At 36.7% G+C, this 142,815-nt stretch overlaps 12 protein-coding genes, 2 long non-coding RNA genes and 1 pseudogene across 20 annotated transcripts; 10 read left to right on the plus strand and 5 right to left on the minus strand.

The window, feature by feature from the left end:
- The first annotated feature begins 17,725 nt into the window (after positions 1-17,725).
- LOC130997238 (uncharacterized) lies at positions 17,726-23,765 on the plus strand. The gene is made up of 8 exons (XM_057922501.1): positions 17,726-18,386; positions 20,215-20,362; positions 20,454-20,604; positions 20,695-20,820; positions 20,897-20,977; positions 22,187-22,379; positions 22,446-22,716; positions 23,159-23,765. Exons 1-8 carry the CDS (start codon positions 18,189-18,191, stop codon positions 23,419-23,421), a joined length of 1,431 nt encoding a protein of 476 aa, XP_057778484.1. The 5' UTR covers positions 17,726-18,188; the 3' UTR covers positions 23,422-23,765.
- Positions 23,766-32,256: 8,491 nt separating this feature from the next.
- On the plus strand, positions 32,257-34,323 carry LOC130997239 (uncharacterized; annotated as a pseudogene).
- Positions 34,324-34,353: 30 nt separating this feature from the next.
- On the plus strand, positions 34,354-35,499 carry LOC130997241 (uncharacterized). Its single transcript, XM_057922502.1, has 2 exons — positions 34,354-34,912; positions 35,023-35,499. The coding sequence occupies exons 1-2, from the start codon at positions 34,717-34,719 to the stop codon at positions 35,157-35,159; spliced, it is 333 nt and encodes a 110-aa protein (XP_057778485.1). The 5' UTR covers positions 34,354-34,716; the 3' UTR covers positions 35,160-35,499.
- Positions 35,500-46,620: 11,121 nt separating this feature from the next.
- On the plus strand, positions 46,621-49,561 carry LOC130997242 (uncharacterized). Its single transcript, XR_009093021.1, has 3 exons — positions 46,621-46,812; positions 48,602-48,682; positions 49,302-49,561. It is a non-coding gene; the product is annotated as an uncharacterized LOC130997242 (long non-coding RNA).
- Positions 49,562-54,159: 4,598 nt separating this feature from the next.
- LOC130997243 (uncharacterized) lies at positions 54,160-57,100 on the plus strand. Its single transcript, XR_009093022.1, has 3 exons — positions 54,160-54,351; positions 56,141-56,221; positions 56,841-57,100. It is a non-coding gene; the product is annotated as an uncharacterized LOC130997243 (long non-coding RNA).
- A 1,829-nt stretch (positions 57,101-58,929) lies between these two features.
- On the plus strand, positions 58,930-64,940 carry LOC130997244 (uncharacterized). Of its 3 annotated transcripts, none has more exons than XM_057922504.1 (12): positions 58,930-59,090; positions 59,529-59,690; positions 59,783-59,908; positions 60,380-60,565; positions 60,667-60,778; positions 60,855-60,888; positions 61,141-61,178; positions 61,286-61,308; positions 61,384-61,536; positions 61,650-64,162; positions 64,322-64,411; positions 64,504-64,940. In XM_057922504.1, the coding sequence occupies exons 3-12, from the start codon at positions 59,838-59,840 to the stop codon at positions 64,548-64,550; spliced, it is 3,267 nt and encodes a 1,088-aa protein (XP_057778487.1). In that variant the 5' UTR covers positions 58,930-59,090; positions 59,529-59,690; positions 59,783-59,837; the 3' UTR covers positions 64,551-64,940. The 3 variants fall into 3 exon arrangements, with proteins under 3 accessions (XP_057778487.1, XP_057778489.1, XP_057778488.1); XM_057922506.1 differs by having other exon boundaries at positions 59,822-59,908; XM_057922505.1 differs by lacking the exon at positions 58,930-59,090 and adding an exon at positions 59,215-59,331.
- A 2,609-nt stretch (positions 64,941-67,549) lies between these two features.
- LOC130997245 (uncharacterized) lies at positions 67,550-78,091 on the minus strand. Of its 5 annotated transcripts, none has more exons than XM_057922508.1 (16): positions 77,874-78,091; positions 77,671-77,805; positions 76,826-76,912; positions 76,513-76,584; positions 75,662-75,860; positions 74,600-74,718; positions 73,928-74,305; positions 73,690-73,824; positions 73,462-73,572; positions 71,511-71,666; positions 71,010-71,228; positions 70,452-70,615; positions 70,159-70,273; positions 69,922-70,002; positions 68,050-68,257; positions 67,550-67,868 (listed from the first exon to the last, which is right to left on the minus strand). In XM_057922508.1, exons 1-16 carry the CDS (start codon positions 78,000-78,002, stop codon positions 67,819-67,821), a joined length of 2,358 nt encoding a protein of 785 aa, XP_057778491.1. In that variant the 5' UTR covers positions 78,003-78,091; the 3' UTR covers positions 67,550-67,818. The 5 variants fall into 5 exon arrangements, with proteins under 5 accessions (XP_057778491.1, XP_057778490.1, XP_057778494.1 ...); XM_057922507.1 differs by having other exon boundaries at positions 73,913-74,305; XM_057922509.1 differs by lacking the exon at positions 67,550-67,868 and adding an exon at positions 67,898-67,936 and having other exon boundaries at positions 73,913-74,305.
- A 5,823-nt stretch (positions 78,092-83,914) lies between these two features.
- LOC130998239 (uncharacterized) lies at positions 83,915-85,533 on the minus strand. Its single transcript, XM_057923671.1, has 2 exons — positions 84,727-85,533; positions 83,915-84,511 (listed from the first exon to the last, which is right to left on the minus strand). Exons 1-2 carry the CDS (start codon positions 85,531-85,533, stop codon positions 83,915-83,917), a joined length of 1,404 nt encoding a protein of 467 aa, XP_057779654.1.
- Positions 85,534-96,168: 10,635 nt separating this feature from the next.
- LOC130997248 (ATP synthase subunit delta', mitochondrial-like) lies at positions 96,169-98,395 on the plus strand. The gene is made up of 2 exons (XM_057922513.1): positions 96,169-96,549; positions 97,797-98,395. Exons 1-2 carry the CDS (start codon positions 96,283-96,285, stop codon positions 98,139-98,141), a joined length of 612 nt encoding a protein of 203 aa, XP_057778496.1. The 5' UTR covers positions 96,169-96,282; the 3' UTR covers positions 98,142-98,395.
- On the minus strand, positions 98,019-100,888 carry LOC130997246 (cell division cycle 20.3, cofactor of APC complex-like). Its single transcript, XM_057922512.1, has 8 exons — positions 100,607-100,888; positions 100,412-100,513; positions 99,984-100,160; positions 99,619-99,885; positions 99,410-99,512; positions 99,020-99,336; positions 98,757-98,915; positions 98,019-98,677 (listed from the first exon to the last, which is right to left on the minus strand). The coding sequence occupies exons 1-8, from the start codon at positions 100,691-100,693 to the stop codon at positions 98,534-98,536; spliced, it is 1,356 nt and encodes a 451-aa protein (XP_057778495.1). The 5' UTR covers positions 100,694-100,888; the 3' UTR covers positions 98,019-98,533.
- Positions 100,889-107,464: 6,576 nt separating this feature from the next.
- On the plus strand, positions 107,465-109,657 carry LOC130997249 (ATP synthase subunit delta', mitochondrial-like). Its single transcript, XM_057922514.1, has 2 exons — positions 107,465-107,816; positions 108,996-109,657. The coding sequence occupies exons 1-2, from the start codon at positions 107,550-107,552 to the stop codon at positions 109,338-109,340; spliced, it is 612 nt and encodes a 203-aa protein (XP_057778497.1). The 5' UTR covers positions 107,465-107,549; the 3' UTR covers positions 109,341-109,657.
- Positions 109,658-113,187: 3,530 nt separating this feature from the next.
- On the plus strand, positions 113,188-115,407 carry LOC130997250 (BOI-related E3 ubiquitin-protein ligase 1-like). Its single transcript, XM_057922515.1, has 3 exons — positions 113,188-113,586; positions 113,673-114,004; positions 114,066-115,407. Exons 2-3 carry the CDS (start codon positions 113,714-113,716, stop codon positions 114,462-114,464), a joined length of 690 nt encoding a protein of 229 aa, XP_057778498.1. The 5' UTR covers positions 113,188-113,586; positions 113,673-113,713; the 3' UTR covers positions 114,465-115,407.
- On the minus strand, positions 114,637-115,523 carry LOC130997251 (probable pterin-4-alpha-carbinolamine dehydratase, chloroplastic). Its single transcript, XM_057922516.1, has 2 exons — positions 114,871-115,523; positions 114,637-114,787 (listed from the first exon to the last, which is right to left on the minus strand). The coding sequence occupies exons 1-2, from the start codon at positions 115,394-115,396 to the stop codon at positions 114,696-114,698; spliced, it is 618 nt and encodes a 205-aa protein (XP_057778499.1). The 5' UTR covers positions 115,397-115,523; the 3' UTR covers positions 114,637-114,695.
- A 4,621-nt stretch (positions 115,524-120,144) lies between these two features.
- Positions 120,145-121,294, plus strand: LOC130997253 (uncharacterized). Its single transcript, XM_057922518.1, has 2 exons — positions 120,145-120,979; positions 121,064-121,294. The coding sequence occupies exons 1-2, from the start codon at positions 120,341-120,343 to the stop codon at positions 121,136-121,138; spliced, it is 714 nt and encodes a 237-aa protein (XP_057778501.1). The 5' UTR covers positions 120,145-120,340; the 3' UTR covers positions 121,139-121,294.
- A 1,290-nt stretch (positions 121,295-122,584) lies between these two features.
- Positions 122,585-125,383, minus strand: LOC130997252 (metacaspase-1-like). The gene is made up of 5 exons (XM_057922517.1): positions 124,808-125,383; positions 123,488-123,818; positions 123,293-123,413; positions 123,006-123,215; positions 122,585-122,930 (listed from the first exon to the last, which is right to left on the minus strand). Exons 1-5 carry the CDS (start codon positions 125,163-125,165, stop codon positions 122,871-122,873), a joined length of 1,080 nt encoding a protein of 359 aa, XP_057778500.1. The 5' UTR covers positions 125,166-125,383; the 3' UTR covers positions 122,585-122,870.
- Between the last annotated feature and the right edge of the window lie 17,432 nt (positions 125,384-142,815).

Here is a 142,815-nt window from a genome sequence, read left to right on the forward strand (position 1 = left end):
CCAAATATCGTTGATGTTAAATATTTTGATCGTTGATAATATTTTTTTTATTTTTTATTATCATTTTATTTTTTATAGATAATTTGAAGTGTTGTTTAATAAGCAATTATTATCGAGTTTTTATTTATTTATCCATGTGTTTGACCTACACAAGTATGATTTAATATATGTACTAGTACGCCCGTTCGTGCGATGCACGGCGAGAATCGAAATTAAACTACATATTTAAATAAATGTAACTATTAAAGAGAATTAAAATATAGACATAAAAAATAAAATAAAATAAAATAATCAAAATCAATTAATAAAAAAAACTCAAATTTAAAAACATTAATTTTCAGCTTTATATATAGTATAATGATAATTATAGTTATCCAACAATTGAAAATTATTATTATTATTATTATTATTATTATTATTATTATTATTATTATTATTATTATTATTATTATTATTATTATTATTATTGTTGTTGTTGTTGTTGTTGTTGTTGTTGTTGTTGTTGTTGTTGTTGTTGTTGTTGTTGGGAACTTAATAAATATCCTAATCCTAGTTTTGATGATACCAAAATCAATAGGTCTCAATTGTAATAGACTAGAACTTGTTGAACTCAAGTGTTAGAGTTCTTTTTCTAGTTTAGTTGTTGTTCTGAAGACTGAAGAACGAAGGACTGAAGACTGAAGTTGCCGACTGAAGCATCAGTCGAAGGATCAGTTTCGACTGATTACTTAATGCGAGCCATGTGGAATCAGCGGACTGATACTAAAGTCAAGTATCAGTTAAACATTCTTCCTTGGACTGAACCCTCAACGTTCAAAGGAAGCCACGCACTCCAGAAGTACAGCCGCATTAAATGCAGAGATCTCAGGATCGTCCTTTCTCTGCAGAGGCTATTCATTTTCGGTGATTACCTTTTCAGAGATGTCGCATCTCCTACTCTTCAAAGTAGTCGTTCTCACCAAACAAGGAACCTCGAAGATTGAAGCCTCAGCCCAAGTTCAAATTACTCTCTAACGGAAGAAATCTTGAAGACCATCTCTGCCAACGGATCTATTCAAGACGTCTCCAATAAATAGCGCTCGAGGATCACTTCAATCTTCACCGATTCAACAGCATAAGCTGAAACGCTGCCAAAATTGTTACTCAGCTAAAGCCCAGCCTCTCCAAAGTTTGAATCGAAGAAGAGAATCCCGAAGTCAAAAATCAGTCACTGCTGATTACATACATTCTCTTAGACCTTAGGCAAATATTGTTTATCCAAAGCCTAGGTAAAACTAACTACAAAGAACTTGTTCTTTGTAGTCTAGTTGGCAAGTTTTCAAACCTCTATTCAATCAACCGAATTGAGTGTTTGTGTTGAAAAGGAATTTAGAAAGGTGTTCTGTCTACGTGACATATTCATTAAATATGAAATATGAGTCGCGTGTATTAGCTTACACATTGAAACTAATTCTTATCTTATTCATTAAATTATTGACATTGTTCATTAATGTTATATATTTTATTCGAAAATCAAATCATATTTTCAAATTATATACTACATAATAATTTAGGGATCAAAATGAGCATATTGATTGAATTATTAACTTTGTACATTATTATTGTATATCTTTTGTTCGAAGATTAAAATCATGTTTCAAAAATATATATAACAATTTAAGAATTTAAATGAACTAAATAATCAATTTATAATGAAACATTGATTTAAATATAATCATTAATATATTATAAAAATAAACAATGCTACATAACACAAAACCATAATTATTAATTTAATGTCTTCATAATTAACGCATATAAGTGAAATGAATTGAGCAAATAAAAAAACTACCGTCAAAATAAATAAAAGAAGATTCAATGATATCAATTTGATTAAAAAAATATATATCAATTTGATAACAACCAAAAATAAAGAGATATGTTCTAGGTTGACCACTAGAAATACGGTTACAAAATAAATAGAAATTTACATAATTATCCTTAAACATGATTAATTGTATAATTAAAAAAAAATGAACAGATAAAAGGCGGATGTGATATGAACCGCTAGATCAAAGCAAATAAAAGGTTAGGATTAATTCTTTATTCTCAAAATATTTGTGATTCTCTATGGATCGTCTCCCTATATATATATATATATATATATATATATATATATATAGGATTGGGTTCATGTGGATCCCTATGCTTATAATAGATCTGTAGATCCAAATCTAGACCACACATTTATGACATGTGGCGCATCAAGATGGTGACACGTGGCAAGGCATTTCAAGGCAAAATCTGGAGAGGGGTAAAGTTGGAATGTAATTTTCGAAATTAAAAAAGAAAAAAAAAATTAGATTTTCTCAAAATAGGTATATTTTAGATGCATAAAGTTTCATACGAGAATGCATGAACTTTCATATAAAAATGCATAAAGTTTCATATAAAAATGCATAAGATTTCACCCCACCCCACCCCCCCCCCCCAAAAAAAAAGAAAAAAAATTTATTTTCTGACCACTGACCCACCCCGAACCCCGACCCCCGACCCCCGACCCCCGACCCCCCACTAGGGCTGAGCATCGGTTCATAACCGAACCGAACCGACCCATTTTTACAAAACCGAAACCGAACCGACCTTATCAGAGGATGGACCGAACCGAACCGCTCAAAGTTCGAAAACCGACCAAAACCGAACCGTCTAAAACCGATCGGTTTCGGTTGGTAACCGAACCGAACCGTTCTTTTATTTTTTTTTTTCAAAATCTCACCAAATCTCACCAAATCTGCAAAATCTCACCAAATCCAGGCGGTGCTGCTGCTGGTGTTGCCGCTGCATCGCGCGGGCTGTGCTGGTGCTGCTGCGTCGCCGAGCGCCGGCCTGCTGCTGCTGCGTCGCTGAGCGGGCTGTGCTGCTGCTGCTGCGTCGCCGAGCGTCGGCCGCTGCTGCTGCGTCGCACGGACTGGGCTGCTGCTGCTGCTGCGTCGCCGAGCGGGCTGTGCTGCTGCGTCAACGAGCGCCGGCCTGCTGCTGCTGCCGTGCGCGAAGAATGGAGGCGACGACTGGGACCTGGGTGCTGGGCTGGGAGGTAGGGAGGGAGGAAAGTTGGGTTTCAAAATGGAGAAGGGAGGCGCAGGCTGCGCATGTTTCAAAATTGGGGGATTTGATACTAGGGTTTAGTAACTAAATGTAATATAAAAATATAGAATAAATAATATATTTAATGTATCGGTTCGGTTCGGTTCATAACCGAACCAAAACCCCAAAACCGAAACCGAACCGATACATGATCAGTTTTTTAGTCTAAAAACCGAACCGAAAACCGAACCAGAAATTCCAAAACCGAACCGAACCAAAAATGGTCGGTTCGGTCGGTTTTTTCGGTTCGGTCGGTTCGTTGCTCAGCCCTACCCCCCACCCACCCATCCACACCCCCCCCCCCCAAATTTTTTTTTTTTTTTAAAAACTGATTTTCTGACCACTGACCCACCCCTACCCCCCACCCACCCCCCACCAAATTTTTTTTTTCTCAAAAACTGATTTTCTGACCACTGACCCCCCACCCACCCCCCCAATTTTTTTTTTTAAAAAAAACTGATTTTTACATGCATAAAAAAATTACATGTTTTACATGCATATACTTTCGCACAGAAATGCATATACTTTCACACAAAAATGCATTACATTTTTTGAAAAAATATAATTTTTTTTGGGCTGGAGGGTGGGTGGGGGGTTAGCGGTCAGAAAATCAGTTTTTTTAAAAAAACGAAAAAAAAATTGGGGGGGGGGGTCAGTGGTCAGAAAATCAGTTTAAAAAAATTGGGTGGGGGTGGGGGGGTGGGGCAGGGGTGGGGTGGCGAAAATACCAGATTTATTAAAATGAAATGCATTTTTTGATTAATTTAATGCATTTTTATGTAAAATCTTTATGCACTTTTGTTTGATTTTATATGCATGTGAAACATGACTATTTTGGGGGGTGGTAATGGGGAGGGTTGGGGGGTGGTGTGGGGTGGGTTGGGGGGTGGTGCGGGGTGGGGTGGTGAAAATACCAAAACTGTAAAAATCAAATGCATTTTTCTGTTCAAAGTCATGCATTTCATGTGAAAACTTTATGCATCTTCGTGGGAAACTATATGCATCTAAAATATCTATTTTGAGAAAATCTAAAAAATATATATATATATATATATATTTTAATTATTAAATCCGAAAATTACATTCCAATTTTACCCCTCTCTAGATTTTGCCTTGAAATGCCTTTATGCATCTTGATGCGCCACATGTCATAAATGTGTGGTCTAGATTTGGATCTACGGATCTATTATAAGCATTGGGATCTATATGATCCCATTCCTATATATATATATATATTATAATTATTGTGAATTGATGTTAGTCGATTTAATTTGCTTTGTTTTTCATCATTTTATAACAATAAAATAGATTATTAGAAGAAAAAACAATTATTAGGTGGATTTGGTCTGATCGGCCAGTAGCCAGAAAAGAGCTGTGTTGAGCTTGCTAAATTGCAGCCCAATCAATATTCAGATCGGGCCAGCCCGACCTAGTAAGTTCTTAAAGTCTGATGGGTTGGGCCAAGCCGGCCCTTCCTATTAGTCACCTTTATATATTTGTTAAAACAAATAGGAGAGAAAAAGATCAATTTCAATTAATAAAGTATGAGAGATAAATTTTGTGGGTTGGGCTATAATTAGTGAACTAATTATAATCTAACTATTTGGTGGGTCACAATGTTATATAGTACTCCTTTCGTCCCATGAGTTATGGCCAATATTCCTTTTTAGGTTGTGATGAAACAAAAATCAACACGATAAATAAAAACGATAAAAAGACTTAAATTTACGTGGTTCGATCATAAGATCTAGGTCCACATATGAGATTTTGGGGATTTTCCCTATATTTGGGGAGCAATAACATTTACAAGTTGTGAGAATTGAGTAAAATGGCTAACTTGTCTGTAAGAAATGAAAGAGCCATATTTATATGTTATTAAGTGAGCTTGGCACATTTGACCATCAAGGCCCATTAATCTAAATAATTGGGCTTTAAGCCTTTATTACAATAGTCTTTTGGCTTGGAGCTGAGTCGTTGAAGTTGGGAACCAAGGCTAGGTTCCCAAAGCTGAGTTCTTTTTCATTTGAAAGAATATTCGAACCCCGATGCCCCATCAGATCAGCCTTGTATTAGTCAACGCTGCACAGAATATCAAAAATAACAATAATAATAATAGGTATAAATAATTCGGCCCTTATATTGCACAACGCTGGTGCATAGGTTGTCCCATGTAACATGGTCTATTTCCTTTTGGGGCCATAATTAGAAGTTACTTAAAATTCTTAATTATCTCCTTAGAAACCCTAATTCTCCTCACTCCTTCTCACAGACCTTATTTTCCTTCCTCTTCTCCACCTCCCTTCTTCTTCGGCATTCCCCTCCATCTCTTCTTTTCGGCCGTCTTACCTTTCTCCTGAGGAAGATGATCGCGACGAGACGTTATCTCCCATCTCCTCTTCTCTTTAAGGGGGTGCCTACGGCTCTGCGGTTCGCAAACTTCGAGCACCCACAGACTCAAACCACTGCCTCGATCCTCTTGATCATGACAGCTAGAAGCAGTCGCCGCTCATATATAAAGCGGTGTCGCCAGCCTGGATGGGCACTACCAATGGCTCATTATCCTCTCGTCCCTCGTTGAAACCGTGCTTAGCCACACCGATTCTAGAAGCTTTATGTTCAGATTCGTGAGATCTCTGATGATTTTTGCACAAGGGGTTTGGCTCGTTGAGAATTTCTTGAAACTCAGATAAATTCTTGAGGTTTAAAGAGGATGTGAGGTTCAAGCACACCTGCAAATCTCCACATTGCAAAGGAATGGAATTATCTGATTTTGCAAGTTTAGTGATTTGGGTATGGAAAAATTGTGATTCTCGAAGAATACAATAATAAAATTGGGTTTTAATTTGCAGTTTCTGATCTCTTAAAAAAATAATTAAACTACTTCATTCCCCTAATTTTATTTTTCTTAATTTTCGTGCCGAAAAGGCACGTGCCATGAATAATGGGATGTAAGGAGTATAAATAATAAGTTATGTTCAAATGTTTGTTATCTATTGAATTTTTATTTTAGACTACTGAAATAAAACGTCAAATAAGGCAAGGTGACATATTAAAATGGGATGAATGAAGTATAACATACTCGCTCTGTCCACCAAAATTTTGGTATTTTTGGCGTCCACCAAAAGTATGATACTCTCTTTTTTAGGACATGCCACCACATTTTGTCTTTAGTTTTTACCTTTACAAATACCCCTTATTTACAAAAATAGGGTAATTTTAAACATAGCCCTCAATTTTCTCAATGCAACCCCTAATTTAAAAAAATAATAAAAATAATTATGACTATACTAATATACCCTTATACGTTCATTAAATATTTGTATCTGCCCATTAGCCACCAAAGTCATGTTTGCCAAAACAAGATGCTCGAGAAAAGCTTCATGATCATCTCCCTTCGATTTGCAGATTGTCCCCATTGGTCTCCAAGTTGCTGCCTGCTTCCTCAAGAGAAGCTGGCGTTCTGTTTTCTCTATGTATATCTAGTGCGAATTATCACTCAAGTATCTTTCTTCGAACTAGAAGCACCATTATTCGGCCTCTGCAACCCTTCATCCTATACAATTATTCTCCGCCTCTCTCATCTCTCCTCCCACAAGACGCCACAGCTCAAAATCAATCCGTGACTCATCGCCATCCTCATTCACTATCCCATCTTCATGAATCCCATCCATCACAATTCCAGGCATTATTACAAAAATAAATAAGAAAAAAAAATCAAATATACTATAATCTCTTTAACACAATCAATCACCTCCTGCAAAATTCAAGATAAAACAAACTCAAGATTCTCATTAGTCACAAAACACAATTCATCAACCGAAAAAAACAAATAGATCGAAAAACGTGAATTTATAACACGTGTAGAGCAAATTTCTCAGAGTCTCAGTATGGAATGATGAAGGTCCGTTGTCAATCAAGAACCTCTGTGAGCTTTGTCGAACTGTGAAATGACGTGGGCGTGTGTATGTCCTTGCGCACAGCTAATCCGAAGCACAAACAACGATTTTTTTCCCCTCTTTTGTCATCGCAATATTTTTTTATATATACATAATAGATCCACTATATTTTTTTTCCACTTCTTCATCTTGTATCTCTCTCTAACTTTTCTTTCCAAAAAAAAAAAAAAAAACCTTTCTCTAACTTTTATCTCTCACACAGAGACAAGCAATGTCTTCTCCTCTCCCATGGGTTTTTGCTAAAGATAATATTTTTATCGCTTTTATGCTTTGGATGTAACATTTGCTGTGTTTCTTGATATTTTTGTTTTCAATTTATGGCTTATGTTTTTCTTTTTCTTTCTTTTTTTTGCGTTAATCTGTACAGCTGTTATGGGTTCTTCATATATGATTCTCCAGTTTGAGTTTATCAGTTAAGTTCCGTTCAAGTGTGTAAATTTATTAATTTATTATAAATTTTAAATAGGGGGTTACAAGGGTATATTAGTATAATCATATTTAATGTTAATTTTTTTTAAAATGGGGGTTATAGTGAGAAAATTGGGGGCTATATTTAAAATTACCCACAAAAATATTACACTTGGCCCACATTTACTCATTTCATACAATGGTGAGAGAGAATTCACCAAATATTGCATTAAAACTTGTGTCAAACCAAATTGCGATAGTTTTCATGGACGAATGGAGTATCATGAGACTAAGAGGGTGTTTGGCTAAACTTATTTCAAAGAGCTTATAAGCTCCAACAACTTATAAAATATAGTTTTTCAAAAGCTTATAAGTTGTCAAAGTGTATGAATAATTGAGATTATAAGCAATAGAGAGAAAATCTTTGTTAGAGAGAGATGAACTTGAAAAGTATATGATGATAATAACTAACCATGGTTAAAATAATATTTGTGTTGGAAAATAAAAAGAAATATCCTACCCTTTGTTTTGATGATTCTAAAACATGACCTAAATACTTTTGTAATAGACTAGAATCTTTTTGAACTCAACTGTTGGAGTTCACTTTTCTAGTATAGACTGAAGACCAAAGCACTGAAGTCACAAGGACTGAAAACACGAGTACTGAAGACAAGAGCACTGAAGTCTTAGAACACTGAAGACAAGAGCACTGAAGTCTTGAAGTAGTGAAGACCAAAGCACTGATGTTTGAAGGGCTGAAGACTAACAACTGAAGTGGCGAAGAACTGAAGACCAAATGACTGAAGCATGAAGGACTGAAGAGCACCTGAATTAAATGCTGAATTTAATGAAACCTCTGCACTGAAGTACAAGTGTTAGTGAAACACTTCAGTACACCTGATCAGTCGAGGAACATTCAATGCAACTGAAGAGAATGTTCCGATTTGATACCTCGGACTCATAGTGCAATATGCGGACTGAAGAAGAGTTAAGCATAACACACCCAATGTTATCAAAGGACAACTTCAAAGCTTCTAGTACACGCCGCATTTAATGCTCAAGGCAGTGCAATTAATGAAAGGATATGGCAAATCATCCTTCAACCTGCAGAGTTTCCCTTTTCGTGTTACCATGCACTATAACACTATCTCCTAGCTCAGAAAGGCCATGCCTCTTTCGGTGTAAAAGAGATAGAGGACGAAGACTTGAGCAGAATTTGAATTGACATGTCAAACGACATATAAGTTTGAAAGATCCCTTCCAACAGATCTATTCTCTCCATTTGCCTATAAATAGAGCTCAAGATTCAACATTCGACCTCACTGATTTAAGAACTTATGTTGAAGCTCTGCCAAACTAAAGACTCAGCCTATATGTAGCCAAATCTTTGAATCGAATAAGAGAATCCTCCATTGTCAAATATCAGTTCACTTGATATACCAAAATTCTCTTAGAAGCTACTAGGCAAAAACTCTTCATCCTTAGCCTAGTTTTGATTACTCGAGCGCCTGTTCCCTGTAATCAATAGTTGGAGTGTTCAACCCTCTTTACAACGAGTGAAAAGAGTGTTTGAGACAGAGAGAGTTCGAGACGTCATTCTGAACTCAGAGATTCTTAACCACCATAAGCTAGACACCTGTTGTCTTAGCACTACGAATTAAGAAAGAGCGAGAAGTCCAACCCAGTGTGTTGGCTCTGAAACTTGTGTTTCAGAGGCAAGGTTTGTTGTGCACCCATAAGCACAAGCCCAATGATTGTCAGTTTGATTGACTGACCGTGGACGTAGGAAATTCTTTTCTGAACCACGTAAAACTCTTTGCGTTCTTATTGCTTTCAGTTTCTACTTGTTCTTATATGTGCACAAACTCTTATCAACTGAAACTGTTAATGTGAGAAAAGAAACCCTAAGAATTTGTAAAGTATTTCACTTAAAGGCTATTCTGTAAAATCGTTTCCTCTGTAAGTGTTATCAGTCTAACTAACAAATCTTCGGATAGTTAGTAAGATTTCTAACACTCTTCTGATTTCATAAAAACTGATTAGACTGAAACCTTACTTGAACTATCAGTGTGTCGACTAGTTCTTCGCACTGAAGTTATTCTACTGAACTAATATCAATATCAGTCTACACCTTTCTTAACTGATCCTCATCACACTGTTCATTTCAGTCAACGCGCATATCAGTATCTGTGTTGATACTCACATCAGTTAGAAAAAAAGGTGTTTCAAAGTTTTATTTTCTAAAAATAGCCTACTGGTGTATTACCCCCCATTCCCCTATACACCAGTTCAGTATCACTAAGGGACCCAACAATTTGTAAAATTTAAAAACATGTGTGAGATGCAGTCAGTCGCGTGGGACCACTTTATAATGTTTATAATAATATTTTTCATAAAAGAATACAAAAAAAGATGTTGTGGAGTAATGGATACAGTGTTGTATTTAATCGTTAAAGATTAAGTGTTTGACCTTTGGCAGGGGCGTTTTTTTGTGTTTTATCTATATTTTTTCATAATTTATCTTTTCACTTTATAAATAAAGTTTAGAATAACAATTAACAAAAGCTTTGTGTCCCAATGAATAAGACGTTGATTTATGGACTCAGAGACTCTGAGCTTAGTCACCAAGCTTAAGGCATTTTTATCTACACTTTAATTTTTTTTGCAAAAGCATGTGTTCGATAGTCCATATGTAAATAATACTTTTCATAAAATAAAATAAGACTTTTAATTTTTTAGGGGGAAGAAAAAGATTTTTATTACTTCAAATCCAACGTTACAATATTCTCCAACCAAATTGGGAGATTATCAGTCCATATAAAAGCTTTTTTTCACATGATTCACCCACACGGAAAAGTGTGTGCGCCACCGTATTAGCCGACAGATACATGTGTGAGACGGCGGTGAATATATGGGATCACACCAACTTAATAATCTCTAATAGGTTCTTCAGGAGGAATTTCGCCTCTTCTTTCGGTCTTGATATTGTCATAGCTGCGAGGAAGGAGTCGGCAAAAATCTCAACAAGTGTGATGTGATAATCCATGCACATCAAAATACCGTCAACAATTGCCATAACTTCCGCAATCATTGCATTTGGCCGTAGAGGTGATCTTTTAGCCATAGCCACACTCACCTTATCAGCGCAATCATTGATGATAATTTTGATGCCAAAAGCGCACATTCTTTTATCAAATCGAGCATCCACGTCTACCGTAAAGCTTCCCGGTTTCAATTTTGTCCATCTGCAGTCTCCAGCCACCATCCCCAATGTGTTTTCCATATGCCTTGTTGGTTTTGACACCCGAAAAACCTCTCACATCACTATACATTCCTTCCCCGAAACTATAGAAATCTTCTTCATCCCCTCGTGTTTGCTCATGCATGTGTGAAACCCAAATTTGTTTAACCATGATAGTCGATATTTCATAATACTCATTCTCAAATTAGTTTCGTCTAGCCATTGCGATGTCTTTTAGTTCCAACATACATCCTTTGCTCAAGAGCTGCCAGTATTTATTTTCTTTCCACATATGTTAGATTATTAGATAAAAAATAAGTGCATGCTCAGTGGAAGCCCATCGATCCTTGCATAGTGTTCATATTCCGTCTACCGGGACATGGTGGTTCCTCAGATTGGCTTCTATGGACATGAGGTTTCACATCACTCTCTATAAAAATATTCTCCTTGGGAGGGATGGAGATCGATCAAACCATCCTGCTCCCGAACTACACTAACGCTGTGGTGATTCTCATAGTATATTCCATTTCCAATAAATATGTCGTTTTTACCGAAAAAACTTCTTTTGGCTCCAGCTCCCTTCACACTTCATCATCGTCCTAACCTCTTTTTCCAATCGCTATATTGAGGATCCCCTTGCTCTCCAAGGTTGGAAACAACTCCATGATTTTTTCTTTGTTCCATGTACCCTCGTTGTTAATGAGTTCATAGATCAATATCTTTGGGGGGATCTAGTTATCCAACCCGAAAACTTTTCCTCCATGATTTCCATCCACCCATTTGTGTCCCAACACTTTGATTTTCTGACAGTCACCAACATTCTACTTCAATCCATTTTCAGCAATATTTTTGCCTTTGATGATTGATCTCCAAACGTAGGAGCAGTTGGCCTTTCCTTTTAATTATAGTATGTCGTCTTTCTTAAAATATTTTTCTTTAGAGACTCTGGCCACTAAGGAATCCGACTCATTTATCATTCTCCATATTTCCTTTGCAAAAGAGCTTTATTGAAGCATTTGAGATCTCGAAAGCCAATATTCTGTCGTTGACTTTCGTAATGCACATTACATTCCATTTTGCTCAATGCATTTTCTTTTTTCCATTCTTGTCGTCTCACCATAACGTTTAACGAATAAATTAAATAGCAAGTCAATTGGCAAAGTAATAATTTTTCTTAAATTAGAGAAGTAAAATTTTACAATATACAAATTGATCTAAAACATGCTTTGTAGTATACAAACCGTAACAATTGATCTTCTCCAATATGTAGAAAAAAAAATATCATAGACAATAGCTGGAAACATATTGACAAAATCCAAAGAAAAATGCCAGATTGCATCAAACTAATAATCACAACTGACTATTGTAAAAATGTGTGAAGAAAATTAGGAACTCTAAGCTTATCCACCACAAGGGTAACCCAACCAGTCATCCAACAAAAACACATAGAAATATCAGAGCTAAGATTGTAATAAGTATCCTAAAGAAGACCATTAGCAACATTTTTTAGACCAAGCCAAATGGAAGAACAAACTTGCGAGGATTTAACATGGCAAAATGAGTCCAAGTAACGATGTCTTATCAAGTCATACCCAAAATTTTTATTATCAATAACCCTCTAAGTGAGATGCGTGAGAAAGCATTCATTCAACAAAGGAAACTAACACGTTCCAAACCCTCCCTCCTCTTTGATGGAACACACTTTTGCCCACAAAACCGCCCAAGTGGGATGCTTGGTAGTACTTCTTGTCCAAATGAAATTTTTACAAGTTCGGTGCAATTCATGCAGAAGAGCTTTTAGCCGCTAGTAGATCATCATGGACTGGATTGCGCAACTCTAAACCGTAGACTTCACTAAGCAAATTCGCTCCACCATTGACAATTGGAGACCTTTCCAGCGAGAAAAATTATCAAGACTCCGATCTGTTATATGTTAAAATGCGAGACCAAAGATTTTCCCACAAAGAGAGGAACACCAATATAACTAAAAAGAATGGCGTCAACCACGAAGACATGAGGGCAATTAATATGTCCATTAAGCACAATCAGAACACCTTCTTCAAAAATAAATGTGAAATTTATCATTATTGCAAAATCGACCCGTCAGCGAGCCACATCAATGTAAAATTTTACCAAGGTTCTCCGCATTACTCATTGTGGCTTTACAAAAGACCAGTACGTCAGCATAGAGAAAATGCGTAGAAAACATATTTTATCAATCCATGCGTATAGGAACTAGATACCCCGATGCCACACTATTAGACATAAGTTTACTAAGAACATCTTCAGCCAAGCCAAAAAGGATGGGCAATATGGGATCACTCTATCAAACTCCCCGCGAGCAAGCAAAATAGCCCCAGATGACGTTATTGCAAAGGATGGGGAGTAGAGAAAATAATAATGACCCAATGAATAAAGATGTGGTGAAAACCAAAAACCTATAGCATTTTGAGAATAAATCCCATCTCATAGTGTCGAAAACCTTCCTGATATCTCTTTTGCAAGCCATATTCAAACCATTGCAAGAACGCTTCATACAACTCATTCTGACCCCAACATAATGCAATCATGGATCGAACGACCATTGATAAAGTTAAATTGGTGAGGTGAAACATACTCAGCAACCACATTGTTCAAATAGGAAGCAAGAATATTAGAAATGACTTTGAAGAGGAAGTTTGATAGAACAATCAGGTGCAAGTCAACCATAGAAGAAACCACATTTTGTTTCGGGATGAGAATAACCGTGTTGGAGTTAAGCCCGTAAGAAAGATAAGATTTAACAAAGAAGGTACGAGCCACTATCTCAACATCCTTCTCAATGATATTCCAACATTTATGAAAGAAAGTACCATTGAAACCATTTGGTCCCGAAGTACTGTTTGTATCCAAGGAGAAAATTGCAACTATAATTTCCTCATCCGAATGAATCCTACTAAGCATGTGTTGATGTGCAGGAGTATAGGGTCAATAATTGCTTCAATCTCTACCAAATCCACGACAGCAGTGTCAGTTTCTAAGAAGAGTTTAGTGAAAAAAGCAACAATGTGTTGACAATCACAGACTCGTCAAAGACCTCAACCATATCAATATTGAAATGCGATAAAGCAGTTTGAGCTCTTCGATACTTGACCATATATATGAAAGGAATTAATATTATTGTCCTCATCTCGTAACTAGGAAGCCTAACACTTTTGCTGCAACATACTATCTTTACTGTTAAAAATCAAGTTTAAATTAGCCTGAGCCAAGTCCTCATCGTCAAAAGATCATCCAAATAGTCAACCTCTGAAATACTTTGTTGGACCACCAACAATGAGTTTTGCATATCCTAAATAATTGAGTCCACGTTACCAAACACGTTTCTGTTCCAAAATTTGAGTTTAACCTTCACCCGCTTCAATTTTTAATAACTTTGTCAATGGGTCAGAGAATAACCAGCTCCTCATATCATGAATCTTGTACAAGCATCATGAAATCAACCTGAAAAGTTCACATATTGAGGAGAAAAATGGGCGATGCATCCCCGAAACCTCCAAACTCTGTATTGCAATGTTATAGGTGAGTGATCCGAAGTTAATCTCATAATGGCATGTGCTTTTATCGAGTGTAGAGTCTCGAAATGAATTCAAGTAATGCGACCTATCCAGGATTGAATCTACGTGGTAAGAAAGTAACCATCGACCAAACCAGGTATATTTAAGACCAGACACCACAGATTCTATGAAACCCGAATCATCAATGAAATCACAGAATTCTTGACAAGCTGCTGCATGAGGAGGGGGAGAGCTAATACGTTCATAAGCCTATTTTATGACATTAAAGTCTCCCATAAATATCGTATTATCATCTTTATGAAAAAGAAGATCCACCTAGAGTGACCTACGAACAATTTGTAAGCAAGAGCCATGCACAACAACAATATTGAAAGTGTGACCCAGTAAGCAGAAAGAAACAATAACTACTTGATTAGTAGAAATGAGAATTGAGGCTGCAAGAAAGGGCCTAGCAGAAATCTAAATATTCGAGTGTCGTCCATTTATGGTATTCTGATGCATCGGGACCATATTTAAATACTTCCAAAAAGGGGCTCCTACTCTAAAAAGCGAATGTTTCGATTCAATGATCCCAAGATAAATATGAGAAAATGAGCAACAATATTGTTTTAGAAACCTTTTGGACTCATCCGAGAGCCTAACATTAATTGGGAAACCTTTGCATCCATCGACGAAGTTTTTTCCGTTTCAATAACATCGTGGATACACTCATCAAGTTTCCATTGAAGTATGATCCACACAAGGGAAAACACTTTCCATTTGTTGATGTTAAATCACAATGATAAGCTTCATGTTCTGAGAATCTCCTTGGTCAATCTCAAATTCTCATGGCTGTCGTCCAATATTTAGCGCTTGCTGCAATCTATTCTTCACCAAATCCACGCTTTTGATGTCCTATATATGCTGAGCCATTATCCTTTTTGGGGCGATGAAGAATACCCCGAATCGGTTTCATAGTAAGAAGAACACATTTGTGTTGCCTTGCAAAGTTCGGAATACCATTTAGTGGTAGGGAGACATTTTTCGTAATTCTTCAGCAATCTGAGTTCCCCTTATCGTCAGAAGGAGCCTTGTTAACCACATGAGTAGCTCTAAACTCTAAATTTAATTATATGTAAACATATAATGCATTAAATATGTTTTAGGAGGAATAATTATCCATACATTATTATTAAGAATAGATAGAAATGGTGATTCATGATTTCAAAACATACCAATTGTACGAATGAAATGTAAACATAGAATAATCATTTGGTTCTTATCTCACATCTACTGTATCAATCACCTCCTAATATATTATGATGGTCTTTAAACTTTAAATAATACAAATTTTCTTTTAGATTGATGTAACAAAATTTAGTAGTTTTATGCCGATTTTCAGTTTGCAAACACAATCAACTCATTTAATTTTCCCAATTGACTTCAAATTTTGAAGTACACTATTTTGGGGCCAAAATTTACTACTTGAAGTCTATATAATACATGTGTCGTATCTAGATCTAAGTGGACAAAGATCTATATGAGTCGTATGAGTCGATAGTCATGAATTTCTTAAATGATCCAATATGAATTATCAATAAATATAATCTATATTTCAAATCACTATCATTTCAAAGAATGTATTTATAATTATGAGAGAATGCAACAAAAACTGCAATTTAACCGTGAAAGTTAAAAAACAAAATCTAGAAAAAATATAAAAATTTCATGAAATCAATTTTTATCTTTACTTTTTATAAAATGAGACATATTTTCCTTCTATAATACATTTTATCTAATATTTCTTAAAACTCTAGTCATTTACAAATGTTCATATTTTTATGAGATATCACGAAATGAATTTCCATGCACACCGATGTTATGTACTCCATGTAGATGAAAAGTGCTACTTAAAAAATGATAATTATTACTTTTAGGGGGCGTTTACTTTGGAGGATTAACCTTGATAGATAAAAATAGTAAGGTTAATTCCTTGTTTACTTTGATGGATTGCAACTTTAGGATATCCCAAGACCCTTGATTATTTCTATCATTCAAGCAAGTTTTACTTGATTTTTATCCCATGAAAAGTGTGAGATTTGAGATATCCTACTCTTGAGGATAAAAATAGTCAATCATGCATATAATCAATCATGCAAAGTAAATGCCCCTATAATAAAATAAAAGGATAATTACGACTTTTTAAAAAAGAATAATTGATACTCCATTTTTGATCCTTTATCACATTACATCCTTCCGCACATTTTCTTCTATCAAATCTCACGACTAAGTTCAAATTAACTTCAATATTATGTTTGCTTCAATATTATGTTGAGTCAGGGCTTTTTTCATAAATTTTGCAAGTCAATAAAAACTAGAGAGTATTGGAGTTGACACAGTTCATCAAAAATAAAGATAATAATAATACCAAGTGCATTATAGCTGATTTTTTAAAATTTATTTGTTTAATAAAAAATAATATTTTTTCCGTCCACAATAATTATGCCACATTGCTTTTAGCATGTATTTTAATATAATGTGAGTGGAGTTTATAGTGGAGTAATGATCTCACTTTAAATGTGAGTGGAATGATATGAATCATAAAAAATGAATGTGACATATTTTTCGTGAACAGATAAAAAAGTAAGAGTGAAAATTTAAAATGTCATATTCTTAAGTTTTATAGTAAAAATGTCATCTTTTATAAACATAATCATTCTATACTCTATTCTTTAAATACCATTTGATTTGATGAGTTTGCTTGGTTTTCTGTGAAAGTCTTACACATTTGACCGATTTGACAGCTATCAGTCAAGAATACATATGAACGATGGGTGGCTAGATCATGTGTCCCACGGACGGACACATAATTTCACTGGGCGGACACATGATTTTATCGGTTGGACACATGATCTGGGTGGCAAATCATGTGTGCGCCCGGGCAGATCATGTGTCCGACCGATAAAATTATGTGACCGACCTGTAAAATCATGTGTCCGGCTCGGGCGGACACATGATTTAGCCACCCACCGATCATATGTACTTTTGACTGATAGCTGTCAAATCGTTGACTTTTATGACTGTTGGCTGTCAAATCAGTCAAATGTGTAAGAATTTCACAAAAAACCAAGCAAACAAAAGGGTAAAATAGATACTTCACATAATTAGGGCATATAATATTTTGTATGATAACTTAGGGCATTTTTACAAAAAAATTTAAGGAAGTGGGCATTTTTGTCTATTAACACAAAAAGTAAATTATGCATAATTTTTGTGGACGATTGAAGTACTTCCTCCGTTCTAATTTAAGTGAGATTTTTTTTACACGAAAATTAAAAAAAAATGTATTTTATGTGTAGGTAAAAAAATAATTAAAAAATAAAAATTTTACCCAAAAAAGAAAGAATTTCACGATAAGATGGAGTATTAATTTATTTTGAAGTAAAAAGAAATAGTAGACCGTCGGATGTTGTGAATCTGGAATTTGAACTCTAGTCGGACGTCAAACGCTTCTAAAATCCGACAAATTTCTCCCTTGTGTATTTTTAGGCCCCTCCTTTCAAAGTAAGAGCTTTACTCTTTTGCCAAATTGCCTTCACCTGATTAATACATATGTACATGGGAGGGATAGAGAGAGATTAGAGCGAGAGAGAGTTCATTCGCATCCAAATTTTGCGTAAATGCGAAAATTAATTAAAGAACTCACTTGTGAAGAAGAGGAGAAAGTGAATTTCTCTCGTTTCCGTTTGAATTTCGCTCCGGACCTTGGGCGGTAAAGGAGCATCGACTATCTTTTCTGGGTCCGGAGATTTAGGGTTTCTTCTTGATGTTACAATTCAAGCTCTGATACATTTGAATGTGCATAATTTTTTTAGGGTTTAGATTTCTTTGTATAAAGGGTGTGTATTAGTGTAATAATCCGACATGGACGGGCGGAGAATAACGGCGAGCCCGAGGCCGTGCTGTGGCCGGCGAGTGGTGGCGAAGAAGCGGCCTCGCGGTGGTTTAGATGGTTTTGTTAACAGCGTGAAGAAGCTGCAGAGAAGGGAGATTTCCTCGAAGCGTGACCGTGCTTTTAGCATGAGTGATGCTCAGGAGCGATTCCGCAACATTCGCTTGCAGGTTTAGTTGATTTAATTCATCATCTTTCGGCAGTTTTAATTATCCGCAGCTTTTTGTGGTTTTGGTTCATTTAAATATTGGAAAGGTTTGTAGTTGTCTGTGAAGATTTGAACTTTGCTGGATTATATGTGCCTGTGATGAAGATTTTGACGCCCAGCAAAATTAGGGCTTTTGGGGGCTTGCTTGATGAAGTTCACCGAGATTTTGAGGGCATTTTTTTCACCTTCAATTTTCCTTTTTTATGCTTCTCACTTGAATTGGAATGTATGTAGATCTGTTTGCCAGAAGGGTGATATAATTTATCTTTTTGTGTGGAGAGAACTAAACGAAAGATGTTAGTATATTTTGAGTTGTTATGATAGTTTATATGGATAGGTGTTTAAATCTGTATCTCGATTAGTATTGACATTTTGCGATGGTAACCCGCCACAACTTATAAACGAAGTTGAGACCAATATTAGATAGTGGTAGTGGGCTATGACCTTCTGTATGATTCTTTGGTCAACTGGCACATAGTCATGGAATGGTTCTTTAAAGTGCGATGTCTATAAAGCTGCTTACATAGTTAACAACTGTGATCTATTCTTCTTTATCACATTTAGATCACATAACTGGGGTATTTCATGAACAAGGTTTTGTACACTAAAGGTGTTATAGGTTAAGTAGCCATTAAAACTTTTGGCTTTCTATAGTTTCACTTTCACATTATCTTGAAACCCTTCTATTTTTTTTTAAACAAAAAAATATATTGCTTCTGTTCTTAATTGGTCTTCTCATCATCCATATTGGTTCACATTTGCCTATTTTTTGTTAGTGTCCTAGAAGGTCCTCAAGGCAGCCTCCTAAAGACCCATCAACTCAGGCAGCCCTTGTGTGCTGCCCTTGTTTTTGCCCCAAATCAGCCCTTCTTATGCACGGGCCAAGCAATGGATCTGAGTCTGTTGCCTTTAGAACATTATTGTTTAATTTTTATTCTTTCTTTGGGGGGATTGAGGGTGGGGTGGGTTTGGTCGTTCAAAACATGTCCCTTTCTTTATGAACTTCATGCTTCACTAGATTATCCTATTTGTCTGATATGGAAACAGATAGATGTTTACACTAACTATTTGGTTGGTGGTACAAGGAGGGAAGATGATGATTTGGCCCTATTAGACAAGAATTGAGTAATGAATTTTGGAGAAGTCCTTGCTTCTGCTTAGTAATGTAAAAATATACTAATTCCAAGACTTTGTGAAGTATGTATTATACTTTTGCTCCCCACTACCGACTAGTATACGAATTTAATGATCTATGTGGCACTGGTATGAGTTTGTGAGCAAATCAGGAGGATACATAATGCAATCGATGGTCATATGACATGTTGAAGATACAATTATTAATGCCATAGTGATTGATCAAATTGCTGTCTTTTATTTGTTTTAAGTACATAAACTTTCTTCTCATATACTTTAGTTTATTGAGAAATTTGATTGATGTGCAAATATTTTCTTCAGTTACCATGTCTGATAGTGATATGCGGGCACATGCCAGTTTGGGGTATTTCTTGCTTATGAAAATCCTCTATTCTTGCTGTAGAGAATGAGCAAGTTCATGTCATTTTTCCTGTACATTCTTTATCTGATAAATTTTGATTCCAAAAATCTGATAGAGGTGTTATAACATTTGTGTCAATTTGATCGCATCATACGCAACAACTCATTAAAAGATGTCTTTTGCTCTAGAACCCATTATTTTGGCTATTTTATTTGTCTTCAACTGTCATGGAGAGAATGGATATAGTGTTACCTATGTGCATGGTGTACTAACTGGCCTCGATCTCTTGGTTCAGGAGGAATATGATACTCATGATCCCAAGGGATATTGTTCTTTGTCGTTACCGTTTCTGAAGAAGAGGTCAAAAATTATTGAGATAGTTGCTGCCCGTGATATTGTCTTTGCACTTGCCCAATCTGGTGTGTGTGCAGCATTTAGTCGAGGTACATTTACTACTGGAATTTAAGCTCCTTGTGCAATTTTTTCTTGGCTGTTAAAACTGAATAGGGCTTATATGTCACCTATTTGATGCAGAGACTAACCAGAGGATATGCTTCTTGAATGTTTGTCCTGATGAAGTCATTCGGAGCTTATTCTACAACAAAAATAATGATTCGCTAATCACTGTTTCGGTCTACGCTTCAGATAATTTTAGTTCCTTAAAATGCAGAACAACAAGGATCGAGTAATTCCATCTCGTCATTTGCTTGCTGTTTCTTTTTGTTCTCATTTTTATTTTATTACTCATTCATTACATTTATGGCCCATCCTTTAGGTACATACGAAGGGGCAAACCTGATGCTGGTTTCCCTCTTTTTGAGTCTGAGTCATTGAAGTGGCCTGGTTTTGTTGAATTTGATGATGTGAATGGAAAGGTTCTCACCTACTCCGCACAAGACAGGTAATTCCTAGCTGATAAGTGGGTCATTAGTTATATTTGACACTTTTTCCTGATTTTTACATCTGTCTTCTTTCAGCATATACAAGGTTTTTGACTTGAAAAATTACACAATGTTATACTCGATTTCAGATAAAAATGTCCAGGAGATTAAGATCAGGTAATGTTTAGTTTCTAAATAAGACGTTCTTGTATATATTCATTCTTTTTTGAGATACTTATATATATTCATTTCAAAAAACTTATATGGGGGAATGCTTCTTTTAATGCTTGGTGCTACTTGGATTTTGTATCTTGCGTTGCCGCTAATTGGTAGAATTCAATGGCCATGGTTCACATATAGTGTTAGAATTGCCTTCTGCTCCACTAGCCTGGATAGCATGTTATTTTAAATTTATTTATCATCCCTTTTCTTCAATATGCTTAGAAGTAAATGTTGGTTTTGTGTATGTGTTTATTTTTCACCCCTTTTATTTTATTATTGGTTGGTCTGTTGCGGGTCAAATTTATATTTTAATATTACTACTTGTCTATGAAGTCTATGAAATATGTACTTTTGGATAACGTTTGTGTGTTATCACTAATGTTGGTTTTGTGTATGTGCTTATTTTTTCTGAAGAGTCTTTTATTGGTTGGTCTTTTGCGGGTCAAATTTCTATTTTAATATCCGTACTCAGCTATGAATATATATACTTTGGAGAACGTAGAAGCGTTATTACTGTTTTTCTTTCTGCATGCACTTTTGGATAATATATTGGCATGAACTATGCCAAAAATACAATTACCTGGCTATTAAATGAGGTGAGGTATTACTTGAAAATTATAGTGTATCTAATTTGAACTATAGTAGGCTGTCTTCATAATTAGATATGAATTCATTCACAGAACCAAAGCCAACTTCCATGAAATCTACAATGAATTAAGGCAAGAGGTACATCAAGCTTAAATGAGTCTGAATGGCTAGATTCCATGAATGTGGGTATAACTGCCTGTATCCAAGCAATTGACATAGTCCGTGTGAGCTAGTTGAACTTTTAAATATCAGTTTGAAGTGTATTGATCACTAAAGATGTGCATCTACATCTCTGTGTTAGCATAAGTAGAGGCTAGTTTTCTGGTTCTTAATTTGATAGATTCAGGGATTCTATTGGAATACTGAAGCAGACCCTTGAAACTATGGTTTTGTTATGCCAGTTGTGCTATTATAATTTTATGCATACTTGAGTACTTGTCTATTAGCTGAATTACTTGCTGGAACAATTGAAGGTTGTAAAAGTTTTTTGTTTGATTGTTTCATGCTGCCCTCTAATATTTTTCTTGTGGTATTTTTATGTGTGTTTAATTTTGTTGCGTATGTTTTGTGCAATAGTCCAGGAATCATGCTTTTGATATTTACAAAAACCCAAGGCGCTGTCCCCTTGAAGATTCTCTCAATTGAAGATGGGACCGTTTTGAAATCATTTAACCATCTTCTTCATAGAAACAAGAAAGTTGATTTCATTGAACAGTTCAATGAAAAGCTTCTAGTCAAACAAGAGAACGAGAATCTCCAGATTGTTGATGTAAGTTGATGTATATTGTAATTGTGACGTTGTTGTCCTTCAAATTCTGACACCCTGGCTATGCAGGTTCGTAATGTTGAGATAACAGAAGTTAGCCGGACCGAGTTCATGACTCCTTCTGCATTCATATTTCTGTACGAGAACCAATTATTCCTGACTTTCAGAAACCGAACAGTTGCTGTCTGGAACTTCAGAGGGGAGCTTGTCACCTCATTTGAGGATCACCTGTTATGGCATCCTGATTGCAACACTAACAACATATATATCACAAGCGATCAGGATCTCATCATTTCGTATTGCAAAGCAGATTCTGATGAACCGTTGTCTGATGGGATTGGTATGTTCACATATTCATTCTGTTTATAATTGTTTAAGTTTTGTATTTCAGGAACAGACACTCTATCTATATTACATGATGTATACTTTATTAGGAAAAACAGATATGTAGTTTTTACTCTTCCTCCTTAAAAAAATGGGTCCATGCCCTTTCATTTTTTAAAATTGAGAATATTAACATTAATCTGTGCACTTCTGTCCATGTCAAAATGTTGTCCTTTCACTTTTATTTGTAAAGATTGGTTCTTGTACTTTTACGGTCCCATTATTTATGAATAAAAGTATGAGGACCCAAATATGAATTTTGCCTTTACACTAAGCATTGCATTTGTGGGATGTGATAGGAACTAAGCTAACATGAAAATCTCTATGGATGGGTATTTAATAATGCCTTACATTATGGTCTTGTTTCTCATCCTATATCTTGTTGGCTGTTGGTCCAGCGGGTTCTATCAATATCAGCAATATCTTAACTGGGAAGTGCTTGGCAAAAATAAAAGCGAGCAATAGTCTTCCCATGAACGAATGCAACTGCAGTGCAGGTTGTGGGGGGAGGAAGTGCAACTCAAGGAAGCGCATCCAAGCTTCTAGAATCAGCACTGTCGCTGAGGCCCTGGAAGATATCACCGCTCTCTTCTATGATGAAGACCGCAACGAGATTTACACTGGCAACAGGCATGGTCTTGTTCACGTCTGGTCCAACTAAAGGTGGCAGGTTCGCCCCCATTTTCTTATGGATGAACACTTAGTTGCTTAATAGAATGCTAAATCATTAGTTTCCCCAATCTCTTGTCTTCAGTTTGTATTTTCTCACCCCCATTAAGGGGGTTGTCCATGTCCACTATCACGATGCTATAAATTTGTAGTCTTTGTCGATTTACCCTTTGGCGTGTTGGACCTAACTAAGATGTCAGTAACATTTCGTGTGTAGACGTACCGAGTCAGTGTAATTTGTGTTGGAGTCAAAACTGTGCTTGTTGTGGAAGATAATCTGGGTTCTCTGTAAATTGTTGGTGTTTTTTTGCTGAATGAATGGTTCTTATTCTTCTTCTTGGTTCTTGTTGTGGTTGTGGGTGATGTTGAAGGCGATCCTCTAATTCGATACCACCAAAAGGTTAAATACAAATAATTGTGAGCCAAGACGACTGTCAAAACCATTATACAATCAAAGGTATTAGTAGTATAATATAATATGATAATGAATTAGAGGCTACCACCATTTTTATTTAGTTGACCTACCTGCAAATTACAAAATTATTTAGTCCTTCATGATTAGTTGGGCAAAGTTGGGATGTCCTAGGTTATCAAAATACATATAAGTTTCATTTGGTTGGCTATAAAACAATGTTGATTGACAATGTTTACTTTTAAAATATTATTTCAGAGTAAACGAGTTTTAATAAATTTCTTATCTTGTATTTGGAAATATAGAAAGATGAAAAGATCATAGGATTTTGTATTTGTATTGATAAATTATTTTCTCCGTCCCTCAAATGAGTACTAATATTTTTTCTTTTTGGTTCGTCCTCCAAATAAGTACACATTTCCCTATTTGATAAGTGTACTCCATATGATCCACTCACAATAAAAATAGGATTCTTATTTCACTCACACGGACTCAATCAATTCTTGTAACTCTGTGTTATTCTCAAATGGGTATTCATTGGGGAAAAGAGGAAGTACATAATACTTTATCCGTCCACAAAAAATAGTCCTAAAAGTAGAAGGCATGAATTTTAATAAAAATGATTGAATGTATTATGAGTGGAGAAATAGTCTCCTTTAAAAAATATTGTTAATCAATTGTATTATGAATGAAGAAGGAGAATTGAGCCCACCATATGGCGGAGATTGTCTATAAATAGAAATGAACTATTTTCTGTGGACGGAATGAGTGATTAAAAGTGTTAATAGTGCGAAATGGCCAAAGAGAAAGTGAAAATCAATGTGTCTACTAACTTAAATTTAATAACTTTTAGCAAATTTTATCTAAAGACGTCAAATTGTCCTTCCTTACTCATCAACTTGTACATCATTGCTATTTCTTTCTCCTCTGATCAATTTTTACATCACAACTTTTTCTCTCTTCCTTTGGTTTTCTGCATCTCTCCCCCTCCTATCTCTCTCATACCCAACTTTCTTTCTATCTTATTTTATCTCTCGATAATTTTTTTGGCGGCGACATGGCGGATTTTCTTGCGAAGGCAGCCTTCATTTTATCAGGTGTTTAGTTTGCATCTATTCTCTTTTTCGTAAATCCTTTTTCGATCATCTTCTCCATTTAAATCTGGCAAAGTAGTTGTGGTGACGTAGTTTCCACTATTATTGTTGGGGTTATGTATACTGAAAAGAATGCTTTAGATGATTGTATACTTGTATTAATCTTATTTCTTTATTTATAAGAAGAAACAGATTTGTCACATAGTGTGCATTATATGTATTTGTTAATTGTATTGCAATATGTTCATATTCTATATAAAGATCATGTGGTGATCGACGATCACAGAAGATTACATGGATAATATGTTATTGAGTTAATTAACTTCACATTTAGCACTGAAATTGGATTTACAGTAAGATAATTTCAAAATGACTTATAGAATTTAGGACGAGATCTCAAAAAATATTAGTATTTCTTAATTTATATTAATAATATTGTGCATACAAGATTTTATTATGTACTGCTTTGATTTATCATGGTGACGATTATTGATAATCCAATATATAGGTATTTTGGGCAGTGTTAATTTAATCTTGAGAAGTTGTATTATATTATTATATAAAATCATGTCTCGATGCGTCGAGTTGATGATATCCCCTTGAGGTGCTCATAATGTTTATTGTACTAGATACCCAACCAATTGAAATTACTTCCACTTACAATAAAATGTTAGAGCAATTAAAACTCTTGAATAATATATTAATTAATTAAAGCTGTCAGTAAGCTTAAATTAATTAATGGATATGCGCTATCTTAAACATGAGAATTAATTAAATGAAAATTAGTCATATTCATCATATCGATGAGGATAGATAAAGCAATATTAATTCTTTGATGGAATAAATTAATATTGATAGAGTTAAATTTAAGTTACAATTAACTTATAGTTATTTAAGCCTATCGAGAGGTCTTATCATAATCCTCCTAGAAATTCTTAGTTTAGCCCATCAATACATATAAATAGGAGAGCAGGACAACAAAAATACACATCAGAAAATGAGCAAAAAAAATTTACCCCTCTCAAGCTAGAAGTAGGCAAAAAATTTGTCTCCCAGTTTCTGTGATTTTTGTGCTCGTCTCCCAGCTATTAGACTCGTCAGAGCGTTGTCCATCTAACGTTCGACTATAGGCATGAATAAGTTAGAATAAGTTAGAAAGTTCTCAGGTCGAATCTATAGTTGCTAAAGTATTCAAAGATTATTAATCTACATCAAGGTAAATACCAAATCTCTAAGAGCATGGGATTTGTAGTATTCCACTTTATGTCAGTTGTAGTGTTTATTCTGTGATATCTATAGGAATTAAATATGCATGTTTATTTAATTATCATCCTATGAGATCCTTGGCATGTGAACTCCCCACTGAGGTTCCATCAGTTGGTATCAGAGCCAGCCATAGACTTTGATAAATTTAAATATTCGTGTATTTAATTTTAGTTGTCTTTATTATGTAAACATGATTGAATTTGGATATAGAACTGTTAAAAAATATTTTGTACAAGTATCTGATTATCATGGCATAATTGAATGGATGAATGCTTAAGAAAGGGAAACAAAATAAGAAGGAAAATCAAGTTCGAAAATACTTTAAGTGCGGCTAGAAATGACATTGGAAAAACAACTGTCCACTTCTAAAGAAGGGGGGCAGTAGTCATGGTATGCCTATAACATTAGTAACTGAGACAAAGTTTTGCATCTAGCTCAACACAATCTTGGGTTGTAGATACCAGAGCAATTAATCATGTTTGCTACACTTTGCGGTGGTTCCCACAGATAAGGGGGCTTAGAAGAGGTGAGATTTTCATCATACTTGGCGATACTACGAGAGTGGCAGTGGTTGCAGTGGGAGACGTGTATTTATCTTTTAGTTTATAAAGTTTTAGATTTAAAACATTTTATATGTGCCTAGTTTTAGAAAGAACCTTGTTTCGGTTTCTAAATTAGTTTCGAATAGATATTCAGTTTCTTTTGGTACCACTTGTGTTATCAAGGAAAGTAACGTATTTATCTATTCCGGCACAATGATAAATGGTCTTTGTTAGAATTATGTGGGCTTTTGTTAGTATTGTATATGGGCTATATAGTTTTCCTATTATAGATAGATCTCTTATGTGTATATGTAAGTAGTTGGTGTAGATGAATAATATACAAAAAAAATCCCCAATTATGTTTTACGTTGCTTTCCTACCAGAGCAATCGATCTAAGGTTTGAGATTTAGGAATTTTAAAAAAAAAAATTCAAATTTGAAAATTAGGGTTTACCCTAGCCGCCGCCATCTACCTTCGTTCCATCCCTAACCATTTGACATCTCCAGTCCAGGGAGTTGCACTGTCATCCGGCGACCTCAAGCCTGAAGTCCAGCAGCCAGAAGCCGTGCGTATGGACGCCACGTGCTACCGGAGTTCGGCTGACCTGTGGAGCATTTTCAGTGCGTGATGGTTCGTGCGACATCGGAATCTGCTCCGGCCAGTCTGATAACACTCATGTTTCCATGGTTTTTAGTGTTCATACAATGTCATTTTTATAAGGAATTGAGTGTTGGATGTTTGTTTTGTGCTTTTATTGTTTTATCTTGTGAAATATGTTACTTTCTCGTACTTTGATGAATTTTACAGAAATATGGAGTTCGAATTTGGACTGTTGATCTTAATGAAAGTTGTAGTTCGTCTCGATACGAGTTCGTAGGCGCAAACGGTTCGCAAATCCGAGTTCGGACGAGGAAGATATGGCCGAAACAAGAAAGTCGCGCACAGCAGTGAATAGTGTCCGACGGGAATTTCCGAATTTTCGGGATTTTGCGGGATTTTCGGATTTTATCAGTATTTTCGAGCTCTACACTGTATTTATCTCCTGTGCCTATATATAGGTCCTTTCCCTGACCTATTAGACACATATTTTCACATCTCTTTACCTCTCTTTATTTCTTTTCTTCTTCTTTTTATTTTTAGACTTAGAATTTTATTACTTCCATACATTAGCTTTATTTTTCCTGCAAGGTTTCAGCTGTCATTCAACATTCATTCCGGGTTTTATTTAATTCAGTTTTTATTATTGCTTTCTTTTTAATTATGTTTATGCTTTTATTTTATTTTATGATGTCCAACTAGTTTCTTTTTCTGATTCTAGGGTTTGTAAATAGTTAATTAGGTTCATGTGATTTATTTGTTAGTACCTATGTGCCTTCCAGTTTATGATTCATAATTCCTGGTGCTTGATTTCTTGTGAATTATCTGATCAATAGTTTGCATGTTTAGCTATTCGGTTTGAGACCTAGCGGAGATAACTGTTTAGCGGATTCAGGAATGTATGATATGATTTTAACCTTGAGACCTAGCGGAGATAGGTGGATTATAGGGAGCTATTCTTATGAGCTATTGGGAGTTAGTAGATTTTCTTGAGACCTAACGGAGATAGAGAATTTACTAATCTACGATCGTTGCTGCTCTAGCGAGAGTGATTGATTAATTAAGTGATCTCTCATCATAACTGGATTAAAACTGGTTAATAGGATTAATAGATTTATTATGTGGATTTAGTTAATGAAGTTACTACCCTAGGATCAGCTGTCTTTATTATTTGATTTTTCTACGTGATTTTATTTGTTGCTTTTTAAGTTTAGTTTTAATTAAACCTTCTTCATAATCGTTTGTCTGTCTACTGTTATAGTCTGTTTAGGGGATAGCTAAAGTTATTTTGTTGTGTCAGTCCCTGTGGATACGATACTCGGTTACTGATTATTTGCTACAATTGCACCGTGTTAGTTGCGGTATTTGTTGCTAAGAAATTAGTGATCAACTTTTTGGCGCCGTTGCCGGGGACTGATTAGAAGTTTCTTTAATATCTCCGATAGGACTTAGTAGTACTTCAGGCTTTTTTTTTTTTTTTTTTTCTAATTCTCATTTTTTTTTTCTTTTTTTTTCAGGCACTGCATACGATGGCTCCTGATGTTTGACTGATGTGTCCCTCAGAGTATAGGCGTATAGTGGAAGATCTGGAAAGACTGCTCGAAGAATCGGACAGGCGTGCACAACATCAGTCTTATTCAAAGCTGCAGGATGTCGGGGAAAAAGATGAGGAGATTGAGAAAATAGCAGCTGATGAGCCCCCTACTCCTAAGGAGGATTTTAGCATCCCTCATATTTCTGTTGCTATAGAGCATGTTTCTATTCCTGCTCCTCCCAGGCCCGACTACAAGCTTGTTGCTCCAATCCCCCGCTGCTTGGCCAAGCCAAATTCAGATGAAAAGATAGTCAAGTTCTTGGAGATATCTTTGAAGCATAATGATCCCGATTGCTTTATCGTTGCTTGTGTGATTGGTTGGCTTACCTTTTTAGAGGTGTTTTGGGATTTAGAGGTTCGCCTTCTTTTGATGCCCCTCTTTGTTTTCCAGCGTGTGGGGATAGGATGAGTCATGAGGTATCGTCGAGCTCTAGACGTTAAATTAAGCACTTGTTGGGAGGTAACCCAATCGTTTTCTTTGTTTTGTTTTCTTTCTTTTAGTTTCTTTTTGTTTCTTTGTTTTCTTTGTTTTGTTTGGGAGTTTAGTGCAGTGTTGATCTTGGAATATGCGGGAACTCGCGCCTTGTCCATACTACCACCATGAAGCATATTTTTCAGTGAGTAGTGACACACATATCATCATCACTCCAAACTTATTTTCGAATTTATGTTCTGTAATAAGTTTGGGGGAGGGGGTGAGAGTAGATATGTGTATCACTTTTATTATTTTTGTTGGCTTTATTGTTTTATCTTGCTTGGTTGGTGGTGTGTGATTGTATGCTCCATTAGATTTCTGGTGAGATGCCAATGATGATTTCTGTGAAAAAAAATTTGGAGTTTGATTTTCTTTGATGATTTAAGCATATTTGGAACTAATTTGCATAATTCTAGAGTGATTTTAACCTTGACTTTTAGACGTTGAATAAACCTGTGAGATTTTGAGCCATAATTGTTTATCATACACAGTTTATTCTTTGTTGTGAGTTTTGTCATGCATGTGGTGATCTTCTAGAACTTGTCATGGTTTCTGTGTTGAGGTTGCTGTTGTGCCCAGGATTAAGAGATGATTTTAGGCCATCTTTTGTTAGCCTCATTATTTTCCCAAACACTGTCCTTAATGAAAAAAAAATTATCCTTTGTTATCCACTTTGAGCTTATTTAGCTTTTATTCTCTAGCCGGATGATAGGGGTGATGAAGTTTATGGGGATCCTTGTGTGGTGAGTTGTAGTGGGTTGATTGAAAAGAAGGGATGATATTATGCTACTTTTTACTCTTATAAGCTCTAGAAGGTTGTGAAAAAAAGAAAAAAAAAATTGTTGAAAAAAAGAAAAAAAGAGAAAAAAAAAAAGAGATGAAGAAAAGTGTGAAGTCGAGAGTATATTGAGAAATTTGTTAGAGAATCGACTTTGTTTGTTGGAAATAAATGGAGAGCATAAAAGAGTGTTTAGTTCTGTTTTGTGATGATTAAATCCCTTGAGTTGTGCTGATTATGGTGATATAGTTGGGTGGAAGATGGAATTTATTCCATACTTGTTTTGCGAAGTTATAAGGTGTTAGTGTTCTTAATTTAATTGAGTCACTTAGCCTATATTTTTCCTACCTTAACCAATGTCCCTACATTATAACCCAAAGAAAAAGACCTTTTTGATCTTAGTCCTGGCACACTATTAGCGATGGAGATTGTAGACGATTGGCAAGCTTATGGTAAGTGATCTATATTGCATTGAATTCGATGAGAGCATACACGTCCTATATATTCCATCAAATTGAGAGTTGAGTGATACACATACCTTGTGAGATTCAATTGTTTGGAATGTCAAGGTTGATTTTGCTATAGGTTGTGTTTATTGGTGATTTTTGTGCTTAATTATTGAGAATTTGAGAATTCCATCATTCTTATTCTTTCGAGGCATCCATTAGCTAGATTTCTTACCCATTCATGTTATTGATTGTGTTCTTCTCATTATTCGAGGACGAACAATGGCTTAAGTTTGGGGGAGTTGATAACACTCATGTTTCCATGGTTTTTAGTGTTCATACAATGTCATTTTTATAAGGAATTGAGTGTTGGATGTTTGTTTTGTGCTTTTATTGTTTTATCTTGTGAAATATGTTACTTTCTCGTACTTTGATGAATTTTACAGAAATATGGAGTTCGAATTTGGACTGTTGATCTTAATGAAAGTTGTAGTTCGTCTCGATACGAGTTCGTAGGCGCAAACGGTTCGCAAATCCGAGTTCGGACGAGGAAGATATGGCCGAAACAAGAAAGTCGCGCACAGCAGTGAATAGTGTCCGACGGGAATTTCCGAATTTTCGGGATTTTGCGGGATTTTCGGATTTTATCAGTATTTTCGAGCTCTACACTGTATTTATCTCCTGTGCCTATATATAGGTCCTTTCCCTGACCTATTAGACACATCTTTTCACATCTCTTTACCTCTCTTTATTTCTTTTCTTCTTCTTTTTATTTTTAGACTTAGAATTTTATTACTTCCATACATTAGCTTTATTTTTCCTGCAAGGTTTCAGCTGTCATTCAACATTCATTCCGGGTTTTATTTAATTCAGTTTTTATTATTGCTTTCTTTTTAATTATGTTTATGCTTTTATTTTATTTTATGATGTCCAACTAGTTTCTTTTTCTGATTCTAGGGTTTGTAAATAGTTAATTAGGTTCATGTGATTTATTTGTTAGTACCTATGTGCCTTCCAGTTTATGATTCATAATTCCTGGTGCTTGATTTCTTGTGAATTATCTGATCAATAGTTTGCATGTTTAGCTATTCGGTTTGAGACCTAGCGGAGATAACTGTTTAGCGGATTCAGGAATGTATGATATGATTTTAACCTTGAGACCTAGCAGAGATAAGTGGATTATAGGGAGCTATTCTTATGAGCTATTGGGAGTTAGTAGATTTTCTTGAGACCTAACGGAGATAGAGAATTTACTAATCTACGATCGTTGCTGCTCTAGCGAGAGTGATTGATTAATTAAGTGATCTCTCATCATAACTGGATTAAAACTGGTTAATTGGATTAATAGATTTATTATGTGGATTTAGTTAATGAAGTTACTACCCTAGGATCAGCTGTCTTTATTATTTGATTTTTCTACGTGATTTTATTTGTTGTTTTTTAAGTTTAGTTTTAATTAAACCTTCTTCATAATCGTTTGCCTTATAGTCTGTTTAGGGGATAGCTAAAGTTATTTTGTTGTGTCAGTCCCTGTGGATACGATACTCGGTTACTGATTATTTGCTACAATTGCACCGTGTTAGTTGCGGTATTTGTTGCTAAGAAATTAGTGATCACAGTCTCGTTCAACTCGTCTCGACGTCCTCTTTCGATCCGTGTACCTATTTGGGTCAATACCTAGTTGGTGTTGGATTCCGTTTCGGTACAATTTCAACCTCTATTTGGAATTATGATTTTTGTTTGGAATAGATTTATTTGGTATGGTTTACTATGTCTGGAGAAGCCACACACACTGTAGCAATTGATGTTGTACCTGTGATAACAAAAAACACAGAACATAAACTCAGTTCTATAAATTATTTGGATTGGCGTAAGATCATTGAACTTTATTTGTTGAGTTTCTCTATGGATAATCATATGATTGATGATCCACCAACTTCTGTTACTTCTAAACAAACTTAGCTTCGAGAGGATGCTCAGTTGTTACTATAGATACGTATCTCTATCACTAGTGAGGTTATTGAGATAATTAATCATTGTAGGATAGTCAAGACACTCTTGCAATATCTTGAATTCTTGTATTCGGATAAAGACAATATTACACGAATGTATGATATTTGTCAAGCATTTTACAGGCCAGAAGAAGGGGATATATCAATTATAGACTATTTCATGGAGTTCAAGAAAACATATGAGCAACTCAATGTGTTGCTTCCTTTCAGTCCTGATGTTAATGTACAACATGCTCAGCGGGAGAAAATGGTTGTGATGAGTTTCGTAGTCGGTCTTCCACCAAAATTTGCGACGGCTAAATCACAAGTTCTATCTGATTCCAAAATTTTCCTCTTTGGAAGAGGCTTTAAGTAGGATTATGTGCACTGAACGCACAACTTCTGTCCTACCTTGTCTACACAACAATATTTTTGTTAGCCGCGCTCTTGCATTGCATATGAGTGTGGGAAGCTACAATACAGAGGCGGCGAAAATAAGGGACAAAAGTTGACTCGAGGGCAGTGGACAACTTCTGTGGAGTGTCGTTATTGTCATGAATTTGGGCATATCAAACAGGATTACCCAAAATTGTGCAATAAGAAGCCTCTTCCATCTGCTCATGTCATTGATAGTGGCTACCATTCTAACCCATCTAGTGACTCTATCACTATTTCTGCCAATGAGTATGCTAGGTTGTTACAACATTAGGAAATGACTCCACAACAATCCAGTTATGTCACAACTATTGCCGATTCAGATAAATCTAATGCATGTCTTGTTTCTTCACCTTCCAACTGGGTCATAGATTCTAGTGCTACCAATCACATAACAGGTAACTCCACTTTGTTTTCTACCTTTCAGTCTCACGATACTTATTTTCCTATTACTTTAGCTAATGGTTCACAATCTCATATTGTTAGATCTGGAACTGTCAACCCTACCTCTTACGTATCTTTGTCTCCTGCTCTTAGTCTCCTTACACTTTTATTTAATTTGGTTTCTATGAGTAAAATTACTTGCAATCTCCGTTGTTGTGTCTCATTCTTTCTTGATTATTGCTTGTTTCAAGATCTTGCGACGAAGAAGATTATTGGTAGGGGACATGAATTCGATGGTCTTTACATTCTTGATTCTGAACAACAGTCATCAGTAGCATGTAGTGGAAGTGTCACTCCTATGGAAGCACATTGTCATTTGGGTCACCTGTCTCTATCTTTCTGGAAGAAGTTGTGTCCGCAGCTTTCTAAGTTGTCGTCTTTAGATTGTGAGTCTTGTCAGTTTGCCAAGTTTCATCGTGTTAGTTTGAGTCCTAGAGTCAATAAGTGAGCTTCTGCTCCCTTTAAGTTAGTCCATTCTGATGTTTAGGGTCCTTGTTCAATTACATCAAAACCCAAAATTCGTTACTTTGTTACTTTTGTTGATGATCATTCTCGTATGACATGGCTCTATTTGATGAAGAATCATTCTGAGTTTATTTACACATTTTTTTGCTTTCTGTGCTGAAGTTAGGACTCAATTTGGAGTGTCTGTGAAAAGCGTGTGCAATGATAATGCTAAGGAATATATGTTTAAGTCATTTCGTAATTATATAATGCACAATGGCATTCTTCATCAAACTTCTTGTGTCGACACACCACCTCAAAATGGTGTTGCCGAAAGGAAAATAGGCATCTACTTGAAACTGCTCGAGCTTTGTTATTTAACAGAAAAGTTCCTAAACACTTTTGGGTTGATGATGTGTCTACTGCATGTTTTCTTATCAATCATATGTTTTCTATTATTCTTCGTGGCGAGTCTCCGTTTCATGTTCTTTTTCCATGTAAGAATGTGTTTCCTGTAGAGCCTAAAATATTTAGTAGTACTTGTTATGTTCGGATGTTAGGCCTCAAGTTACTAAATTGGATCAGAAGTCCTTAAAATGTATCTTTTTGGGGTACTCTAGAGTACAAAAGGGTTATCGTTATTTTTGTCCTAGTCTTAATAGGTATCTTATTTCCAGTGATGTCTCATTTTCAGAACATATACCTTTTTTCATTGACTCCACTGCTTCTCCTACTGAGGAGGATGATACAGATTTTCTTATTTACACTATGACTTCTCCGGTTGTTCCTCCATCTGATTATGCTAGGCCTCCTATCGTACACACTTATTATCGCCATCGTCCACCTTCCGTACCTGCTATTGCTGAGTTGGTTCCCAATACATCTATATTGTGTCCCATTCAACCAATATCTTCATCGACAAATCCTCCTTCAAGTGATGATCATCTTATTGCTCTTCAAAAAGGTAAACGTTCTTGCACCTATCATATTTTTGCTTTTGTTTCCTACAACCATTTGTCTCCTTCATATCAAGCTTTTGTTGTGTCTCTTGAGTCCATTCCTAAATCTGTCTAGAAGGCTTAGGCTCTCCTGGTTGGCGTGCTGCCATGACTGAGAAACTCAATGCTTTGTTGGGTAATGGCACTTGGGTTTTGGTGGATCTTCTTGCTGGTAAACGAGCCAGTGGTTGTAAATGGGTGTTCACAAGTTGAAGGCTCGCCTTGTTGCCAAGGGATATGCACAGGTTTATGGCATTGACTACAATGACACATTTTCTCCCGTTGCAAAGCTTACATCTATTCGTCTGTTAATTTTCTTGGTAGCCACTCATCATTGGGCCTTGCTTTAGTTAGATATCAAGAATGCTTTCTTGCATGGTGATCTTGATGATACTATCTATATGAGCAATCTCAAGGGGAATCTCATAAGGTGTGCTATCTTCGAAAATCTTTGTATGGTTTGAAACAGAGTCCACATGCATGGTTTGATACGTTTACTCGTGTTGTTGAGAAGTTTGGCATGACGAAGAGTAAATATGATGATTCTGTTTTCTACAAATATTTTGTGAGTGGTATTATTCTGTTGGTTGTGTATGTGGATGATATTGTGATCAATGTTAGTGACTGTGAAGAGATTGTATCTCTTAAAGTTTTCATTCATACTCAGTTTAATACCAAAGACTTGAGAGAGCTTAAATATTTTCTAGGAGTTGAAGTAATTATGAGAAGTAAGAAATGAAGGATTTCTTATCTCAAAGAAAATACTTCTTCCGTCTCACTATAAGTGACTCAAAACTTTTCAGCACGAGAATTAAGAAGAATGTGCAAATTGGTTAAAAGTGGTAGGGCCTACACTTTTTCAAGGGATTTTTTCATTTATGGAAACAGGCCACTTATAGTCAGACGTCCCAAAATGGAATACATGCCACTTATAGTGGGACAGATGGAGTATGTCTTGGATTTACTCTCTGAAACAAGAAATTTGGGAGCAAAACCATGTAGCATTCCAATGGTTCCAAATTTACAACTTACAAAAGATGGCAAGTTATTTGATGATCCTGGTAAATATAGAAGATTGGCTGGAAAGTTGAATTATCTTAGGGTAACACGTCCTAATATTGCTTATTTTGTAAGTGTGATAAGTCAATATATGTCATCACCAACTGTTGATCATTTGGAAGGCAGTGGAGCAGATTTTGTGATATTTGAAAGGAGCACTTGGACTTGGAATTGTTTATAGTGATCATGGTCATAATAAGATTAAGTATTTCTTAGATGCTAGCAGAAGGTGGTTTCACGTTCAAGTGCACAATCTGAATATCGAGCTATGGGTAAATCCGTGTGTGAGATATTATGGGTACATGAGTTTTTGAATGAGATAAGGTTGAAGGTCTCTATACCAGCCAAGTTATGGTGTAATAATCAAGCTGCACTCCACATTGCTTCTAATCTGGTCTTTCACCAACGAACCAAACACATTGAGATTGATTATCATTTTGTTCGTGAAAAGATTAAAAAATGGCTAATTTCTACTGGATATATGAGATCTGGAGATTAATTAGGAGACATCTTCACGAAAGCTCTTAATGAAGTTAGAGTTTATTGTCTTTGTAACAAGCTATGCACGATTAATATCTATGCTCCACCTTGATGGGGAGTGTTGGAATTATATGGGCTTTTGTTAGTATTGTATATATGGGCTATACAGCTTTCCTATTATAGATAGATATTTTATGTGTATATATATGTAGTTGGTGTAGAAGAATAATACACAGAAAATTCTCCCCAATTATGTTTTACGTTGCTTTCCTACAGTCTTTACACTGTAAACTGTGCATAATCCACACAAAAAAAATAATCTCACATATATATAACTTGTCAATCAAGTCTTGAAAGAGAAAAACTCCAAGTTCCATGAATAAGACATATATGTGGCACTTATGACTTGGACATATTGACCTCAATAGGATTCAAAAGCTGGCTATACATGGTCCAATGCGAGTTGGTAGAGCTGCCAAAGCTGAATTCATCACTTTTGACAGCAACCATGGCCTTTCGATCAACATACTTCAGTGTTGAGAGAACTTTGAGGTTGTGTTCCCGTTGAGTGTACTTGTTCTTCGGGAGAGTACTCTCTATTCTTCATCTTGCAATCGTCAAACTTTTGACAAGATATCATAAGCTTGTTTTTCCTTATTTCTTCTAATCGGACACTCATCTGTTCTAGTGTTTTTCATAGTTTCTTGGCAGTTTTACACCAAGAAGTTTTCAGTGTACTTTACATGGCATTTTTGGCGATGTTGTTCAAATTCACCATCATCATTTTCTCAAGAGGGATTCTTGGGTTCGTACTAAATTTAATAACAAAACGCGAGTGTGACATTAAAAAATTTATAAGACAAGCAATTCGAGCTCATAAACCTTTTTCGTCATCATTTTCTTTTTATTAATTATTTTTTCTTCTTTTTGTTTATATGAGGGTAGGGCCAAGAGGCTATGAATCTCTAATTTCATCATCTTGAAGCTATCAATAATTGGGGTAGAGCCATCATCCATCATGATCGGTATTCTTTTTCTTGACGATTCTCCAACTTTTTTGACTCTTTATTCTACCACTCAACTTCTAAGGCAAGGCAGCATATATAGCTCTTTATAATATACTATATTTTTTTCCGGAACAATTGCATTTGCTTGATATGTACTATATCTCCATATTTTGAACTTATTTAAATTTATCATTGGATCTTATCATGATGTGGACTATCAAAAGATGGCTTGCTATTTCAACCAAAAAAAACATGTAAGGATCACACTCTCTACGTCTAAATTATCTTCATCAAAATTATTATAACTAAGATCACTCTCTACATCTATATTATCTTGGTGTGATTCGACTTCACTTAGAATTCCAATTTATCACCCCCCCCCCCCCCCCTAATTAGTATTTTTTTATTTTTTAGAAACAATTTTTTGAAAATTAATTGATAAAATTGATACGAATTAAAATAATTGGTATAGAATTGATAAGTTTTAAAAGTCATCATAGAATAAATAAAATAGATAAATGTCGGATACAATTGATAAGTTTTAATTAAAGATTGTAGAAATGATAAAATCGTTAAAAGTTTGGACATATCTTATTATTGAGTAAAGTATATATTTCAATAAAAATATTTCGGTTATTAAAAAGTAGAACATTGTATTACTACTCGATTAAATTATGATTAATTTGTACATTCTCAATATAAACATCATTATACTTTTTTTTATGGGGTGCTCTTGGTTGCCGCAAGCTGCAAGGGCTCTGCGCCACAAATTCGGCTAGGCCTGATTAACATGCCGTTAGTTTAATATACTAGTGATATATACTATGTAAATAAAACTTTAAAAAAAAAAGAAAATAAAATTTTAAAAATAAAAATAAAATTATGCACATAAAATAGGAGTTATATTAATTACATAAATGTGACTTTTTAAAATACAGATAGGACTTTTAAAATATAAAAATAAAAATATGCATACAAAGCAGAAATTGTATACATATATACATAAGACATTTCTTCGTTTCTTTCTACAAGCTTTCTGTTCCTGTACACACACGTATAGAATATTTAAGAAAGAACCCAAATCAAATATTTAAAAAATGAAAAATATTGTATGCTTGCTAAATTTGTACTCAGTTCGTTCCATTGTTATTATTCCAAAAAAATTTGAAACGAAAATTTTAAAAAAATATAAATTAGTTAAAATTGGTAGGATTCGTACTTTTGATTTTTGAAGGATTAATTATTTTTTTTATGAAAATAAGACAATAATAATGAAATATTTATAAAAATAGTAAGTGAGATAACAATAATAGAAGGGAGGGATGGTTTTCAAAAAAAAAAAAAAGAGAGAGAGAATAGAAGGGAGGGATTATATAGAAATATTACCTCTTTCTGGATTTAAGCGGTCAGAGTTTGAATTCCATTACTATAGTCTATAGTATATTAGACAAGCATATACCCCACCTACAGCTTCCCAAATCTTTAATAAGGAAAATATTAAAGAATCAAGAAAAAAGTTAAACGTTTGTATCATAAAGATCAATGAGTGCAGTAATCAACTAATTAATCATACTTTGGAAAAAGGGGGATTCAACAATGACATGTGATTTGTCAAATCACTAAATCAGGCCCAATTTCAATAAACAGTCTTGTTTCGTGACATTTGAATTTCATTACAAATAATTTTAATTAAGGTGGACCAGGCCCTGGGCTGCTTAATTTCTCTGACTCTTTTTTTTATTATATTTATTTGCTCTTTTAAAAATGATTGACCACTAAATCTATCTTTACGATCTCATATTATTTCTTAGTCTTGACTATTAAATCTCCATGATGATTGATGATTATGATGTCTTCGATTCGATCAGCACCTCAGTTTCTGTAATTTGGGCATTTTTACATTAAAAAATGAATTATGATTACTTAAACACCATCTTCCTCACCATTGCGTGATGCTAATAAAGTTGTAAATGGATTAAGTTATTTAAACATTGACTTGATAAAAATGTGACATATATATATATAGAGGGTGTGGTTCTGGAGAGAACTACATTGTTTGTGAGAACGTGAGAACCATCGAATCTAATGTATGCATTCGCTGTTAAAATTAATGCACTCAAAAAAATAAAAAAAATTGCTCCCTTCAGGATTCAAACCCAGGATCTACATTCATCCAACAAGATGATACATCCACCGTAGATATTGATGATCGAATGGCTGAAAATAGTTCTTCGTTCTTCTTTTATTTAGTGGTTCTTTCTTGAACCTCTCCCTATATATACTGAGGGATTCGAACCCTGTTCATGTTCAACACAATTTCGCGTTGAACATGCATTGACCGTTAGATTAGATAAGATTAACGACTGAGATTAAGACTCTATACTCTGCCTATATTTGCGTTTCTATTGAACTCTCTCCTATATATATTTATATATATATATAGGGGAAGGCTAAAATAAGAACGCTTCTTAAAATATAAATTATGAACCATTTTCAGCCCTTAGATCATCAAGATCTACGGTTGATTCATCACCTTATTGGATAAATTCATGGTCCTGAGTTCGAATCCCAAAAGTAGCAAAAAATTATTTTTCGCAATTCATGCCTTTATACAGTTTATTCATGCGTGTTATACATAAAATTCATGCATTTTTGCTGGTTCGTAATTCTTAAAATAAGGGTGGTTTATTGAATAACCGCCCCCTATATATATATATAGGGGCGCGCTCCAGTGAGACCCCCTATTTTTCGTGCAACATGAGTACAATGAATAAGACATATAATACTAATGAACAAAACGTATATCTAATGAACAATATGTATATACTGATGAAAATAAAAATTAAAAAATTCGTAATGAATAAGACATATATACTGATGAACATGGCCGTATATAGTGATGAACAATGCAGTATATACTGATGAATAACAAAATTTAAAATATTCTGCTCCTTCCAGGATTCGAACCCTGCGAAAAAAAATCACCCTCTAGATACAATATCAGCCATAGGATTGATATAATAAACGCACCAGATCGTGCCCTAGATCTCACTAAAATTAGGGGGTCTCATTGGAGCGGCCCCCTATATATATATATATATATAGGGTGTGGTTCTAGAGAGAACTACATTATTTGTGAGAACCGGAGAACCATCAAATCTAATGCATTCACTGTAAAAATTAATGCATTTGCTGTTAAAATTAATGCACTCAAAAAAATAAAAAAAATTGCTCCCTTCAGGATTCGAACCCAGGATCTGCATTCATCCAACAAGATGATGTATCCACCGTAGATCTTGATGATCGAATGACTGAAAATGGTTCTCCGTTCTTTTTTTATTTATGGTTCTTTCCTGAACCTCTCCCTATATATATATATATATATATATATAGAGAGAGAGAGAGAGAGAAGGGTTCAACAGAGAAGCTAAATATTGTGGAGAATAGAGAATTCGTAAAATAAAAACGAACAGATCTATAATTTTAATGAACAGATCAATGTACCGCATGAACAACAATTTGCCCCGGGTTCGAATCCTGCTGGTGGCGAGTTTTTCTATATTTTTACTAAATGCGTATGTTCATTACTTATGTTGATCTGTTCGTAAAATATATAGATTTGTTCGTTCTCTCGAAAAAGATAATTCTCTGTTGAACTCAACCCTATATATATATATATATATATATATATATATATATATATATATATATATTCCATGGAGACCACAAACTGTTGAACGTTCATCAAATTATATTGAACATGTCAGTATTTTCGTTAAACGTTCATCAAATTATACTGAATTTTTTGGGGTTTTGAGGTTCAACCCTGTATATGTTCAACATAAAAATCCGTTGAACATAGCGTAAACAAATGTTGACCGTTAGATTAGATAAGATCAACGGCTGAGATTTGATCTTTGTTATTTGAATATTTAGTGGTCTCCATTGAACTTCTCCCTATATATATATATATATATATATATATAGATAGGGTTGAGTTCAATAAAGAATCCCCTATGTATAGAGAATCAATATATAATACGATTAAGGATTCCTGCGCTCTCCTTAATCCGAGGTCCTATGTGGCATATCTAAGAATTCAAGGTTTAAAATCTCTGCAATTCTAGAGCCTCTAGCTCAATTCTCTATCGCTGACGTGGCAATATAATTCCACATAAGCTATATTTTATATATACATTATTTTATTTATTATATTATTATACATCACATAACACATCACCTCTCCTAATTATCAAATCTCATTCCCTGGAATTCCTGCCCTCCCGTCTCTGAACACCAGCGCTCCCTCCCCACCGCCTTGATTTGCCTCATTGTCGTAATCTGCTTCACCGGACCACACCGTCCCATTTTCCCGCCGCGATCTGCCCTTCCCATCTCCACACCGGCCCCACCTTTCCCTTCACCAATCTGTGATCTGTCTCCCACATTTCTCTTCGCCGCGTCGGCAAGGGTTACGAAGATCCCAAAAATCTAATCGTTGCTCTGACACGTAAGATCCGATTTTGGGTAGGACAAGCGATATAACTCTGATCGCATAGAAAAATGGCGACGCCTTTTGCAGCATCAGGAAATGTACAATCACTGCTGCAATACGTCTCGGTGATAACATCGTCGCTGTGCTTTCCCCTCCACCGCCGTGCCTTTCGTCGCAGGACGCATTTGTCACGCTAAGTCTCGCCGTCGGAGATATGCACTTCGGCTGATTCGCCGTCACAATCCGCCAATGTCCCATAAGAGCATACCTTCCGTTCTAGCAAACACCTGCTGAAACCTTGAATTATTCCACACACATTTAACCACCGCCCATCGGTCGTGAAATCAAGCTATGCTCAGTGGAGTCTCATCAATCCATGCATCTAGCACAGATTCCATCAGTCGGAACATGATGTTCTTGCAAGTTACAAGCAGTGGGAATAATGTTGCTATAAGCTCTCCATAGAAATTTTTTGACTTTTGGCGGTACTGATAGGCTCCACACCATACGACTCCATGTTTTTTATTCGTACTACTTTTGTGTGGATCACTCTCATAATAGCCATGCTCAAGGAGATATGCCGATTTAATAGAGAATTTACCATTAGGCTTGAGCTTCCAGCGTAGCTCGTCAGCTGCACCATTCTCGCCGATGGGGGTCCGACGAACAACCTCAATTTCATGTGGACATTGCAGATTTTCAAGCTTGGTGTCGTCCCATTGCCACGTCCCACCCATTAACTCTGCAACTTTCGTATCCTCAGGTGCAATGGATCTTTGCCACGCACGATCCCGGTAATGCCAACATATCACCCAAGGGTTGGAGAACACGTGGATTTTGGTGCCATCGAACACTTTCTAGATTGATCCACCACAAATAATCACCCTGCTCCAGGCCAAATAACGCCAAATAAAGGAGGCGTTGGAACATATCGGGGCATTCATAATGTCCCCATCCCTGTAATACTTTGTACGAAAAACCATGCCACCAACGAATTCGGGGTTCGTATCATTCTCCACACCTGTTTAGCCACTAAAGCTTTATTAAAGTGCTTAAGGTTTCGAAACCCCTCTCTCTTTCATCTTTGGGGTGACATGTGATATCCCATTTCTTCCAATGCGATCATTTTTTTTCCTCTTTATCTCTCCACCAGAAATTTGCGCAGAGGCGATGGATGTCATCACATATGGACTCTGGCAGTTTAAAGCACTGCATCGCATAGGTAGGGACCGATTGAATGACAACCTTAACAAGAATCTCATTTGCGCCTCCAGAGAATTCCTGTTGATTCCAAAGAGCCAATTTTTTCTGAATTTTCTATGTGAAGTAGTTAAATTGAAACCTCTTTTGTCAGATAGAGAAGGCTAGGACTCCTAAATATTTTTTAATTCCATCGCTACACCTAACCCCGAGAGTTTGCATAGTAGCCAGCTCGTGATTCTTCCTAGTGTTCGGGCTGAAGGAAATAGAGGACTTACCAAAATTGATGGACTGTCCAGATGCACGCTCATAGTTATAGATGATTTCTTTGATAGCCGCAGCTTCATCCCCATTAGCTTGAAAGAAAATCAAATTCTAGTCAACAAAGAAAATATGATAAATGCTCAGTTGCCTCGGTATAATCGGCATACCATAGATACGGTTCTTTTGCTCAAAACAATCGAATAGAGATAAGAAAACCTCGGACACAGATCAAAAACAAGAACGGGGAGTGAGGGTCTCCTTGCCTCAACCCTCTAGACGGCCTCAACTCGCCATACACAGCTCAGTTTAGAAGAAAGGAAAAAGAGACGGAATGCACACAATACAAAATGCATTATCAATATGCAAAGTCTCTCTGGAAACCTAAGTTTCCAAAGCATCGCCTCCAAATAGTCCCACTCCACTCTGTCATATATTTTCCTCATGTCAAGCTTTAAGGTCGCATACCCAACATCACCATGTTTTCTACCTCTCAACCAGTGCTAACACTCAAAGCTGATCAAAATATTGTTAGTGATCAATTGACCTTTAATGAACGCGTTTTGAGTTTGATCAATAATTTTCCCAAGCACCACACGCATCCTGTTAATAATCACCTTCGAAACAATTTTCTACGTGGTGTTACACATACTCAAACAGAGCAATCCAGACCTCCTCGGCCGAGTAAGGTCTGTCCAGGTCAAAATCTAAAGGGCTAATTCTCACGTCAATATGCTCAACCACAATCAAAATATCCTCCTTTGTTGCTTTACTTGATGAGAACATCTCCTGGAAGTAGTCCATAATGATCTCCGCTTTGTCCGATTCTTCCTCTTTCCATGTCCCCATCTTATCCCGCAGCTTATCAATAGTGTTATTCTTCCGGTGCTTAGAGCTTTAGCATGGAAAACCCCCGTATTCCAGTCACCATTAGCCAGCCAGATAACATGAGCTCGCTGTTTCCAGTAGTTAACTTCAACCTCCACAACCCGTTTAATTTGGTTGGATTCGAGATAATATCAACTATTTCCATTTTTCATAATTATTTTAAGACCATGATTCTTTTCATATTTCAACTATTTCTTCTTAACTCACTTAATTGACCTCCACTTTCAACTTTTTTTTTTTTTTTTTTACTTTCTATTTTATTAGGGTGTGTTCTCCTTGATGGAAAATGGTGAAAAATATATATTTTCATCCATTTTTCACCATTTTCACATGTTATGTAGATAGGCCTACCCCCTCCTGTTAGTAAGAAGCAAGGGCTTACAATTCAGCAGTGCCAGCCAAGATTACAAATCCAATGATATCAAACCATAATTTTCCTCGGGCAGGATGGAAAAAAATTCGAACAATTATTTTTCCCTCTTTTCACTCCAAATCATGATAATATTATCATGGGATTGATGTGATAATATTTTCCTTGGGGTATTGATGTGATAAATTATGTTTTCCACCTTGAAGAGCATGAGATAAAAAAGATGAGAAGGATAATTTTTTTTCATCTTTTCCTATCCCTCATTTTCTCATGATAAATTTACAACCAAATAAAACGCACCCTTAATCTTAATGATACCATATGTAAAATTAATTATTCTCTTCGTCGCAATTTAATAGGCTACATTTCCTTATTTCAACGTCTCCATTTCCTAAAATGAAAGTTAATACATAGCAAATATTCCCACATGACTCATTATTTACATCATATGTCACTGTGACACACATAATTATTTCTCTTTTCATTTAAAAAGAATATCTTCATTTCTATCTTTTACTTTTTTGACTAATATATCCTCAAAAAAAATTAATTTATCTCTCTTGTTTTATTATAAACTATTTATTTCTCAAAATTCGTGCTCAGTCCATATGACCTATTAAATTGGGACGGAGGAATATATAACTTACAATTTTATTTGTGTGTATAAAGAATATATGTACACCATTTTAAATAACACTACATAAAAGCATAATGAAAATTTTCAACTGTGATTCTACTTTAAAATTTGTATATAATGAAATTTATTTTTCTAATATTACATCATCTCACAAATCAATATAAGATTTATAATTAATTTTTATAAAATTAAATTATAGAAAAGAAAATTTGTCAATATGTATAAATACAAATAATAAACATTAAATTATAAAAAAAATATTTTTTTAATTATATTAACAGAATAACGATTTACATAGGAATAAATATGATTTATGTATTATTAACTTTTTAAATAATTAAAACATAGTTTAATAGGAAAAAATAGAACGTACATTCTTAAACATGCACATAATAAACATTAAAAGCTTAAAATTATATCTCATACTTTAAAATTAAGAAAAGGATTAAAAGTTCAAGAATTGCGGTGATATAGAGCTCCAAAAATAGAAAAACATAAGCAGAAAATGGTTGTTATTATATTATGAATATGAACTATACATACTATTTTTTTTTTCTACAATAACAAAGTTTAGTGTAATTTATTGATTTTTTAAATATTTTCAGCAATTTTTCAATAAATACAAAATTTAATTGTCAAACATCTAAGCCAGAAAAAAAAAAGTAGAAACAAAAAACTGAAAAATATAAAAAGCTGAGGTAGCATATAATAGGATAAGAAAATAAGTTGAAATGACAATATAGAAAAGAAGAAAGGTGAATTAGCAAGGTAGGTATATAAAAAAATTAGTAGTCGCAAAAAGGCAAAACAAAAATAATTTTAGATGGTCAAAAGTGAATTAATGCTTTAAATCATACATATAGTGATATACAATGAATGTAATTTTGTAACACCCCGCCCATTTATATTAAGTTTAGAATTTATTTTAAACTTAGATTTAAGATGATTCACGCCGGATTGAGAAAATGAATTTATTTTAATTCCAGCAAAGATGATTTACAAAAATATATTTGTAAATTTAGTTATTAAATTTATATGCATTGCATATTTATTTAAATTAGCATTCAAGTATTTTTCACGAGATATTTATTTAGCGAATACTGAGCGGTTGTTACAGTTTTCATAATACAACCCGGAAGATTTTTTTTATTATTTTATTTTTTTTCCATCCTCCACCTTTCCTCCCACTACACCCACTACCCACTACACCCACTACCCACTACACCTACTCCTACACAACAATACATTCGTCCACTCCTCTCTGTCTGCCATATCTCAATTATATTAAACCCAAAGAAATCCAGTGCAGAGGTAAGTTTTGAGCTTTGTATTCCCTCATTTCTTTCCATTATTCATCCCACAAGTATTGAGAAACCAATATGGCAGCTCTCTTCCATTACTTCGATCAGAGGGGTACTAGTAGCAAATCCAGCAACTACACCTTTCAATTTCAGTAACACAAATCAAAGGTTTCATCTATGAATTTCCTCCGTTCATTTACACTTGCTCATACTTAGAACACTTTAATTGCAGTACCACAAACATTTTCAGACTTCAAATTCATGATAAGCAATACACAAACCTTTTCATCTACATAGGTATACATATCGATTATGCTTATATGAAATCACTCAGAATTTATATATGTACATACGCATATTTTGAGTATAACTATTTTTTTTACAAGAGATTGAATGAGTATAAAAACCTACTGGAATAAGAGAGAAGAAAGAGGGAGTCTTGAGTTTTGATTTTGCTTGTCTAGCCTGAGTGTTTTGGGGCATCTGAGTGGGGAGTCGGTCCGGTGGTGATGGCAGAGAGAAGTGAGGCGTCGGGTCGGGCAGTCTAGTGAGCCGAGAGAGAGAAACCCGAGGGAGGCGGCGGATCTGCTGCGAGGACGCCGGAGGCGGTGGCGCTCCGCGGCGGTTGCGCCTGCTGCGCCTTGTGCCGTCAGTTGAGAGAGAAGAGGGAGAGAAGGCTGAGCGGGGCTGCTGGCGACGCTGGGTGCGTGCGTCTGTGTGTGAGGCGGCGGTACGGCTGGTGTCGTGTCCGGTGAGTGTCGTGTGTTGAGGGCCGAGAGAGAGAGACGAGTTGAGGGAGAGGAGAGTCAAGGGTCGGCGACGGTGGCTCCGGCTGCTGCTGTCGCCGAGAGAGAGACCGAGGGAGGCGGCGGCGCTCGTCGTCGCCAAGGGGGATTCAAGGGAGCTGGTGGCAGCGGCTTGTCGGCGCTGCTCCTCCGGCGAGCTCCACGGTGGACGGCTGTTACCAGCCGAAGAGAGAGAGATCAGAGGGAGATGGGAGATTGCCGGCAGCTATTGTCGCCGGAGAAGGGGGCGCGGCCGCGGCTTGGCGGCGGCAGGGGGAGACCGAGGGGGGGCGTGAATCTGAGAGAGAGAGGGAGACGAGCAGGGGGGGATGAGTGAATGAAAAGTGAGTGTTTGTGCGTGTGTTGCGGCTGATGGGGGGGATGAAGGCTAGGTGTTGGGCTAGGGTGAGGGTTGGGCTTTGGGGATGGGTTTGAATTTTCGAATTGGGCTTGAATTGGGCCGATTTTAATTGAGTATTGGGCCGAGTATTTGGGCCGATTTTTTTTATGAGTGATGGGCTCCAATTTTTAAATAGATTTGGGCTGCGATTTTTAAAAGCTTGGGCCGATTTTTAATTTTATTTAGCTGGGCCCGATTTATTTTATTCAGTCTGGGTCATTCCTATTTTATTGAGTTGGGCCTCATCTTTTAAATTTATATGGGCTATTATTTATTTAAGCATGAGCTCTATTTCATCTATTTAAATGACTTCCCTATTTTATTTAATTAGACTATTAATTAGTTTGATTAATTATTTTTAAAGACTTTGGATTGCCTTCAATTAATTAAATTGGGCTTTCTTATTTTTTAATTAATTGAACTATTATTAGTTTGATTAATTTATTTAAAGGAGAATTTTCATAATAATATCATATTATTATTATGTGCATATTTTAAGTGATTACTTATTATATGCTAAGCATGACATGCATTTGCATATGTATTTTTGCAAATAAAAGTACTCATGATTTAAATTGGTTTTCATTAAATCCAATTTTCAAAAGAAAGTTGAGTAAGAATATTGTTGGTGTTCTTAACTCAAGAGAAATGTTTTCAATTATTTATTTATTAAATTTTGAAAACCCGGCTAAGTGAATCATAGAATATTAAACACTACACCATGACGTAAGATTAGCTTCACGAGACCTATTAAGAATAGAATTTCTTGTAGGCTTCGTGACCAGGGGGATTAGCGCTGCTTTCCCAAGACAGATTTATATGTGATTATGATCTTCAGGCTTTGCCTAACCAGGTGGGCTTACTTTCCAAATGTACAAAGTATGATTGAGTTATTAAGCTCTAAATGTTTCAATAAATTGCAAATTGTTTATTTAATGTAATGAAAACTGTTTATCCAATAAAATGTTTATGTGCACTCTGCTCTGTTTAAGGCTCGCGCAGTTAATCAATTGAGGTTCTCTTATGACCTAATACGTTGTTTGAGAATTGTGTACACTTGTTAGTTGACTCGGTGGGTTGATCTCCATCGGGCTCTAACCAGAGGCGTTATAAGGGTGCTCGGCTGGATGTGTTCCGGAGCATGAGAAATATCAGGCCTGCCTGGGTAGCGTCCCGAGGTCAAAGTAAACTTGTCTGGGTTACGCCCTCAGTTCAAGTAAGCGGGAGACAGAGATCCGTCGGTGGCTAGAGGTCCGGGATCACAGCGAGTAACAGAAAGGGAGTGTGACATGTGCGCACAAATGAAAGAAAATATTTTAACATGCTTAGAAGTTATTTCATTTTAAAACCTTCTAAGTCATGTCAAGTATAATTGGATAAACTGTCTTTATTAAGATATAAAATGTTTCAGAAAATGCATGCCCACTAAGTACATTAGTACTTAGCCCAAAAATACTTTCAAATGTTTTCAGGTTGGCTGGCCGGTGCTGACGGGACGGAGCTGAGACTAGCAATAAATTCCTATGTTAGACTTCCGCTGTAGCAATTACTCATTTCAGTCTTTTGTTTTCCCAACTTAAGATCTTCATGTTAAATTTCAAATGATATACCTAACCGAGCATAGACTCTTCACTACTTAATTTATGCCAATGAATGTCAGTTGTCAGAAGCATGAAACAAAACTTGTGATCCAAAAGGGCATAGCCCGACTTTCTATCCTATTTCGGGTTTTTACAAGGTTGTTCCTTGTTTATTTCTATGAATTATTCACACCTTGATTATATTTATTCATTCAAGAATTGGGGTGTGACAGAATGGTATCAGAGCATGAGTTTCCTTTCATGTTTCTGATAACCATAAGCTTTTCAATGTCGAGTCTAGAATAGTACCTCTAGACTTCTGAGAATGTCAGTAAACCTCAGCTCGCCGTCACACTACCGCAACAAAGGTACGATAATAGTTTCAAAAATATACATATATGTATTTAAGATGTTATGAATGTTTCCAATAAAAAGTGTGCGCTTCAATGAATGATGCTATGTGAATTGCTTATCGCTTTCCATATGTTATAAGTTATGAATTGCTAATCGCTTTCATATTGTTATCATGGGTCTCCGACTCATATAACCAAGCTCAGTATCGTGTTTGGGACAACCCGAGCCCTTAACGATAAGATAAGTAAGTATCGTGTTTGGGACAACCCGAGCCCTTAACGATAAGATAAGTAAGTATCGTGTTTGGGACTACCCGAGCCCTTAACGATAAGATGAGTTAAAGTCATGTTTAGGACTATTGAGCCTTTCACGAATACCAGATGAATGGTCGAGTTAGATTCTTTGAATCTTCCCGGCAATTGAAAAGTTTTATGTGGCATTTAATGTCAACATGTTTCAAGTTTCAAAGAAAATGAACGAATAAGAAAGCTTTATGTTGTCGTTTTAGGCTAGCTGCCTATACGATTAGAATGGTGGATCCTCTTGCAAACTGTTTGAGTACCACCCAAGAATGTTTTGAGAATGTTAATCGTGATAGCACCGCTTGATCGATTTAAGTAAAGACTGGTAAGATAGCAATGTTTAACATAGATATGTTACAACATAGAGGCAATGCCTTAAGACTAAGGATTCACTTGAGCTATTTCAATAGCGGTGAGATTAAGTTTTTCACATAAGAACTTATGTTGCTTATGATTATGATGTTAGTCGTGATAGCTTGGCTAGAACGACATATAATGGACTTTCATAGTATCAGTAACTTATGATGAAGTACTTATTAGTAAGTGTTTTAAGTTCGAAGTTTGACCAGAGCCTTACATGAATTAGAAGTTGACATGATTGGGGGCGAAACTCCCATTTGACTGAGTGATTTGTTTTGTTGGGTCTGGCCAGCCCACATGACTAAGATCTCGGTGATTGTCAATTAAGATTTTTGATCTCGAAGTAGAGCATCATCAAAATATTTAGAGACTCGCACTATATAGTTGTCACAATAGAATATCATATTATCATAATAAGTATAGTAGCGATTAGAATTACTCAGTTTGTCATTAGTTTTCAACCATTAGAACGATGCACTAAGTATCAAGCTGTCTTTTGGTAATCAAAGCGATTTTTGAAACGCCACCACAATGGAAACTTAGAAACCCCCATTTAATAACCATTTGGAAATGGGAAAATGAGTTTACAGGGCAGAAGGAGTGCCATTAATCCTCGAAGTGAAAGTTACGAAGACGATGAGAAAAGTTTGATGTTAGAATTCCCTAGTCAATCTGAGAAGATCACTTAGGATGAAGGAAACAATTAAGGAAGTTCAACAGATTTGAGAGTACAAAGATATTTTTCCCAATGAATTATCAAATTTTCACCAGACCTAGTTTCATGCAACATAGTATGTCATTATGGGGAGCACTAATTAAAGATGTCAAAGAAAAGATGATACACTAAGGATGTGTATTGATTATAAGAAGTTGAAGCAAGCTCATAAGAATAGATATCCTCTTCCGAGGATAGACGACCTGTTAAATCAGTTGAGAGGAGCCGGTGTGTTTTTCAAGATTGACCTAAGATCTGATTACCACCAACTCAGGATGAAAATAGAAGACATTCCAAAGACAGCGTTTCGAACGCGTTATGGACTTTACGAGTTCACAGTGATGCCCTTAGATTTAACGAATGCCCCAGCAGTTTTCATGGACCTAATGAACAGAGTTTTCCATCAGTATCTCGATAGTTTTGTCTTAGTGTTTATCGACGACATCCTCGTATACTCTAAAACCGAAGAACAACATGAAGAGCACTTACGCATCGTACTCAAAACCCTGCGCAATGAGAAATGGTTTACCAAATTCAACAAGTGTGAATTTTGGTTAAAGAAAGTTATGTTTCTCGGTCACATAGTGTCGACTGAAAGAATCTAAGTAGCCCCGCCAAGGTCGAAGCAGTCAAGGAATAGAAGGCACCATCAAATGTCAATGAGATTAGAAGTTTTATCGGTCCAGCAGGTTACAATATAAGGTTCATCGAAAGATTCTCGAGATTGGCTAGGCCAATGACTCGACTTTTAAGAAAATGGACTAAGTATGTTTGGTCCGAAGCTTGTAAACAAAGTTTTAAGTAGCTCAAAACTAGGTTGACTACTGCACCAGTGTTAGCAATACCAGGAGAGAATGAAGAATTTGAGGTGTACACTGAAGCCTCGAAACTAGGATTGGGTTACGTGTTGATGCAAAATCAGAAAGTGATAGCATACACGTCTCGTAAATTGAAGCCCCATGAGCTGAACTACCCGACTCATGATTTAGAACTAGCAGCCGTTGTGCACGCGCTGAAGATTTGGAGACACTATCTCTATGGAGTTAAGTGTAAGATCTTTACAGATCATAAGAGTTTAAAGTACTTTTTCGAGCAAAAAGGATTTAAACATGAGACAACGAAGATTGCTCGAATTAGTAAAGGATTACGATTGCACCATTAGTTACCATCCAGGAAAAGCGAATGTAGTAGCTGACGCCCTGAGTCGAAAGACGAAAGCTAAGTTAGGGTATTTCATTACCCAACATAAGGAGCTGATTCGTGAGTTCGCCTCACTCAGTTTAGAGATTGTTTATTCCCCAGATTCAGTATCGGGTTATGTAGCTGCACTGACAGCTAAACCTGATTTGAGAGAAAGAATTGTGCAAAGCACAAAGAGAAGATTGGTTCTTGGAGAAGATGCGTCTCGCGGCAAGAACGAATGAAACGAAAGGATTCACTGAAGCAAATGATAACGCACTGATGGTTGGTGAAAGATTGTGTGTGCCACACAAAGAAGAATTAAAGAACGAGATTATGAGCAAGGCTCATGATACTCCTTACACTGCACATCCAGGCAGTACAAAGATGCACCAGGATTTAAAGAAAATTTTCTGGTGGAAATAAATGAAAAGAGATATAGCGTCATCGTGGACCGATTATCAAAGTCAGCGCACTTTCTACCAATTCAAATGACATTTGGATTGGAGAAACTTGCAAAGTTATATGTCAAAGAGATAGTACGCCTTTACGGTGTACCTGTATCTATCACGTCAGATCGTGACACCAGATTCACATCGCGTTTCTGGAAAAGTTTAAAAGAAGCCATGGGCACTCAGCTGAACTTCAGCACAGCGTACCACCCTCAGACTGACGGGCAGTCAGAAAGAACGATTCAGATTCTAAAATTTTCGTTGCGAACAATTATCGCAGACAAAGGTAGAAGATAGGAGGATTTGTTACCTCTCGTAAAATTTGCTTATAACAATAGTTATCAAGCAACATTTGGAACAATCCAGATGAGGCCTTGTATGGCCGAAAATATAGTTCACCACTTTACTAAGATGAAGTGGGTGAAAGAAAGCTGTTAGGTCCTGAACTGGTCCAACAGATGGTTGAGAAGGTCGACCACATCAAGCAAAGAATCAAAGAAGCTCGAGATAGACAAAAGTCTTACGCCGATAAACGCCGATCGGAGTTAGAATTTAATGTTGGGGGATCGAGTTTTCCTCAAAGTCTCTCCCTCAAAGGGAGTTATACGTTTCAGAAAGTTATATAGGACCTTTTGAGATCCTAGATAAGATAGGCCCTGTAGCCTATAGGTTGGCATTGCCGCCCAGTATTGGAGACATATACAATGTGTTTCATGTCTCTCAGTTAAGAAAGTATGTGTTTAATCCAAAGCATTTGATTAAGCCATATAAAGTAGTCCTAGTCAGGACTTAAGTTATGAAAAAAAAAATCAGTCCAGATACTTGATCGCAAGGTTCAAGTTTTATGAGACAATAATTTTGTTCTCATCATGAAGTGGAACCATCACAGGATGGAAAAGGCCACAAAAGAGATTAATGAAATGAAAGACTAGTATCACAAGCTAGAATACCAGATATGCAATTTCGGGGACGAAATTTTTTTTTAGGAGGGAGGGATGTAACACCCCGCCCATTTATATTAAGTTTAGAATTTATTTTAAACTTAGATTTAAGATGATTCACGCCGGATTGAGAAAATGAATTTATTTTAATTCCAGCAAAGATGATTTACAAAAATATATTTGTAAATTTAGTTATTAAATTTATATGCATTGCATATTTATTTAAATTAGCATTCAAGTATTTTTCACGAGATATTTATTTAGCGAATACTGAGCGGTTGTTACAGTTTTCATAATACAACCCGGAAGATTTTTTTTATTATTTTATTTTTTTTCCATCCTCCACCTTTCCTCCCACTACACCCACTACCCACTACACCCACTACCCACTACACCTACTCCTACACAACAATACATTCGTCCACTCCTCTCTGTCTGCCATATCTCAATTATATTAAACCCAAAGAAATCCAGTGCAGAGGTAAGTTTTGAGCTTTGTATTCCCTCATTTCTTTCCATTATTCATCCCACAAGTATTGAGAAACCAATATGGCAGCTCTCTTCCATTACTTCGATCAGAGGGGTACTAGTAGCAAATCCAGCAACTACACCTTTCAATTTCAGTAACACAAATCAAAGGTTTCATCTATGAATTTCCTCCGTTCATTTACACTTGCTCATACTTAGAACACTTTAATTGCAGTACCACAAACATTTTCAGACTTCAAATTCATGATAAGCAATACACAAACCTTTTCATCTACATAGGTATACATATCGATTATGCTTATATGAAATCACTCAGAATTTATATATGTACATACGCATATTTTGAGTATAACTATTTTTTTTACAAGAGATTGAATGAGTATAAAAACCTACTGGAATAAGAGAGAAGAAAGAGGGAGTCTTGAGTTTTGATTTTGCTTGTCTAGCCTGAGTGTTTTGGGGCATCTGAGTGGGGAGTCGGTCCGGTGGTGATGGCAGAGAGAAGTGAGGCGTCGGGTCGGGCAGTCTAGTGAGCCGAGAGAGAGAAACCCGAGGGAGGCGGCGGATCTGCTGCGAGGACGCCGGAGGCGGTGGCGCTCCGCGGCGGTTGCGCCTGCTGCGCCTTGTGCCGTCAGTTGAGAGAGAAGAGGGAGAGAAGGCTGAGCGGGGCTGCTGGCGACGCTGGGTGCGTGCGTCTGTGTGTGAGGCGGCGGTACGGCTGGTGTCGTGTCCGGTGAGTGTCGTGTGTTGAGGGCCGAGAGAGAGAGACGAGTTGAGGGAGAGGAGAGTCAAGGGTCGGCGACGGTGGCTCCGGCTGCTGCTGTCGCCGAGAGAGAGACCGAGGGAGGCGGCGGCGCTCGTCGTCGCCAAGGGGGATTCAAGGGAGCTGGTGGCAGCGGCTTGTCGGCGCTGCTCCTCCGGCGAGCTCCACGGTGGACGGCTGTTACCAGCCGAAGAGAGAGAGATCAGAGGGAGATGGGAGATTGCCGGCAGCTATTGTCGCCGGAGAAGGGGGCGCGGCCGCGGCTTGGCGGCGGCAGGGGGAGACCGAGGGGGGGCGTGAATCTGAGAGAGAGAGGGAGACGAGCAGGGGGGGATGAGTGAATGAAAAGTGAGTGTTTGTGCGTGTGTTGCGGCTGATGGGGGGGATGAAGGCTAGGTGTTGGGCTAGGGTGAGGGTTGGGCTTTGGGGATGGGTTTGAATTTTCGAATTGGGCTTGAATTGGGCCGATTTTAATTGAGTATTGGGCCGAGTATTTGGGCCGATTTTTTTTATGAGTGATGGGCTCCAATTTTTAAATAGATTTGGGCTGCGATTTTTAAAAGCTTGGGCCGATTTTTAATTTTATTTAGCTGGGCCCGATTTATTTTATTCAGTCTGGGTCATTCCTATTTTATTGAGTTGGGCCTCATCTTTTAAATTTATATGGGCTATTATTTATTTAAGCATGAGCTCTATTTCATCTATTTAAATGACTTCCCTATTTTATTTAATTAGACTATTAATTAGTTTGATTAATTATTTTTAAAGACTTTGGATTGCCTTCAATTAATTAAATTGGGCTTTCTTATTTTTTAATTAATTGAACTATTATTAGTTTGATTAATTTATTTAAAGGAGAATTTTCATAATAATATCATATTATTATTATGTGCATATTTTAAGTGATTACTTATTATATGCTAAGCATGACATGCATTTGCATATGTATTTTTGCAAATAAAAGTACTCATGATTTAAATTGGTTTTCATTAAATCCAATTTTCAAAAGAAAGTTGAGTAAGAATATTGTTGGTGTTCTTAACTCAAGAGAAATGTTTTCAATTATTTATTTATTAAATTTTGAAAACCCGGCTAAGTGAATCATAGAATATTAAACACTACACCATGACGTAAGATTAGCTTCACGAGACCTATTAAGAATAGAATTTCTTGTAGGCTTCGTGACCAGGGGGATTAGCGCTGCTTTCCCAAGACAGATTTATATGTGATTATGATCTTCAGGCTTTGCCTAACCAGGTGGGCTTACTTTCCAAATGTACAAAGTATGATTGAGTTATTAAGCTCTAAATGTTTCAATAAATTGCAAATTGTTTATTTAATGTAATGAAAACTGTTTATCCAATAAAATGTTTATGTGCACTCTGCTCTGTTTAAGGCTCGCGCAGTTAATCAATTGAGGTTCTCTTATGACCTAATACGTTGTTTGAGAATTGTGTACACTTGTTAGTTGACTCGGTGGGTTGATCTCCATCGGGCTCTAACCAGAGGCGTTATAAGGGTGCTCGGCTGGATGTGTTCCGGAGCATGAGAAATATCAGGCCTGCCTGGGTAGCGTCCCGAGGTCAAAGTAAACTTGTCTGGGTTACGCCCTCAGTTCAAGTAAGCGGGAGACAGAGATCCGTCGGTGGCTAGAGGTCCGGGATCACAGCGAGTAACAGAAAGGGAGTGTGACATGTGCGCACAAATGAAAGAAAATATTTTAACATGCTTAGAAGTTATTTCATTTTAAAACCTTCTAAGTCATGTCAAGTATAATTGGATAAACTGTCTTTATTAAGATATAAAATGTTTCAGAAAATGCATGCCCACTAAGTACATTAGTACTTAGCCCAAAAATACTTTCAAATGTTTTCAGGTTGGCTGGCCGGTGCTGACGGGACGGAGCTGAGACTAGCAATAAATTCCTATGTTAGACTTCCGCTGTAGCAATTACTCATTTCAGTCTTTTGTTTTCCCAACTTAAGATCTTCATGTTAAATTTCAAATGATATACCTAACCGAGCATAGACTCTTCACTACTTAATTTATGCCAATGAATGTCAGTTGTCAGAAGCATGAAACAAAACTTGTGATCCAAAAGGGCATAGCCCGACTTTCTATCCTATTTCGGGTTTTTACAAGGTTGTTCCTTGTTTATTTCTATGAATTATTCACACCTTGATTATATTTATTCATTCAAGAATTGGGGTGTGACAAATTTATACTAAAAATAACCAAACGAGATTCATATGAATTAATGCTTTAAATCATACATATAGTGATATACAATGAATGTAATTTATACTAAAAATAACCAAACGAGATGCATAACATATGAGTAACACTAGTCTCACAAGGGTATTCGGTTGTTCGAGATTGAATTATTTTGAAATCAGTCAAAATCTAAAACTAATTTTATCATGGAGAATAAGTTGAGATTCATAAGTGAAGACTAATTATGTGTGCCATTATTTCAAAATTAAATATCAAATCGTATTTACCTAATTAAATATGATATCATAAAATTAATTTAACCTAATCCTATTTAATCCCTAAAATCGAACGGTCCAATGTATTGACAATTGCAACGATTAAGTGAAAAAAAAAATGGAAACAGTTAGCCAATTAGTTTTGTGCATATACATTATACAACGTCGAGTTCAATAAATTATATATGTACAATTGTACAATACATTATAAAACACTCCATATTTAAAAAGAATATATCTCAACAAACCGCTTTTAATGTAATATAGACTGTTATTAATGGTGTGGCCCAAACAACTTTGTTATTCTCCCAATATATTCAATAATCACCAACCAACGGCTTAAAAGATCACTAAATAATTCTAGTTCACAAATGGTCAATTATCTAAAATAATCAAAATGCAAATCGTGTAAATGTGGCGAGGTTATTTTTTTCTTTCTTTCTAATGTTTCAAAAATTAAACAATTTAAACGAGATGATGTCAGCTGAAAATTTCCAGATCTTGAGTGATGTAATAATTTTGTGGAAAATCCAATCTTGAATTCGCACTTGTCTTTTCCTCTAAACACATACTCACTCTATTCACAAAATATTTTTATATTTTTCTTATTTTCATCTATCCAAAAATTAAAAACATCTTTTTAATTTATTTTTAAAAATTAATCGATAATCAAAATTTATCGATTTGATTCAAGATTATCAGTAATTGGATTATCTGAAATTCGGTTAATCGATTTAATTATCGATGTTAAAATCGATTAACCGAATCAATACATAAAAATTAAAAATATTAGTATATTTTATTGGATTACACTTCGTTTTAGCTTTTTCTAACACTTCCTTTCCTATATTTCTTTGTCTTAAAACATATCCGCCAAATTAATGTGTAGCCTGTGTGCAGTAGTTCCCTCATAAAAGAAAAACAAAAAGTGTAGTACTTAGAAATCAGTTTTGCACTTCCTTTCCCATATTTAAAGTTTCATAATTAACCGATTCGAATCCCTCTCCTACCAGATTTCTTTTTTGAGTTTTAATCGGTTAATGGAATTGCTAATCCGATTCGCCGTGATTTTAGATATTTTCAATTACAATTAATCAAAAATTTAGTTCCATTAACTCATAATCGAATCAATTACCACTCCTAGTTAATAATAGACCCATTATTTTTAAAAATACAACTGACTATCATTATTATTATTATTTTAATTTATGATATTTATTCTTCACTCATCAAATATATAACTAGTCTTTTGTAAAATATGTGTCGCCTCTTTTAGAAAGATATTTCATTAACGGGGAGAGTAATTCACTTTGTCTATAAAAATTAGTATAATTTTTTTTAAAAAAAAATATTTACACTTAATATTATAAAATTTTGAATTATTTAATATATTACTATTAATAAATTTATCTTTCTCTATTTTATACGCATTTTCCGATCATGTAATGCTATAATTTTGCGAACAGAAGGAATATTATTAAAAAAATATTACGACGCATATGTGTTTTTGAATCTAAGCTATCTAGCGGTGTGGAGTTTCTCTTTCTTGCTTTTCTCTCTCTAACTCGAATAAGAAAAGGACTTGAACAGAAATCACTCTCTCTCTCTCTAGCTAAGCTCTTGCTTCACTTCCAGCAGTGAGTACTCAATCTCTTGATTTGCATTTTTGTATTAAACTTTTCATACTTGCAAATGTGTGCGGGATGCTCTTTGCTTTTTTGAGTAATGTCAGGATTTAAAACTTTGTTGCTGGCTTTAGATGCTGCTGTGTTAGAGTCTTAGACATATATTCTTTTATTTCTGGTTTTTGTTGATTTCTGATAGCTTTTCTAGTATTCTGCTCTGAATTTGGAAGCTAGATCTGATCTTGAAAGATAGGTGTGATGTTTTTAAATTTTCTACATGTTAGTATCTTAATTTATTCGCAGAAAAGTATTTCAGCCCGACTTAGATTGAATAAACATTATTTTTATTAATTCTTATTAGCTTAAAAAAAAATGTGTCTTGTATTTTTGGCCATGCCTTTACGACCATTCAATTCTTATTTTTGAATGGTGTTTGCTTGTGTTTTACAGATGTGTAGCTTCTGATTATAGTGCTTCTGGCTTTACGCAATCACAATGGTGCAACAGATGGATTTCTCTGAGCAATTATTTCGCGATGGGTTGTTTGAGGAATGCAAGTTTGCTTAATGATGAAATGGGGTTTGTGGTGATCGAAACTTGAAACAAATTCTGGTAACTTTTCTTTTCTTTGTTTCATTTTTAGTGTTTGTAACATTAGGCAAAGAGTTTTAAGTTTATATATCTGCAAAATGTGGCTGTTGCAGACTACTTGTAGCTTTCTCCTATATGTATTGTGCCTTTAGCGAAATATAGGTGAAGATGGAAGCAGTAGTAGATGCCAACACTCCGGTGGATTACATTGAGTTTCGTATTTTTCCGAGCCAAAACAGGTTATACTTCAAACAAAACCTGCTACTTTATTGGTTACAATTATTTTGGGCGCTGTGTTGCATCGTCTGATATTCTGTTTGTCTCTGTAGTCTGTTAAGTTGATTCTAATATCTCATAACCATTTATTAATATTACTGAATTTTTTGAACACACCTTGATTAATGAAGAGTAGCTTCTTTTTTTATAAATTACCATACAGTTTGCTTCTTCCAGTTTAGTGAAAAAGTTATGTTTCCAAATCATTGGTTGTAATATTCTGTTAGGTACTTTTATATAGTTTGGAAAATGTTATCATGTTTTGAATGGTTACGAATGTGTGAGTCAACATTGGTGATGAAAATAGAACTCTGAATACCTCTACTGTTGGCAATGTATGAAGTCCATCGCCAGGGTATCTTAATTATTGCTGTTGTCGTTCTGTTAGTATTATGTGCATGCTGATTTTGTTGGCTGTTTGGTGCTTTTGAAAGATACGAGGCATGTGTATGCTATGAGAACAAAAAAGAGAAAGTCAAATCTGGACTTTTGGAGCATCTATTGCTGCATTCAGTTGACATCAAAGCTTTGCAATCAAAGGGATCTGATGACAAGTATAAACTTTACCCTCCGGAAAACTTGCATGACAACAAATGGTTTACAAAATCCACATTGATAAGGTTTAGCAGATAAATCTTTTTTTTCACTATTTTCTTACACATGAAGATATGGCACAGTTCTTGTATCCCCTTGACATGCAAACTTTATTTTCATGTAATAGGTTCCTACATATAATTGGGTCAGAAGACATATTAGAAGTCACCAATTCCTTGAGAAATGAGATATCTCAGCTGGAGGAGGCTCGAAGGTTCCATCTTTCTCTGTATGCAAAGGTAAAACTAGTTAATTCTACTGGAGTTGATCTCTATTCCCTAATGCTAAATTTGATCTTCTTAATTCTTTCCTCAGGGTAGAGAATATCAGTTCCAAAATGGACAATCTGGTAAGTGTCCGCAAACCTTTGATTTGAGGGGATATCGATTTATAATTCACAATTGTCATTAATAAGCAACAGTTTTCTGGTTTTATTAAGTCAACACCAAAAGGTCTTACGTATAAGGATTCTACGCAAAACCTATTGCCTAACAAAAAGATATCCCAGCAAATAGCGATCTCTGTTGATAGGAAATATAGAAGCTTGCCATCATTTGTATACAGATAGTAAGTTAATTTTTCCCTTATTTTCCTCCGTCAGATGACAGCTGCGCGGATGACATGGGATCTACCACAGAAGTGAGTTGATTTTACGCCTTTTCAAGTTTGTCGCTTTGTTCAATCTAGATTGAAGATCTTTGTTTGTGTGTTATTAACTGCCTATTCTGGTAATGACTTGTGTGCAGGCTGAAGACTCAAATGCCTCCAAGTATGTCTGTTACTTGTTTGCCACTAGTTAAAATCCGAATAGCAGATCTGTACTCTGACCATCGTTTGCCTACAGGAATGAATTGTTGCGGGCCATGGACTTGAGGCTTAATGCACTGCGAGAAGAGTTGACAACTGCGTTTGACCAAGCTGCTGGTTCTCGATATTCTGTGGGGGATTTGACTGATATAGAGAAGTTTTCTAGACATCTTGGATCAACAGACTTGAGGTACACTTAGCTGTTATAAAGGACCGATTGTTTTCCTCTTCAAAGTATCAACTTTATCTTCATTGAAGAAACTGTGGATCCTTCTTAAATGCCTATCGTGTATTTCATTGCAGCGGTTCATTAGGCAAACACATTGAACTGAGACATGGAGCTCAGGCTGATGAAATTTCGAGCATTACACATTTCTCAAAGAATGACAGACTAAAACCAAAAGAAAGGAGCAATCATACAATTAAATCAGTTTGTTCAGAGCTGCCAGTAATATATGGTGTCTCACCCGCCAAAGCGGCACAGGTAGAGAGACAAAGCTCTACAGGAAGTGATGAATCCTCTTTCTCAAGTGAGGAAGAACAACCATCTGCGGAAAGAAGTCGGACTCTTATAAGATCTGCTTCACCTAGGAGGTCAGCATCTCCAATGCGGAGGGTACAAATTGGACGATCTGGATCGCGAAGGTCTACTGCAATAACCATTAAAAGTCTGAACTATTTTCCTTCTCGGGACAGAATGTTCTTACCTAAAGACTCCGCAGACGATAGTGATGAAGAGGACTCGGAGCAAGCGCCCAAAAAACCAGAAAATAATGCTAGGAGAATGAGTGTACAAGATGCAATAAATCTTTTCGAAAGAAAACAAATGGATCAAACAGTGGATATTCAGAAGGCTAGGTCCTTGTTGAGTGCATCAGTTGGAGCGAACAAGTCTGTATTGAGAAGATGGAGCAGCGGAATGGGCGAAGATTCTTCACAATGTCCTCAAGATGACGTTACTGAGGGTTCTGCTGCTGGGATTCAAAATAATGTAGAAAGTAAGGAAGTTATATATAGTTCACAAAAGTCTGAAGCAGAGCAGGTTGTTGCTTCAGAAGACTTCCCTTTTGAGAATTCTGAATCAGATGCGAAGTTGAACTCGCCTGAAAAAGAAGCTTTGACTCCTATAGTTATGCAAGAGGAGACTTGTCCAACTGAATCACTTGATGTTAATGAAAAAATAGTCACCTCAGCAGAGTGGAGCCGTCAAAAGGAAGCAGAACTAAATGAGCTGCTTATAAAGATGATGGAAACCAAACCTGTGAAAAGCCGTATTGCTGTGCCTGCAGGTAGCAAAAGACAAAGCTTGCCGTCTGAGCAGAGAGGTGGATTTTATGATCACTACAAGGAGAAGAGGGATGAGAAACTTCGGGGAGAAGCTCCTAAAAAAAGAGAAGGGAAAGACAAACAGCTCAGAGGGATGCAACAAGTTAATGATGCAAAAAAATCACAACTGAGCCCAGCAAATGCTGATGCTGGTAGAAAATATAATGTGAAGAAGCTCCAGAAACCACAAATTAGTGTGTCTCAATCAGCAAATCTCAAGGCAGAAAGCCCTAAACTTGGGGTTGTTAAGAAAGCGTCTACGAAAGCATCTTCTCTGCCTGCCACTCGTAAATCATGGCCATCAATTCCATCGCCCGGAGCTAGAGGGCCATCCCCTGGAGCTAGAGGGTCATCTCCTGCTAAAACCCCCAGTGCGCAGTCAGCTTCTGGTGCAGTGCCAACTCGTAGAAGGTCACAGCCAACACCACCAGCTTCTCAGGTTAGCTCGAAAGTAGAGACATCTCAAACACGAGCAAAGTCTGTAAAGCCGACTCAAAATGACAGAAAGAAGACCCTGAAACCTGCCACTGAAAAAAAGCAGCAATCCGTGACAAAGCCTGAGAAAACTGTCAAAAGCAACGTCCAGACTGCCACAGAAGAGAATCTTGTTTCCTCAGTAAAACCTAATTTATATAACAAGGTGGCGAAGAAGAGCAGTGTAGTTCCGTTGGAATCAAAGCCTTTTCTTCGTAAAGGCTCTGGAAATACATCCAGTGTTAATCTAACTGCAAAGAAAAAAGCATCTCCTCAAGAACCAGTAAGGAAGCCTGAGGATCTGATGTTGGTCGACGACAAACTAACAGTTTCTAAGTCCTCTGATCTAGTTGTTCAGCATCAAGAGAGGCAAAACGAAGAATTTGAAGTTCACACCAGCACGGATTCTGGGACCAGCACTAGGAGTCCCCCACGATGTAACGACAAGGAAGACGTAGGTGAGGTTAACCCCACCACTGCTGATAGCACCGGCAGGGTAGAAGAGCTTGAATTAAAGGCTGGTGTTTATGCTGAGGCTGAGGTTGAGGCTGAAGAAGAATCGACCATCTCACCAACTGCTTGGGTGGAAATAGAGGAACAAGATCACTCCATGAACTCTGTTGAACACAGTAACCCAATGGTGGTTTCACCAGCTTATAAAGCGCCAATTGGAGCATCAAGTCCTCGAGTTCGTCATTCTCTTTCACAGATGCTTCTTGAGGAGAGCAGTGAACCTGATTCGATTGACTGGGGGATTGCTGAAAATCCTCCAGCAATGGTCTACCACAAAGATGCACCCAAAGGATTAAAGAGGCTGTTAAAATTTGCTCGTAAGAGTAAAACTGATGCAAACTCAACAGGTTGGTCTAGCCCATCTGTCTTCTCTGAAGGAGAGGACGATTCTGAGGATTCCAGATTTGCAAGCAAGAGAAGTGCTGAAAATCTGTTGAGGATCGCAACCCATCATTCAAAGAACAACGGGCACCAGAAGAACTTCTCTGATTATGAACACTCAGGTAATCTTGCTAAAGCTTAAATTCTTGTTGTGTAGTGTTTGAGAATAGAGCATAAATGCCTTTCTTTCAAAAAACAAATCTAATCCATGCTTTTTTGCTGAAGTAGTTTATCCTATATGATGAATATGGTTTCATATGTTGGAACAAATTGTGTTTCAGCTCAAGCAAGTATTAGGAAGCTTGATGCTCAGAGTTTATCTCAGCAGTTTCAGGAGGGAAATGTTTCCGCTTCTATGACCACGACAAAAGGTAAATTAGATAATGCCTTTTCCATTCTTCTTCCATATGCTCTATGATTTCAATATTTTGTACTAATTTTAATTTTTTTTACTTTATTTCAGCAACAAGGTCATTCTTCTCTCTTTCAGCATTTAAAGGCAGCAAATAGGACATGAAAACCATAATACCAATCCTACCACTAGCTTGCAACTTGGAGGTAGGTCAGGTTATAATTTATGTTTTGCACATTACATTTTCATGATCCAGACATGGTAGACCACCCTCCTGCTGCAACAATTGGTGAGGTTCGAGTATGCTTTCTAGATCTAGCTTTAGATTCATTCCGATGATTGAATTGATTATAGCATGTAACAGAAAACAAGATTAGAAGTCTTAGCTATGTCTCTTGGACACAAATCACACCACAAATTTGTATTTTATCTCTTTTGGATGATTATTGTGTTGTATTTGTGTCTATGCAGCTTGGCATTTGTTTGTCTCAAATCTTATGTAATCATTCAATTTTAGTTTCTATCAATCCAATACTTCCTGGTGTAAATGTTATACAATTAAGGCATTTCAATTATGATGCCGTTTGTCCAACTAAATAAATTTTGATACCCTTGTTTCCTCAAGAAATTATGCCCCTATATATTAACTTATTTACTCTTTGTTCGTAATATAATTAATTATCATTATTTATAATATCTTTAAAGTGAGACTTTTATCCACTTATTATATACTTTAATTATTTTTATTAAAATTTGTGACGGTTGAAGGAGTACAAGTTTTGCCTTTTTTTCACTAACATAATATTTTGTAGGATTTAGCATATCTAAAGAGATTTGAAAAAAAAAAAGGATCTTGTAGCTCTTCGAGAGGATAGGTCAAAACATCATTTAAAGATAGTGGGGGTAATGTTGACGTTGTTAATCAAGTTTTGAGTTAAAGGACATGATTTTAGTCAAGTCATAAATGCAATTCCATAATTTACCCGAATGTGGGCTCAAAGCTTGCATCTCAAATTTTAATGTGGTTTCGGCTCGATGTAGCTCAGATTAAGGCTCCCAAAATATTCCATTTGGGTTTAGAATTTGCACATATATGGCCTAATTTTAAGAATTTGCACCCGGCTCACAATGTTTTAGCTACACTCCCTACTTGAAATTTGAGTGTTTAGCTTTTAATCGGTCGTGGATTCTGGGTGGCATTTTGTTGGGTTTGCTCTTGGCTCAGATTTAGGGTAGTTTAAGTACGATACTTTTCATTTTAAGACATGATTTCACCAATTTTTCTTATCTTTTATCTTTACGAACATTCTTTATTTATATAAGGAAAAATGTGCAGATTGGCCCCCGAAGTAGTAGCCTGTATAGCGTATAACTCCTCTTACTCACTGTGTGTGCAACTAAACCCCTGAACTCCGAGAAAATGGTGCAAATTCCCCCCTTTGACCTAACGCCGTTAAGTGTCCGTTAACGTTTGAGTTTAATTGCACCCTCTACTTCAGGGGTGGATCTGCATCTTAATTTTATCATTTTTTTTTTATTTTTTTTTTATTTTTAATTTCAGCAACCCACCTCCGGCATCAACTTAACCACACCCGTACTCATCGATTCTGACTTGCACCTTGTCAGCTCGCACGCGCCCAATCTCTTGGTTGTCGACTGCCCACCGCTTACATGCAGCAACGCCACCAGCTTCTTCACCACCCCGCACAACAGCATCTCCTCCAACACCTTAACCTTTTAGGCTTATCTTATGGATATTAATTGTGTATATATTTATCTATATAATATATATTTAAATTTTATTTATTTATTTTTGAATAATTATTAAAACTCTAGATAATAATTATGATTTTATTTTTGGTTAATTTAATATTTGTAAATTTATTTTAAAAGAGAAAAAAGAATGGATTCGGGTCAGGACTCGAGACCATGTGAATCTAATGATCTGGACATGAATCTCGTTTTTTTGGACCTAATGGATTTGGATCGGATCCTGACCTAAGTAAAAAATTATGGATATGGATTTGGACCAAGCAGGATTCGATCCAGGTCCACATCTGGAGTTGGTGATGCTGCAGCATGTCGGCGGTAAGCAGTCGACGATCAAGAGATTGAGTGCGTGCGAGCTGACAAAGTGTAAGTTGGAACCGATGAGTACGGGGGGCGGTTAAGTTGATGCCGGAGGTGGGTTGCTGGAAAAAAAAAAAAAAAAAAAAAAAAAAAGGTGCAGATCCACCCCTAAAGTAGAGGGTGCAATTAAACATAAACGTTAACGGACACTTAACGGCGTTAGGTCAGAGGGGGGAATTTGCACCATTTTCTCGGAGTTCAGGGGTTTAGTTGCACACACAATGAGTAAGAGGGGTTATACGCTATAGGGGCTACTACTTCGGGGGCCGACCTGCACCTTTTCCCTTTATATAAAAAAAAACATCTTTAATTCAATCTCAACCGCTCATTTCAAATTTTGGTGGATCCATTTCTCCACTTCATAAAAACTACCACCAATTTTATTAAAATCTGTATCTATAGAAAATGTTACTCCATATTTTTGGTGGGCGGGGGAAGTAAGAATTTATGTAAAGTCCACATTGTCTCAACCCCGCCTACACATAATAAGGTTTCGAGCCATTATAAAGAGAGCCGTATCCCTCACTTGACGAGATAGAACACAAACTTTTGACAAAAGGCAAAAAAAATATGTATGTATTTTTTTTTTTTGAAAATAGCAAAACTGTTTGATATAGTTCATGTTCGCTAGGAATGTTCTACTCACATCATAACATCTAGTATATATTTGTACGTCAGAACCTTTGAGAGGCGTCATATATTCATATTGTTTTCTTAGTTATGTTTTCTTGAAGACATTACGATTCGTTGTCACGTATAACACTCCCTCCGTTCCATTAATAACTCCCTCCGTTCCATCCATTAATAACGTATCAAAAACTGAAGCACACGAATTAAAGAATGATTATTTGTGGCACAAGTACCCCACTTATTAATTGAGAAATGAGAAAATTAAAAATGATTTAATCAAAAAGTGAGATACCCACATGTTCCATTTAGTATAATTAGAGCCTTAATATTCATTTTCTTTTATGAATTGAGACATTATAAATAGGACAACTTAAATTAGAAATTAAGACATCATTAATGAAACAAAGGGGGTATAAGCCATCATTGAAATGTCGTCCTATCTTGTACTTGATTCATATTGCGAATTTTCATGCCACTCACCATTGTTATCCAGTACCCAAATGTAGAGCAAAACACATGTTTCTAGTCTCTCTTATGATCTAATTCTGTTTTGATCGATCAAATTGACAGAGGAAATAAACATCCTAGCTATCTATAATGACTATGTGCTACTATCAAGTACAAGGTGTTCACGGGCTGGGATCCGGTGCGAACCAAACAGGCCCTCTAAAAGAACACAGTGCGGTTCGAACCAAGGTTCCGGCTCTGGTTCCAACCTGCCAGTTCAGATTTTTTAGCACCTCTATTTGAGCGAGCTATCAAGACTTGTGTAATACTCCATAAACTATAAAATAAGTAGGAAAAGCCAGATGACTTCACAAATACTTGTTCTTTCATCCAAAAACAAAATCTAGTTAATGGATACTAGAAAGAGAAATAAGATTTACTTCTACTCACAAACAACTCTGCGGCTTTCCTTCTTAAGGCAATGCACATGTGGAAACATGATCTCTGCATGAGCTCCGTAGTATCGAGAAAATATTGCAACGATCCGAGTTGTGTAGTCCGACAAAATTTCTTGGCCCATGGAAAGCTGAATGGATGCTAGTTTAATCAGCTCGTTTCCAATGGCGATATGGCTTTCACCATAGAGCTTCTCCAGTATCTGTGAAAAATGTTTGTTCAAACTTAGAGTTAACAGACTTGGCACATATTATAATATGACTAACAAACAAGAAATGCTCATCATCAAGAAAGGTTTATTCATTCAAGCATAAGAAATATTCTGCATGTGGTTGTACAAGAAGTTTCTTTTGGATGCTGTGGATGTAACTTATAAGACACCTTTACTTTTATTTCTATTTCATTGATAGCTTACTATCAACTCAAATTATGATAGAAATATTTTTTAAAAAAAAGTACTTTCTTCTAAAAAAGGAAATCATCATTTATATATTTTACTCCCTCCATCCCAATTCAATAGGCAACATTTCTTTATTTGGACGTCCCATTTCAATAGGCCACTTTCCAAAATGGAAAATGAATACATAACAAATACCTTCACATAACTCATTGTTTACATCAAATGTCATTGTGGCCCACAAATAATTATCTCTCTTTTCATCTAAAAGATAATATCTTTCTTTGTCTCTCCTACTTTTTTGACAAATATACCTTCAACAAGTTACTTTCTCTCTCTTGTTTTATTATAAACTATTTGTTTCTTAACATTGTGCCTAGGCCTTGTAGCCTATTGAATTGGGACAGAGGGAGTATTAGTTTTTATTTTATTTTGTTATTGAAGTTCTATACAATTTGACAAACAAGACAGACTGGAGAGGGATTTAACTGTGCACCAAATTAGAAGGCTATACAACAAGAATTAGTGATTTCAAAGAGTTAAGAGTAAGGGGCGTTTATTTCAAATAGGGGGAAGAGAAGAATCAAGAAAGAGAAACTAGAAGAGAGGAAAGGAATAATCCTGAATTTCCAATCTTGTTGGCTGAGAACCACAAAGGGAATTGAGTGGAGGGGGACGGGGTGGGGATGGTGGTGAGGGCGGAGGAGGAGGCAGCGGCAGAGAGGGTAGTGGAGGAGGGGTGTAGGTAGAAAGAGGAATGAGGGAAGTGGGGAGTTCAAGTGGGGTGGGGGTAGGGGTGGGGAATGGGATAACGGTCAAATGGGGAAACTGTAAAATGAAAATTGGGGAAAGAGCATCATTAAAAATGCCAAACAATCACTCACTAAAGGAATCATGGGTTGAAATTCCTTTCCTGATTCCCCTCAACCAAATGCTAAGTTGCTTTGAGAAAGATCCTCTTCCATATGGTACAAAATATAATTATGCAGGAAGAACATGGGCACTAATGGTATGCAATTCAGATATATATATATATATATATATATATATATATATATAGGGTTGAGTTCAATAGAGAATTATCTTTTTATTCATTATGAACAAATCTATTCATTTTACGAACAGATCAACATAACTAACGAACAGACGTATTTGGTAAAAATAAAGAAAAACTCGCCACCAGCAGGATTTGAACCTGAGGCAAATTGTTGTTCATGCGGTACATTGATCTGTTCATTAAAATTATAGATCTGTTCGTTTTTATTTTACGAATTCTCTGTTCTCCATAATATTTAGCTTCTCTGTTGAACCCTTCTCTCTCTCTCTCTATATATATATATATTCCTCAAATCTATAGGCTCTTAAAGGGTCAGGTACAAGTGGGATTAACAAGAAGATTCCTAACATAGATCCGACATGAAACTAGATAGTTGTTCTAGCTTGAAAATCATACTAAAATGAAAGCTCACCTCAATTGAAGCCCGACAATGGTCCGTTGCAGCTTGCAGATCTCCAATCAAACAAAATGCTTGTGCAATGTTATCTTCCACCTGGAAACATCAAGTTGCTTAAAGATTAGCCAAAAATATGGTAGCGCAGATGGATGGACTATATAAAAGTGAAAAGATGGGATACAAAAAGTATTAGAGAAAGTATATGATGCAATAACACAGATATCAAAATGTAAAGAAAAATCATAAACCTACCTCAGCAATTCTTTTGTTGAAAGGATGTAATACTGCCCTTAATATATCAACATATCTCAAAGCATCCATGAGAATATTAGTTGTGAGAGCACCAGAAGCCACTGCATCCTTCATCCTGACCAATAAAATGGATAATCAAATTCATAATTACAAATCATAGACATACCTGAAAACATGCTACCAGATGATGGAGCAAACTCAAGAATACTTGGTCATATATTTATAGTCGCCAGGATCTTGACATGCAGAAAATCATGGAGAAGATTTATGCTGAAATATCAAATTTAGAATACCTTTGGATATGGATCTCAGCTTTGGTAATTGATTTCTTTGAAGCTTGTAAATCACAAAAAGTCGCACAACCCAAGCAAGATCCTGGCCCAAGGCAGCGGTAATCAGTGTGCTCAAACATGTAATGAGCTACCTTGCTGATTCTATCATCACTAGGCACATTGTCCTTCAATATACCGTGTAAGAAACAAATCAAGATAAGAGGTAAAAGTTAGCTTACATTTAGATCAACTATGCTGATGCCATAACAGCTTGTCATGTGAAGGCAATATGATTCATTTTGATGCTTATCAATAGTGAAAAGATCTAAGATGATAGTATGAACAGCAAATATTATTGTATCTCTATAGTTCATCAATATTTGCAGCAACTAAATACTGTATGATGATTGTTACAATACATGAACTTCAAATTTGTTAAGCTTGAGGTCCCTAAAAACCAAAGATGTGGTCTTTTTCATTAAATGCACTGACTGCTAAAGTTTCTTAAAACTTTCCTGACGATATATTTGATTTATGAAAATTGTTCAGGTTGAAAAGACTAAACAAGAAGCATAATACCTGCAAAGAATTAGGTCCTTCACCGTGTTTGATCTTTTCCATTTCATATTTAACGACACTACTGTCCAGCACAACTCCATCACAATTTGGCTTGATACACCGATAACCACTATGGAGAAGATCAGATAGATTCAATTGTGCACAACCACTGCACTGACATATGAACGAGTATCTGTCTTTCAAAAACTTAAGACGCTCACCACAATCCCACTGCCCAACCTGCCATCAATAGTCACTCGAACAAATTTTCACAGCATGCTATCCTTGCATATAACGAGTAAATGATCTAAGTATGATATAGCTTCCTATAGAATGCTCGCTGTAACAACTTCTCTTAATGCAACCACAATAAACAGGTTCACATGTTTAAAACATGAACATAATTTGACTATTAGACATACGGCAATACTAGAGAATAACTCTAGAGTTCAGTTAAATTTGAATAAAATAGTTCATTTTTTATATACTCCAGTTTTCTTGCAATATTGAAGACCTTACTACCTGAGGGCCATACGAGAGTTCCAGTTCTGATCCTGCAGCAACATATTCTGTTGCTCGTATGCACAAGGTACGTGAAAGGAAATATGCATGAATATTTGGCTGGCAAGAATGGTTAAATAAACTTCCGCCAGGATATACAGCTTGAGCCACTTGAATCTATAAAACATCATCAAATAGATTCAGTAAATCTAAAAGTTTAAGCATTCTATCAAACCAAATAGCTAGCTGACAAAAAAAAATGTTGAAAAGCAAGCTTTTCATCGCACAGGAAGATTCGATGTTACCGCCAATAGTTAGAAAAACTCAAGTAATGGAGTAAGGCCCAATTAAGTTCACAAAAGGCAATACCAAATCTTAATATAATAAAAGCCTCAAGTTTCTTTGACATCCAAATAACACTTTCAAAGGCAATAGCTCTCTCTGGTCTGTTATATGGTCCAGTAGTGCAACTAGTAGTAGATCCTATGCCTTCATTCAAAGTTAGACCTAAAATCGGCCTCACTTGGATTGCCCATCTATCCTCATATTGGAGAGGTTGATTTCAAAATTCCATTCAAACAGGAGTACCCTAAGTTGATGTGCTTTGACTGATCCACGCATCAAGGCCAGGCATCAAGGGCACATTAAATCATCCATGTTGTAAGAACACTCGGAGCCCAAGGACATTGGTGCAACTATCAAGAGTGTGCTTTACTGCTAAGCCAATAGCCCATTTCGCAAGACTTCCACTAATTCTAGAGTCGACTTTATAAAATAAACTAAACATAATGAAACATGATATATAATCACCTAATTTGAAGTTCCAGAATCACAAACTAGTCAATCCCTAAAGTAGCAGGAAAATACCCTAAGATAACTTTAGAGATCACATGCTGAATGTATGGACACAACCATTAAGCACCTTATCTCCTAAAACTAAAGTACAACGTGAAGCCACCCAACATTCTTCTGTGTACCAACTACCATGCAGTCCCGTGAACCACCCAGTTTGTTAAACCACATAGTACAAGCAATCAATTAAATAGACATCCAGCCTTCTATATAGAATGGCATAATTTGCTGTTGGCAAGTCTGGTAGTAGGCAGCCAACCTGTACTTTCAATTGTCTATTCCGTTTGTCACTCAAGGTACATGTTTGATATTTTTGAAAACTGAAAACTAAAGACTAAAGAGTCAATGCCAAAGAACATATAAGTCATGTGCAACTCAAGAACAAAAATTCAGCTCATCCCTTTCATAAAAGCATCACTGTTATACTGATTTTTTCATGTGGAGAGAAGGAATATAGCTGAGGTAACAATATTGGGGGCAAAGAGCATTTATTCTTCATATACCCGTTCTATTTCTGACTTCTGAGAAAGGGGCTGAAGGATGTATTGGAATTGTCTGATGATGTAGCTATCTTGTTCTTTAGTGACAGTGACAAAATAAGAGATCATTCATGGAAATTGTTTCTCCAAATAAAAATTCACTTCCCCACCAAGACACGTAGCCTACAGGTATCAGTAGCCTCAGACCTCATATTGCACATTTCAGTGACCTTTATGCAATCATGCTTTCCTCACATCTCAAAGTAAAGAAAAGATAAGTGAACTAGATGCTTGATACCATACAATCAATTTCTTCTAACTTCTAACAGTACAATTTGTCACTAATGCTTTTACCAACATATGATTTTGTGTCCTTCAGAAATCTTAACTAGTCAGCAGAAGACAAAACCCAGAACTCAACTCAACATTAAAACGTAAAAGGTTATTCAGATCCAACAAACCTATGGAATAAAATGAAGAAAGAACGGACATTAGCACAAAAGAAAATATAATTACCATCCCAATCCTCGAAAAGAGATTCTACCAGCTCGATCTTATAATAATATGGCAACAAATCTCAATACTGTATAATTAAATAATTGTTATTTAAAAAAAAAAATACTTCTCCTTGGAATTATTACCTGTTCTACCGAACTTGTTAAACCATAACCTAAAGGTTGCTTTACATCTGAATATTTCATTTGGACAACTGCCATTGAATTGATCCTGATTTTAGAGAGAAGCGTAATAATCTGCATTGTAAAAGAATGAAATTAAGCAAAACAAGAAACCTAGACTGTAAATGTAGGGAAAAGATACCCCAACAGAATGCCAGCGGAGCTTATATCATTATCAGCACTGTGATCTACCTCGGAAGTTATGGTCGAGTTTAAAGGAAGTTTTGTGGCATAAAACCGCTGAAGACAACACAGAAGAATTATAGAGTAAACATGAAACTCCAGTTTGGTTTCAGAGGAAAGCTGTCCATAATTCTGACAAAGATCCTAGGCATAACAAAAGAGTAGTCAGTTCAACTGCAATGAGTTAGCTAACGGAGAAGGCATCACAGATAGGAAAAAAATACGAAAATACCAGAATCTTATTAACTTTATAATCAAGACCACCATAACTCTGTTCTTCTATGTGCTTAACAAGGATCCGGCCAGCGAGAACCACATCAGATGGCAAAACTGCAGGCCAATGCATACCTTGACATTCATGCCTATGTTCAGCAAAATGTTTGGCATCTGAACTACAAAAGCCAGGCGAAGTCACATTTCTCATATGTTGTTCAAGGTCATCAGATAAGTCCAGTTTAAATCCATATTTCGTCTTATACTTTGGAAAATTCTCTCCTCCAGCTTGAACTTGACATTTCAAAGAGCAGTATAATGGAATTGAACATGAGACACATGGCACTGTATCTGCTGGTAGTTCATTGAAGCAGAAAGCACAATGAGTTTCCCGACAATGCTTCAATATAATCTGCAGTACTATACCATGTGAGAATATAAAAAATTTGCAAATACCCAAGCAGCTTCTTTGTCTATAGTAATTACCATTTCTTTCCTAATCCAATTGTGAAATTTTGGTCTATAGGCACTATCTAGTGCTCGAGATATTTTAGAGTTAATCAATAATGTCAAGTGAAACAATATAACAGGATGCTGATATTAGTCCTTATAAAACTCAGGATGGGATGAAGAAGTTAGAACAATATCAGTAACATAGCTTGCCAAGGAAGCTATATTTAAATCATAGAATGAATAAATTTCATACCGCGGCGTGAGGATCTTCCTTATAAACTAAAGAAGCCACAGGAATGTTGGCCAATGAAATCATTCCCCTTCCTTTACGTGGTGTTGAGACACACTGGAGTTCCATTTCAAGTGGTTCATCTGTCATATATGCCCTACGTATAAGGAATCATGAAAGTAAAAGGGCACTTGTTACCAGATAGCATAATATGGAAGAAGCAATGGGCAAATGAGAGGAACACATCAAAAGTGAAAAAGATTATGACAGTTTTAACTCAAAGAAAAACAAAAAGCCCAATTATAAATCAGCTAAAGACCGAAGTAAGTCCAAAAATGAATAGAAGATACTACAGATCAGTTAACCTCCTATGAGTAGAAAAAATTAAGGGGATTTTAGTAAAGAACAAGGGGTTAAGTAGTTCTCCTGCCATCTTTACTAGAAGATTTTGCAGTATATTGGGGATTTTAGTAAAGAACAACGGGTAAAGTAGTTCTCCTGCCATCTTTACTAGAAGATTTTGCAGTATATTTTCTGCAAATTATAGACAGGTCAACTCGATGCTTTAGCCCTCACTGATCTCAGTGACTTTTTTGGAAAACGAAAAATAAGTGAAACAAGCAATGTCAAACCCAATATACAACAGCATCGCAGTAACAAGCAAACCAGCAAATTCTATCGAGAGTTTAACTGTGTGAACTGCAAAAATTGCAGGATCAATTTGTTCTGAAACTGACACCAAAAAATTGATTTGTTGACACACTCGGGAGGAATTTCATTAAGCACTTGGTCTTCCCCTTTCATATGATGCCATCAACAGTTTGATTATCAAGATATAATGGTCTCTATTATAAAAATTCTTAGCATTTGTTGCAGAACGGGGGACGAAGTCCAGAGAAATTTGGCAGTGCATAACAAGTACATGATGATTAGTAACAAATATAAACACAGCATAAATTGCTACTTGCCAGAGATAACTAATTAACATATCTCAGCTGCAATCATAAACAAGCTATTAAAAGAACAGAAGAATCTATTTCCTCAATACATATGGAAACCATAGATTATGAAAGGGTGCTGAAAAACCTGTGCTACAGTCATGTCGTAACTCTGTAGCAGTAGCACTACTTCTCAGCCTGGATTGGCCCAGTAACAGATTTAGTTCACTTTCTATTTGTCTTTTTCCACTCGATGATGTCTCCAACTTTAGAGAAACACTGAAATCCTTGATAGCATCTTCATAGTTTCCTAATGAAGAATTGGCCTTAGCCCTCCTGAACCATATCTACAAGTTCAGGAATCCAGTTAGGGTCCGTTTGCTTTGAGGTATAAGGAGGGGATAAGCTCCACTTACCACCTTATACCTCGTATGCTTTGACGTAATAAAAGAATAGGCCGTATAAAATTCCGGGCAGCACCTTTTCCCTCCCTTAGGTATAATTTACAAACAAGATATAGAAATGTGGTCCCCACTTATACCTCTTATATTATCCCTCAATTTAGAGGGATAAAAAGCAAACACGCCCTTAAAGTACAAAATGGCAGAGATAGAAAATTAGAGAGGGAGAAAGGGGGATGCTTCCCTTATTCTTATCTTCTTTCAGCATCAATTATTTATGTCGTGCAAGGACAAAAAGAGAAATATAAACAGAATGTACTTGAACCGAGTGTCATTACCCGTTAAAATTATGTTTTTTCAAGCAAGATAATCAGAAGATGATGATTAGAAAATCACAACACAAGACTTTTGGTGGCAACAAAGGTTTTTCTGCACAACCACTCATATCAAGTTACATATGTGAATGAATTAATAACGAAAATTTCTTACTAAGATCCAAAAGCATAGATTTTCCGTTAAGATGGAAGATAAAATCATAAAACCAAGAAATCACCACCCCCCCCAAAAAAAAAGGAAAAAATAGAAACTGCGAATTCACCTTTGCATATACTGGAAATATTATGAGGGCATGAGTGCAGTCCTGCAGACTTTCCAGAAATAATCCCAATTTCTGAAGATAATGAGAAATAAACTAATGAATTTATCTTGATAAGGTGTAAAAGTAAAACTGATCACACCAGACACTAATATCTTTATTAAATATGAAATCAACATGTCAACCACGCTAACCGGCTAGGCCTCTTTTATTACTCTAGATATTTAATAGGATGAGAAATCATCCCAACAAACAAGGTGATACTCAAGAGTGCTAGACAGTAACACATTTGGCTTGAAAATGATCATCAACTCACATGTAACGAGGAAGCACGATTGAGGTACAGTGTCGCAACCAGGTTTTTCTCATTATCTTCAACATCCATTGGGGCACTGCGCAATGCCTGTTTTATGCATGTGCAAATAAAGAAGACATGATTTACACTAATCGGTTTAGGCATAAAAGAGGTGTAGAATGAGCACCCATACTTGAAACTAATCGAAGACCCAGCAGCTGATTTCATAAAGCATGAGAAAACAAAGCATTACAACAATGTAAAAATTGCATTAACGATTTTAGAACCTTATCTACAAGAAAATTTCGTTAACAAAGCGAAATCACCTCAAAATGAACCCAGATGTTGATTCTTGCTTCTCTAAGGCTCTAAGCAACTTATAATTTACAAGTACTTACACAATTTTTTATTTTATTATTATAAAAGAAAAAATTATTTTTATTTTTTGTCAACTCATCATGAATGTGGAAGTGAGCCAATTTCAGTATTTTGTCACTAAAGGCTTGTTAGCAAAAGAAACTTCTTCAACTGCTGGCAAACAAACAGTTTGGTTAATTCTGACATCACTACCAATGTGGCTATCATTATCTGGCTGCATTATGTGGATTATCTGCCGATTTTCTACTGACAATGATCATTAAATTCCACAAAAATCTTTCGAGCCTCGAAGAAGTAATTACTGTCCGGAATACAAATGATAAAGATTTACACTTATAATAACAGTGCAATCAAGTAGAACTACTGTTCTCAAAACAAAACACAGACAGGAAAATCAATGGAATGCCGAACTTAAAAACGACATTGTCTCTCCTTTCTTTCAGTAAAGGTAAAAATTAGTTAGAAAATAAGGTGGACTGCATTTCAACCTGAGAGTAGAAATGCAGCGCATTGGAATAGTCCCCATTAGAAAAGCATTGGTTGCCTTTGGCCTTGGCTACAAGCGCAGCTTCCTTATTCTTTCCGCACAACGATACTTTCGGGTCTGTCAAATCCTTGACCAACTGCATTTCAACCGAAAATCAGAAACTAAACCATAATTTGATTTCCGATTAGTGTATGAAAGGCGTACCTGGTGAAAGAGGGGCAAATTTCTGAAGTAATCGAGCAGAGAAGAGCATGTAGAATTGAGGTCCGCGGCGGTGCTGTCTGAGATTTTTTGCTTGAGGGTTTCAGGGATCACTGATTTCAGCTTCTCCATGCTCGGGAAAAGAATAGGTTTTGGAGAGACAAGTGGTTTGAAGCTTTGAGCTGATTGCTGCTGAAGTGTCACAGAGAGAGTGAGGGGCCATTCCATGTAATTTGGATTATTTGGATCATATCAAGCTCGTGTATTTTTTTTTTTTTTTTTTTTTGGTATGATTCTCAAAGTTTGTGAAAGAAAAATAAAATGAGCAAAATTTGTGTGTGTGTTTTTTTTGTTTTTTTTTTGACAATTTTTAAAGTTCATGGAAAAAATTAAAATAGACACAAAAATAGTGTATTTAGGTGCCAATAAACTTTTTTATTTCAACTATAAGAAATAATTATAATAAATGAAACGACCTTTATATAAAATGAGCGATACATATAATTTTGATATGTAAATAACTATTTTACTACTTAATCTCATTGCAAAAATATACTTCATTCGTCCCAATAAAAGGGGTAACTTTATTTTGGACAAGGAAATTAAGAAATTGATTGTTATGCTTTAATTGAGCGTGGTCAAAATTAATGAATTAATTAAGGGAAAAAAAGTAGGAAAAAATGCATTGGGCGCTTCTTCTTCTTCTCACTGCATTGGTGTTGGAAAATTAATGAAATATCATGCCCTAGTTTTGATAATACCAAAACTCTTAGATTTTATTTCTCTAGACTGGATCTTTTTGAACTAAAGTGTTGGAGTTCGGTTAATTAGCAAGACTGAAGTTTTGAAGACTGAAGACCGGCGGACTGAAGATCGAAGGATTGAAGATCGCCTGACTGAAGATCGTAACTAAAAAGGTTGAAGACAAATACTGAAGTATTTAATGGACGAAGACTTCACTGAACATTCAGTTTTGACTGAATAACTAATGTTGGCCACGTGGAAATAGCGGACTGCTACATAAGTCAAGTATCAGTTAACATTCTTCATCGAACTGAGTCTTATGTTAAAAGGAAGTCACGTACACAATAAGTACAGCAACATTAAATGCAGAGATATTGAAGATCGTCCTTTTCTGAGCAGAGCTTTCCTTTTTCGTGCTAACTTTTCAGAAGCACCATGCTCCTTCACCGATTCAAACACTCAAGTTGAACCTCTATCAAAATTGCGAGTCAGCCTATTCACTGCTATCCAAAGTTTGAATCGAAAAAGAGAATATTCAAAGTTCAAAATCAGTTTACTGTTTACCTAAATTCTCTTACATTCTTAACCAAATTCTTTGTAAAATTCCTAGTCTAAGTCCCCGATTACATAATAGTGAAAGATTTGTAATACCTTCTGTAATTTTAATTTTAAAATTAAGATTTGTAATCCCTACTCTGCCGGAAAAATTTGTAATCAGGGACCTAAAATAAGAGCAAATTCATACCTTTCCCTCTGCCGGAAATATTTGTAATCCCTACTCTTATTGCAAAAAATAAAGATTTTACATAATAGTGAAAGATTTGTAAATTTTACCTTCTGTAAATTTGTAGATTTTGCTATATTTTTAATGATTTTTAAGATATTTGTATTTTTATTTTTCTCTTTTGTAAATTTTTGACATGGAGATAGGGCTGGAAAATCGTGTGTGTCGGATCGTTATCGAGTCGACTTGATATCGACACGACCTAATAAGGCCAAACCCGAACACGACCTGTTAAGAAAATGCTCGACATGAACACGAAACCGACACGATTTACTCAAACCCAAACACGACACGAACATGACACGAATACGATAACAACACGATTTGAATCGTGTTGACACGGTATGATAACGATACGATCTGATTAAAACCTGATTAAACACGAAACCCTAAAGGTTAAAGTGTAGAAAGAATTAAAAATTTAAAATAAATACTTAATAAAATAATAATATTAACTCTATCGGGTGACACGAACTGGACACGAAATTATCAGGTCCTTGTCAGGTCGACACGATAAGGACACGAACATGATAAGGCTTGACACTAACCCATTAATTTCGTGCAGTTTTGTATCGTGCTTTCGTGTCGTGTCGAAAATTGTCAGCCCTACATGGAGATATCAAAATCTGAAGCTACGAATATGGAGGTGAGTTTGAGTTGTTCTTTAATTCACAACTGAATCGCTAGTGTTGGTTGTGAATTTGAGTTTTAAAACTCGAATGCTGAAACTCGAATTCACAACCAACATTATTTATAGTTGTGAATTCAAGCTTTAAAACTCGAATTTACAGCCAACGATAGTTATTCGGTTGTGAATTCGAGTTTTAAAACTTGAATTCAAAAAAAAAAAAAACTTTATTTAAAACTTACAAGTTTTATAATTTTTTAATCTTAAATTCATTTTCCATTAATAAATATCAAATTCAAATTCTTGAGTACAAAAAGTACTCAAGTTCGGGCAATACAATTACAGCGACGCAAAGAGAAGCATCAAAACAGCCAAGAAAACAGAATGGAAAAGCAACTAAAAGGATCAAAAGCCCAATCATAGTATGAGAAACAAAAAGCACAAGGGTTGGCAGCTTTAACCCATCTCCATGTGCACCCGATAATGTCTTCCACAGTTTTACCAACGTCCGGATTTACATTCTTAAAGATTCCATCTCCTTACATGATTTCTCTCATCCCTCTTACTTCATTCATCTCCTTACAAATGTCTCATTACTTTTGAGCACATATATTAAGAAATGTGTAGAAAGTAGATAAAGTGGGTTGATTGAAATTATTTAAATATTAGGTATAGAGAGAGAATATATTACCAAAAAAAGAATGAGACATTTGTAATGAGATATCCCATTATGAAAAGTGGGACATTTGTAATGGAACGGATGAAGTATTATATTCTCTCTCTTATTCTATTTGCATTTTATCTTTTTTTAATTATAATTTTTTTTTTCTCATAGCATATTCTCTCTGTCCATCAAAAGTGATAGGCACAAGTTTTAATAAAATGAGTGGTAGTTTTTATGTAGTGAAAAAAAAAAGTTCCACCATTATATGAAATGATTGGTTGAGATTGAATTGATAGCGATTTTTTTTTTTTTTTTTGTAAATAAGGAGTATTTGTAAGGATAAAAGATGGAGAGAAAAAAAAACGTAAAATCATGTTATAAAAAGAAAAATGTCATACTTTTGGTGGATACAAAAAATAATAAAAGTGTCACATTTTCTGTGAATGGATGAAGTATTTTTTATAATGCATCAAAAATATTGTCTTGCTTGATTAATTACAAATGAATAATTTAATTATTTAAATTTTACGATTTACAGTTTACAAGTAAATAATTCATGATTAATTAATTAATTAATTAATTATGTATAGCATATAATTTAATTTTAAATATTTTTTTAACTATAATGATTCTCGTGCATTGCACTTAATATCGTATTAGTAACCGTAAAAAGAATACACCTAACTGATTACTTCAAATAAAAGGGCTTCTGCAATTATTTCAAAAAAAAAAGGATGATTCTATTCACAGCCCCCATTTTGCTCCATATAGCCTCCTATATAATATAATAATTATAAATTTACTAATTTACCCTCTAAACTATAGCCCTTAAATGAAATATGCGTGTATAGCCCCCATTTTTTCTCTTTTCAATATTGAATATGCATGTATAGGCTATAGCTCCAAGAAACCCCCTCTTCTTCTTCCTCAATCTACATAGCTGAATTATTCTATTCCAGCGCAAATCGTCGGCGCCGCTTCAATCACCACCACCGGCGCCTCGCCTTTTCTCGAAAAATTGAACAGTGAAGCACTCTTTTTCCATCAACATTTAAGCTTCCGTTTGCAAAGATGACCATCTAAAATAGTCAACAAACGAATATAATTGGTGCTTCATGAAATGCTCCCACTTCTACCATTTTTAATCTTAAATTACAAGCAATTATAGAGCATGGCGATTTTACCGTTGAAATAATAACCAATTCAATTGGAAGAGACATTAGGAAACAATGCTCTTTCTTTGAACATATATTTACAGAGATTCAATCAAGATCCTCAAAATTAAAAAAATAATTTTAAAATAATCACTGATCAATAAAAATAATTTCAATGATGAAAGATCCTCCTCTATATAAGATCCACCACCAAGAATCAGGTCCTTCAATTCAATCACCTCACACAGTCACACTAAACCAGTCCAGTCTAAGAGTCCAAAGCAGAGTTCAATTCTTACTCAAATCGAGCAACAATTTTAAGACTGATGAAACTATACATATGAGCAATCAACAGAGAAACTAATAAGGAATAGTAAAAAAAAAAAAAAAAAGGAGACTTGCGCTGGAATAGAAAAACTAAAAGGAGAGGCGCCGATGGTGGTGATTGAAGTGGCGTCGGCGACTTGCGCTGGAATAGAAGAAGGCAGCAATGTAGATTGAGGAAGAAGAAGAGGGGCTTTCTTGGAGCTATACACGCATATTCAATATTGAAAAGAGAATTATATTTCATTTAAAGGCTATAATTTTGGAGGGTAAATTAGTAAATTTATACTCCCTCCGTCCCGCTATTCAAGTCCCATTTTCCTTTTTGGGTTGTCCCACCGATAATGTCCCGTTTCCTAAAAAGGAAATAATAAGGGGATGTTTATCACTAATTAACTCACTAATTAACTCACTAATTTCATTTGCTACCTACCGGACTCCAACCACCATTTAATTTTCTCCCAAGTTTTCTCCATTTGAGTCCGCCGCAAGTCCGAAACCCTAAAACTACTCTCTCTCTCTCTCGAATCGCGATCGGCGCTCTGCCTCTCCGATTCTCCGACGCTCCGTCGTCGACTTTCTTGGGTTTCAGCCGCCGCTCCTCTGCATTCGTCTCTCACCTTCAATTTGTGTGTTCCAGTTGTTCCCTGTGATTTTACTCCGTCAAAATCTGAAGCTCTCTCTCTCTCTCGCTTTCTATTTCGTCGCCTTTGGTCGAAATTCGATTGTTCTGAGGGATTCCACCGATTCCACCGATTCTATGCCGAAATCAAACGCAGAGAAGTCCGATTTCGCATGGATGGTTGAGTTGGAGACTTGGATCCAATTGTTGGTGATTGAAGATGGATGCAAAGGTTGGCGTCGCCGGGCTGAGATCCATGAAGGTAAAATGATTTCGTCTACACCTAGTGCTTCCTCCGGTGATGTATCGTTTTCATCTGGAAACCCTATTTCTTACCCTGATTCTTTTTTTCTGTGTGAGGAAAACTGGCAACACAGGGATATGCCTGATGCTGTGTTGTTGATGTTGAAAAGCATGCTCCCTGATTTTTTTCTGGTGAGATCTACCCTAATCTTCATTTACAAGTACTGGTGCTTCTAGATCTCGTGTGGGATTTCGATTGGTTTAGGAAGTTGCATGTGGGATTTTGCAGTGTTAGTCATATGTGGTATGTGTGGTCCATTGGTCTGAAATGATGATTGATGCTCAACTTTATATGTCCCTACTTGGTTTGGTCCAATGATCTATGATTAAATGGCATTATTTTGACTATGAGTGCAGCCTGATTCTTACTTGTTCCCCTGTTCTTACTGGCTTGTGTGTTCCAGTTGTTCTAGTTTATGTTTTGGGTGTGTGGTGTTGTTTATGTGTGACTGTTGGTTAGGTGTGGTTGAATTGGTGTTATGTGTGGCTGCTGTTGTTTGATTTGGTGTTATTGGTTTGGTTGCTGAAACTGATGGTGTTGGGTGGCTGCTGTTGTTTGATTTGGTGTTATTGGTCTGGTGTTATTGGTTTATGCAGACTGCAATCACAACATCAAAGCATTATAGCATCACATTATAGGGCATATCTCATCCACATCATTTTAGCATCATTTACAAAATAGAAACCTTTCTACTGCAGTCTTGGAATATGCAGACTGCAATCACAAACATTCATTTACAAAAAAAAACCTTTCATCACAGGTTTTATCTACAAAAAAGTTGTGCATCATTTACAAAAAACATCCACCTTGCACTCCCATATCACATAACTTCAGTTGATTGAATTTGAAGTTGATGCACCATCAACTCAACCTCATCTGTGCAACCTGCATTAACTCCCAAATTCTGCATTAGTGTATCACTAATTGACAAAGCTCCATTGTCAATTAGGTAGGATATGCACTCCCTTACAAGTTCACTTGGAACTTGGAGATTCAAGGGCAGCATATCCTGCCTAATCAAAGCATCCTTCCCTAAATGAGGGATCTTATAGCTATTCCTCCCCTTCACTTTCAGAATTTCCACCATACAACTTTGCAAGCTTAAGAAAACTTTATTTAAAGTTGTTGGGCTTAACTCATTGAATGAATTAATCACTGCATTCACTAGGCCATCCACATTTGTAGACACTGATTCAGTTTGGAGGCTTTGTATTGCCCTAAACCACCCCAAATCATTAATGTTTGTGTCTGGGGAGTTTGGTGGTTGATGCACCAAGTGAATATCAAAGCCATCAGCTGAAGCAACAACCCTGAAATCAGGGTCTGAGTCTTGAATGTGAGGCCTTGCATTATCTTGCTGAATAAAGATGGTTTTGCTTGCATTGGCTGGCCACTTAGCTTTAATAGCAGGAATTATCTGTGTTTTTCCATCAAAAAAACAATGAAACTAACTCAGCATTCATTCTTACATACCCACTGCATTACACCTTACAAAGCTGCTGCTATGCATAGAAACAGTCATATATTCACAGTGCATTGCATGTCTCAAATCATCTAAGCATACATAGAAATAAATTGAACTTGGAACATGCTATTGTTACATTTAGGGCATATCTCATTCACCCTATATACCTGGTATATCAGGCAGTCTTTCACCACTTGTTTGGTGATGCTTTGAATTGGCTTCCACTCCATAGTGCCTGCAGCCCTGTTCTTACTGTTCCTTTTTGCTGGAACAAGTTCAGTGAATGGAAAAATTCCAATTTTTCCATCAAACAAGCACTCACCATTAGCCCCAAACACTGGCCTACATACAGCACACATGAACATCACCTTGGTGATGAACTTCTTGTTCTTGCATGTCCTATGAGGTTCTATCTCTTCAGGAGTTAAGTAGAACCTTTGTGCACTTTTTGTGATGTAGAACCATTTCTCATCAATGTGTACTGTGTTGTGCATGCTTTTAAATGTCAAACTCCTCATAATCCTATCATATTCTAGAGCTTCTAAGGAAAACCGTAGCCTAAGCAACTTGTTTGGAGCTGTGAGATCAGGTTTAATTGCATTCGAATGAGCCCTGATCAGTCCAGTTTTTACCCATCTACCCACTGTGCTTTTACTGCATTTAACCCCACATGCAAGCTTTCTAATTGTTGATCTTTTTGACAAATCTAGGCTAGCAATTAACTGTAAATCCAGAGCTACAAGTTTTCTCCTTGGTCTCATTGTTTTCTCACTCACCGAACTCATTACCTCACCATTTGCTCTTCGTTCTTTTGCAGCTGCCCAAGTACGACTGATCGTCCGCCGGCAGCAGCTCCATCTCTGAACAGCAGCAGTGATCTTCCCTCGAGATGGCTTTCCATTTTTGCTTCCTTCAAGCAGAAACTCGATGATGGCAGCCCTCTCAAAGGAAGAAAGATCCTTCCTTCTAGCCATGTGGAGCAAAGTGTGGTGTTTTGAGTGTTTTTTGTTTTTGGGAGTTTAGTTTAGTGATAGTGTTGGCTGCCCTATTTATAAAGGGCATAGCAATCTGAAACAATTTGAAAATTGTGGGAAATTTGAATGTTGGCCAATTTTTAATGCTAAAGTTTCTTTTTTTTCAACTGCCGCCACTTTTTTTGTCCATTGCATTGTGTTTCAATTTTTTTAAGTTTAATGCATTCCAGTTTAGTTAGGCAGATTTTCGAAGGGAATGCATTCCAGTTAAGTTTAATGCATTCCAGTTTAGTTAGGCAGTTTAGTTAGGCAGATTTTTTTAAGTTTAATGCATTCCAATTTAGGCAGGTAAAAATCTCATTAAACAAGCATAAAATTAATATAAATAAAATTACAGATTATATAAAAATAAATTAAAAAAATTAAGTCTTTTAATAATAATAAATTAGAAATAATTAGTTATTCCTTAAACACAAACTAAATCATGTGGACCACACTCTTAAATCATCTAATTTGCTTCTCCTTAATCTCCGTGCCGAAAAGAAATGGGACTTCAATAGCGGGACGGAGGGAGTAATTATTATATTATATAGGGGGCTACATAAAGTAAAATGGGGGCTGTGAATAGAATCACCCAAAAAAAAATGCATACAAGTTCTTAATTGATTATCTTATGAAATCAAGGCCCAGTTTTTCAACTTTTGAAAATCCTTGACCCAAATTTAACATGGCAGTTTAAGTTATGAAGAGCTTAATTTAAAAACAGATCATGCTTGTCAAATGCATTTTATAGACTTCGTTACTATAAATAAACTTGATTCACGCAATAACAATAAAATTAGTATGTGACGTAGATTTAAATAACAATTCTAAATTAAAAAAAAAAAATCATAAAAGATAAAACCCTTTCAAGGAAAAAGGGTGTATCTGGTTATGAATTTGTCATAAACCGCATCCCAATCTGCTAAAGAGTTAGGTTGCAATGACATAAACCAAGACTTAGCTCGACCTTTTAAGGTGAAGAAAAAAAACTTCATCTTCAGTTCATCTTCCGTCAAGCCTTTCAAGGGAAAGGACTGGAGCACTATGCAAAACTCCCTCATGAACTTTAAAGAATCTTCATTTGGCTCCCCACAAAAAGATGGCAACAGCTTAAATTGGATGCTCTTCAACTCATACTCACGTGCTGACGAGCTCAGAACAATTGCAGAACCTATTGTCCCGATCATGGGACGGGAGAAGTCCCACATTGGCTTAACTCTCTTTTGAAGCGCTTCTGCTTCTCGAAGTAGCAATCTAACTTGAAAAACTCCAATTTTACTCCCCCAACCTAATTGTCACAATTATCGAGTTATTATATATTGTAGAACATAATCGCCACCTTGCTAAAAGACAACCTTACAAATACAAACACAACAACAAAAAGAACCATCAAACACATTTGAGGGAGATAAGTAACCAAACTAAAAGGTAGACACACAAAAAAATCCACAACGCAAATAATTGCTTAAAGCCCTCACGACAATGACACCTAAATTTATTTTAACTTAAAATACCTTAAATTGACTTGTAAGTTGTAATCGCATAAGGTCAATTGCTATGTAGAAAGTTGACTCAAATCGAATATCAAGGAAGGCTTAACATGACAATATTTTATACTATACAAATAAAATAAATAAAACCTAAACATTCTAATTCGCGGGGATTGTCACACTCTATCGAATAAATAATATGTAATTGAAAAGCAAATTACTTGGGAAATAAATCAAACAAGTAAACTAAAGCATATACGGTTTTTAAATTAAGGTTCTAGAGAGCAATAAATTCAACCTTTTATGATAAATTGAATGAAAGGACAAATCCAGCAATGATAATCTCAATTCAATTCTCAAACTGTAATGGCTAATGCAAATTTAATAAAATATAAACAATTAAAAGAGAAGGCAACAGAATGCAAGAAGAGAACAAATAACTTATAACAATACAACAAAATTAACACACTCAATGCAGATTCACGAAATTAGGCAACTGATTAAATTCATAAGCCAACAATAATAATAATTCTGAACTAAAGCAATTGGAAGCCAAGTGAATAACCTGCTAATCTAATAAAGTAAGAACCAACGAAAAATTCAAAGTGGAAAACATGACATACAAAATTGAAATGGGTTAAAGATTTATTTGATATGAAGAATTATTTTTTGTATTCTCTCCACCGATTCTATTGAACATCAAAGAAAAAAAACGCAAATAATTAATTCCTTACGTTTCGTGATGGTAAATAAAATAACGCCCCCAAATCTGGTGTCAGCCTATCCCTAATACCCTTTAAATAGCCCCAACACCTCAACTAAAAGGGCCGCCCAACTGTATATTGGGCCCTCAATTGCCACGCCGGTGGCTGAACGCGCTTGGCCCGCCGTCTCTTGTTTCCGAACCACTTTTTTTTTTTTGGGTGATTCTATTCATAGTCCCCATTTTACTCCTTATAGCCCCTTCTTTAAAATATTAATAATAATTAATTAGAAATTGACTATTTTATCCTTTAATCCTTCACACTAATTGCGTATATGTGTGATCAATCGTCTTTCCCCAATAATCATCCTTCTTTCCCCAACTACGTTTTCTCATCCTTATTCAAATCCCCATTACAATTCCTCAATCTAAATCTTGTCCAATCATTACACTCTGATACTTGAAATTAAAGTTTTGACTTTGTATGCCCAATTTGCGATCCTGTTAAAATTCTGATTACGGTTCCTAAAGGTGAGCATTTTTTATTTGTGATCAATTCTTTTTATTTCATTTCTAGAAATTCGAGCTTGATGATGGCTGATTCTTGTTTTGATTAAGAATTTTGTAGCCATTATCAAGTTTAGAAATATGTCAGCCGCAATTCGATCGAAAAGAAAATATGTGAGTATTCTTGATGATAACAATTTAAAATTTTACTATTTTTTAAGTATATTAGAGTTGCTATATGCTTTGAGTTGATGTAATGATTATGTTGATTCAAATCCAGAGACTCCTTCTATCATTCAAATCCATTGACTCAAGCACTGATTTCAACAAGGCACCACTGCGAGTCTAGCGACAAGTATCGAGACTGATCTGTGGCAGCTGGTCGGTGGTGCCATCGCTGGCGGCGGAAGGACTCTGGGGCGGTGGTAAATGGGGGCTACAAACTAGTACACGATATTAAGATAGTAAGAAAGAGTTGAAGTGATAAATTAATTTAAACTTTAATATAATTTGAAGGCTATACAATATAGGGTAAAATAGTAATCTTTTAATTAATTATTATTAATATTTTAAAAAGAGGCTGTAAAGAGTAAAAATGGGGGCTATGAATAGAATCACCTTTTTTTTTTTTACCATTTTCCTATTATACTGCCTCCATCCGACAAGAAAATATTTTTCATTTTTGTTGGTCACATAAAAAATATTACTTTCATTTTATGACATAATCTCACCTTTTTCTTTTCAACCACAATCACTTATTTCTATATAACAACACAATCGATTCAACCACAGCTATTCATTTACACTCAATAAATTATTTATCAATTTTTTTTTTAAACTTGTGATATTCCCAAGTGATACGCTTTTATAGGACGAATGGAGTACATAATAAGGGTGCGTTTGCTTTTTATCTTTCTAAATAGATGGATAATATAATGAGGTATAAATTTATTACTTAAAATGGAGATTACATTTTTTTATATATCTTGTTTGGTTTAAATGATAATATAAAGATGGTATACACAATCCTTTAGAAATAAAATTATCTATTTCCCAAGAAAAAATGATCGTTTGGTTTACATAATAATATAGATTCTCTTCACAACCCTCATTTTACTCACCATAGCCCTCCATATAAAATAATAATTATAAAATTACTATCTTACCTTATTATTCATAGCCCAAAATAAGTTAAATTAAATCTTTACTTTCATATAGCCCCCAACGCAAACGCAATTCACAACTTAAACTCTTCTTGATTATTTTCATAGCCAGATTGAATTCTAAATTTTACTATCTCCGTCTCTTACTTGTGTACCATTCATACCCAGAATTAAAATTTGGCAATTTAAATTAAAATTCTGGAAAATAAATTCTCATCGGAATCAGCCACTCACTACTCGAAGACCTAATCCGAGTGGGCGGTGCCACCTACCTCGGCCCCTGCAGGCCTGCACTACCGTGGAAGCTTATCCACTGGTGTACGGGCCGTATGACATCCCCTACTTAGTCAATCTGCCTTGGTCGGGTCAGCGGATCCGGGGAGAGCTCTACTCAGTGTCATCGGTCCATGGCCTCGCCGCCTCGATGAGCTTGAGGGCGTGGAGCGGGGCCATTATTTGAGACTGCCGGTGGCTGTGGCGGCGGGCAGGATGTGGAGGTGTATTTTGCGCACATGGATTTTGGGGAGAAGTTGTGGAAGAGGTGCGGGGGAGGTGGGATTGAGTTAGTATAATGTGGAATTGGGGAAAAAGTATGTGAGGAGGGAAGATAGACCCATTGATTGTGGCTTCATTGATGATATCCACAAATTCATTTTGGAGGGCAATTCCTCTCTTTCTTCATGACTTAGGTTCTTTTACAACTGTTTTCAGATTGAAAGAAAACATCTTCCTTCACATTTCTTTTGTTTACCAATACCAATAGTTGTTGTGACTGTGAATATGGCATTTGTGTAAGATTCTTGTGATGAAATTGTTGTTTTCTCTTTGTTTCTTGTTGTTTGTGATTTGAGGTAAATTAATATATGACATTTTGCTCCTGCTTGAAAAAAAAAAATCTCATCAGAATCATAGTGTTCATCAGCATCTGGTTTTGAAGTTGTAACTTTAGCTTGGTTGTTATGGGAATCAAAGTGCGTTTGCGTGTGAATCCTTTAATTTAATGGTTGGGGGCAATACAAAAGAAAGAATTTAATTTAATTTAATTTAATATGGAGCTATGAATATAATAGGATAAAATAGTAATTTTATAATTATTTTTATTATTATTTTATATTGGGGGCTATAGTGAGTAAAATGGAGGCTATGAATAGAATTATTCAATAATATATTTATCCACTCTTCATAAGATGGTATAAAATTACACCATCATCTGTTAGATATAAAATTATCCATTTCCAAAGGGAAAATGTACTGCTATAAAATTTATATCATCTGCCCGAATTTTTTATTACGTCAAAGAAAATGAAGTATAAGATAGTAAATGGAGCTTGTCCCTTCTTTATATCTCAAAGCAAGCACACCTTAAGAGTATTTATAGTTTCGTTTACTCAATGTAGCCTATATCTAAAATAACAGTTATAAAGTTATTATGGTTAAATTACCAAATACAACATCAAGGTTGTACCACCTTACTCAAAAATAACTCTAAGGAAACGTCAGTTGCATTTAACCCCTTATTGTACCATTTATTAAAAGAATTTGTCCACTCTTTGAACGACCGTTAACTTCCGTCAATATTTTTTTAAAAATTTTATATTACATGAGGCCCACTTCACCTTCCTCTCCACCACCTCTGAGTACCGCACCCACTTTTCCTCGCCTCAATTATGATCCCTGCTCCTCAACGCCATCCGCACTAGCGCAGCCCGCTCCTCGCTGTAGGCGTATGTTAACGATGCCGACAAAAATATATTGGGTTGATACATCAGCAACACACTCAAAACTCTTATTCCTCGCCAAGACTCACGCACACTCTGAAACAAAAATCAGACGCTCACAATTAGCCGGTGCCGCTCCTCTCTTGTTCCGAATCAAACAACAACAACGGGCCTTCGTCGTCCGCCTATGCCATCTTCTCTCTCTCTCAATTGTAGATCACCCAAATCAAGCCCTAATCTCCCAATTTTTTTGTCTCTTCTAGAAATGCAGCGAACAATCGCTATAGCCGCCCTCGCCCGAACAGTAGCCAACCGTTGCTACCGCCCGCCGATACCACCCCCAGACTTTTTCTCTCTCTAACATCTGACGACGACGCAGCTATAAAATGCGCCTCCGTCTCTGGTCTCGCCCTCCGTCGACCGTAACAGTAGCCGTGGACGCTACCACCGATCTACCTTTTTCCCCTTCGCTTCTTGCCGGGCGATTAGTAGCTCCGCGCCACGGCCGCCGCTCCTGAGATTCCGACAAGACTAGTCTTCCTCACTCCTCTCAACTCATCTCTCCAGTTTTAAAATACTCAACACAGCAAGGGGTACAATAAAGGGTATAAAAAAAAGATAAAGAAAAAAGAAAATTTTGACGGAAGTTAACGGCCGTTCAAAGAGTGGATGAATTCTTGTAATAAATGGTACAAAATGCAACTGATGTTTCCTTAGGATTATTTTTGCGCAAGGTGGTACAACCTTGAGGTTGTATTTGGTATTTAACTCAAGTTATTATTTACCCTATAGCTCAAAGCCCTTACATTAAATACTAAGAGGGCCCATAGTCCCAAATAATATAGTAGTAGCTTTTATTCATGTATACTTTGTTTTTCTGAACGGTGTCATGCAATCTTCTCAATCATCACAGCACAATAAATTGACAAATTCTTGTCAAGATTCTTAATCTTTACTTTATTCATATCAGGATGCTCCAAAGACGCTGCAACAAAATTCGCACCCATGAGGAGCATGAGAAGGAAATTCTCGTATTGTTTAATAAGTGTTATACTCCATCCATCCTATTAAAAATGGCTTGTATTTTATTTTGGGTTGTCCTGCTATGGCATGTTCTATATATATAAAAAAAATTAATCATTAAAAAAGTATAGGCCCTACCACTTTTAACTAATTTACACATTCTCCATTTGCATGTCTAAAAGTTTTGTGTTATTTATAGTGGGGTGAGATAGCATATGCTATGGTAGGCTTTTCTTAATTTTTATTAAGCAAACGACATGTACTTGCATCTAATCTTAAACCCCCACTCCATCTTCATCAATTTCTCTTTTCTAGCGTCGTGTGTGAGCCTCATCCCGATAGAGAGAGGGTCTGTATTCATTAGATTCATCCTTAGGCTCCTCAATGTCACGAACGTTGTGGCGACGTCTCTAAAGCTTCCTCACATTAATAAATTAAAGATTGAGAATCCTAACGTAAATTTATCAGTTTATTGTGCAGTGATGATTAAAAAGTTTGCATAATACAGGGATTATAGCAAAAAAAAATACACGTACTTTGAAAAAAAATTGTAATTTTCACCTGAACTTTCAATTAAGCCAAAAAATACATGAATTTATATTTTTTGTTGCAATTTTCACCTAAATTTGACTTTCAGCGAAATTAGAGTTTAGTTGACTGTCGAAATTAAATCAAATATATTAATTTTTATCTTTTTAAACTCCGAACTTCTAAATACTCCACATCATCAGAAGTTAGACCAACATCAGGTTAACTTTCAACTGCCAACTAAGCTCTAATTTCGCCGAAGTCAAACTCAGGTGAAAACTGCAATAAAAATATAAATTTATGTATTTTTTGACTTAATTAAAAATTCAAGTGAAAATTATACTCCTACTTTCTTTTAAAGTTAGGGTATTTTTTGGCCATAATCCCTATAATAAAACTATTTATTGTCATATTTTCTCTACCTTTTTTTTTTATTAAAATCCATCTAGACTTTTAACAATGGGGTTATTGCCATAAAATACACCTACTTTGCCAATTTTTTGATTTATAACATGACTTTAAAATTTGGCCAGAAAACACATCAATTTTAAATTTAATCTTAATTTTAACATAATTTGAATTTATCAAAAATAAAGATCTATGTGGCATATTAATTTTTATTTTAAATGTAGATGGCATATTCATTTTTGTTTTAAATCTATGTGGCATGACACAACACACACCTCACACCCACACACACAAACACACACACCTCACACCCACACACACAACACACACACGCCGCCCGCCCCTTCTCTCTAGGCGCTCCTGCCGCCGCTGGCTCGATGGCGGTGTCGTCGCCGGAGTTGCGTCTCCTCCCTTCGTTCTATATCTCCTCTTTCATCTCTCGTTCTCTCTCTCCTCCCTCATTTGAAAATAGGTTGAAGCTTAAAAAAATTTCGTCGACCCTAATTTGGAGAGCTCCTTTATCGCCGGAAAACAGAGCAAGAGATAGGTGGGTTATCGAAGAGAAAGAAGGCTCCGATTTGGGGATAGAGGTGGTGATTTGGGGATCGAAGGGTTTCAGGCGGTGGCTCTAATCCGATTTGGGGATAGAGCTGTTCTTCGCCGGAGTTCGCGGAGAGGGAGGCTGAGCCTAGGGTTTCAGGCGGCGGTCGGCGACTATTCTTGTGTGTGGAGGGAGCGGCGTCGCCGCTGTTTGTGTGTGCGCCTTTTGAATTCAGGGAAAACGAAGGGAGAGCTGAGAGACGAGAGATGAGGGGGGAGAGAGAGAGAACGAAGGGAGAGGCAGAGACATCGCTCCGGCGATGGCACCGCCGTCGAGCCGGCGGCTGCAAGAGCGCCGAGAGAGAGGGGGTGGGCGGCGTGTCTGTGAGTGTGTGTTGTGTGTGTGTGTGGGTGTGAAGGAGAAATGGAGAGAGGTCGGAGGAGAGAGGGAAGGGGGCTGCCGGCCTCCGTCGAGCGGCGGCTGCAGTAGGCGTGAGAGGGAGAGAGAGGGTGTTGTGCGTGTGTGCGTGTGTGTGGGGTGGGGGGTGGGTGTGAGGTGTGTGTTTATGTGTGTGGGTGTGAGGTGTGTGTTGTGGTAATGCCATATAGATTTAAAACAAAAATTAATATGTCAAATAGATTTTTATTTAAAGTATGTTAAAATTAAGATTAAAATTAAAATTAATGTATTTTTTGACCAAATTTTAAAATCATGTTATAAATAAAAAAATTAACAAACTAGATGTATTTAGGCCCTGTTTGATATGGGTTTAAAAGCAGGATAAGTTAAATTAATATGGATTTATGTAGTGTTTGATATTATGTATTACTAATATGGTCAACTCCAGGTTTATCCCAAGACCCCATCTTATTTTGTGGGATTAACCCACACTAATTATCCCACCTCCCCCATGGGATTAACCCACACTAATTATTCCACCCCCTCCATAGGCTACTAATTTAGGTATTTGATATGTTAATCCAACTTATTTCAATGGATACCAAACACTTTTTGGGATTAATTACCAATGATATCAAACACCCATCTGAGATTAGAAATCATGACTAATCCACACTAAATTATCAGGATAATTTATATCCTGATTAATCCAATACTGAAAATCAAACGGGCCCTAAAGCAATAACCCTTTAACAATTACTATAACTACTAGTATGTGCCCGCTCGTGCGATGCACGACCATCATCGAAATTGAACGATAATTTAAATAAATAAATAAAAATGTTAAACATAATATATATATATATATATATATATATATATATATAAGTAAATATAAACATAAATGATCTCAATAAAAAATAAATTATTCACAATATAATCTCAATAAAAATATCAATCTGAAAACATTCGAATTTTCAATTATTGAAATAGCAATTAATTGATTTAATTGATAATGTGTATAAATTTATAAATAAATAAATTATGAAATATCAAAAGCAAGTATAGATGATAATGAGTATCATTATGGATCATATAATATTCTAAGATGTACAAAACTATTTATTTACATATAGTATAACTGTAGTTTAATATAGTTTTCGAATGCATATTTATGAGGTCATTTTGTTTATGCTCAAATTTTAAAATAAAGTTACAATGTATACATTTTTTTTTTTCAATTGGAAAGTGAAAAAATAAAGGGTTTAACATGAGATATGTGTCGTTCATTTTCCAAAATAAAATGTATACAATTTCAGTAAATTTAAATAAATGTGCTACTAAAAAATTAAACTCTTCAATTTACTTTTATTTTTTATTTTTAAAGAAAATCGATAATGGTTCTCTAATTACTGATTTTCCAATGAGTAATTTTGAAGCTTAAAAATTCGATTTTTAAGATATACTATATAGTATTAGTTATTTATCTACAAATTTATATTAATATAAAGTTGACCTTTAAAAAAATATTTTTAAGCTAAAGATTTCTAAAATGAACAAATATAAGTTTCATCATTGTAATTGCATTAAACTGATATAATAAAAATATAAATAGTAAAATATAAAAAATACTGATCTATAGTAAAAACATAAAAAATAAAATAAAAAAATATGGAAAAAGGAATGAAAGAACCGTGAATTTTAAAAAATGAGAAATGAGAGAGGAGATGATAGATGAGAGAAGAGATAGGAGAGTGAAAAAAATAATTTGGTGACTTTAAACTATAATAACTTATTGGTTTTAAATTTATTTTTTATAATTTTTACATCAAATTAAAGATATCGTCATTATCTTTAATTTAACATCCATATTGAATATTTTTTTATAAATTAAAGTTGATGAATTTAAAAGAAAATCAAATTGAATAAATATATTTAAATAGTGTTTTCTAAGTTATTAATATATTTTGTTGAATTAGTGTGAACGTGTGAAATGAGTTAGTGGTGTTAATAATTTTTTTTAACCTTCATATTACAAGTATTATCAAAATTGCCATTCAAATCAATTTCAAATTGATTTGAAATCAATTTCTAATTGAAGTATAGATTCGTGTTAACGAGCCTCAAATAAAGTCCCATTTCGGCAAATCTCATTTTACCAGTCCTCTCCTCTCCTCTCTCTCTCTCTCTCTCACACACACTCAAACACGCGCTCTGCCTCCCCAAAATGCTGCGACATGGTTCACGATCCCTCTTCGGCCGAGCTTCTGCCACATCCATGAGGTGGCGCCGCCAGTTTTCTACCGATCTCCAGGCGGAGACTGCCGAAGACGCCAAGTTTGTGGAATCCTGGAAGAAAATGAACCCCAATATGGACCCGCCGAAAACCCCATCGGCGTACATGAAACCTCGACCACCCACCCCATCCAACATTCCGTCGAAGCTCACTGTCAATTTGGTGCTTCCTTATGATTCTGTCTTATCCTCCAAAGAGGTACCCTACCCTACACACATTTATTCCTGTATTGCTTGGCTCTAGGTAATTCTATTGATAATCATATCGTTGATGTGAATTGTCGTGGTGTTTGAAGTGGTATTAAAAGCTTATAGGTTTTGACTGTTATCTCTAATTTGTTTGAAGATGTATTCTTGGAATGGTTCCTGAGCTGTTCTAGGTTATTAATGTTTTCCCCCCTCTTTTACTGTTGGCTATGTTAGTATGCTGTTGAAAGCCCTCTAGGTGGATTTGCGATTCTGAAGTGTGCTGGCTAGTTTATCTAAATTTGGATTTCTGTGCTTCAGAAATCGATATCTTTTGCATCGCTTAGTCTAAAATGAACCATTTTATATTTCTAGGTGGAAATAGGTGTTTGTAAAGCTTGGGTTTTCATAAACCTTTTAGATGGATCGTTCATATACATTTTAAGATGGGTTGATCATATTTTAGAAAGACCCTTTTTTTCCTATCCTATGATCTTTGATTTCTTTCTCCATTGTGAACTAGGTGCTTTAATCTTTTTAAGAAGCAAATTAGAGATTTGTTCCTTACTTATTTAAGTCAATCTTATTGATTACCTGTGTTTGTGTTGTGTTATGTTGTGGAGCTGCAAATATTGCTTCTGATATTTGGCTTTCAGTTTCTTGATAAGTGAATTGTACTTTTATGTCCAAATCCAATTGCCACTCTTCAAACAATTACTTTCTGTTAGGAGGTTTCGGATTCTTCAGACTAAAATCTTTGGCTACGAAATCTTAGAGGTTATTCTGCAAAACATCTGGTGCTCTAGTAAGAATTACTTTGTTGAATTATCTTTTCTGGTTCATTAGAGATGCCTACTATCACTTAGAGCAGTATGATCATACTATTCAATTCCGACATCCATTTGTTGCCATTCTAATTCCATGCTAATGTAGCATCGCCTTGAAGGTAATGCAGCTAACGTCACATAAATATTTTCGAACTTGGAAATGCCTAGATGGAAAATTTCCCTGTTTAATAGTATTTGCAAATGCCACTACATTTCTCTACAAGTCCTATTTGAACTTATAGCTAACAATGTGGATCATATAAATAAGTCAGTCACTGTCATTTAAATTTACTGGAATCAATTTATCATCTTATTATTGGTACTTCATTTGTTTCACTTTTGCTCTGGTCCGTTGACTGCCGTGATTGGTATTGCTGACGTAGCTTAGAAGAGAACATGTAAATTGATCGATGTGCATCTGTTGTGTCTACAGGTTGATATGGTCATAGTCCCAGCAACTACGGGACAAATGGGTGTTTTACCTGGTCATGTAGCTACAATTGCGGAGCTAAAACCTGGGATTCTGTCAGTTCACGAAGGCAATGATGTGTCTAAATATTTTCTGAGCAGCGGGTTTGCTTTTGTCCACGCGAACTCTGTTGCCGATATAATTGCTATTGAGGCCACACCAGTAGATCACCTAGACCCCAATTTGGTTCAGAAAGGCCTTGCAGAGTTTCAACAAAAGCTAAACACAGCATCAACCGACGTGGAGAAAGCTGAAGCACAAATCGGCATAGATGTACACAGCGCTCTCAATGCTGCTCTTACAGGTTAAAGATACAGCGGGGTCGATTGATTTATTTCAGCTTAAGCGGATTCTTTTTGTACCCTTTTTCCAAGGCTTTATGCTTCTTGTTGGTCAACTTAGATCCCAGAGTTTGCTTTGAAAGGATTTCTCAAATAAATAATGCTCCCATTTGGCTTTGATGCATTTTCCTTAACTTGTGATCTGGCTGGCGGTAGCCAGGAAACACATTTACAATTGGATGATTTATATTTGTGTTCTTAACTATGCCAATTTATCATGAAGCTTTTGTATTGTGGTCAATGAATACAATAGACTGTTCATCAGAACTGCTGACATTCATATATCATCCAACTTCTAAAGCTTACACTAAATCCAATCTGGCTACATTAGTTGGAGAGGTGAAAATCAATGAATAGTCATCACCTTATGGGTGATGTCTTGAGAGATAAAAGGCTTTGCAAATAGGACATTCTTGAATTGCCGGGGGGCTCCGGGCCAAATACATTCCAGAAACGAAGAGCCTCGTCTTCGCCGGCTGAGACGACGGTTAGACCATTGGGGCTCTGTCAACGATGAATGATCAGTAAGTATATGCATTGTTGTAACACTATAATTCTTACTGCATCAGTCAATAAAGCAGACCTGAGTTAGATGGAGAACTCGAGACGGCGCATTCCGAGATTCTCCTATTCTGGACATGGAAGGGTACCTCCACAAGCATAACTGGTTTTGACATTCGTAGCCATAGCCATGCCCACTTAATAACTCTTTGTGATGCTTGTTCCATTGCAGCCCACATATCTATCAACAAAAACATCACATAATCAATAAATATTGGGATCTCAAAAGCAAATCAAATCAAATTGCACACAAGGAAGAGTGAAACATGTAGCAGTCTAACTTGCCTGTGACTTAGTTTCTGTGCTAGAGGTGCAGGTCCCTTTTTGAGTGTTCCATAACTTGATATTGCCATCTTCCAAGCCACCACCCGATGCTAGCACGTTGTAGTCGTGAGGGCACCACGCCAGAGCTTTCACGGCTGCACAATGATGATCGAATCTGTAGACATGGTGCTTTTCGCTCATCTTACACGCGTCCCACAAGTAGACTCTCCTATCGCTTGCACCACTCGCCAGCATGCTGCCCGTGCCCGACCATTTCAAACCACAGACCTCGCCCTTGTGCACTTTCACACGGCACACTTGACTGTTCCTCACTCTAACTGTGACAAAGAAATGTTAAAAGGTTAACACTCTGAGACTAGATGAAAGATAACTAAAGAAGCTCATTTTTACCATCATGGTTGGTGATATCTCCGCTAGAGGTTCCACAAGCTACTGTGTGACCATTCCACGCAATAGATCCCACACGTCCACGGTGACCCTCTAACAATCTCACCTATGTAAAAGACATGCCAAGAACTGAAAAACCAACGACGTTAAGAGGTAAAGAGAACTCAGTTTGTTCGTAGCCGTTAGATTGATTATTAGGGCTGGCCGCTTACTAGATGGAGAGTCTCAACATCATAGAGATGTACTGTAGAGCAACTATTCCCTGCTGCTACCACTCTTCCATTTTCAGACCAGCTTACACTAGCAAGATAGTCATCTTCTTTCACCTCTGATAACAGATCAACTTTACCAGTATTTGCATCCCACAGGTATAATCTTCTGTCAAGAGCAGCTGCTAGAATGTTTTCCTTCCCCCAATCAACAATGTTGAGATAGTAGTCGTGGCTGATTCCGGGGGCATCCAGAATTTTAGATTCACCCTAGTATGTAACGTTCCACAAAGTTTTATTCGACAAACTAGCTAGCTATCATCAAAACAAAGGAGAAGACAAGCAAGATCTTGTAAAATCACGTTTACCTTGGGGAATCTTCGTAATGGTATACAAGTAGGGTACTCACTGTTACTGCGTCGCGTCTCATCAACCATAGGGTTCGGTTTTCTACTTGATTTGGGGCTTCCCCTGAAAACAAGCATCTGAAATGGCCTACCATCAGCATTCAAGGTCAGATTGCTCAAAGACTTCCTATATTCAATCTGTCATGAAATACAAGAAGAACATCAGTCTAATAAACTAAACAGAAAAACTCTCAATTCCTCATATTCTCCTTAGAGATGTCAATTTATAAATAAATATCTCATGCCACAAAGCAGAATGGAACAAACAACTACGGACTAATTTTTCATACACAAATTTAATCCACATTGTACAAGAGTATGAAGTAATTCAAATTCAAGAATGATTCGAAATGAAATAAAAAAATTGAAAGGAAAGAAAAGGAACTGACACTGGATTTGGTATGTGTGGGGCGTTGGACGACCCTGTTGGTCAGCGCACCGTGGGCTTGATCGAGATCCATCAGGCTCCGATTTGGAATAAACCTATCGCCCTATTCAAACCCCAAACACACAGAAAACAACAACAAATTCTCAGAAATAAGCAATAGTCAAGTAATCATCGTAGAAAATTCAAAAGAAGGTACCGGAAAATCATATTTGACGGGACTGTCGTGGAGGCGAGTTGGAGAGTACCAATCGGAGGCGAGTCTCCAATCCCTCTCATCCTCCATTGTTGCTCCTCTTTACTGTTCCGAAAGTTTTACGGAATATTGATCAATTACAGAGATTCATTTCCAGATTAAGAAGGGGGAATTGTGATGTAACTAACTAACGTCTACTGCTATTTCGCGCCAAAAGACATTTTGTGTTTTGGGTTGGATTTTCTGGTTAAAGCCTTCCTTTTCTTTTCTTTTTCATTTTTCTGTTTCATTGTTTTTAGGTATTAATCGAAAATGGTAAATTTTTTTTTTTTGATGAAATTACATTATAAATAATACAAACCACATTATCACACACACCCCACCTAGTGGTTATTGTGGCCGAGAGCAGGGGCGGATCCAGGATTCAATGTTAGGGGGGGCTGAATCTATTGGACTACGGTGCTTGAAAATATTTACACGGGGGTTCGGGGGCGGGAGCCCCCGAAGCAAATTTTTTTGAGCATTCCGTACACTTCATTTCATACATTTTTTCAACAATCACTTAATATAATAAGATAATTGTTCGCAATTCAATTAATTCAACATCAAGTAGATTGAAAGCATATAAAAACGTACTTTTATTCATTTTTCTTAAAAAAAATTGTTTCATCTTCTAAACAAATAAACTAATTTTCATTGTTAGTAATTAGTAATTTTACTTTTACCTTTAGAATTGACTCAAATTTAACATTAAAAATTAACTAAGAAAGAAAAAATGATAAAAATAATACTATAAATGTAACAACTCAATGTGTTGAGCAATTAATATGGATAGTTGGATACTATAAATAATGTATTACTATATTTTTTCTTGTATTTTTTTATTTATATACACATATATATAGATATAAAACAAAATAATAAATATATATATCTATAATTATAAAAAAAAAAAAAAAAAAAAAACTCAAAAATTGGGAGGGGGCTGAAGCCCCCCCTAGCCCCCCCCTGGATCCGCCACTGGCCGAGAGTACTCGAACCTGTGACCTCTTGGACAACAGGCAACCACCCCAACCACTAGGCCACCCTAGTGGTAATTTTTTCTTTTTTGCCTTTGAGTTGGGGGTGAATGGGATGCAAATCCAAGTTACACTTCTGTTCACCAGTACAGTGCTACGTGTAACTTATCATTCAAAATGATAATAATTTATAATTCTCTATTTCTCTATAAGATGTTTTTGACTATTTACATAAAAATTAAAAGAAAATATCAATTGTTACGCAGATAATGACACTTAGAGCCACAAAACAATAATTATCATTACCGTCACTTCTTACTATTAATATAGGGCTAATTACCTATAAATCCAAAATATTTTACTAAATTTGCACCTATTCTTTTTTTCTTTTCTTTTTCTTAAGATCCATAACATTAAATTTTTTTTTCTAATTTATGTTCGGTCATCGATTTTCTTCGACGTGGCCGTCAAAACATGACACTCTGGTGATTGAAAATGACACTGTGGCCGTCGAAAATGACACTTAAATTAAAAAATGACAGTTAGATTAAAAAAATACACTTAAAAACAATAAAAGAAAAGAAAAAAAAAATCCCCCCCTCCAAACATGTCTATTCATTTCCCTTTCCCTCTCCCTCTAACCCGAATTTTCCCTCCACCTACCTACGCCTCCCCTGCCCCTCCTGGCAGCCCTTCCGTGCACCGTGCTCCGACTATTGAGGTGGTTCTTCTCGTACGCCGCCACGGACATTGGGCTCTTCGATGTTTGGATTATAGAGAGCAGGGCTGAACTCCCTCACTGCCTTTAGCACGTTTGCTTCCACGACCAACAGCACGAACTCGTTCACCCCATCACCGAGAACACCCGCTCGAACCCCCAGTGGTAATTGTGGCCGTCGTTGTCGCCGGAGATCGATGAGGGTGGAGACCAAATTGGGAATCTAAGGTTCAGAGGTGAGAGGCGAGAAGGAGAAGGGGGCAGAGGCAGTTGGCGTGACCTTACTGTCGGCGTCTGACTGAGAAACGAGAAAGATGAGGGAAGATGCGACGACTGTGTGCGGTTGTGTGCGTATATAAGTTTACGTGTTGCTGGGGGAAGGTGGGAAGGAATGGCAACGCTGAGAGGTGGCGGCGTCGGAACCTGGGGAGTAGGGCAGCACTCAGGCCACCGAGAGGGGGAATGGGAGAGAGAGGGGTGGCGATGGTTGGGGGAGGGGAAATTAGAGTTTGGGGAGGTGGAAGGGTGTCGACAGGTTGGGGAAGGGGGGGTGGTTTTTTTTTTTTGTTTTTTAAGTGTCACGATGAAGAATACTGATGATCGACATAAATTAGAAAAAAAAAAAAGTTTATGGTTCTTGAGGAAAAAAAATAGGTGCAATTTCAAAATTCGGTAAAATATTGTGAATTTACAGGCAATTAGCCCGTTAATAAATATACTTATTTATCATTATATGCATTAAAAAAAGAGTGGAATTTGTACTAAGTATTGTAATAATTGGTCACAAACTTAATTTGTAAGACTTTTAGCTAAATTTTAGTATTTTGAGCAAAATTGTCTCTAAATTTATACGTACAAATTACACACATCTCTCCTTCTTCCTCAAACTCTCATTTTCTTCATTTTTGCCCCCCCTCCCCCTCTCTCTCTCTGATGACTCTCTTTCTCGGTCTACTATTTCCTCTCACTCGAACGCCGCCATCATCATCGTCTTCTATGATTCTCTTTTTCATCTTCGTCGTCATCATTTTCTTTGATTCTCTTGGTTGCCGCCATCACCTGCATCAAGACATCATCTTCTTCGATACACCTCCACTGTCTCCATCCTCTCTAGAAGCTTATGAACTCCACCATTGAGCTGTCGTTAAGGAGCCTGATAACACTCACTTTTTCATGGTTTTTAATGTTCTTATGGTGTTAGTTTTATAGGGAATTGAGTGTTTGATGATTATTTTGTACTTAAATTACTTTATCTTGTGAAATATGATACTTGCTCGAACTTTGATGAATTTTACAGAAATATGGAGTCTGAATTTGGACCGATGATCTTAATGAAAGTTGTAGTTCGTCTCGATACGAGTTCGTAGGCACAAATGGTTCGTAAATCCGAGTTCAGACGAGGAAGATATGATCGAAATAAGAAAGTCGCGTGCAGCTGTGAATAGTGTCCGACGGGAATTTCCGATTTTGCGGGATTTTCGGATTTTCTCAGCATTTTTGAGTTCTACACTGTGTTTATCTCTTGTGCCTATATATAGGTTTTCTTTTGACCTATCTAGGGTTCCGAGCTTTAGTTTTTCAGTTTCATAGCTTCAGATTTTTATTGCTTTCCAGTTTTTACAGCTTGGATTGGATTTCCACAAGATTGAAGATTCAAGTCATTACAATCGTTTTATTTCCAGTTTTACACAATTCAATTTTTACAATTGCGTTTTTAATTATGTTTTTGTTTTATTTTAATATATCTGGCTAAGTTCTTTATCTGATCATAGGGCTTGTAAATAGTTAATTAGATTCATGTGATTTATTTGTTAGTACCTATTTACCTTCCAGTTTATGATTCATAATCCTGGTGTTTGATTTCTTGTGGATTATCTGGCCAATAATTTGCATGTGTAGCTATTTGATTTGAGACCAAGCGGAGATAACTGTTTAGCGGATTCAGGAATGTATGATATGATTTTAACCTTGAGACCTAGCGGAGATAGGTGGATCATAGAGAGCTATTCTTATGTGCTTTTGGGAGTTAATAGATTTTCTTGAGACCTAGCGGAGATAGAGAATTTACTAATCTACGATCGTTGTTGCTCTAGCGAGACTAATTGATTAATTAAGTGATCTCTCATCATAACTGGATTAAACTGGTTAATAAGATTAATATATTGATTATGTGGATTTAGTTAATGAATTTACTACCCTAGGATCAGTAGTTTTCATTATTTGAATCTTCCTCTTGAATTTTATTTGCTGCTATTTGAATTTAGCTTTAGTTAAATCTTCTTCATATTATGTTTGCCTGTCTACTGTGATAGTTTGTTTAGGAAATAGATAAAGTTATTTCGTTGTTTCAGTCCTTGTGGATATGATACTTGGTTACTGTTTATTTGCTACAATTACACTGTGTTAGTTGCAGTTTTTGTTGCTATAAAAATAGTGATCAGAGCCCGAGGAGAAAATTCTCGTATTGTTTAATAAGTGCCATACTCCCCAGTCCCATTAAAAGTGACATGTATTTTATTTTGGGTTGTCCTGCTATAAGTGACACGTTCTATATATAAAAGTTAATCATTGGAAAAGTATAAGTCCTACCCACTTTTAACAAATTTACACATTCTCCTTAATTTGTATGCCTAAAAGTTTTGTGCCACTTGTAATAGGATATAGAGAGTATATGTTATGGTAGACTTTTCTTAATTTCCGTTACAATGAACAACAGCCTGCACTTGCTTCTCATCTTAATTCCCCTCTCCATCTTCATCAATTTCTCTTTGTTGGGAACTTAATGAAATATCCTAGCCCTAGTTTTGATGATATCAAAATCCTTAAGTTTTCTTTGTAATAAACTATAACCTTTTGAACTCGAGTGTTGGAGTTCATCTTATAGTTGTTTAGTGCTCTGAAGACTGAAGACCGGAGGAATGAAGAATGAAGAACGAAGGACTGAAGACTGAAGACTAAAGAACTCGACTGATGTTCGCGATTAAAGGCAGATTCAAATACTGATATTTGACTAGAACGAGTTTCTCAACTGAAGAATCAGTTACTCCGGTCAAGTATCAGTTGACATTCTTCATCGGACTCAACCTCCAACGTTAAAAGAAAGCCACACAATCAAAGTACAGCCGCATTAAATGCAGAGATACAGAGGATCGTCCTTTCTCTGCAGAGCATTCCTTTTTGGTGATTACCTTTTCAGATGCGCCTTACCTCCTGTACCTGAGTAGCCGTTTCTCACCAAACAAGGAACCTCGAAGATTGAAGCCTCAACAAAATTCGAATTACTCCGCCAACGGATCTATTCAAGAACTCTCCTATAAATAGAGCTCGAGGATCACTTCAATCTTCACCGATTCAAATACACAAGATGAAACGCTGCCGAAATTGCAACTCAGCCAATCAAAGCCTTCCAAAGTTTGAATCGAAGAAGAGAATCGCAAAGCCAAAATCAGGCCATTGCTGATTACATATATTCTCTTAGAACCTTAGGCAAATATTGTTTATCCAAAGCCTAAGTTACTGATTACAGAGAGCATGTTCTCTGTCATGTGGTTGGCAGTTTTCGAACCTCCTTTCAACTGAGCGAAAAGAGTATTTGAAGTTGTGTGGAGTTCAGACCAGTGTTCTGACTCCAAAGAGATCTTAGTACCCAGTGCATGCTAAGTGATTGAGAAATCCAACCCAGCGTGTTGGTACTGAAAAGTGTATTTTTCAGTTCAAGGTTTGTTGTGCACCCGTAAGCATAAGCCCAGAGTGTTTGTCAGTGTGATCAACTGACCGTGGATGTAGGAAGTGAATTCCGAACCACGTAAAAATCCCTTTGTCGTTTATCGCTTTCAGTTTCTACTTTCTTATCTGTGTACAAACGTTCTTAACTGAAACTGACTAATCGCAAAGTGAAACATTAACCTGACAACATGTTTCTAAAAGGCTTTTTCAAAAGATAAAGTTTTCCGCTGCGTGTGTTATTAAACTAACTGATAATTCTTTGGATAGTCAGTAAGATTCATAACATTTCTTTGTTCAATCCAAGACTGAAGCTCTACGAGTGTATCAGTTAAAGTCTTGACTTTAACTGATATCTTTACTGAAGTGTTTTTCAGTATCAGTCTTCAACCTTTCGTTAAGTGGTTCATCAGTCATACTTTTCAGTATCAGTTAACTGTTAAAGGTTGTATTGTGTTTGATTTTGAAAAACTGCCTCATCACTCTTCTAGACCTTCCGGGACCCAACACTCTTCTCTAGCGCCGTGTGTGAGCCTCATCACGACAAAGAGAGAGTTTGTCTCCACTAGATTCCTCGTCAGGCCTCTCAACGTTGCGAACCTTGTGGCAATCTCTCTGGAGAATCCTCACATGAATATAGTAAAGATTGAGAATTCTAACATAAATCCATCAGTTTATTGTGCCGAGATGATTAAGAAGTTTGCATAATTTTTTTCTGAAAATGAATTACGAAAGAATAATTATTTGGGGCTCTCGGCCATAGAGTATTTAATTTGGAGCTATAAACTATAGAAGAAAATAGTAAATTCATGATTATTTATTATTATTATTTTAAGGGTTATTGGTGCATATATACACCAACTTTGAACTAATTTTGCTTTTTAACATGAATTTTAAAAAGTGTCAAAAAATACATCAACTTATTGATCGTAGTAATTTTAACACGAATTCTATTTCCGATAAAATTAAAGCTTAATTGACATGCGGAAATGTTGATCTAGACAACTTAGATTGTAGTAATTTTAGCACAATTTCGAATTCTCGAATTATATTAGAAATTGTAAAACATTTATTTTGGTTCGTCTCGAATGTATCTATAAAAGTAAATAGAATTCATGTTTAAAATACTACAATGAATAAGTTTGTGTATTTTTTGATATTTTTTAAAATTAATATAAAAAATCAAAATTTATTCAAAATTAATGTATTTATGCACCAATAACTCTTATTCTAAATAAAAACTAAGTAAAACATTATCTATGTATAGAATTTTACCCATATAATGAAACTAGTTGTTTGTCATATTTTCTCTACTTTTTTTTTTTTTTTTATTAAACTCCATCTATACTTTTAACAATTATAACTATTTGTGTTAATGGGCCTCAAATAAAGCCCACTAAATATATCATCTAAATTCCCACTTCGGCAAATCTCATTTTACCAGTCCTCTCCTCTCTCACTCAAACACGCGCTCTGCCTCCCCAAAATGCTGCGATATGGTTCACGATCCCTCTTCAGCCGAGCTTCCGCCACATCCATGAGGTGGCGCCGCCAGTTTTCTACCGATCTCCAGGCGGAGACTGCCGAAGACGCGAAGTTTGTGGAATCCTGGAAGAAAATGAACCCCAATATGGACCCGCCGAAAACCCCATCGGCGTACATGAAGCCTCGACCACCCACCCCATCCAACATTCCGTCGAAGCTCACTGTCAATTTGGTGCTTCCTTATGATTCTGTCTTATCCTCCAAAGAGGTACCCTACCCTACACTCATTTATTCCTGTATTGCTTGGTTCTAGGTAATTCTATTCATAATCATATTGTTGATGTGAATTGTCGTGGTGTTTGGAATTGGTATAGAAAGCTTATAGGTTTTGACTGTTATCTCTAATTTGTTTGAAGATGTATTCTTGCAATGTTTCCTGAGATGTTCTAGGATACTATTGATTTTTCCCCCTGTTTTGCTGTTGGCTATGTAGTATGCTGTTGAAAGCCCTCTGGGTGGATTTGCGAATCTGAAGTGTGCTGGCCAGTTTATCTTAATTTGGATTTCTGAGCTTCACAAATTGATATCTTTTGTATCGCTCTGTCTAAAATGAACCATTTTATGTTTCTAGGTGGAAATAGGTGTTTGTAATGCTTGGGTTTTCATAAACCTTTTAGATGGAGTACATTTTAAGATGGATTGATCATATCTTAGAAAGAGTCTGAAAGACCTTTTTTTCCCTTCCTATGATCTTTGATTTCTTTCTCCATTGTGCTTTTATCTTTTTAAGAAGCAAATTAGAGATTTGTTCCTTACTTATTTGAGTCAATCGCATTGATGACCTGTGTTTGTGTTGTGTTATGGAGTGGAGCTGCAAATATTGCTTCTGATATTTGGCTTTCAGTTTCTTGATAAGTGAATTGTACTTTTATGTCCAAATCCAATTGTCACTCTTCAATCAACTACTTTCTTTAGGAGATTTCAGATTCTTCAGACTAAAATCTTTGGCTAAGAAGTCTTAGAGGTTATTCCGTGAAACATCAGGTGCTTTAGTAACAATTACTTTGTTGAATTATCTACTATAGCTGAGAGCAGTACGATCATACTATTCAATTCCGTTATCCATTTGTTGCCAATCTGATTCCATGCTACTGTAGCATCATCACCTTGAAGGTAATGCAGTTAACATCGCATAACACATTTTCGAACTTGGTAATGCCTAGACGGTAATTTTCCCTGTTTAATAGTATTTGCAAATGCCACTACATTTCTCTACAAGCCCTATTTCAACTTATAACTAACAATTTGGATCAAATAAATGAGTCAGACCCTGTCATACGTATTATAGGTACTTCATTTGTTTCACTTTTGCTCTAGTCTGTTGACTGCCGCGATTGGTATTGCTGATGTAGCTTAGAGGAGAACATGTAAATTGATTGATGTGCAGGTTGATATGGTCATAGTCCCAGCAACTACGGGACAAATGGGTGTTTTACCTGGTCATGTAGCTACAATTGCGGAGCTAAAACCTGGGATTCTGTCAGTTCACGAAGGCAATGATGTGTCTAAATATTTTCTGAGCAGCGGGTTTGCTTTTGTCCACGCGAACTCTGTTGCCGATATAATTGCTATTGAGGCCACACCAGTAGATCACCTAGACCCCAATTTGGTTCAGAAAGGCCTTGCAGAGTTTCAACAAAAGCTAAACACAGCATCAACCGACGTGGAGAAAGCTGAAGCACAAATCGGCATAGATGTACACAGCGCTCTCAATGCTGCTCTTACAGGTTGAAATGTTTGAGTTGGATCTTTTTGTACGCCCCCATCTGCAGAAGCTGGTTTCCGGTGGCTCGTCAAACCGAACGATTTCTTAAGAATTCTGCCATGAAAGGACGTTTTGAATAAATAACGGCTTTTGCTCATTTTTATCAGCTTGTTATTAGGTAAGATGATAATAACCATGACACCTGTTTGGAGAAAGATCATATACCCTAATGTATCTCAACCCGCAACTAGCTGTGATTGAGATTTGTTCATGATGATGACGATTGATGCTTGTACTTATTTAAGTTGGAAGTTGGTCTTTTCTCTAAAGATTTCTGAAATCAACTTTCAAGCTTCTCTCTATTCTTTACTCTAATCTCTCTTTGTCTCGGGTTACTCAGTTCTTAGAGGTTTTAATGAAGATATAAATTTTTGAGGGGCGTTTTCTTTTTAGGATTATTTTTGATACATAAATTAGTAATACTACCTTGTTTATTAAGATGGATTAGAGTTTTGGGATATTCTAATGTTCTTAATGATTTTTATTATTTGAATTAATTTTGTGGACTCCACACCTAGCAATGAACAAGATATATGAGAACTCCAATTGCTTATCAATGTAGAACATGACATACCTGAGCAGCATTGTTGAAGGAGATCACTATGATTTCCTCTAATGACTTTGTATCTAGCTCTTGTTAGGGTTATCAACATAAGCTCTGTGATGCTTGATATTCAAATGTTTCAATATGAGGTTCTAGATAACGTATTCATATCATCAACACAAACAGAGATACACCCAGCCTAAACAGATATAAGCAGAAGACATGTAGAGATTATGATAAGCAATAGTAATTTCAAATGAGTGGCGACAGTTGGTGCAGCAGCTATGGGAATTTTGGAGTAAAGAAGCACCAACTCCATGTCTATGCTGCAAGTTTGTGAAAATGTAATACGAGTTTGGGAGTACAGATTTGGTTAGAGAAATTGGGGTTTGCCATTGGAATACTACTTCAAATTTGATCTCACTTTATGTTTTATTTTTTTTCATTTTTTCTTCAGTTTTTAATTTTTTATGCTTTATTTTAATTTTATAATTATCAATTATTATTTAATTTTTTTATTAGTAATAAATTTATTGTTAGAATTAATATATCCAAAGTTATGATATATAACTTTTATATATTTTTTGAAATAAAAGGTGAATATACTTTATAATAGTATTATATTAATTTTATTTTTATAATAAATATAATAATAGTAGAATACGATTACACAAAAAAAAAAAGTTGACACCTAACCCCATCTAGATACCTAACCCAATCTTGTTTTTTCTTTCTTTTGTTTTTTTGTTGAGAAAATACTCACTTTCTATTTTGTGTCAATCATAGTGTTGCCATTTCCAACAATGTTATTTGAGCAAAATATGTAAAATTGATATTGAAAATTAAATATTAATCATCAATTTAATTTGAATAATTTTAGTTAACTTTAACATGAAAAAGCTTAAATGTCCAAACTTCGCACGACTGTAAATATGATATAAATATATGGCACATTAATTTGGTATGAATTTGTGCCAATCGTAATGCACAACATTCTAGTATTCCCATTACGAATTGGAATTATTCGTATGAGTCGTATTAGGACGATGTGCTCCACAACCGGTACGAATAATTTACATATTTACTAGTCGTATAGTGCTACTAGTTAGAACACCTGTGTGAATCATTACATTCGTACTAGTACGAGTACAACTACAATTTTGTATGTATTTATTCAAGGAGAAGGAGCAATTTTATTTGACTTTTCGAAAATTAGCTACTATAATTTATTGAAATTAAGTTAGTGATCATATTTTAATTTTTATTATTTATAACGACTATCTCAGATTTTGCATCTTTCAAATACATATCCATTTCCTATTTATACAAATTTTGATATATATCATCATTTTAGTAAAGACTAATAAGTACTATAATATAAAAGATGAATTTTTTATCCACAAATTTTTTCTCTCGTAATTTTTTTCCACTAAAAATTCTCCTTTTTTTATTTTAATTATTTTAAAAAATTGTTAACTTAGATTCATTAAAAAATACTCCCTCCCTCCCAACAAAAACGGTCCGCTTCTTCTCGGCACGAGATTTGAGGAAAATAAGATTGTAGTGTAAAAGTGTGTTAAGGTGTGTGGGGCCACTTTGTTTGTAGTGTAAAATTATTACAAAAAAAGGAAATGCACCACTTTCGTTGGGACGATTATTACAAAAAAAAAAAAAAAAATGCACCACTTTCGTTGGGACAGCTCAAAAAGGAATACGCACCGCTTTTGTTTGGACAGATGGAGTATTCAATATGGAAGATAAATAAATAGGGTTAAGTACCAAATTGCCCCCTATCGATGACATCCCTATCGCGTACAGGACTCTACAGTCAGGGTTAGAGTTGTTTACTACCTTAACCAGTTGGTGCCCAGGACCGGAATCCGGCGAGCACTGTTGTGCCTCCGGCAGGCGCTATGACGGCCAGCGCGCTCAAGCGCTATGTTTGTAGATGACAGTCGCCTCAGATGTAGATGCTCCAACATCCTTTACCAGCAAGACCGTCGTGCAAAGGCACAACAGCAGGTCGCAGGTGGGGCATTGAATCGCGGTGGCGACGGGGATGTTACAGCCGGCGTCGGACTGTGAAGTGACGTGCGGCGGTGCCGCGCTAGGGAGAGAAACCCTAGATGGCGCAAGTTTCAGCTAAACCCTAGTCCAGATGCGGGTGAGAGAGAAGGCGGACCGAGTCAGAGGAGTTGGGGAGGAAGGAGGTGGCGGATTTGGAGGGTTTCGGGGGCGGGGGAGGAGGGGGGGAAGGTGCTGGGTTTGGAGCTGGAGCTGGAGGAGAAGAGGGTGGTCCGGCGGAGGAAGGGTGGAGATCTGGCCGGAATTGAGAGAGAGAGAGAGAGAGATCTCTAACCCTTACTATAGGGCCATGTACGCGATAGGGACGCCATCGATGAGGGGAATTTGATACTTAACCCAATTAAATATTACAAGAAGATTTTTAATTCAATGTAAAAATTATTAAAACAAATTTGATACAAATTAGTTATGATCGTTTAAAGTGTCAAAATTAATTTTTATTCTCTCTCATTTATTTTTGATGTTGAATATCATACTCTTTTTTCATTCTGTTTTCGTTTGTTGGTGGAAAAAAAATAAGTACATGCCATTTTTTTTCTTTAAAAATAATTTATATGATTGTTTAATTATAAATATTTTAAATTTAAATATTTTTAAATTATACTCCATCCATCTCATTCTTCTTGTCTCATTTCCACAAAAGGTAATAAACAATCCTTCAAAATGTGTGAGTCCTATCACTTTTAACCGATTTACAATGGGACAAGAATAATGAAATGGAGGGAGTAGTAGTTTTTAATGCAATTAAAGATAAGCAAATTTGTATTAATTTTAATATAAATTTGTAAATAAAAAATTATTTATATTAAATATTAGATTTTAAAATATAACTATAGATTTATTTAATTATGTGCACGATTTATTTATTTATTTTTAAATAAATATATTTGTTGTTATATTTTTCTTTTTATATTATTCGTATTTTCCCTGATTTTTTAATTAACATTGAGCTACTTAAATATGAACTTTTAATAATAATATAGTTTGGATATTTAAAAACCCAAAATTGTTATATTAAATGACAAGTGTTATTTTTTTTTATATTGATGACTTAGTGTTATTTTCTCAAAATGAGATTGACTTAAATTATTTATTTTACTATCTATAAATTTAATTATTTTTGCAAAGAATTAAATATTTTTAAAATGAAAAAAATAATATACATAAAAAATATATCCATATTTATCCATTATATTTCCTTTATTTTTTTATATATCTTTTTTTTTTTGTTCTTATGTAGCACATCAGGTGCACTCCAGTTCTAGTGTTCTACTTGAAAACTTTCTTTTTTTCTTTTTTTTTTTGTACGAAAGAAAAGGGAAAACGAAAACAAAAAAACAAGATAACTTTGTTGGGCGATTCTTTACGGTTATTTACCGTTTAAATCTTCTTCATACATTTTTTTTCTTCTCCGTTTAATTTGATTGAAGTGGCGCCTCAACCATATCCGAGAGAAGATGAAAGTAGGCGTCTGTTTGTAATGAAGAGTTGGGTATGGATCGCCTCCACCGTTTCCCTCTCTTTATAATAATCCTCCATAACCACCTGCCTTCCACGCCGCCCCTTCCTCCCTAACACTAACAGGTTTTCTCTTCCTCGTACAACACCCCTAATTTGTATTCATACTTTGTTTACAATAATATTTAACAATAAATGTTTTCCTTCGCCAGAAACAGTTTCTTGTTGACTCGCAAAACATCGTTAAATAACGATGTTTACCAGCAATGCTGCAGCGGCGAAAAAATTAGGCAAGAGGAAGGTGAGGGAAGTCACCGGGGAAACTTCCGCCGCCGCAGCACACTGCTTCAATCCTCACATGGATGCCCGACGCCGTTCGCAAATACTAAACAACGCTGCTGCGGCCGCACCCTTCTCGTACCTGGCCCTGTTGACTGCCGACGACAGCCACGGCCATTGCGATGATGATGACGATGAAAGCTGCCCTTTCTCGAAAGATATCAAGAACCAAAGCGACAAAATCAATCAAATGATAATGTTCCATGTGAGTAACCTACTGTTTAATTCTTGTATATAATAAATTAATTGGGCTTTGTTTGTTGCAGAGTGAGAATCTTCGGCAGTCCGTGGTGGGAACGTTGTGTGCGGCAGAGGAGAGAGCGGCGAAGAGGCTGAGGGCGAGCGAGGCGAGGAACGCGGAGTTGGAGAGGTTGGCGGAGCTGTACAAGGGGGAAGCGGAGCGGCTGCTTATGAGGGTGAGATACTTGGAGATGTCGAATGCCTATGCCGAGGAAGAGGAGGCAGAGTCATCGTTCGAGGATCCGGACCGCGTGAGGCCCGTGAGGCTCGACTGCAAGGTATGCAAGAGAGAGCTGGCGAAGGTGATGCTGTGGCCGTGCCGCCATGTCTGCGTCTGCCCGAGCTGCGATGCTGCCACCAAGTGCTGCCCCGTTTGCCGTCTGGTTAAGACCACCAGTGTTCAACTCTCTCTTCCCCTCGATTAAATTATTTGTAACCATGGATATGGATGTATTGTTATTGTTATTGTGTTTTGATCAATAAGAAGATCATATAATTGTTGTAATGGCAAACAAACAATGATAAAGAACAAATATTACCTATTTTAATTGTTGTAATTTGAAAGAAAACAATGAGCACAATATGTAAATGGACAAATTTTGAAATTAAGAAGAAAATTTACCTCCTTATTGTATTGAACCATTACATAAATGTTTTTAAGCCCAAACTCTGAGTCGAGGCTGAAGATCTGATACTTTGATCTCATCTATTTTAGCTGCAACGATGAAGTCATTAAAGCTAAGCCCTCCTGCAACAATTTAGACAAAAATGCTGATAATAATAATCCACATAAATCAGATTTCTTATCCACAAAATTCAGATTTAACCTACCAATTGAAGAGGTCCAAAGTCGAGCTCTGACTTGATTTGGCGCCTCGAAATGAAGCTCAGGCAGATGCCCCGTCGATTCTACCTTGTCTCTGATCCGGTTGATGAGTTCTTCTCCACACTTTTCATCCCTAACTTTCCACAATCCCTCAAGTTTCAACCCCTCTCCCTCATCAACTAGTTTCCATCCAACAACCTTAAACAGCAGCTTTTTGGCGTCGTCGACGGACAATTGTTGGAGGTCGGAGATGGGAGCGCAATTCATCTGCGCGAGAGAGAGAGCGGAGGCATTCGGTATCAAAATCTTGTGCTCTGTGTTGACGTTTCCCTGAACTTTGTCGGCAAAATTGCTCTCTATCTCGGCCGGGAAAGGGTCTCTGGCTCCGAAATCGCCGAGCAGGTCGATCTCCGATGCTCGGATTCTTAGCGAAGTCCGTCTGGGACTGGGGGTGGAGGGGAGGCATTTGCGTGTTGAAATTCTAGAGAGAGAGAGGAGGGGGGAGAGAGAAAAGCCTAGGAGTTGCGCCATGGGAGGAAGAGATTGAGCTGCTTTTTTTGTTTTGATGTTATCTTTGGGGATAGTGGAGTGGCTCCAACCACACAGGTTATGGAAGAAGTTTCTTCAAGGAAGCTACTAGAAGGATAACATTAGTTTTAAACCACCTATAATGTCGTGTTGCATTACATCCTCTCATTGTGTTGGATACATAAGCAAACATCCTTCATTGAGGTTCTTCTCGCAACAGAACATTCACGAGATGCTAATAATCGAATATAGGATAAGGCAACAATACATTGAAAAAAAAAAAAAAATACATTTCATTTTATCAAATCCGTTCAATTGTGTCATAAGTTGACCAACCACCCAAGCAATGACCAACTTTTTTATTTACTCCCTCCGTCCACGAAATAAACTCCTACTTGCCCTTAAATATTTGTCCACGAAATAAACTCCTACTCTGCTTTTTGGACAATTATACCCTCCCTTACTTTTAAATTTACTACACTTTTATCTATTGGGCCCACTTTATTCCACCATTACTTATGTAATTAGTCTCCCCTAAACTAATTATTATTATTATTATTATTATTATTATTATTATTATTATTATTATTATTATTATTATCCTTATTGTTGTTGTTATCCTTATTGTTGTTGTTGTTATTATTATTATTATTATTATTATTATTATTATTATTATTATTATTGTTATTGTTGTTGTTATTATTATTATTATTCTTATTATTATTGTTGTTGTTGTTGTTATTATTATTGTTATTATTGTTGTTATTATTATTTTGTTGTTATTATTGTTATTATTGTTGTTATTGTTATTATTATTGTTGTTATCATTATTATTGTTATTATTATTATGATCCTTATTATTATTATTATTATTATTATTATTATATTATTTTATTATTATTATATTATTATTATATTATTTTTTATTATTGTTATTGTTGTTTTTTATTATTATTATTATTATTATTATTATTATCCTTATTATTTTATTGTGTTGTTGTTGTTGTTGTTGTTGTTATTATTATTATTATTATTATTATTATTCTTATTATTATCTTATTATTATTCTTATTATTATTTATTATTATTCATTATTTTATTATTATTGTTGTTGTTGTTGTTGTTGTTGTTTTGTTGTTGTTGTTGTTGTTGTTCTTGTTGTTGTTGTTGTTAATATTTATTATTGTTCTTATTATTATTATTCTTATTATTATTATCCTTTTATTATTATTGTTATTATTATTATTATCCTTTATTCTTATTATTCTATTCTTATGTTATATTGTTATTATTCTTTTTTTTTTTTTTTTTTTCTTCTTGTTCTTTCTTCTTCTTCTTGTTGTTGTTCTTGTTGTTGTTGTTGTTGTTGTTGTTGTTGTTGTTTCTTCTTACTTCTTCTTTTCTTCTTCTTCTTCTTCTCTTGTTCATTCTCTTCTTGTTTTCTTCCTCCTTCTTCTTCTTCTTCTTCTTTTTCTTCTTCTTCTTCCCTTCTTCTTCTTCTTCTTCTTCCCCTTCTTCTTCTTCTTCTGCTTCTTCTTTTCTTCTCTTCTTCTTCTTCTTCTTATTATTCTTCTTATTATTATCCTTATTTTTTTTTTTATTGTTGTTCTTATTATTATTATTATCAAATTGCTAGTTAAAGATTAGTAAAAGTAATCACAATACATAAACACTACCCTTTTAGTCTTTTACACCACCTTTACACCACCTTTTTCAGCTTTCTTAGTCTCCGTGCCGAACCCCAACTGAGAGTTTATTTCGTGGACGGAGGGAGTATAATTTAAATATATCATGTAATACGAGCTTTACACTGCCTATCTCTCTTATTAACAACCATTATCATTTCCAAGTAGAACTATTCCCCTTTCTATATGCTCAAGTTCAAAAAATCAGGGTTCACGTGGGCGCATATGAAATGAGCACCCATTGATCTTCAATACATTTTTCTACCATATTTAAAGCCTTTGAGTCCCTTGTACTTGTTTTTCTTCCATGCTGGACAATCTCTTTTCCATTGGCCAAGCTTCTTACTGTGATTTGCTTCTTGAACTTGCCATTTCCTATCTTTGCTTCACATTTAAACCCTCTCCAACATTGTCTTGCTTTTAAGTTGAAGATTTTTGAAGTTCTTTAATTAGATTTTAAATCAGATTGAAGCTCCTCCACTGAGATATTCTTTTCTCTTCCATACAATATACTCCCTCCGTCCCCAAAATAAGTTCCTCTTTGGGGACGACACGGGTTTTAAGAAAAAAGTGGTAAAGTGTATTGATAGTGGAGAAAAATATGTTACCTATAATTAATATTGGGAGTGGTGAAAATGTGAAAAAGTGTTATAATTAGTAATGGGAGTGGTGAAAAAGTGAAAAGTAAGAATAAATAAAATATTATTAGTGGTGGGGTAGTTGTCCAAAAATGGAAAGAAAGAAATAGAAACTTATTTGGGGACGTCCAAAAAGGAAAAAGAGGAACTTATTTCAGGGACAGAGGGAGTAACATACTTTAGATGATCATACAATTTTGGCAATACATTAAAGAGTATGATTGCCTGATCTTCATCTTCCATCTCCACATCTACATTTTCCATATCACCAATTATCTTATTAAAGGCCTCCAATTGATCATCCAATAGTTTATCATCCAATAGCTTGAATGAGTAGAGCTTTTGCTTTATGTACAACTTGTTTGCTAAAGACTTTGCCATGTATAGTGATTCAAACTTTACCCATTCCGAAGTAGCGGCTTTCTCCTTTGCATCCTCCCTTAGAACCTTATCTCTAGGCAAAGGATGATTGGGCTGTGTGCCTTCTCACGAATCTCCTCTCTCTTGAGCTCAATTTCAGCCGATTGCGCTATTCTTTTCTTAGCAACGACTTCAATAGATGCGATTGTAGATGGACCTTATGCAAGTCCTAGCTGAGTTAGTAGAGCCCTCATTTTGATCTTCCATAGACCAAAGTTGTTCTTGTTGGTGAATTTCTCGGTTTTTATCTTGGTTAATGCCATCGCACTGTTACAATCAATTCACCAATCGATCTTTGAAAGAAAATTATAGTTGTTGCCTTCGATTCCACAGACGGAGCCACTTATTACACAAGAACACACGAACACAACTCCAAGATAAACTCTATAGAACACACACACTCACACGCAAGAACAGAAAACTGAGAGCACTCAAAATAATTACGTGGTTCAATCAATTTGATCTACATCTATGGGCCAAGAGTATATGAAAGTTCTCTTACTTTCGCAAACACATAAATATTGGATAGAATGATGGAACAATAAACCCAAAATTACCATATGAAGAGTAGAAAAGCAACATAAAATAAATATACGCACAATGGATGATTTTATACCGCAATATTAATTAATTGCAGTGTATGTTCACTATAAAAATCCTTTTTACAACCTAACAAATGAGTCTCACACTCAAAGCTATTGTTAGGCACACGACAAAGAAGTGACTAAGACATTAATCTTCAATTCCTTAATTCTCGTGCCGAAAAGAAGTGACTCAAGATTCGTGGGACGGAGGACGGGAGTAACATTTAACTCGATGTGTGGGTTGGTCATTTCGGCATAAAACCACTCTATACAAGCAAGCCGAGGCCCGTTAAGTGGGCCTAATTGGACCTCAAATGGCATAGGTGGGTCTGTGATCTCAAATACTACTAGTTAAAATGATGTTTTCTTTTAGTAGATTATCACTTAATTAAATAATAATTTTACCTCTAAAAAAGTTAAATAATAATTTTAACATTTTGGTCGAGTTCATTCATGAAAAAAATAATATCAAACTATTGATTAAATGATAATAGGAATTATAATATTTGAAAAAGTGAGAATATCTTGTTGACTAGTGACTCAAGAGAATCTCATTGACATGTAGGTCGATTTTTTATTAAAATTTTCAAATTAAATTCAATATTTCATTAAAATTAAATTTCAATATTTTATTAATTAAAATAAAATACAATGATTTTAAAATTAAAATTACAATAATTAAAATTCGGTTTGGGTCTTCGTCGTCTTCGAGAGTGACGGAATTTCAGCTACATCGTCTTGAACAAAATGAGTTGCATTCAAGTTGATAGGAAAATGACCCCGGGTGAAGATATTCAAGCCTTGAGAGAAAGGAGTGAACCCCATCGGGTAAGAAGTAGGAACCATCAGGGAAGAAGTACGAACCCCCGAGCCTTAAGCTTTATTTTTCATGTATTCAAGTGAAATGAGAAAAGAAGATAAAAAAAAATAGGAGAAAAATGAAGTATTTAATGCAGAAAATGAGGATGAAATAGTGATATTTATAGAGGGGAATTGAATAAAAAAATAAAAAAATAAATTAAAAAATGACCGTTGAATTTGGCAATGGTCAGAATAATAATAATAATAATAATAGTAATAATAATAATAATATTTCAAAATTTTGAAACAAATGCCGAATTTTCATTTTTTATTTATTTATGTTGGTGCGTGTATAACACAACGTCGCATTCCGGCACACTCCTTAACGCCCGCTTCGAATCAAGGGGTGCGCCAATCTGACGCTAGCTCCAATCGGCTTGCTTCCTATTCCCATTGGAGATGCTCTTATACGAGAGCAGACAACAAAAATATGTCGATGTTATCCTTGATGTCAATATTGGGGTCTGGACGTTTAGATTCAATTTCCATCACCTCGCCACTTCAAATTTTAAAATAGATAGATAGAAAATAATAATAATAATAATAATAATAATAATAATAATAATAATAATAATAATAATAAAATCAAACATCAAACATGGAGTGATTTGTTAAGTGAAGCACATTCAAAACAAAATGTAACGAGCGCAACGTTACGTGGAGGAGTCGCGCTTTCCAATCATCACCAAACACTTCAAATTTAAACGAAAGAGAAATCCCAATTCTTTCATTCTGTATCTCAGCTTCATTTCTGCATCAATGGCTAACAGCGACGACGGTTATCATACGATCCAACTCCCGCCCAATCCTTCCCTTTCTCGGCCGTCGTCGTCGTCTCCGCCCATCCCCCTCCTGTTGCGCGGCTTTCACACCAGCGACACCATTCAAGTCCGAGGCGACACCGGCGATTTGCAATTCTCTGTTCAGTTCAACCTCCGTAGAGAAGAACGCCGTTCCGACAACCGTCTCGATTTCCAAGAGGAGCACATAGATTCTCGCGATTCCGTGCAATCACCGCCGTCTTCGCCGTACCTGACTCCAACTTCTTCAACTGGCGAGTTCGAGAATCGCAACAATAGCGCCGATGAAAATAATTCAGGATCGTCGAGGGGTGGCGTCACAACGCGGTTGAGGAGCGGCGCATTGTCTCCGGTGAAGTACTATTTTCGCCGGATCTATGGTGTTTCCGGTAAGAAAAGGAGGTCAAGTAAGGGTAAAGCGGAAGAGCGGAACGTGTTCGACGAATTGCTGAGGAGACGGAGTTCGCCGCTGAGGCCGTGCAATTCCTACGCGTTCTTCGTGATGAAGAATTGGGGCGTGGTTAGACGCTCTTCGTTTGTGGAAACGAGCAAGAGGTTGAGCAAGCAGTGGTCCCACCTCGCTCACGACGTGAAGAAGGTATACATTGATTCCATATGCTCTGTATCTGTGACTGATTGATTGGATTCTTTGTTTGATTGTGATGTTTGTTTCATGTGGTAGGAATACGAGGATATGGCTTTGAAGGATAATGATAGATATAGGAAGCAATGCTTGCTACTAAGCAACGATGGTTGAGCAAAGAATCACCTCTTCCTCCGGTTAAGGTTATTAAACCTTGGAAAATATGATTCATATCTGTTTATTATGTAATTAAATTCATACAATGTACCCCAACTGAAATAGTTTTAGATATATATAGAAAGGAGTATTGTAGATTGTCTATTGAATGAAGGGCAAAGGTGCAGATACCCCCCTGAACTCCACCCCCCTAGAGCTTTTAGCCCCCCATACTCGGTCAAAGCGCGTTGACCTCCCCATAGTCTCGAAAAAAGGGTGCAGATTGCCCCCTGCGTTAAACGGCGGTTAGACGCTGTTAGCTTTTTTTTTTTTTTTTAATTTCTAGTGGGCCCCACCCCCAACCAGCAGCAGAACGGACCAGAGCAGATCTGCAGCGGCGGCTCCTTCTTGGCCGTCTGTTGCCGGCAACGCGTGAGAGGGATGAGGGAGAGGCTAGCGGCGGGGGTGGCGCTCCATCCTTGGCCGTCTGCTATCAGAGATGCGAGAGAGAGATGGAGGACAGATGGGAGGCGGTGGCGAGAACAGAGGGATGTGAGGGGTACGGCGGCTGGCAATTCTCGCCGAAGAAGTGAGCAATGGCGGACAGAGAGGAGAGAGTCGAGAAGACAGGGTCCGCGCCCTTCTTCAAAGCATTCAAGAACCTCTTCTTCATCCTTGTAATCTTAGTCCTCAGCTGATCCCTCGAGAAATCCACCTTCAATTTCCCCTTGATGAAGCTGTGAAACGCCCCCATATCCGCGTTCGGGTCGAAACCCTTGGCAGTTTTGAATTCAATCATCCCATTTAGCACGGCGATCTCATCCTCGTTACTCCACAGCCTATTGATACACCCCAGCCCACCCCCACCCCACCACCTCCCGCTGGAGTGGAAGGAGATTTCTTCTCCTCAATTCTCGAGCTCTTACAGCTCCTCAACAAATCCTCCTGAATCTCATCACGGCTGCGCTTCGATGAGGAGACGGAGCCCTTGCGGATCGGCTGTAGCATGTAATTGGAAGGGGAGCCGTCGGAATCGGAGTCGGAATCCAGTCTGTTACCTCGCGAGGCCGATTTGACAGCTGATATTGGGGAATTAAGACTTTCTAGGGTTCGTCGATTTGGGGCTTCTCCGATTTTCCTGTGGAGTTGTTGAGGCCAGCGGCAGGGTTTTGTGTTGGGGAGGCGACGGCGGCGGCAGCGTGACTTCATCTTCGAACACCTCCGGCGAAGACTCTCCCGGGGCCCTGCGTCGACACGCCGTGCTCCTGCGGTTGGGGTGGGGCCCACAGGGACTAAAAAAAACAAAAAAAAAATGGGAAAAACGGCGTTAAACAGCCGTTTGGGGGCGGGGTGTTTTTTGCACCCTTTTTCCGAGACTATGGGGAGGTCAACGCGCTTTGACCGAGTATGGGGGGCTAAAAGCTCTAGGGGGGTGGAGTTCAGGGGGTATCTGCACCTTTGCCCTTGAATGAACTAACTTTTCCAATGTTTATATTATATCCATCTATAGGCTTTAATGAAAATTTATGTTGCATATTCCAATAAACCTGCATAAGCTATGTTACAAAATGTCCCACAATTATAATAGATACCAATTTCTTGGTAATAATAGATACCAATTTCTTAGAATAAAGGCTCGAGTTGATTGAAGAGAGCCACTGTCCAATAAATAAAGGAAATTAAGAAAGGTTGAAGAAGTTTACATCTGAGCTGAGCGATCAGATGCCAGAAACTGCCCAGTTTGGAGTGGTCACAGTGAAAATGGTTTCATGTAGACATCAAATCGCTCATTACAACTAAGCTGTGGTTCCTGCATCCAACATGGTGATTTAGGCTGTTGTAGTAATTTTCAATAAGGCATTGGCATTGGTGCATTCGTACGTACCTGTCTCAGTCCAACACCGCTCCCCCCTGTCAAGAGCATTGTGAGTAGTGTAGTGACAGCACCCCCTCCGGCAACTAGATCCTCGCTTGTCTGCCGGATGGTAGACCTCATCGCATTCAAGATGCTCCCATAGGTAGCTCCCTGCCCCTTCTCTATTGCTTGGATGAATGCATAGGTCATTGCCCCTGTAGACGTCACCTTAGATAGAGCCTGCGCAGTTCCCAATTTCGCATCAGTTTATTATCTTATCTATTAACTGGAACTGACAGAAAAGAAGTCGAGTTTACAGCGGTATCAGCAGAAGTTTGATTATCGTCACAACCACTGAAGGATATGGCTTCTCCCCCGCTCGTGCCTTTCCACGCGCCTGATGGAGGACGATGGTCTTCCCATGCGTACCTTCCACTTCTGCAGAGAGAGAGAGAGAGAGAGATGTGGTAAGTATATATCCTTTTCTACTTGCTATGTATATAGTAACAAACCTGTCCATTCTGCAAAGAAAGGGTAAATCAAGCACGGTGCCGCTGTGACATGCGTCTATTATTGCGTGCAGCTTCACACCGGCTGGAAGAGGCCTCACGATGCTGGCATTGATCTCATTGTCGACGATCATCCCCTGTGTTTCGAAGTCGAGAGGGCATAGTGTTTCGTCGAACCCGTCGATCTCATCGCCCGTGTAGTTCCGCTGCTGCGCGCCGTGCCCAGAAAAATGGAAGACCAGTGAGTCCCCTGACTGACAACCTTTGACGAGCCAAAACATGGCCATCCTAATATTGTGTTTTGTTGGGATTCTGTAAGGATCCGTTTCCTCGTCTGAAAAAAATTACTTCCATAAAATATACTACTACTTACTTCCATAGGAGCTTATGGGCAAAATCAGAATTTGCTAAAAATAGTGTATTTTTAAGCGCAATTACCCCTCCAAAAGCGCATGAGCTTATAGTACACTATTTTTTTGATAATTAAATTCTATGTTTCATATTAAAAAACAACATTGTTTTCTTCCTCTAAAATTACGCCCGCTGCTCATAACATGACATTTCCTTCATGTCATGTAAAAATTCCGGCGTCCGTCAAATTTCAAAATGTTTTAAGTACTCCATTAATTAACAGACTAAAAATCAAAGAGTATGCTTTACAAGCAATAAATTAGAAAAATCAAGAGTACGCTTTACAAGCAATAAATTAGTGCAACAGCAGTCAAAGCGAGTTATATGATCACCTTTGGGGCATCATTTTAAATTTGTCAAAAAAGATATACACTGCTTATGGATAATTACCAGAAACCAATCAACTCATACTGTCATACAGTGCAATATCAAATGCTCTAACGACATTTTCAAAAAAGTAGATGCATCTCTAGTCGCTTCTGAATCTTTTTTCTTGTTAAAGACGCCTAACTATCATTACATTATAACAAAATCCCTGAATACAAGACAGCAAACTAAAGAATTTTCCAACATGAAAGGCAAAGATGCTCTTTTAGCTAATTACCCTGGCTTGCAAGTAATTAACTTTCATCCACACAATTAGTGTGCCTAATCAATTTATACAGTTGCTGTTGTGTTTATGAATTATGATTGCCTTGATTAGAATTTGCATTGAAATATTGACCCATATCTACATGTTGGCAATTTTTTATTGAATTTATATATATCAATTAGCAATTTTAAATAAATATGCATTCTTGCAAGTTGACATCAAGAAGTCAAAGGGAAACTCATACTAATCAAAATCAAGAACAGATGGAAAGATATATAAAATGAAACAAGAATATGTAGAGAGAGAGAAAAACAAATTACCAGTAAGCATGAGGATTGAGGATTCGGGGAACTTGAACCTGTTGACGAGCATAAACTTCATACATTTGGCATCATTGATGCATCCCTTGAGTTCATTCTTTGTGTTCCGATAGGAGATCCCTATTATGACGGCCTTCTTCTGCCCGCCGGGCGGCGAGTGGTTGTAGGGGGCCGGCGGCGGAGGTGGGTAGTAGTTGTTGTAAGATGAGGAAGTGGCGGCGTAGGGAGGGGGAGGGGGGGCGCTGCGGGGGTCAGCTATGCGGGTGATGGCATGGCACAAGGAGCAGCGGATTGAGGTGGCGCCGGTGGGCAGCTGGAGGGGCGTATGGCAGCCGGAGCAGTTCACTAGCATCAACATTTTTGTTTGAGAGAGAAAGAGACTTGAGAGGAAGAGGTCAACTGCGCGGTTGAGGAATTGGAGTTGGTGGAAGGATGATCAAAGGAGGGAAATTATTATATATAAAGAAATTTAGGAGGAGGTTTCCCAATGTCCTATTGCTTAACTTTTCAAGCTTTTCTTCGATACGTGCATTTGTGTAATTCTTTTAATCTAATCATATACGATAGCTTGCATTTCTTCTATAGGTGGTTTAATTTGTTTCCATAGGTTGTGACATTAATCCATCTAAAATTAAAGAAAATACGTTTATCTATAGTCTAATAAAAAATTTTATAAGGATATATTTGTCAAAAAAGTAGAAGAGAAAATAAAGATATATTTTTAAGTAAAAAAAGAGATAATTATTTGTGGGTCACCATGATATTTTGTGTAAATATGAGTGGAAATATTTGTTATGTATTGATTTTTCATTTTAGAAAATGACTTATTGAATTGAGACATTCAAATACGTAAATGTGGCATAGGGACAGAGGCAATACTATTGTAACTTTTAATCTGAATTTAAAAATAGTATAAATATAGTCTGTATTTATTTTTGTTGTTCAATAAATCAAGGAAATTTTTTTCAACTAATTGAAGCTGATGTGTCATGTGTGTCTTGAAGAAACATACATCAAAATCATTGATATGCCTACAAACAACCTCAAATACTTTTTTTCTAAGTACTGAAAAATCAACAAAAACTTCAGTTGCTCAAAAATTGAGGCTCGAACTATTAAGTGAACAACGAAAATAAGTACATGATATATTTATAATACTTCAAGTTCTGGCTAAAAACTAAAAAGTAACATGTGGTCAAAGTTCATGCTACAATTTAATAATAACCCTTTTGAAGCCCAAAAATATGAGCTTAGTGACAATTTTAACTCGTCGGTCAATTTCGGCGACATATGTGCATTACCATATTTTTGTATTTTTATTTATCCTAATTCTCCAAACATTTTCATAGTTATTCATTCTTATTTATCTAAATCTTCTCATCTCACATAATATTGATTTTTACCAAAATAAAACCTATATAAAAGGATGTTCTTACTCTCTAAACCAAAAATTGATTGAGGTTAATATAATTTGAATTACTTAATCAATTTAAATTGATCAAATTTATTTAATTGAATAAAAAATTATTTAATTTTATCTTTAAAAATAAATACCTGTGATTAAATAAATTATTTCTCCATTTTAACTTAGTCATAAAATAAGATATTTTGCACATTTTTTTAATTAAAATTTGGATTACACGTTGATTTTTAATGAAAAATTACCAATTAAAATACTAAATAAATTGATATGATATAATTTGAACCTAACATCTCGATCAGACGAGAAGATACTCACAACTTTAGTTATGATCTTTTAAAAACTTCAAACAAGATGCTCATGAACCGTTCTATTCTTTCAAACTCCAAACGAAATAATGCTTGAAACTCAATTATGGTATTTTAAGGTCCAAATGAGATGATGCACAAAAGCCTGTTATGATTTTTCAACAGGCTTCAGTATAATCTCACAAGTCAGCCCTGGTCTTTTAAGCTCCTAATGAAAATGATGTTTAGAAGTGAGTTATGATATTTAAAGCATCAAATAGTGATGTTCAAACAATTGACGAGTCAGGTATAGTATTTCAAGGTCCACATGAGATAATGCTCAAAAGTATGGCATTCAAAAGTCAGATATCGTCTTTCGAGTTCTTGATTATCATCTGGTCTTTTAGAGTTGAGTTGAGATGAGATGATGCTTAGATGATATATGGGATCTTAAATTAATTCTTGTCGGTCAATATAGAAAAATTGTACAAAATTTATATAAAATAATATTTTTATTATTCTAGCAAAAAGTTAATACTCACTTCGTCCGCCAAGAGCATGGCACTTTGGTTGGGCACAATATTTAATAAAATGGTTGGTAATTTTTATGTAATGGAGAAAAGGTCTTACCATTATTTGAAATGCATGAGTGGTTGAAATTGAATAAGAGGTGGGTTTTTTGTAAATAATATAAAGAAAAGATGTGGGATCATATCCTAAAAATGAAAGTGACATACTCTTTGCGAACTCAAAATCGCAATTGTGACATACTCTTGGCCGACGGAGGGAGTATTTAATTGATGAATATAGTTTAAATTAATATAATATAAACTTTATTACATCAAGTTAAATTAATTAAAATGTGGAACGATATAGCAGGAGGAAGTATAATTTAAAGTCCCGTCGAAATGAGGGAGTATAATTTAAAGTCTCGTTGAATTTCGACGGATTATACACTAGTTATTATATATAAAGAAATTTAGGAGGAGGTTTCCCCATGTCCTATTGCTTAACTTTTCAAGCTTTTGTTGGATACGTGCATTTGTAATCTAATCATATACGATAGCTTGCATTTCTTCTAGAGGTGGTGTAATTTGTTTCCATAGGTTGTGACATTAATCCATCTAAAATTAAAGAAAATACGTTTGTCTATAGTCTAATAATAATTTTTATAAGTATATATTTGTCAAAAAAGTAGCAGAGAGAATAAAGATATCTTTTTAAGTAAAAAAAGTGATAATTATTTGTGGGTCACCATGATATTTGGTGTAAATATGAGTGGGAATATTTGTTATGTATTAATTTTTCATTTTAGAAAATGACTTATTGAATTGAGACGTTCAAATAAGAAAATGTGTCATAGGGAGAGAGGCAATAATATGGTAACTTTTTAATCTGAATTTAAAAATAGTATAAATATAGTCTGTAATTATTTTTGTTGTTCAATAAATCAAGGTAAATTTTTTCAACTAATTGAAGCTGATGTGTCATGTGTGTCTTGAAGAAACATACATCAAAATAATTGATATGCCTACAAATGTCACGACCGCACTTGCTAAGGATAGCAAATTCGGGGAAACCGCGACTAAGGGAGGGAATTTAGGAGCGGGATTTAGAAAGGGGCATATTCGGTTTCTTGATGACTCGACTTGTATAAGGAAAACAATTGAAATTAACTAGAATTTAACGAAGGTCAAAAGGAACCGTACATAATATTATCCAAAAGAGGTACTCAACGAGTTTGAGTACATTATTAAATAGTACATATTGTTTTGACAGATAACATAATGTCTTGGTAAAATCAGTGTTTGCAGCGGAATAATAATTTGAATATATGTATGAAGACATATACTCTATTCTGAGGTACTCATCCTAGATTGACAGAAGCTCCGCTTGCACACTACATCCTCGATCACAGCTCAACCTGCACATTTAAAAATACATGCAGGGCTAAGTACAAAAGTACTTAGTGGACACTTGCCGAAATTTACATACATGCATAATATTTTATTGTCAAGCCTTTCAATAGTAGTAATATACGAGGGTTTTCCTTTAAAGACTCGTATTTACCAAACATAATATCATTTCTTTCATCAATAACCCGCGCAGGTATTTTATATCATTAATCACCATATCAGTAACTCGTGCCGAGAGGGAGGCCTCCCTCTACGGACACTATGATCGGCCAACCCGCTAGATGACTCACGATCACAAGGTGTACACTAATTCCGAAGGGATTTGCGGTCCCATCCAGAATCCGAATTCGATTAACATCAGATAGGCAATTAATAATAAAACATAAAGCATTTAGGCATTGACAATATCATTTAAATTCATAAGCATAAAGTCTTAACAATTCTAATATATAATTTTAGTTTATACATAGAAAGCCTACCTGAATAGCAGACTCACGGTTTAGCTCTAACTCTGGTGCTTGACCTTTAATCCGAGAAAATAAAATAAGATTCTAATTCTCGAAAAATCTCAATAAATGAGGATGCGTGAAATGATTATGCATGACTCATATTCCTTTAATTAAATTATGAGATGCTAATCCTATTTAAGGAATTAAAGCTCGTCTTATGAGGTCGGATTATTAATCTTTAATAATCTACTCATCTTAAAATAATCTAATTCACTTACTAATTAATAATTAGTAAGTCTTAAAATCTTCTCTAATTAAACTTAATAGAATAATTATGAAGGCCCAATTAAATAAAATAATCAAGGCCCAATAGGAATTTAATTCGAGCCCAAATGAATAAATTCGAAGCCCGGTGTATTAATAATATTAGGCCCAACATCAATTAATTTCTAGAGCCCAACAAATGAGGCCCAAGATAATAAAATCATGAAGCCCAATAAGTGAGCCCATCATCATCCTTAAAATAATTAATAAATTTTAATATTAATCACTAATTAAAATAATTAGGATTAATAAAGAAGCCTAAAATAATAATTCTTATTGGGTTAAATAAATAAATTTCATTGGACTTAATCAATTAAATCGTAGGAGCCCAAGTAATATAAATTCGAGACCCATTATTAATAAATAATAGGAATCCAAGTAATAATTAATGTGGACTGGAAAGAATTAATCTTAGTCCAATAGACACTTTAATCGGCCCAAATGACGAATTAACAGCTGGGTTGAACTAAACAAATCTGAAACAGGCCCAATAGAATTAAATAAATTCCAGCCCAAGAACATTAAATAAATTCGGCCCAGTTAGAAATAAAAAGATGGCCCAATAAAAGAGTCCAAAAATTCTCCCCATAAATCTTCACTCTCGGTTCACTCACTACCGACAATTCTCCTCTCTCTCTCTAAATTATCGGTTCTCTCCCTTTCTTTTTCTTTTTATTAAAGCAGCCACTCTCTCTCTCTCTCTCAATTATCAAAATTAAAACTCTCTCAATTCTCTCTCTCAGCTCGATCATCTCTCTCTCACTGCTCATCATCTCTCTCTCTCGCTCATCATCTCTCTCTCTCGCTCGATCCGTCTCCAGCCGAGGCGGGCGCCGCCGCCGCTGCCGGCGCGGCCGTGCCTGGCAGAGGGCGGCACACCTTGCTGTCTCACTCTCATCTCTCTCCCAAGGAGCTGCTCGCCCCTTCCTCTCTTCACTCGATTTGCTGCCCAACATCTCTCTCTCGCTCGATCCTCGATCCAGCCGTCGCCGAGGAGTTCCGCCGCCGTGGCTCCGGAATCCGGCGCTGGCTGCCTTCGCGCCCATCCGTGCGCCCTTCTTTCTTCCTCTTCTCTCAAGCGATCTGCTCTCTCTCAAACTCGTCTCCCTCTTGCTCCGCCTCCAGCCGACGCCGAGGCTTCTGCTGCCGCCGCGGTCTCCTGCAGTCCAGCGACCTGTTGCCGGCGTGGCCGGCGTTCACCTGCCTCCTCAGGCTTCCCCCCTCTCTCGATTTGCCTCTCAATCGAAATCCCCAAATGAAGAATGGAGTAAAAGCCCTAGCTTTCCAAAAATCAGAAAATCGCCTCCCTCTGTTCGACGCCGCCGCGTGAAGGATGCTGTGTCTCCGTCCGTCGCCTCGGCGTGCGATTTCCGGCGAGACTGCCGTATCTGGGTTTCATTCGCCACCACTGGCAGATTTCGGAAATCGGCGAAGTCGCCACAGCTTTGGTTCGGTGCGCCGTCATCTCCAATTCAGAGCTGGCAGTAGTCGCCGCCCACTCGACGTCTCTTAGCCCGACTGAACTGGCAGCGTCCTTCGTCGTCTAAAGCTAAGTTCTTGTCTTGTCTCTTCGTTATTAAGAAAATGGCGTGTGATTTGGAGTTTGGGGTTTTACTGTATTTGTCTTAGCAACATACGAACAAAGGCAGTCTAGGGGTACATCTTCTAAAATTCTTATTTTCCTAGTGTGAAAGAGTGCAGTCTGTTCTTGCTTTGCCTAAGAATTGTTGGTGTTTGCATTATAAGGAGTGTAACTTTGTTAAGTTCAGTATGCTTACAAAGGTTTTCTATCATTGTAAAACTGATCATGCTTTGGTATGAATGCTTTATTGGAATGGATATTAGAGATAGAATTAATACCTTGAATGTTTGTGTTGGTTGTTGAATGAACTGCTCGTTGGTGTTGAATGAAGCAAGAATTAACTGATACTTGAAAATTTCTTTGGCAGAGAATGATGAAAACGTTTAAGTATGGAATGGGTATGAGATGAGGATTAATAGCTGCTGAAATCTGAAACCACATGAAGGTGTTTGGGTGTGAAAATTTTGCAAATATGCTGCTGGAGCTGGAGTCAAAGAAAAATATTTCAAAGGCGTGGAGCTGGAGTCAAAGAAAAAATGTCAATAGATGGCTGAGCATGCTTGAGCATGCTTAAGGGATATCTGCAGATTTTCTTCACACACATACACTATTCCATTTTTTTTTAATGTTGGTAGATAGATAGAAAAATAGGGGTTTGTAAAGTGAAGTATAAACAGAAGCAATAATTCTTGTCTTGGAATTTCTATATCTGTAATATTGTATTGCATCTTTTTTTTAAATAAAATCCAACTACCGGGTTTTGTTAATATCGCGTGTTTATAAAACTACTCGATATCTGCTTCCTTTCTTAGCTAGAATAAATTCTAAATTAAATCCGTAGATTTAATTCTTCATAAACCGGAATAAATTCACGACTCAAGAAATAATAATAAAAATAGAAAAATAATTCTATTGTGATTAATAAATAACATGACTTCGCTAAGTCAGTTATGAATCTGAAATAATTATTGGCTTACTCAATAATTCTCATCGCGGTTTTATTTACGCGAAGCTACTGACTTGGTAATAAAATAATAATCCTGCTTAATTGAATATAATCCAAGGTCATAAGCTGAATTTAAATCATAAATAATTACTGGGCTTGATTTACTGAAAGATGAAATAATAATATCATATTACTGGATTTAAATATAATAAAAGAGCGGGTTGTTACATACTACCCCTCTTAACAAAAATTTCGTCCCGAAATTTGCATACCTATGTGAAAAGTTCTGGGTATTTTTCTTTCATCTGGTCCTCAAGTTCCCACGTTGCTTCTTCCGGTCCATGGTGTTTCCACAGTATTTTGACTGACGCGATTGATTTATTCCTCAACTCTTGCACCTTTCGGTCCAAAATGGCTTCAGGTTTTTCTTCGTACGTCAAGTCTGGGTTAAGAATCATTTCATCTTGGTGAATCACGTGTTTGGGGTCAAACACGTACCGTCTCAGCTGTGACACGTGGAATACATTGTGGACGTTTCCAAAGCTAGGTGGCAGTGCCAACCTATACGCTACGGGACCTATTCTTTCAAGGATCTCATAAGGTCCTACAAAACGGGGTCTCAACTTACCCTTAACACCGAATCTAACGATCCCTTTCGAGGGTGATATTTTAAGGAAAACCTTGTCTCCAATCTGAAATTGTAGTTCAGTTCGTCGGGTATCAGCATAAGACTTCTGTCTGTCCTGGGCCTCTTTAATTCTTGCTCTAATCTGGCGGATGGTCTCAATCATCTCGCTTACTGCATCTGGCCCAAGGATCTTTCTTTCACCCACTTCATCCCAGTAAAGTGGTGATCTACACTTCCTTCCATACAGCGCTTCATAAGGTGCCATATCAATGGTTGCCTGGTAACTATTGTTGTAGGCGAATTCGATTAACGGCAGCACTGATTCCCAACTTCCTCCTCGGTCTAGCACCACTGTCCTCAACATATCTTCAAGGGTCTGAATTGTCCTTTCTGATTGTCCATCTGTTTGAGGGTGAAAGGCGGTGCTAAAGTTTAATCTCGTTCCCAACACTTTCTGTAAACTGATCCAAAATCTAGAAGTAAATTTTGAATCTCTATCTGAAGTAATGGATATTGGTATTCCATGTAGCCGTACAATCTCACGAATGTACAGTTGGGCTAGTTTTTCCGATCCATGGGTAATTGGAATCGGTATAAAATGAGCGCTCTTCGTGAGACGGTCTACTATTACCCAAATAGCTGTGTTGCCCCTATTTGTCTTGGGTAAACCCGTCACGAAATCCATCGCTATGTGCTCCCACTTCCATTCTGGGATTTCCAATGGCTGTAATTTCCCATATGGTCGTTGATGTAAAGCTTTCACTTGCTGGCATGCAAGGCAACGCTCTACAAACGAGGCTATATCTCGTTTCATCCCGTCCCACCAAAACTTCTGTTTTAGATCTTGGTACATTTTGGTACTTCCGGGATGAGCGGTATAGGGCGTGTCATGAGCTTCACTCATGATCTCGTTTCTGAGTTCCTCGTTATGGGGAACACACAATCTTCCTTCAAAAAGAACTGCGTTATCCGTTGCCTCTTGGTAGCCTCCTGGCGTGCCTGTTCGGATCTTGAGACGAACTTTTTCCAAGCTCTCATCCGCTCTCTGGGCACTGACGATCCTTTCTCTGAGGTCTGGGACGGCTACTAGAGTTGCAATAATTGCTCTTGTCGTTGCCGGTGGCTGAACCACTTCTATCTTCAATTTGTCAAAATCCCTTACAAGCGTGTCCTCTTGAGTGAGAAGAAGTCCTAACTCGGATTGAGTTTTACGACTTAAAGCATCAGCTACTACATTAGCTTTTCCCGGGTGGTAGTTGATACCGCAGTCGTAATCCTTCACGAGCTCGAGCCATCTCCTCTGTCTCATATTCAAGTCTTTTTGCTCGAAAAAATACTTAAGGCTTTTGTGATCAGTGAAGATTTCACATCTAACTCCGTATAGATGGTGTCTCCAAATTTTCAAAGCGTGCACAATTGCTGCCAGTTCCAGATCATGAGTGGGGTAGTTCAATTCATGTGGCCTTAGTTGTCGCGAGGCGTAGGCAATGACCTTTCCTTCTTGCATCAACACACAACCTAGCCCATTTTTGGACGCGTCTGTGAAGATCACGTATTCTTTATCGGCTGCTGGAACTGCTAGCACTGGTGCAGTTGTCAATTTCTTCTTCAGCTCTTGGAAGCTGGCTTCACACTCTTCGTTCCACTTATACTTGATTCCTTTGCGAAGTAATTGCGTCATTGGTCTCGCTATTTTAGAGAATCCTTCGATGAATCTCCGGTAGTATCCTGCCAAACCTAAGAAACTTCGGATTTCATTAGGTGTGGTTGGTGATTTCCACTCGCGCACTGCTTGCACCTTGGCGGGGTCCACCTTGATTCCATCTGCTGATACGATGTGCCCTAGAAACATTACTTCTTTCAGCCAAAATTCGCACTTGCTGAATTTGGCGAACAACTTCTCCGTCTTTAATGTCTCCAGGATGATTCTCAAATGATTTTCATGTTCTTGGTCATTCTTAGAATAGATGAGGATATCATCTATAAACACTAAGACAAATTTGTCTAAGTATGGATGGAAAACTCGATTCATAAGGTCCATGAATACTGCCGGTGCATTGGTTAGACCAAATGGCATGACAATGAATTCATAGTGACCATATCTTGTGCGGAAAGCGGTCTTAGATATATCCTCTGGTCTGATCTTCAGTTGATGATAACCAGACCTTAAATCTATTTTTGAGAATACACTGGCTCCTTTGAGTTGATCGAACAAATCATCTATCCTGGGAAGAGGATATTTGTTTTTAAGCGTCAGTTTGTTCAACTCTCGATAATCAATGCACATTCTCATGGTTCCATCTTTCTTTTTGACAAAGAGTACAGGCGCTCCCCAAGGCGAGACACTGGGTCTGATGAAACCCAAGTCCAAGAGTTCCTGTAGTTGCACCTTTAATTCTTGTAGTTCCTTTGGGGCCATCCTGTACGGTGCCTTTGATACTGGGGCAGATCCAGGTTCTAGATCAATGGTGAAATCTAGTTGCCTGTCTGGAGGTAGTCCTGGCAATATTTCAGGAAAAACTTCTGGAAAGTCTCGTACTATTGCCACATCTTCCACCTTCTTGTCTTCACTAGCTTCCCCGTTTAGGTAGACGAGATAAGCTGTGCTTCCTTCCTTCATCATCTCTTTTCTGGCTTGTAATGCGGATATCACTGGTACTCTTTTCTTCATACCTATGCCGTGAAATTCCGTCGGTTCCTTTCCAGGTGGTCGAAGAGAAATTTTTCGTTCACTACAAAGGATGGTGGCGTGATTCTCAGCTAGCCAGTCCATTCCTAAGATCATATCTACGTCCCACATGAGCAGAATATTAAGATTGTTCGCTACCATCTTAAGTTCTCCTATTTCAAATTCTACGTTCGAGCAAACATGTGTGGTGGTAGATCTTTCTCCTGAGGGTGTAGTGATTCTTAAGGCACACTTAGCTCGTTCTGATTCGATTTCTAAGGTATCTACGCAAGGGGCAGATATAAAAGAATGCGAGGCACCAGTATCGAACAGAATCATTATGGAAAAACCTTTAAGCTTGCCCATACCTGCCAGGTTTCCCTGGTTTTTCTCGGGCTGGTTTTGGGTGAGAGCAAAGGCTCTCGCCTGCTGCGGCAATGGTTGCTGCCGCCTCTGTTGCTGTTGGCGCTGTTGGTGCTTGTGTTGGTATTGCTGCTGGTATGGCTGTTGTTGGCGGGGCTGGTATTGGTATTGCTGCTGGTATGGCTGTTGTTGGCGGGGCTGGTGTTGCCCTTGAACTGCTTGCAGGGGCTGGGCATAAGTGGCCCTGATTGCCGCGCCCTGCTGTTTGTTGGGGCATTGTGACGAGTAGTGGCCCTTCTGGCCACACGTGTAGCAACTGTCAGTTCCAGCCTTACAGACACCACGATGTGGTTTGTGGCATTTTGGACAAAGGGGAACTTCATTTTGTCTTTGGCTGCCCCCAGCTGGGGCAGGACCCTGTTGCTTCCCTTGTCCTTGTTGCTGATATTGTCCAAACGGCGCATTTCCTTGCCATGGCCTCTTGTTAGTCTGGTTTTCATTTCCTCTATGGTCGTTCCAGTTGCGCTTCCCTTTAAAGTTCTGAGGGCGTGCAGGTGGGTTGGCTGGCGCTGAAGTCTGTGGCGGAGCCAACCTTTCTACTGGCATCGCAGCTTCGATGTCCAGTGCCCTGTTCAAAGACTCAGTGTATGAGAGTCCACCATGACTAGCTAGAGTCATCCGAATCTCGTGCCTCAGACCGGCACAAAATTTCTCTGCCATTTTCTCATCAGTATCCACCTGTTGTGGAGCATAACGCGATAGATCGCAGAACTCTCTGTCATACTCTGTCACCGTCTTCTTCCCTTGTTTCAGGCTATAGAACTCAGCCTCCTTCTTCTTTCTGTAGCTTTTGGGAATATACTTATCATATAATCCCGTCTTAAAGTCTTCCCAAGTGTATGCTGCCCATTGTTCGGGAGTCAGAGTCTTTCGGCGGGCTTCCCACCAAAAGTCAGCCGATCCGGCTAGTTGGAAAGACATACACGAGAGTCGCTCTTCTTCTGTGCAGTGTAGGAAGGTGAAGATACGCTCCAAGGCGCGTATCCAAGCTTCGGCCTCGGCTGGGTCGCCTGTCCCAGTGAATGTGGGCGGATTCTGTCGAAGAAACAGTTCTTCAGTCCTTCTAGCAGGGGGTGGAGGGGGTGGGGTAGGTTCCCTATCGTTTCGCCGCCCTTCAGGTATTTCATCGCGATTTTCATCATTGTTAACGTTTCTCCTAGGGGGGCGACCTCGTTTAGGCGGCATTCTGCAAATTACAAACACCTTTTTTAATACATTCTATACAGGAATCTCTAAGGTAATTAATAAAGAACTGTTTGTCAAATTTAACTTATCATAATTCCAAAATATAACAGGATCTGTTGCATACACGAGTCACATTATTCAAAGTTACTACATTCTTAACTGACTCGTGAAGAATAAGAACCGTAGAGAAACATAAAACATATACGAGATCGTCGCAGAAAGCCCATGCTAGGGTCATATATAGATATATCATGGAAAAATTGCCTCATCGAGGGCTTTTACATCGTCAACCAAAATGTAAGTAAAGTCTATCTAGTACTCCCTATGATGTATCGGCTTACTAGTTAAGCAATCACAAAAGGGTTTTTATTCGCGGAATGTCCTAGAGACCAACATTTCTGTACTAATGCTAGCTAGAAACAACATAAATAAAAACATAGTCATTAGAACGAATTATCGTTTCCGGAGTACATTCACAAGCTAAAACTATCAAATCTGTGAACTCTGAGTCGCGGTACGACTGTTCCTCGGTGACGCCAGGGGGTCCTCTTCTGGATCCTCCTCGGGGTCTTCCTCCTCATCCTCCTCGGGGTCCTCCTCCTCATCCTCGCCCGGCTCCCAGCTGGGCAACGGAGTCTCTCCCTGGCCCTCGCCTGTCTCCTGCATGATCTGGGCTGAGCGGAAGATATCGTCCGCAATCTCACGGATCGGATCGTCTCTGGTGCTGATCCTGGCCGTGGCACGAGGCTTGATCGGAGCTGGAGTTGGCACGGGCTCGGGATGAGTACTCCTCATCGTACCATACGGTATTGTACCATCATCCTCCTGCATAGGGGCTTTGCCCCTATCTATGAACTCCCTCAGGTTGGACATGACCCTGTCAGCGTTGGCCATGGCAGTCGAAAGCCTTGCTTCTGCCGTAGGTATCATTGGTGGTGGAGGAGTAGCAGCCTGGGCTGATGAGTCAGGGGGCGATGGGAAATCCCTGCGAGCCCGTGGACGAGAAGGGCCTGCCTCGTCATCGTGCCTACCACGGCGCCCTAAAACTGAGGCACGTGGTGGAGAATCTCGTGGCAAGGCCATCGGAGACTCAGGGGCAGTAGCGGGTGTCTCCGCTGGCAAAGGCGTCCCCACCTGTACGTAGTCTCCCGGAAGGATGTAGGGCCCTAGAGGAGCACGGCCCCACAAAGTGAAACAGATCTGAAGCTCCGCAATAAAGCTAGGGAAGTCTCCCATGAGGTCGTGGTAATCTTCTCGGCGAAAGATGTAGTGGGCAGAAATCTGTCTAGCCCATCCCTGCCACTCGGAAGGTAACAGTAAGATCAACCTCTGGATACCGTCATACCCTGATACTCCGTGTGCACTCGCCTCGACCCAGTGTCTGTGAAATCCTGCGAGGAACTGTCCGAGGTTATCCCCGTGACATGGAGCATAGGTGCGGTAGGACCGCTCGACCTCCTCTGGACTAGCCCATGGGGGCAGTGGTCGTCGTCGGGTGAAAACAGTCCTCGCCATCTAACAAAGGAAATTCTATCGTCAAAAGTAGCACACGACAAGTAACTTAAGGCGATAAGGTTCTAAATATCTAAAATCGGAAAACAAGTTCGGTTCAATAACCATAACGTGCAAAAACACCTCATCATCTAAATCTAGCATTTACACAAGTCATACAGGTTCTTAATACTTAATCACAGATTACCAATTCGACTATCGTATAGTTCTAGTGTCGTTGTTTTCCGAACTTAGGGCTTGTTATGTGATGATGATATTTTCTTAAATCTAGCAACGAGCACTAAAAGTTTCAACAAAATAAGTTCAAAAGGCCAAGCTAATTCGAGATCTCATCGTAGAAAAAAAACACTCGAATATTTAAGTTATGCCCATGCCATCAACGTACTATTGGCGTTCGTTATGCTGTTCAATCTTCATGCTCGTGGTTTCATCATGCGACCCTTCGTGTGATTCTTCTTTCTCTATTTCGACCATCATTGTCGATGTCATCGTAACATGAAGAAAAAGTTAAGGCATCTCCCTAAGTTCTCTTCTATGTTCCGTCGTGAGAGTGAGCATATATAACTTAACAGTTCTAAGTTCTCGTGATTCATACAATAGTCATACTTATTCATGCTTCATACATTACAAGAAATTAACTTAATTAAAACTTGAAAGTACTTACCATAACCTCCGTTGAGCGTGACGAGATGTAGTGCCAAGCTTTTGTCAACTAGTTCAAAAGTGTATTAACTTACTTAATCTAGACTCAACTTAGAAGGAATGAGTAGTACTCAGAGCAAAAGAAATGCTCTGATACCATTCTGTCACGACCGCACTTGCTAAGGATAGCAAATTCGGGGAAACCGCGACTAAGGGAGGGAATTTAGGAGCGGGATTTAGAAAGGGGCATATTCGGTTTCTTGATGACTCGACTTGTATAAGGAAAACAATTGAAATTAACTAGAATTTAACGAAGGTCAAAAGGAACCGTACATAATATTATCCAAAAGAGGTACTCAACGAGTTTGAGTACATTATTAAATAGTACATATTGTTTTGACAGATAACATAATGTCTTGGTAAAATCAGTGTTTGCAGCGGAATAATAATTTGAATATATGTATGAAGACATATACTCTACTCTGAGGTACTCATCCTAGATTGACAGAAGCTCCGCTTGCACACTACATCCTCGATCACAGCTCAACCTGCACATTTAAAAATACATGCAGGGCTAAGTACAAAAGTACTTAGTGGACACTTGCCGAAATTTACATACATGCATAATATTTTATTGTCAAGCCTTTCAATAGTAGTAATATACGAGGGTTTTCCTTTAAAGACTCGTATTTACCAAACATAATATCATTTCTTTCATCAATAACCCGCGCAGGTATTTTATATCATTAATCACCATATCAGTAACTCGTGCCGAGAGGGAGGCCTCCCTCTACGGACACTATGATCGGCCAACCCGCTAGATGACTCACGATCACAAGGTGTACACTAATTCCGAAGGGATTTGCGGTCCCATCCAGAATCCGAATTCGATTAACATCAGATAGGCAATTAATAATAAAACATAAAGCATTTAGGCATTGACAATATCATTTAAATTCATAAGCATAAAGTCTTAACAATTCTAATATATAATTTTAGTTTATACATAGAAAGCCTACCTGAATAGCAGACTCACGGTTTAGCTCTAACTCTGGTGCTTGACCTTTAATCCGAGAAAATAAAATAAGATTCTAATTCTCGAAAAATCTCAATAAATGAGGATGCGTGAAATGATTATGCATGACTCATATTCCTTTAATTAAATTATGAGATGCTAATCCTATTTAAGGAATTAAAGCTCGTCTTATGAGGTCGGATTATTAATCTTTAATAATCTACTCATCTTAAAATAATCTAATTCACTTACTAATTAATAATTAGTAAGTCTTAAAATCTTCTCTAATTAAACTTAATAGAATAATTATGAAGGCCCAATTAAATAAAATAATCAAGGCCCAATAGGAATTTAATTCGAGCCCAAATGAATAAATTCGAAGCCCGGTGTATTAATAATATTAGGCCCAACATCAATTAATTTCTAGAGCCCAACAAATGAGGCCCAAGATAATAAAATCATGAAGCCCAATAAGTGAGCCCATCATCATCCTTAAAATAATTAATAAATTTTAATATTAATCACTAATTAAAATAATTAGGATTAATAAAGAAGCCTAAAATAATAATTCTTATTGGGTTAAATAAATAAATTTCATTGGACTTAATCAATTAAATCGTAGGAGCCCAAGTAATATAAATTCGAGACCCATTATTAATAAATAATAGGAATCCAAGTAATAATTAATGTGGACTGGAAAGAATTAATCTTAGTCCAATAGACACTTTAATCGGCCCAAATGACGAATTAACAGCTGGGTTGAACTAAACAAATCTGAAACAGACCCAATAGAATTAAATAAATTCCAGCCCAAGAACATTAAATAAATTCGGCCCAGTTAGAAATAAAAAGATGGCCCAATAAAAGAGTCCAAAAATTCTCCCCATAAATCTTCACTCTCGGTTCACTCACTACCGACAATTCTCCTCTCTCTCTCTAAATTATCGGTTCTCTCCCTTTCTTTTTCTTTTTATTAAAGCAGCCACTCTCTCTCTCTCTCTCAATTATCAAAATTAAAACTCTCTCAATTCTCTCTCTCAGCTCGATCATCTCTCTCTCACTGCTCATCATCTCTCTCTCTCGCTCATCATCTCTCTCTCTCGCTCGATCCGTCTCCAGCCGAGGCGGGCGCCGCCGCCGCTGCCGGCGCGGCCGTGCCTGGCAGAGGGCGGCACACCTTGCTGTCTCACTCTCATCTCTCTCCCAAGGAGCTGCTCGCCCCTTCCTCTCTTCACTCGATTTGCTGCCCAACATCTCTCTCTCGCTCGATCCTCGATCCAGCCGTCGCCGAGGAGTTCCGCCGCCGTGGCTCCGGAATCCGGCGCTGGCTGCCTTCGCGCCCATCCGTGCGCCCTTCTTTCTTCCTCTTCTCTCAAGCGATCTGCTCTCTCTCAAACTCGTCTCCCTCTTGCTCCGCCTCCAGCCGACGCCGAGGCTTCTGCTGCCGCCGCGGTCTCCTGCAGTCCAGCGACCTGTTGCCGGCGTGGCCGGCGTTCACCTGCCTCCTCAGGCTTCCCCCCTCTCTCGATTTGCCTCTCAATCGAAATCCCCAAATGAAGAATGGAGTAAAAGCCCTAGCTTTCCAAAAATCAGAAAATCGCCTCCCTCTGTTCGACGCCGCCGCGTGAAGGATGCTGTGTCTCCGTCCGTCGCCTCGGCGTGCGATTTCCGGCGAGACTGCCGTATCTGGGTTTCATTCGCCACCACTGGCAGATTTCGGAAATCGGCGAAGTCGCCACAGCTTTGGTTCGGTGCGCCGTCATCTCCAATTCAGAGCTGGCAGTAGTCGCCGCCCACTCGACGTCTCTTAGCCCGACTGAACTGGCAGCGTCCTTCGTCGTCTAAAGCTAAGTTCTTGTCTTGTCTCTTCGTTATTAAGAAAATGGCGTGTGATTTGGAGTTTGGGGTTTTACTGTATTTGTCTTAGCAACATACGAACAAAGGCAGTCTAGGGGTACATCTTCTAAAATTCTTATTTTCCTAGTGTGAAAGAGTGCAGTCTGTTCTTGCTTTGCCTAAGAATTGTTGGTGTTTGCATTATAAGGAGTGTAACTTTGTTAAGTTCAGTATGCTTACAAAGGTTTTCTATCATTGTAAAACTGATCATGCTTTGGTATGAATGCTTTATTGGAATGGATATTAGAGATAGAATTAATACCTTGAATGTTTGTGTTGGTTGTTGAATGAACTGCTCGTTGGTGTTGAATGAAGCAAGAATTAACTGATACTTGAAAATTTCTTTGGCAGAGAATGATGAAAACGTTTAAGTATGGAATGGGTATGAGATGAGGATTAATAGCTGCTGAAATCTGAAACCACATGAAGGTGTTTGGGTGTGAAAATTTTGCAAATATGCTGCTGGAGCTGGAGTCGAAGAAAAAATATTTCAAAGGCGTGGAGCTGGAGTCAAAGAAAAAATGTCAATAGATGGCTGAGCATGCTTGAGCATGCTTAAGGGATATCTGCAGATTTTCTTCACACACATACACTATTCCATTTTTTTTTAATGTTGGTAGATAGATAGAAAAATAGGGGTTTGTAAAGTGAAGTATAAACAGAAGCAATAATTCTTGTCTTGGAATTTCTATATCTGTAATATTGTATTGCATCTTTTTTTTAAAAAAAATCCAACTACCGGGTTTTGTTAATATCGCGTGTTTATAAAACTACTCGATATCTGCTTCCTTTCTTAGCTAGAATAAATTCTAAATTAAATCCGTAGATTTAATTCTTCATAAACCGGAATAAATTCACGACTCAAGAAATAATAATAAAAATAGAAAAATAATTCTATTGTGATTAATAAATAACATGACTTCGCTAAGTCAGTTATGAATCTGAAATAATTATTGGCTTACTCAATAATTCTCATCGCGGTTTTATTTACGCGAAGCTACTGACTTGGTAATAAAATAATAATCCTGCTTAATTGAATATAATCCAAGGTCATAAGCTGAATTTAAATCATAAATAATTACTGGGCTTGATTTACTGAAAGATGAAATAATAAT

The sequence above is a fragment of the Salvia miltiorrhiza genome, chromosome 8 (genome assembly GCF_028751815.1).
Source record: "Salvia miltiorrhiza cultivar Shanhuang (shh) chromosome 8, IMPLAD_Smil_shh, whole genome shotgun sequence".
Lineage (NCBI taxonomy): Eukaryota > Viridiplantae > Streptophyta > Magnoliopsida > Lamiales > Lamiaceae > Salvia > Salvia miltiorrhiza.

Coding starts and splice junctions, on each gene's coding strand:
- LOC130997249 (XM_057922514.1), top strand. CDS start 107,550: ATGCTGCGATATGGTTCACGATCCCTCTTCAGCCGAGCTTCCGCCACA. Junction 107,817..108,995: donor CTGTCTTATCCTCCAAAGAG/GTACCCTACCCT, acceptor ATTGATGTGCAG/GTTGATATGGTCATAGTCCC.
- LOC130997250 (XM_057922515.1), top strand. CDS start 113,714: ATGTTTACCAGCAATGCTGCAGCGGCGAAAAAATTAGGCAAGAGGAAG. Junction 114,005..114,065: donor ATCAAATGATAATGTTCCAT/GTGAGTAACCTA, acceptor TGTTTGTTGCAG/AGTGAGAATCTTCGGCAGTC.
- LOC130997246 (XM_057922512.1), bottom strand. CDS start 100,693: ATGGAGGATGAGAGGGATTGGAGACTCGCCTCCGATTGGTACTCTCCA. Junction 99,886..99,983: donor CATTACGAAGATTCCCCAAG/GTAAACGTGATT, acceptor GTTACATACTAG/GGTGAATCTAAAATTCTGGA. Junction 98,678..98,756: donor GAGTTCTCCATCTAACTCAG/GTCTGCTTTATT, acceptor CATCGTTGACAG/AGCCCCAATGGTCTAACCGT.
- LOC130997241 (XM_057922502.1), top strand. CDS start 34,717: ATGACTTCTCCGGTTGTTCCTCCATCTGATTATGCTAGGCCTCCTATC. Junction 34,913..35,022: donor TCTTATTGCTCTTCAAAAAG/GTAAACGTTCTT, acceptor AAATCTGTCTAG/AAGGCTTAGGCTCTCCTGGT.
- LOC130997238 (XM_057922501.1), top strand. CDS start 18,189: ATGGACGGGCGGAGAATAACGGCGAGCCCGAGGCCGTGCTGTGGCCGG. Junction 18,387..20,214: donor TCCGCAACATTCGCTTGCAG/GTTTAGTTGATT, acceptor CTCTTGGTTCAG/GAGGAATATGATACTCATGA. Junction 22,717..23,158: donor ACCGTTGTCTGATGGGATTG/GTATGTTCACAT, acceptor CTGTTGGTCCAG/CGGGTTCTATCAATATCAGC.
- LOC130997252 (XM_057922517.1), bottom strand. CDS start 125,165: ATGTTGATGCTAGTGAACTGCTCCGGCTGCCATACGCCCCTCCAGCTG. Junction 123,819..124,807: donor CTCAATCCTCATGCTTACTG/GTAATTTGTTTT, acceptor AATTTTTTTCAG/ACGAGGAAACGGATCCTTAC. Junction 122,931..123,005: donor GCGGTGTTGGACTGAGACAG/GTACGTACGAAT, acceptor TGTTGGATGCAG/GAACCACAGCTTAGTTGTAA.
- LOC130998239 (XM_057923671.1), bottom strand. CDS start 85,533: ATGGCTAGAAGGAAGGATCTTTCTTCCTTTGAGAGGGCTGCCATCATC. Junction 84,512..84,726: donor AAGACTGCCTGATATACCAG/GTATATAGGGTG, acceptor GGAAAAACACAG/ATAATTCCTGCTATTAAAGC.
- LOC130997244 (XM_057922504.1), top strand. CDS start 59,838: ATGGAAGCAGTAGTAGATGCCAACACTCCGGTGGATTACATTGAGTTT. Junction 60,889..61,140: donor GTTCCAAAATGGACAATCTG/GTAAGTGTCCGC, acceptor TTCCTCCGTCAG/ATGACAGCTGCGCGGATGAC. Junction 64,163..64,321: donor CTCTGATTATGAACACTCAG/GTAATCTTGCTA, acceptor ATTGTGTTTCAG/CTCAAGCAAGTATTAGGAAG.
- LOC130997245 (XM_057922507.1), bottom strand. CDS start 78,002: ATGGAGAAGCTGAAATCAGTGATCCCTGAAACCCTCAAGCAAAAAATC. Junction 70,003..70,158: donor TCAACAAAAGAATTGCTGAG/GTAGGTTTATGA, acceptor TGATGTTTCCAG/GTGGAAGATAACATTGCACA. Junction 67,869..68,049: donor GGAAAGCCGCAGAGTTGTTT/GTGAGTAGAAGT, acceptor CTGAACTGGCAG/GTTGGAACCAGAGCCGGAAC.
- LOC130997248 (XM_057922513.1), top strand. CDS start 96,283: ATGCTGCGACATGGTTCACGATCCCTCTTCGGCCGAGCTTCTGCCACA. Junction 96,550..97,796: donor CTGTCTTATCCTCCAAAGAG/GTACCCTACCCT, acceptor TTGTGTCTACAG/GTTGATATGGTCATAGTCCC.
- LOC130997253 (XM_057922518.1), top strand. CDS start 120,341: ATGGCTAACAGCGACGACGGTTATCATACGATCCAACTCCCGCCCAAT. Junction 120,980..121,063: donor TCGCTCACGACGTGAAGAAG/GTATACATTGAT, acceptor TTCATGTGGTAG/GAATACGAGGATATGGCTTT.
- LOC130997251 (XM_057922516.1), bottom strand. CDS start 115,396: ATGGCGCAACTCCTAGGCTTTTCTCTCTCCCCCCTCCTCTCTCTCTCT. Junction 114,788..114,870: donor ACTTTGGACCTCTTCAATTG/GTAGGTTAAATC, acceptor AAATTGTTGCAG/GAGGGCTTAGCTTTAATGAC.